The sequence below is a fragment of the Emydura macquarii genome, unplaced genomic scaffold, assembly GCF_026122565.2.
Source record: "Emydura macquarii macquarii isolate MOO-44397 ecotype Brisbane River unplaced genomic scaffold, CSIRO-AGI_Emac_v2 contig_1253, whole genome shotgun sequence".
Lineage (NCBI taxonomy): Eukaryota > Metazoa > Chordata > Testudines > Chelidae > Emydura > Emydura macquarii.
The window spans coordinates 28,594,802-28,738,980 of record NW_027131390.1 but is presented as its reverse complement, the minus strand read 5'-3'; the positions used below and the strand labels follow the sequence as shown (position 1 = coordinate 28,738,980).

Genomic DNA, 144,179 nt, shown 5'->3' with positions numbered 1-144,179 from the left:
ATTGGAATCTGGGACACTTATGGGGGCCAGGGAGGACTCAGGGACACTTGTAGGGACAGAATAAACCCTAAGAAGGAGGAAAAGAGAGAGCCATAACAACAAAATGTAAATATAAAAGCCCTATAAGAGCATGAATGTTGGGGAGGCAGCATTTGTGCAGCAGCTCCTGCAACACACAACCCATGCAGTGGGTGAGTGAGTCCAAGTACTGCAGGCAACACATGTGCAGGGCAAAGTGCTGCACCTGCCAGCACCCAGAGGAAAGCACCTGCCTGTAGTATTGTTGTCCTTAGCTGGAAGTATTCTCCTCTTTTCCATGCCTGTCCATCCTCTGCCAAGTCCTCCCCACTATGCCTCAGGTCTTCTTAACACCTCCACTTTATCAACCCAGTATTCCCCACCTTGACATCCCCATCACCTTTTCCTTCTCCTCACTAGCCCTTGCCATTCCATCCACCTCCTCCTTCACCTTCTCCTCCCCACCATTATCCCTTACCTTTTCCCTCTGCCAAGCATAGCCCCTTCTCCCCAGCTTTCTCATAATGATTTCACTTTGCTTTCACTTGTTGCCTGAAGGTTCTTGACAGTTTCTTCTGCCCACTATATCTTTTCCTTCTTCCCCCACCTCCTTATCCCTTTCATCCTGCCTACCATTCCCTCATCTACCTTCTCCTCGATAACCCTCTCCTTCACCTCCTGTCTTGTGCCTGTGTTCTTGCAGTCCTTTGTGGATGCAGAGTCAAGGTGATCTTCCTCAGTCCTGAGAAAGAAATCATAAAGCGGCTAGGTAGATATTTTTCCTACTATCCTAGGTTGGATATTAAGAAAAACTTTTTCACTAGGAGGGTGGTGAAGCACTGGGGAGGTGTAGGTGTAGGTGTGTACTCAGTAAAAATACATATACAGAGGAAGAATGGGGTTATTGCAGTGTAATCTAAATGTTTTATTGGCATGGGTCAGAGATGGATGGATTACTCACAAGTACCACAAGTACTACCATCTCACACCATCAATTGTTTTGTATATGAATAGAATTAATTGCAAATTTTCCAATAAATGTTTTTCTGCCCAAATATTGATTCAATGAACTAGAAACCTTTCACAGATATGCATAGATTTTGTCCAAAAAATATGGAAAACTATTGAAAAGTTTCATTTTGATAAAAATCAAAACATTTTTGTTTCAACTTTATTTGATTTTTGTTTTATTATCTTACATTATAACTTACAATATATTGAAATGTGTTGATTCATGTCATGTCATAATATATTATGTCGTTCATCTATATTTTATAATATTATATGAATTACAATAAAAAAATTCCCAATTCCCAAACCAGTTACAATAGGAAAGTACCAATTATCAATTAAAATACCAAGTAACATTACCAGTTAAAAACGTCAATTATCAAAGTACCACACCAACTAGAATATCAATTACCAATTTCAAAAGTAGTTACCGATTAGAAATCCACTTAGCAATGACCAATTCCACCACAAATCACAATATTTACTTTTCTTCTCTTTTCTCTTCTAAATTAAAAATAATTATAATTTAAATCCTGTTAACATATCAAATTAAATAATTATCAAACAATACAAAAGTATTATAAAATAAAATATTATTTATCATATTATAATTTATGACATAATATAAAGGCAGAAAGTCACTACTATGTTAAGACATGGCATCTCGTATTATATGACGACATGGCCTGGCTGTTGGATGATATTTATGACATGAAACATTTAAACTTCTATATTAAATGATAATATAATAATGTAATTGTCAAGATAATGTCAAAATGAAATGCTTACTGAAACAAACAATTTTGACTTTATCAAAATGAAATACAACTTCAGAATTAAACTTAGAAATTTAATTTCAATACGGTCACAATGAAATGTTATTTAGACTTTTCTGAAACAATATTACAGAATTGCATTTCATGAGAAATTTCAATTCCTATATATCATCAAAACTACTATTACTAAAATACCAATTAGGTAGACCATATGTTGGGAGGTCCTTTGAGCATAATTGTGATTTTTGTCTGTAATTATTTACATTTTGCTCTCTTGTTCAACTGAAATCAGCTTAGCTATTGTATCAAGATGACTCTCTAGGTGAAATTTGACTTTTTCTCTTTGTGCTGAAACATAAGACTCTCTCTCCTTGTATCACCTCCAAGAATTTCCCTAACTATATCCCTGTGAAGTAGGGTTGTATTATATCTCTATTTCACAGATAGAAAATAGAGTTATTGAGACTGTCTACAAGAATAAGCAGACTGCAGGAAGCTGGAGTGTGAATCTATCCTGCACTAGCCTTCTGTGGCCTAACAGTCCGTGTGCACCCTACTGATGTGCATTAGCAGTTTGTCAGAGCACTCTGATCAACTGAAAACGGTTCTAACAAACTGTTAAATGTGAGTCAGCACAGTGCATATGGACAATTACACCACAGCAGGCTACTACAGGGTAAATGCACACTCCAGCTTGCTGTGCTCTGATTGTGTGCGTAGACAAACCTTAAGAGTTTAAGGATGGAACTTTCAGAAGGTTCAACACCCACAAGGGGGATCACGGCTCAGCTCCATTTAGGTATTTCAATAAGTGCCTAATGTGATGAGCCCCAAATATGAAATCTAGCCAAAAGTGTCACAGTGGGAGGTGCTGAGGGCTTTTGAAAATCTGAACGTTATTTAGGTCCGTAAGGGGAGCTTTTGAAAATCTGGCCCCTATCATGCATGCTGAGCACTTGAAAATCAGACTCTGAGTTCTTTTGAAAATGTGGCCCTCAGTGATTTGGCTGCAGCCACACGTGACCTGTGACAGAGCTTGGAGTTGAGTTCAGACTTCTTAAGTGCCTTAGTCACAAGATCATCCTTCTCTCTTGAGAGCTTTTGTAAGGGAGGAAAAAGACAGAGGTAGGGCTGACATATGTAAGCATGTGTTGTAGCCATGTTGGTTCAAATATATGAGAGAAATAAGGTAGGTGAGGTATATCTTTTATTGACCCAAATTCTGTTGGTGGAAGGTACAAGCTTTTGAGCTGCACATAGCTCAAACTATAATCAACATTGCACTGTACAAGTGAACACATACTTCATAGAAAGATTAGCTATAGATAGCGTTTGGTTGCTTTTCCATCTCCATTGGCTTTTATTTATGGTCAACAATTGTATATCTCAGCAACAAATTCCAAAAACAAGACAATTATAGTCAGCCCAGGGGTGGTTGTATCTTTGGAAGCAGCTCTGGAAAAAGATAAGTTTATATTTCAGACAAGTTTCTCTTCTTTCCCTGTTTTTAGTGCTCTGGGCATTTTGCTGTGTTGTAGTGACTCTCTGAAAGTGACCAGTACATATCAGCTCTGGGATAAATAACCAAAATTCCACCTGTGTCAGGAGTCCCTGCTTGAAATCAATTGGGTTGCATCATGTTACACCAGAGCTGAATTTGGCCCTTGTGGTTCTTTGCGGGAATTGTCTCTGATACATGTATTGTATATGTGTGTGAGTGCAGGAGCTCTTTTTAAAGTGCCTTATTTTAATTGTTTTCTCATTCTCAAATGACTAAACACAGCCCAGCACAGTAAAATCACTGCTGCACCAGTGTAGCACTACTGATCGAAGATGTCAACGATGAAAGCACCGTTCACATCAATGGGAAGTTGCCACTCAAGAGGAAAAATCCTGGGGCAGTGCAAAAAAAGAGAGGAAATCTCTACTTTTAATTACCTTGAAATCAGGCTGCCCAAAGTTTCACAATTGTCTGCACTTCAGAAGAACAGCAGAGACAAATAGAACAGTTAGCTTGTTTTCTCTGTGATTAAAACAATTGCTAACCAGACCAAAGCAATACTCTAATGTAAACAGCTACAGCTTGTCCCAGTGGTATATCTTTTGCATCTACACCAAAACCACTGTCAGCTGCAAAAATGATACATAGAAATATGACAAATAAAAGTGCATTTTGACTGAAGCAGCAGACTCGCGTGCCTTTCCTCCTCTGTTATCAGCATACAAATGGAGCTGACTGCAGCTAACAACAAAGAAAAAGAACCAAGAGAAAGAAAATTAACAAGGGAAATACTTTTATTTTGTTATAAATGGATGCTGATTAGCCTGTGTGCCCTTGTTTCAAAAATTAAAGCAACTACAATCCCCAGAAGCCCTTTTGTGAATTTGGAGTCTCAAATGTTAATACAAAGGCTTCTATGAGATTTTCAACAATCTACTCTAATGAAACCAGTTCAGTGGGGAGTTCAACAAGCAGTCATATCCTGGTGTCAGAGGATGTAACAATTCTTAACATTGTATTGATCTTTCCTTAGATTTGATGGCAGGAATCAAATAATCATATTTTTGAGGTTTTGTTGTATTTCAGGAAGTTTTAGCTAGGATTTTGACAAAGCATGTGAGGTCAGGGATGCTGTGAGAGATCATCAGCCCTAACAGACGTCTTGAATGCAACCACCCTCGGGCTCGGAGAAAGTTCCGATATGGATTCGGCGCTAAACTTTACAGCTTGTCCTAACATTCCAGATTTGAATATACCTCCTTTCACCCTGAATTTTTTGAAATGTAGAATGCAGATCTGAATCTAATCAACACTTTGCACTCAGGACCATCTTGACGCATTACTGTCCAGTGATAGGTGACCCTAAAAAGCTATGGAATTTTGATTAAAATAAACAAAGAGCTGAACTGATAATTGTTCTATCCAAAATTTTTGCATCCATTTCTGAGGCCAGATTGACATAAGAACAGCCATATTTGGTCAGACCAATAGTCCATCTAGCCCAGTATCATGTCTTCCAACAGTGGCCAATGCCAGATGTTTCAGAGGAAATTAATAGAACAGGTAATCATTAAGTGATCCGTCCCCTGTTGTCCATTCCCAGCTTCTGGAAAACAGAGGCTAGGGACCCTTCTGAGTATGGTTTTGCATCCCTGCCCATCCTGATTAATAGACATTGATGGACCTATCTTCCACGAACTTATCTAATTCTTTTCTGAACCCTGTTACAGCCTTACCTTTCACAACATCTTCTGGCAAAGAGTTCTACAGATTGACTATGCGCTGTATGAAGAAATACTTCCTTTTGTTTGTTTTAAACCTCCTGCCTATTAATTTTATTTGGTGACCCCTAGTTCTTGTGCTTTGAGAAGAAGTAAATAACATTTCCTTATTTACTTTCTCCAAACTAGTCATGATTTTATAGACCTCTATCATATTACCCCTTAGTCTTCTCTTTTCCAAGCTGAAAAGTCTCTGTCTTATGAATCTCTCGATATATGGAAGCTATTCCATACCCCTAATAATTTTTATTGCTTTATTCTGTATCTTTTCGAATTCAAATATATCTTTTTTGAGATAGGGTGACCAGATCCTCACAAAATATTATGATATGGGCATACCTATGGTTTTATATAGAGGCAATATGATATTTTCTGTCTTATTTATCCCTTTCCTAATGATTCCCAACATTCTGTTAGCTTTTTTGACTGTAGCTGCATATTGAGTGGATTTTTTCAGAGAACTATCCACAATGACTCCAAGATCTCTTTCTTGAGCGGTAACGGCTAATTTAGACCCCAGGCAAGACTGTTAAGAAGTGGGAGGAAGAGGCGGTGCAAGATTGCTGCACACGGGGTCTCTGGGCTGGGGCCTGGAGAAGTGGGCAGGCCAGGTCCCTCCCTGTCTCCCCCAGACTGCCAGTGGAGTGGTGGTGGACTGCGGTGGCCACTGAAGTAAGTGGCAGAGCCGGGACTGTTGAATGCCCCTGAAAGGGCCGGGGGGGGGGGAACCAGAGGGCCGAGTCCAGAAAGAGACACTATGAGTCCTGACGGCAGTTAGAAAGACTACCGAGAAACCCCAAGGAAGAGTGACAGAGCACAGGCCATGTCTGGGGTGGCTGTTTGAGATAATTCCCAGACAACCAGAAGGAGGCACCAGTCCAGCAGTGAGTGCTATGAGTCTGTCACAAGTGGTGGAGAAGGCAGGTTCGCATTCAACCATGATACATGGGGTGAGACAGCAAATCACTGGAACAAGCGCCCGCCTTAGTAGACAAGAGACCGAATGGGGCTGGAAGGATGGAGCCACAGTATGCGGAGGCACTTTTTGCTGAGGGAAGCACCTCCAGAGGGAATGCCCAGCCAGGGACAGGGAAGACAAGGCTAGTCCCAGGGAAGGGACTGAACAGGGAAGGCTGGTGGCCAAGCTGGAACCAAAGAGATGTTTCCCGTGCCATGGGGAGGGCCACTTAAAAAGTCATTGCCCTCTTAAACAAAGGCAGGCTAGGAAAGGGATGACTGGGAGCCAAGCCAGGACAGAGACTGAGCAGAGGGATGGGCCAGTGAAGATGGAGGGCCTAGCTGAGAGTCATCTCCCACACCCAGCAGGGGGCAAAAAGAAGATGGTGGATAAAAGGACTGGGACAGAGGGGGCCCAGGTAGATAAGGATACCCACATGGAAGCTTAACAGACTGAGGAAGGGACCCAGACCCTGGAGGAGAAGGGGCTAGAGGATTCAGTGAGCCAGATAGAAGAGCTACAAGGGAAGCTGGTAGCTACTGAACAAGCACAGAAGATTGCGCTGCAAGAGAAGAAGGAGGTGCGCCTGCACTTAAACAACACTGAGAAGCAGTGAGAGACCCTGATAGGCCATCTCTGGGTAGCACAGAGTGAAGACATCCCTATCCCTGAGGGTGGCAGGCTTGAGGGCGAAGGTGTGTGGTGGGGCATCTGCCCTTCACTGGTTAGGAAGGGATTAAGATGGCCCTTGGAGAAGCAGCCAATGGGAAGGGGCTCCGGGATAGCCAATCAGGGTCCAGGAGCCCCGTATAAGAGGGAGCTGCCAAGCAGAGCAACAGGCAGTTACTCCCAGGAGCTCAGGGAGGGAAGGCTGGCTGCCCTGCAGGCTACAGGAAGGCAGCACCCTGGACAGAGCAGTGGCTGACTGCTGGCGTTCTGCGTGAGCCGGAGGCCCTGATACAAGGACCGAAGAGATATTGGGGCTACAGGGAAGTGGCCCAGGGAAGACTGTTAAGGTCTGGAAGAAGATGCTGTGTGTACTGACTGCAGTGAGAAGGACTACTGGGGAACCCTGAGGAAGCGTTATGAAGCACAGGCTACTGACGGACAGCTGCTTGAGCTAATTCCTAGACCACCAACAGGAGGCGCCAGTCCAGCGGTGAGTGTTGTGAGTCTGTCCCAGTAACTTACTCATTTTTGTGTAGTTCCCCTTTCTGAAATTAAAAGCTACCATCATGGGCTGCTTCGGCATTTTTCCCCATCACAAGGATGTTACATTTAATTATATGATGGGTACTATTACCAAGCGGTTCAGATCCTAGGCTATTTTCTCTTTTCCTGTCATGTGCCTTCAGCAGCCTTCATTTCCTCCTATGATAGATACCTGGCCCTTCACATTGGACACTGGGCCAAAGCTTACTTTTATATCTGAAGATCCCTCAGCGATCAGAAGCTCTTACCACTTCTACATGACTAATTCCTGACCATGACTGGAATGAAATTGTATGTGCTCTGGGGCTATGCATCACCATGGTGAACAGCATATCCTAGAGTCCTGTCCACTTACTGATGATCTGCAGAGAGTTGACTGGTCACATTGTACTGATTGCTGTTCCTTGTTTACAGTCATTGTTTTGCTATAAACAGACATTAGATACTTTCCTAATATTACTTTTCCATGTAAGCAATTGTTGTAGTTATTGTTGGAATATTGTACTCTCATCAATGTTTAGGGAGGTAGTCCAAGTGATTGTGAATGGGAGTAGCAGTATTCATGACACAATATGTTAAGTTATGGTCCAAACTATGTATAAGTGTTAGGACCCCTGCTTTAGAGCAAATATGCAGCAGCCACAGCTCTGCTGGGCCCAGCAATGGGATCTTCAAAGATAATGACATCTAGAGGGAGGGAAAGAAGAGTTATTTGGGCCTTCTGGAGAATTTCAGGGCAACAGGGAGCAGTACATGTAATTTATTATACAGAAGAAAATACAACTGAAAGATAGCTAAGGACCTTCTCAAGGATCATGGGGAAGAAGTGGGAGAGGGAGTTCTTATTCAAACATGAAAAATGGTTCAAGATCCAGTGGGACCAATTTACTATAGTTCTAATTTTTTTTCATAATTGATTCATTTATCTCTTCTCGGCCTGCAGCAATACTATCTTGTGTTATGATTAGCTGTCCCACAAACTAGGGGAGGCCAGGGTTGGTCCCAATCTGCATGAGACATGAAAAAAAGAGATGGTATTGAGAAACCACTAGATGCCACTGTGTCGCATTTAATGTTTTTCTTTTTTCTTTTTTTTTTCTGGAAGGAGGTGGGACAGTGCTTTCTCCAGTAATCAAGTTGACTAAGGTAAATTAGTAGAAACTTGGATTGTATCACGGGGTATACAGTATGCTTTAATAACTGCATTTTTTCCCTACACGGCAGTCAGATGTCTGATTGCTGCTCATGTAGACATACCTAGCTAGCTTTTATCTAGTGAGCACTGCTAAAAATACAGTGTGAGCTGAACAACCTTCCCAGAACTCTGGGTAAGTGCTGGTATTCCGAGCCTGTGCAGGGGTCTGCACTGCTAGCGTTAGCCATGCTAGCTAGATCAATGCTAGCATTGATGTGCCTACATGAGCTGCAATTAGCCCTCAAATTGCAGTGTAGACATACCCATAATGTCATTTTTCCTCTACACAACACTAATGCCAGGTAGACTTTGCACAGCTTAGTGAGTTATACTTTCTTTGGAAGAAACTGTAGGTATATCTGTTCATTGTTGTACACAACCAAGTATATATCTGGGGACAATATAAAAAGGAATATACCCATATTACATCAGTTAGAAACACTCATTTCTGTGTTCAAGTTGTTTCTTCAGACATACTGTGAATTTTTTGAAACAACTCCATGTTTATTGTTCTGAATGTTCAGTAGGTTCAAATAGTGTGCATCCTTCGTAGGTTAAATTCAAATTACCTCAGACAGAACTGAGGCTATCAGGGCCACTGCAATATTTGATTATTTGGGTTACATACTAATAAGGCTAGAGATTTCCAGCATGCTTGAACACTAGATGAGAGAAATATTCTTCTAAGACTAGTTTAATTTTTATGCTGCTCATTCCAAATATCTTTCTGTTTCTCTGCTGCTGCTTGCCCCCTGCTGTTTCTGCTACTGCTCAGTGAAAGAATCAACAGACGCCGAGTCTCTTTGATTATATATTAATTCTCTTTTCATATGTTCCCATTTTTCTGAAGAGGAGAGGGGTTTAGACAAAAATGAACAAGAAATACTCGGTTTCCATTTGAAATTAAGTAAAAACGTTTGTTTTTAAAAATAACATGGAACCTTGAGCCAGTTCGATTAACCTGAACACTTTGTATGTCAGCGATTGTAGGACAAGACGATCCAACTCTGCACAGAGTGGGAAACCTGTTACAACAGAGTGGAGATGCTCCCCTCCAGTAGCACAGGTGGTGGAAGGGGGAGAGAGAGGCCTAATCGATGCTTTAAAAGTTTTAACAAAATAGCATCGCTATACCAGTGAAACCCTAAGTGTAGATACAGTTATACTAGCAGTAAAAGTGCTTTTGCCTGTATAGCTTACACCGGTTTGGTAGCAGAATATGCAAAATGGGCAAAAGTTCTGTTTTCTACAAATAACTGTGTCCAAATGGGCCTTTGCTGACGTAGAAATGTTGGTGGGGAGGAAAAAATAACAAACCTGACTGATAAGGCTATGGTGGCAAAAGTTGCTAGTGTAGACTGCTCAGTGTGATGACATAGTTCTGGGCTGATCAGCAGCTCTGTGTTGTGTCACCAATGGCACTCTATTCTAACAGTATGGGTTCCAGGCTGCTCAGGACAGGAGGGCTGGAATCAGGAATATCTTCTGCAGTCCGAGGCCGCTCTAGCTATAGGAAAGCTAGGGAGGGAGCTGCCTAGGACAGCAGATTTCTAGGCAGCTGCCTAAGGTGGCTGGGCCAAACCTGAGTGGCACTGCAAACCCACATGCTTGCAATACCACTTGCTCAAATTTGGCATGGCCACCCATCCAACGTGGAAAAGGGGCATCCAGGCCAAAGATGGTTGGCGTGGGGGGCGGCACACTGAAGTTTTGCCTAGGGGGCAGATTGCCTTGAGAATCCTCTGCATGCGGTCATCCATATGAAGATAACCTAGCATAAATTAGAGCAGTATTAACTCCTGCAGAGCTTTTCTCTCTCTTCCTCCTTGGCCCCTCCAATATAGTCTTCCTGCAAAGTCATTGGAGAGGCAGCCAAGCCCCCATGATCCTTGATGGAGATATTCAGATGGGGGCAGGGCCTTCCTGTTATTATGCAAGGCTCTGGGAACAATGGGGTTGTTTCCCCAAAGATCCTTTTACTCCACTGGTATGGAGGCTTATGTGCTCTATCCTTTCTCCACCAAAGGGAAGCATCCAGAGGCAACCCAGAGTGGAATTTCCTAAGCCCTTTTTCTGTCTTCTATGGATTTGTCTGTGAAAAGATACAATATGGCCCAAAGTTAAGACAGGGAATAGGGTTCTCCTTGAATCATAACAGTCTGTACTTAAGCCACTATACTTTTGTACCATGTATCTCTACAGGAATCTGATTATGGGAATCAATACAATTCTGCTGTATCTAGCTTTAATTCAGGAACCCCTCTCACTACCATCCATTTCTGCTGCCCCCTGCCACTTTCTTATCCCCAACACACCCTACACTCCTGTTGCTACTTGGTTCCCTTCCAGTCTCTGAACACCAAGACTTTCCTTGCTTACTTGTTCACTTCGCCATTGTTCACATTCTTGCACATAAAATAGGAGATTTGTGAAGGTTCAAAAAATAATTGAATTATTTGTATGTATATGATTATACACCCAGAATAGGAGTTTAGTTACACACCCACACACACATATATATAATATGATTTCTATCTTTGTCTTTACATGTATGAACATATGGGCTTCCTGTTGAAGTATTTTTAAATGTACATTATAGTCTTCCATTAAAAAAAAATGCCTAGCCAAGAAGGTAAATAGTGCAAGTTTCTGAATATTTTTTAAATGTATGTATCAGATTTATACTCATGAGCAATGCAGAGTTTTGTATGTGTGTGCAAACACGAGTGAATATCTCTTCAGGTGTCCATTAAACCTGCAAACAATAAGTGAAAAGCAACACACTTACTGGAGGCAAACTAAGTGACTTAGGAAGACAAGTTCTTTCAAAAAGGATATGACCATTCTGGAGTTAGTAGTTAAAGGAACAGAGGAAGCAGAGCAACAAAAAAAGCAAGCCACTTACAATTTGGTAATCTTCTGCACTGCTCACCTATTTGTCCCAAACTTTCCAAGAAAACTGCATCATCTGATGTGATGGGGCATGACAAATTTTTGAACGCAGCAGTTTAATATTAGAAAAGTCAGCAGTGGGATGAAAATTGGCTGGAAAAGTAATGCTAACTTCAAACATAACTATGGAGACTTGTTAGCTGTTCCAAAACAGTAAGCAATAATCACATAACATAAGCCTGCATAAAGATTTGAAAAATTAAGTTCTTTTTAGGAAAAGTTTACATTTAGCATGGAAGGATAACTTTTTGAACAAAATAATCAAACCTTGATATCTTTGATATTTGACTGGTCACCTTGAAGACAGCTTTCCTGTTTCCATTAAGACTGAGAGAACTACAAGCTGGTTACTGGTATGATACACAAAAAATGCATTAAGGATTAGACATAAAGTCACAAGAGACAGGAAATTCAGCATTAAAGGCCATCACTTCATCCTTTTCCCACCCTGTTGTGAATTTGTGCCAGGGACACACAGTAGGAATAGCAGCTTTTAACTCTGGATTTCCTGTCTTTTGTGGGTTTGTCTGACCATTGACATTATTTTAATGGAGACGTTTTTAAAAGAAAAAAAAATCATTTTTTGTTTTGTTTTAACCGTTTAAAAAAAAACAAATTACAAAAGGCTGCCATTAATATTGTATTATGCCTGAGCCTCCTTCAAACTTGATCAATGTTAATGGCATCATTCAAACTCTTCTCTAGAGCTCAGACTGACTCTTGAATTGTTACAGTCTTTTCCTGAATGTTGAGGATCAGGCATAGTGCACTATAATGATTCCTCTGTATCATCAGTGTCAATGATGCTTTAATATGCAGATCATTGACACTATAGACCAGCCACTTGAACTTCAGCTTTTTTTCTTGTTAAATAGCAATAATAAAAAACCTATTGACATTTTAAAAGATAATATCATAGGTGGTAGATGCTAGTGGAATGCTGAACTACTGCTTTAAAAGCAATATAAAATTTGAAAGGTTCAGTAATGTTTAATTTCCTTTCAATGATCAGATAAAGACTATGCAATTTCCATTCACACATTTCCAAGATGTCAGGCAAGTGCACACCAGGCACATCAAGGTGTTTGCCCTTCTGCTTACAGGACAATCCATCAGGATGGTGTGTAGAGTGGATCACACGCACCTCCAGGCAGAGATTGTCACTCTTAGTTTGTTATGAAGCACCATGAACACCTATGCACTCTATAAATGAGGAGTTTGTGACAAATCCAGAGAAGTGCTGAATGTCTGAAAAGCTGATCAAAAGCCAATGTAAGGGTGCAGGAGATATTTAGTCAGAACAAGAGCCTGGATGGTTGTTCCTCACTCCCCAACTCCACTGTTGGATCCATGTGATCATCTGCACATAGATTTTCCCCCTGTCATGTGAAAGGGAGGCCTAGATGTCTGTGTATCACTGCTCCCCTCTTCTAGCCCCACAGGACATTCCATGGATCCATGCAAGGGGAAGGGAACTTGGTGAACCAGAGAAGGAGAACATTGGCTCTTTCTGGCCTTATGCTGCTTACCCAGAAAACTTAATACAGTGTGGGGCTGTGTTATCTTTTCCACTCATCTCTTCCTCCTCCTTCACTCCCATGGAGATTCCAAGCACCATTGTAGCTAGAAAGAGTGCCTTGTGGGTGGCTGCAATGGAACTATGCTACCAGGGAGTCAACATCAAGGCTGCCAAAGGCCAGAGCCTATACAGAACTGCAAGTCTCATACCAAGTCTGAGGTTTGTTCCTGCTTACCCAACACAGATGGGCATTTTTTATGCCAGCATATTTGAAGGATAGAGATGAGCTACAAGGTTCGTAGCCATGTCTGAACTGTCATTCAGGAGAGATTTGATGCTGAGTCTTGTTTCATGCCCATCTCTATTAATCAGGAGCATTTCATTGTCAGGATTGGGCTAATTTAGAAGCTGTGATAGCAGAGCCGAATGGCTTCCATTCACAATGTGGCTGTTGACCAAAGTTTAAGGGAACTGAACTGAAGTTTTAAACATCCTTCCTGCCTCCAACAGGATGTTTGGAAGCCCTGGGGTGCTACAGGCTGTGAAAGATGAGTAATTAGAGGCTCACCTTCTGTACACTAATGAAAGTCTCAGAACTGGAGCTTTTAACATTAAGGAATTGCTACATCCTGTATTCTTACTTGGAGGTTTTTTAAAACAATAAAATAACTGTGTCAGAGGGCATCACTGGCAAGTGACATACTGAGAAAGTGACAATGTACTCCTAGGCAGAGCCTGAACATATGCTGCACAAGGCATTTTCAGTGTACCTCTGTACTGATCTGCAATGGAACTGCTGTTCTAGTGCTGGACAATTTCCCAAGATCCTGCCAATCATGTCAAAGATGATGGTTCCTATGGAGGACTGTTATCACTTTTTCAAACTAGAAAACCCTTCTGCAAGGAGGCCAAGTCAGGAGAGGATTGGGCAACATTTGTTTGAACACTAAGTGGTGTAATTCCATGTGCTAATGCTTTGCCTGGAATATCTGGCTACATTACCTTCTAGGGAGTCTTGGGACTCTCTTTGGAAGGTTTAGAAACATCCAGGGACAGGGACAAAGATTTGTTTTTAGTAGTATTTTTAATTGACTTCTGCTTTGCTTCAAACTCCTTTCATGTAAGCAAAAAAAAAAAAAGCTCAGCCAGGTGTCAGTCAACTTTATTTTTTGTGAACTCTGAGCATCCATTAAGGACTGCAGTGAAACCTCCAAACTCTTTTCACTCCATAGCTGAAATGCATGTGCTTGGAACCTATGCAACACTCAGTCCTTCTCTGATTTAGGAGGGTTTTTTCTTTTTTTCAGCAGCAAATACAGTAAACAGATGTTAGAGGGTAAATTAATTAATAATTCAGCAAAATATTCTAAATGCCATTATTAAATATTTATTTGAGGGCTGTCAATTAAAGAGAAGCAGTTTCTGAACTGCAGATATTCTTTTTAAAAGAATGTTATGCTGGAAAATGTCTCCCCCATATTCATACTCACTTGCCACCTTCACAGTGATACTGTGGGCAAAAAGGATGTTTGGCAGGAACTTTGAGATCCACAGATGTCGATTGTCCTTCAAGTTCGAGTTTGAAGATGACTATAACATCACTGACTGGTTTGGTTTCTGTGAACACATGAGAGGCTAATCAGGCCAATTTGAGTTTTGAACTGTCTGTGGCACACTGAACAAGAGATTCAGTGTCATAACATGACATCTGTATGCCATTCAGGTTTCTCATGCATACATCAAAGTTGGAAACATGATAGCTTTGTAGACCTTCAGTTTTGCTTGTTGCCTCTATGCTCTCATGGATTTGCAAATAGGTTGCTAAAGGCCCCACTTGTTTTGACAATTCTGGCATTGGTTTTGTCATCAATGTGAATGGCAATGTGACAGTGTACTGCAGAGGTAGGTGAACTGGTCCACGGCATAGAGGGTTTGGCCATTCACTGTGATAGTAGGCTCTACATAAGGCTTCCGTGGTGCAGGCTGGTACATCGCTTCTGCTGTCTTGATGTTGATTTGTGAGACCAAAATTGTCACAAGCTGAAGAGAAATAGTCCATACTCCACTGCATGTTAGACTCAGATTTGGCATTCAGGGAATAGTCATCAGTAAACAAAAAATCATGAACAGTCACTTCCTATACCTTTGTCTTTGCTTGTAGTCTCCTCAGATTGAAAAGCTTGCCATCAGTCTGGTATCTGATGCCAATCCCAGTGTCATGAAAGACATCTGTAAGCATGGCAGAAAACATCATACTGAAGAGAGTTGGGGCCAACACACAACCCTGCTTGACTCCATTGGTGACTGAGAATGGTTCAGATGACTCACCGTCATCTATAATGCGAGGGAGCATGCTATCATGGAATTGCTGAGCCATTGAGATGAATTTCTCCAGGCAACTGAATTTTGCATGATCTTCCAAAGGCCCTCCTGACTGACTGTATCAAATGCTTTTGTCAGGTTAATGAAAGTCATATACAGGTTGGAGTTCTGTTCCAGGCATATCTCTTGAAGTTGATGAGCTGCAAACACCATGTCTATGGTCCCACAACCATTCCTAAAGCCACACTGAGTCTCAGATAAGACCCCCTTTTCAATATGTTGCACAAGGCGATTCAGTAGAAGTCTGGCGACAATTTTGCTGGGTATTGACAACAAGGAGATACCCCGATAGTTGTTGCAGGATTGTCTATTATCTTTCTGCTTGTACAAGTGAATGATGGATGCCTCCTTGTAGTCCTGGGATATAGTTTCGTGAGTCCACATTATCTGGAAAAATTCAGTCAGTTTCAAAACCATGTGCAAACCTCCAGCTTTATAGACTTCTGGTGGTATAACATCAGCTTTACCATTTGACAGCAGGTCAACTGCTTTTGCAGTTTTAGTCAGTGTAGGGAGATCAGCAAGAAATGTGTTGATGTCAATCTGGGACAGTCGATCAATTGCCTCCTCGCTAATAGATGATTGTTCATTGAGAATGTTGTTAATGTGTTCTGCCCACCTTTGCAGTATCTTTTCTTGGTCAGTGAGCAGTGTGGTGCCATTGGCACTCAGTGTTGGAGATGTTCCTGATGGCCCATAGATTGTCCTCAGAACATCATAAAAGTTCTTCATGCCATTCCTGTTTGTATAAGACTGAATCTCATTTGCCTTGTTCATCCATGAATTTTGCATCTTTCTATCTCCCACAGATAGAAGGTACTATACAAGTGCAAAGTATTAATGTGTTATAAAGCAAGTGGAGGCTAATAGCCCTCTAAGGAAACTTATTTATAGAGAGCTAGACTGTCACAACCCTTACTTAGCTGCACTGCGAGTAAGGCCCTTCTCTACAGTTTTGTTCAGAGGGTGAATCTGGCTGGTATCAAGGTGAGATCTAGGGTTGCCGGATGTCCAAGTTCTCCCAGAGTTCTCCCTTTTATTGAGGTAACAATCCTCAGAAACCTGTTAGGGTGCTCAGTGCAGAATGCCACTTGCCAAGTTTTATGGGCTCAGGATCATCCTAGATGCCCTGGGTTGTTTTTTTTTGTTCCTCAGAGGTGGAAATGCTAGAAAGAGCCAGTGCTACTCATGCCACATCTCCTGCTCCTGTGAGCAGGTGAGTGGAGTGTAGGAGGAGCCCTGTCTTCATCTCTACTCACAGGCCAGAGCAGCTGGCTGAGCACACATGAAGTGAGCCGCTCCACAAGAAGCAGTGGTAAGAGGGGGAGATAAGGATGAGTTGTGAGTCTGAATGCCACTACATGCCATCACTTATTCAGGGCAGAGCGTATGGTTACAGTCTGGCCCAGAATTAACAGTCACCTCACGGACACACACACAACAATTTTCTCTACGTGAGAGAGCATCAGCAATCCTCCTACAGGTGGTGAATCTATGAGTCGTGACAGGTATTGAGAAAGACGAAGTACAGAATCACATTTTTATTCCACTCTGTTTCCTTGTAGGTCATAAGAGGCAGCTCCATTCATTCTCTTGGTATGTCACTGAGTTAAATGTATGCACAACCACTTCCGGAGCTAATTGAACCCCCCCCCCTCTTAATTTTATGTCAAGCAATGATAATGTTAATATTTTGACTCATTCCAGACCCCAGTGTTAGCCCAAAAGTTAGATGTAGGCTGCATTGTCTAACCTACAAGTGTCCCGGAGACTCTTGTGGTGGTGCATGCTGCAATGTTAATACCAATTTCTGCTTGATCTGTGTAGTCACTCATTTTTTGCACCTCATTCTGTGGAGTAAGAACTCCAGAAGACAGTGGGGCTGAATCTCTTCTTGCTTATACTGGTGTGAATAAAAAGTATCTTCCTGAAAGTCAGAGTTACATTGGTACCAGACTAGCGTACGTGAAAAAAGAATCAGCTCCATTGCTTTCTGAATGGTGAAACAGAATTGAAAATTCACGCTGTGACAATGGCAGGTCAGGTGCCAGCTCTTGCCAAGACCACAGGTATTAACTAAGAACTGATGAACTCATAGTTGGAGACCAGAAGGTTATTCATTTATTGTTAGTATTGCTCAAAATAGGTATTAGTCTTATAAGAATGTATTTAGTGTTTAGACCCTATAGAAGGTTTTTAAGTTACTGCATGCATTAATCTTATTTGTAAGTGTCTGTATTCCATGCTATAAGGAAATATGTAAGTTTTGCTTTATAACTTTGAACGTGTTTCCTCTAAACTTGTAAACTCAGATGGGAAGAGTGTTTCTGCTTGCTTTTCCAGAAGAACTATCAAAATCAGATGGGCCATCAGGGAAAATCACAGTACAAAGGATTGGTTAATAGCCCTATCACACCTTGGAAATGTTATGTGCAAAGAAGCTCATCCTATGGACTTGGAAGCTGAACGAAGGAAATAAAACAAAGATACAGGAAAATTTTCCATTTCTTTGCTGTTTGAACTCTCATAGGGCCAGAGCCACCAAACTGAATCCAGAGATCCCCAGGGGTTACTTCCTGGGTCCGCTCTGAGGAACATTTTGAATTGACAAATCACTATAACTCTGTCACTCTTAGGGTTTAGATTGCAACTCATTTGTGTGTATATGCTTGCTTGCTTGCACCTGTAAATAACTTTTTTCTTTTTCCTAGTTAACAAACCTTTAGATAGTTTATTACAAGATTGGCAACAGCCATTGTCTTTGGTGTAAGATCTAGGGTACCAATTCATCTGAATTAAGTGATTCTTTTCTTGGGACTGGAGCAACTTGAATATTGTGATTTTTTTTTTTTTTTTTTTTTTTTAAATGTAAGTGACCATTTATCACTAAGTCCAGTTTGCCTGGGTGGCAAGACAGATTGGAGACTGTCTGTGACTCCCTGGTGAGACTATTATAGTGATCATTTTTACTGACTTGGTGAAATGTAATTTTAGAGCACACCACCAATTTGGGGAGTCTGTCCTGTTTTTGACAGTCTGTCTGGAGGTAGGCACTCATGAGCAACTCCAGACAGCTTGACACAGGCTCACCTTTCAGAAACAGCACAAAGGGAATAACCTAACAGCATGGCAATACAGTGAACAGTGCAAGGATCTGTTCAGGGCTTTACTTAAAAATGAAAGAGATGTGTGACAGCTGCCAGACACAAAACAGGAGGCCTTCAATGCCATTTGACAGTCATACTAAGCTTACTTGCCTGGCCCCAGTCACATGACCTGGATCATAAAGATTAATACTCCGATCACATTTTGAGAGCTGGTATCCAGAGAGAATATTAAGTTGTAGGCATGAGCTGGAAGGTGTGTTAATGGTATCTCATTCCTCAGACTCTATCTTCTCCATGTTATCCCTACGGTTTTATCAATCCTACTCAACGTTTGGGAGACCAAGCAAATCATAAAAAGTGGCATTTTCTAATTAAAAGCAAGGAAACCCCAGAATCTGACTATAAAATAAATCCCCAGACAGTGTAATAGTACCCCCTAAGAAGTTCAGGTACAACATTATCCCAAATACCCTAGCCAGACAGAGCCACCTTGCCCTCAGCTCCAAAACTTTAGTTTGAAATGACACGTAAATCAAAATGTAAGAAGGGAATAATTTACTCTGGTAGATTGCTACTATATGTGTTCTATAAAAGAGGTTGCCCTAACACTATCAATTATATCAAATATTATCACCTCAGAATATAGTTCATGTAGAACTGTCCAGTAGCAATCAAAACTGATTTATAAAATCTGTAATTAAAATGATGAGGATAAAATCATTGCTTTGGGGTCCTCTATGATTGCATTATCCTTACCTTACATTCTTGTATAATATGTGCATTATTCTATTCATACTTAAATATGGCTGTCCAAAAGCGGAAAATAAATCAAATTGATTAATTTCTTTTTTTGCATCTGCCTTCATCTTTTCCTTTAGATATGGGCTGTAAAATCAGGGGTGCTGCTAATCTGTCCCCTTTATGTTTTAAAAAAAAAAAAAAAAAAAAGAGAAAGGATTGGAGTGTGATTATAATGGGGAAATTTAGCAAAGAGCTATGACTTTATTTCACATGTATCTAAAATATTTCATATAAATAAAAATTATTTATTTTTGAAGTTATTCTTTGTACAGGGAGGGAACATAGGCTGCGAGAACTGTCTCTGATAGTGCCACTGATTCATTGATCTAAGACAAATCACTTACTAACCCCGTGCCTCAGTTTCCCAATGCGAAAAATAAAACCTGTGCAGTGATTCTTCACTGGAACATGAGAAACCCTTTTAGAAGAGTTGCTATAGACGTGCACATTATTATTATTTTGATTTCTTCATAAAGACTTGGCGATATCTTCTCTAAGGCTTTGCTTTGAGTTTGAAGTTCTGGCTATTTTCAAGCCGTTGATTAGTTACTGTCCAGTGTACTTGACCAAGCTTCTATAACTGTTAATGTATAGCCATTCATGATGATGCATCAGATGGCTATATAATAACAAAAAGTTATAATAATAATAATGGTACTATATGGACTGAGTAGTGGCTTCAAGGGAACTAAGAGGATATATTTTACTAAAGATGGCCCTAAAATGGAATATTTTAAAGGAGTTTCCTTCTATCCCTCCTGCAAACGCCAGGAACCTCTCCTGTCTTTTTATAGTGCAAAACCAAATCCAAACTAACCTCCATTTACCTATTATAGGCATAGGCCAAACACACACCCTTTTCTCTGAATCCCACTTCCTCTCAACCCAAACTTCATTGGTTTTGAAAAAATAGAATCTGAATCCAAACAACCTCTGGGTCTGAAAAACAGCTTTCAGTGTTGCAAACTCTAAACATTTAAAACTTGTGAATCAGTCGCACCTGCCCACCACTCCAAAATTGTGAGATTGGTTTAAAAATAATAAACCCTTGTAAAAACAATATTTTTTGGCAGGGAGAGGGATAGTTGTCCTTTGGTTTGTGAACCTTTTGAGGTACATTTGATATTTTCAAATCTTACTCCACAACTGAGTGCTAGAAACTTTTTTTTTTTTTAAAAGGAGAGCTGACATTCTGGAACATTCACGACTCCAGGAATCTGGGCCTTTAAGATAACCACCAAATATCATGAGATAAAATGGCAAGAGTTGGCAAGAGCTTCCACTGTTACTCATTACTGTTAATTTCACAGGTCCCATGGATGCCTCTGACTTTCATTGATTGAGGTATGCACATTGGAGAATATTGTGAAGTCCCCTCCTCTTCTGTAAAAGCTGCTGCATAAAACCTAAATTGCTCTTGCTCGTGTTTCTGTATACAATTTGCTATTTGTATATTTTCCCCCTCTATCTCCCACTGGCAGCCAAAGCCATTTGAATGAGGCTGAAGTTAATGCAAGTGGCATCTTGTGGGTATCAGTTTTACCACATGAAGGAGTCAACCATTAAGAAATGTTAATTCATTTAACACTTGTACACACCCCTCCATCAAATATGAATTCATTCAACACTGTAGGCTGAGCAGCTGTCTGAGATGTTGCCTACACTGCTAAATCTAGGACTTCCAATTGGCACTATAAGCCATTGTCACTGGGCTAGCCATGTGTATGAGTAATTTGTATAAACCAGACTTTATAAGCCTGAGATGACTTACGGTGCTGCAAGATGAGAACAGTTGAATAGTACTCTGTCTAAATGTCATTATTAACTTATTTACAAAAATATCCAGAATGCGCACAAAAGCAAAATAGGGCAGAAAAATCATATTGCCAAACAAATGATATTCTATTTGTATATCAATGCTTCAGCTTTACTTTAGAAACTGACTGATTCTGGGGCTAAAATGGAAAAAAAGGAGTCACAGAGTTGATTTAAATAAATGAAGCTTAGAAATTATTTTAAAGCAGAAGTTCTGGCTAAAATTTCATTAACTTGTAAAATCAGTTTTTACGTATAGAATGTTTTTTGACAATGCCATGTACCAGAAATTGCAGCTCTAACTGGTCTCTTTTGCTTTTATTTTATCTGATCTAATCTTATCTCTGTATTTGTCTATCATTCTGTGCAAGGTGTGAGTGTCTCTAGGTTTTTCAGAGAGAGAGAGAGAGAGAATATGTTAAGAAAATAGGCTTTGCCAGACTTGGTCAGCGTCAGCGCTCCATCTAGTCCAGTGTCTGTAAAGGAATCCGTATGGGATGATTCAGCTTTAGATACAAGAAGCCCTGAAATCAGCAGTTGTGCATTAGGTCACCATGAAAATGTAGGGTCTAATCTTTCACTTCTTACCTCAAAAATTTCCCATTGATTTCAGTGAGTGTGTGGCAAGGTATAATAATCTTAAGGGCCATTTGAAGCATATTGTCAGAACAGCCTGGGCACAATCAAGGCATGTCCTGCCCCACCCTAGAGCTGTGGTTATATATAAACAGGAAGAGGAAACTCAACAAGAAGAAGAAAGGAGGGTTGGGATTAGTACTATTAAGTGTAGGATCCGGAAGCCTGGTCTGATTTAAGCCTTTGAGACTTTGCTTTTCTCACTATGATTGGTTATTCTTACGCAAGGATTTGAGGTGGACCTTATGAATTTGTTCAAACTACTCCTTTCCTGATCTGATGAGTAAGGGAAAAAGAGAGAACCTCCCCGTCTCCTAGAACAGTAAGAGATCTAGGAACTCTGGCCTGGATGCATAAAAGCAGTGAAGTGTTGCCATGCTTAACTTTTAGGTGTCCAGAAAGTTCATGCAATTCATAAAGCTTGAGTTAGATGAGGCTCCCTCTAGAATGAACAGGGAGAAATAGGTGTGTTAGGCTGTTATCTGCAAAAGCCAGCAAGTTAGGTGGGAAGATACCTAAGCTGAGTCACTGAGAGATGCTGACTAGAAGGATGTTTGTTAAACCCCACCCCTTGCATAGAAATAGGGGCTTTAAATCCTGGCTGGAGGCATGTACCTATCTTTGCTAGAGATTCAGACAGGAGCCCTCCTAGTAGTTTATGCTGTTTTTTGCAAAGGGGTTGGGGATGATGATAAGGCCCCCCCAAATTTTTAGCCCAATGGTTAGGGTACTCACTTGGGTATGTGGAAGACTGCAGTCCAAGTCCCCACTCCTTAGAGGGGAGAAGGGATTTGAACACTGCTCAGGTAAGTGCTCTAACCATTGGGCTATGGGATATTCTGATGATTGGCGCTCTCTGTTGAAACTGTGCACTCCGGATAAATGAAGAGTCATGTGGTCCAGAGAGAGCATGCACCAGCATGAGAAGTGGTTGCAGCACTCACTTGGGATGTGGGAGACCTAAGCTCCAGTCTGCTTGCTCCTGTGACTCTTTAATTAGTAGTTCAGAGTGCAACAACATACAACCAAATAGAACCTACCTTAATTCATGAATCAGGAGGTTCTGGAGAGCACCAGTGTGTAAGTCTTATATATATATTTTTATTCTTATATATGTTCTACAATGTAGTTATTCAAACAAGATAGAGGTACATCCATTTACTTGCATACTTACAGTACGTAGGCATTCACTTATGCACATTCACAATACAAATTTTAAGACGTCTGATCACTAATTCTGAATGCTGAGCCAGGCAAGTATTTGCTGTACCAATTAGATAGAGATGATTGCAATAATTTTTAGGTTATTCCATAGGCATAGGTTCTTGCCCTACAACCTGATTCCTGTGTGTGGAGCCTTGTACCTCAATGGACCCTTGTTGACTTCATTGGGACTCTAAAGAGTTTGCAGGATAGGGATAATTTTTCAGCAAGAGTAAAATATGTTGGATGTGACCGTAGTTCCTGTTTAAACTCTTTGCTAGATAAATCCAGTGATTTTTTTTAACTAAGAAAAAAGCTGTATATGTTTTAAAATGTAAGGGAGAGTTTTGAAATAAGAATATGGGTTAATAGTAAAATGTAGATGAATAAATTGTTGATAAAATAAGTGGCAAGTTGAGTTCTAATTTCTCCCTTGTACAATAAAATAAAAATAGCCTTGAGAAAGACAAAATTATAGGTTATATGCCCACTATGGTGAGTTGAATGGAGAATCCTGGCAATACTGGATTCTCCTTTCAGTGAGTCCAAATAACTGTTTATATCTAAATTTGATTTAATCCTGTTTAGAACGAGTTTGTGTCAGTACCAAATAGTAAACAAGAACAGATGCCATGCTCATGTTGAAGAAATGGTGATCCTTCAGGTTTAGGTTTTGAAGTGAATGACTTCTGAGGGCAATGTATTGAGACATTTCTGTTTATCTCTTTCAGATGTGTATTTTGGTATTAGAGAGATCTTTAGTGCACTTCACTGTGCACAGAGGAAGCGATTTTCTGAAAAAGAAAACAGTAAAGGAAGTATCAAGAAGCTTGGGAAGGGAAGCCAAGTTGTTTCAGTGTTCAGTTGCTAAGTAGCTAAGAGAACAGAACATCTGGCCTTTTAAATGAAACAAGCAAGCTATGGAACTTAACAAACGAAGTACCCTCGCCTAGAAAGAAGCACAGTGTTTCTAAACACATTTTGTTACAGCACTATAAGCTTGTCAAGACATTAAGTAAATAAGAGCCTACAATCAAGTCAGCAAATACAAACCTGTGAGGACACGAGAGTATTAGAGTCTTTTAGGGGATGAAAGATCTTAAAAATAAGTTGCTTATACTCTGAAAAGCATTCATGTAAACTAAACTAGTCCTTGATTATCTTTTTTCCAAAAAATTAATATTTTAAAATAAATAATACCTCATATAACCCTATAATTGCAGTGACAGCCTAAAAGTGCTTCAAAATATGATTGATCCTGTACTTTCCACAGGGAGATATTTCAACATGCAAACATGAGATGTTTTGATGTTACATGTACAGTGGTCACTCTTACGAAGTCAATAGTGACCACAGGTGCTGTTCTCCCTGAGTATGGTGGAAATCTGTGTTATCTCAGATAACCACTGAATGGTGATTATTGCCAAATGCTTTTTTTTTTTGGTTATTTAAACTGAAGCACAAAGAAGTTAAGTGATGCCCTAAGGTGAATCAACTGGCATATGAACTCATTATGGCTTCTAAGATAGAAAGTGCAATGATTAACGAGGCTTGTATATCATGTAAAATGAAAATATTATTACAAGTGATTGAACATATCTCCTGATAAGTGAAAGAGAATGTCCCTATGTAATGACAAACATGCAAAGGGTTAGAGATGTCACATAATTTTAGCAATCATGTCCTCTCTGCTGCTTGTCATTCTGCTGTTTGCACCTATACTTACCTATGAAATAAAGAAAATCATAGAATATGCCGTACAGTAAAGGACTTAGAATAATCAAAACTTAAGGAAAATTCTGGTTATTATTACAGTTATTGTAAGGCAGTGATGAAAACCTCAGCCTTTGAATATTGCATGCTTAACACACCAATAGATTCATTGCTGATTTTTGGAGTTCAGTAAATGCCATGACTAACTAAAGGAAAACTCCTGGATAAACTAAAGTTAGCAAATACTGAAATGAGTATCTATTTAGGTATCTATAGTAGAACATACACAAATATGTACTGCAATTTCCTTGTAAAAAGGAGCAATCTAGGTTGTGTTCTAAGATATCAGTTTATTTATTCAAATACTAAAATTAATAAATATAATTAATATATTGTTAGTGTGAGGCTTGAATCCTGCTAACCTTCATTTCACTTGGACTACTCCCATGACTAAAGGGAGCAACATTTGGCTTTAAGTCATCAAGGTAAAAATTTACAAAGAATTGACAAGTTAGGTCCTTATATAATGGAACAGGAAAACTAAAACCATTCAAGCTGAGTTCTGCTGCTTTCCACAATTAAAATGTATCTGGGAGAGGTACGCAACCCATCAAAAGTGATTCAGAAAGCAGGAGAAAAATCTAACCTAACACACTGCATGATTGTCCCACCTAATAGTTGTACCAACCCCATTGTCTTTCTGTGTTAAATGAAGAAACAGATTAATAAGAATTCGAACAACAGTGGACTGCTACAAACCATCACAGTGCAGTCACAATGTGTGACAGTCTCAAGCTTGAATAAAGGTAATGATAAAGTATCTTGCTGAATTTATAATACAGATCAAGTGCAACACCCTTCTCTAAAACACTTTAAATTATCAGAAGATTATTAATGGGACAGAAATTTTCCAGATTATCTGTCAAACAGTGATTTCAGGTATTAGTGACCATCCTGAGAAAAATTGGAAAGCGACAAACTATAGGAAAAGTTCTCGAGTGTTGGTGGCCAGGTGCGAGGAATAATCAGGGAAACTAATACTAGGTCTGATTCAAGGTTTAATAGACCTTCAACAAGTATGGGGAATGGTAGCATGATATGCTCTTGCTAAATCAAAAATGGAATGGTACCATAGACCTCAGGTCCATCTTGCATAAGGTGAAGTAGTAGCTCAAAATTACTGATAGTCTAGTTTTTGTGTTCCACCTTCATTATTCAATGGTTGTGTATCTACTGTGAAGAACTACAATCTTCATCTTGATGCTGGATGATCAGTAATATTAGGGTCTGAGTAATAAACTTAAGGGGCAGCTAAACTATTAGAAAGCCCTTATTTTTTCCATATTCCCTTTGCTCGTTATATATAACTCACTTACAAATAGTGAAGCAAAAGAAAGCTGCTAGTCTATATTCTGAGGAAAACAATTGCTGAGCATTTAAGTGCACTAAAGTCAATAGAAAGATTCCCATTGTCAGCTATGAGTTTTAGATCAGACCTTTGGTTTTATAGTTATCTGATTTCTAATGGTGCTAGGAAGTAATCCTTCTTCATATTATTTAAGACACAAATATTTAGTGTCAGTGTTCAGTGTACCCCAAATTCTCAGTAAACAAGATATAGAGGTCGCAATCTGCCCTAATGTGTCTTGATGAATGGACATGCAATAATAAGTCTTTATAGTTACTGATTATCACAGAAGAAGGTGGTAATTTAATTATATGGGTTAGGTAAAATGAAAGTTTTGGTTTAGTTAAATTTCTATTTAATTGATTGCAAAGCCTAAGTAAAAACAACAGAAGTATTTATCATTGTATCTTCTAACATGAGTTTTTATTTTTCACTTTCATATTCTGGAGATGTCAACTAAATGAAAAACAAATGCTTGGAAGTTATGAGTTAATGAATACAAATCTGGCCATCTCAGTTCTGACATTAAATTATTAATTTATCATATTAGGATTTATTAGCCAGATCCACTAAGGTGCTTATTTGATATAGTGCCAATTTGATGCAAAAGTAACACATAATAAAGCTTGTAAAATACTTCTTCATTTTATTTCTAATCATTTTCAAACTTTATAAAACTTTATGAGAAGTATTAAGAAATATTACAAGAATCTGCCAATATTGGATGAGTATTTGACTTTGTCTGTGTCCTTTCTCTGGGTATGAGAATGAAACAGAATTTATGCAAGTGATAAATGTCTGCTGTTTGCTTCTGTTTGTTAAGTATTAATTTATGACTTTTTTTTTTTTTTACCTCTGATAACCTGTGTGTGTGGGGAGGGAAAAATCTGAGTTTCAAAATCCAAGCTTGATGAAGCAGCTGCTTTCATAGGTTTAGAGTAAATTTATAGTTTACAAAAGACACTAGATATACAAACATTTACACTTAACTTTATACACATGGGTCATCTCAGTGACTGAAATGTAGATAATGGTGAGATGCCATCATGTTCAGCTATCTTGGGAACTTCCTCCATAACTTGAGTCATACCTGTGGCCAATGAAAGTGAAGTTGATCCAGAACATGGTGAGAGACCAGCTGATTGATTGGCAGAAGCCAGGTAGATAGAAGGAAGGAGGACTGAGTGAGTCAGATTGTTTTGGTGCATAAATTAAGCATCTACACAAGTGAATAGATGACCTGGATGATCTGGGACAAGTAATATAAAAATAATTCTGTGTCTCAGTTTCACCATCTGTAAAAGGGAGTTAATGATAATGACTTCCTTTGTAAAGTGTGTGAGATCTACCAATGAAAATCTCTGTTAGAGCTAGTTATTCTTATAATAGAAGAAAACTCTACCAAGATTAGGATGATATAGATCTCATTTGATGTGAATAAATGTATAGTATGATTCAAATCTGAGAAAATACCACAAATAGTGAGAGAAGTAGGTATGAGCATGAGGAAATTGTTAGATGCTTCGACATAGAACCTTTCGTTCTATCCCTAACTGCAGCCGGTATCTTTGCCTGAAAACAATTCTTCATGAAAAAGGTCTTGTTTTCAGTATTCAGTATATTTTGTTCAATGCATGTAAAAATGTCAGTACATCCATCTGGAACAATCCAGAGATTAAAGGTAAAGATGAGAAAATGTAGTGGTTACTCTCCATGGTAAACTTGTAGCATTCTCACCACTGCAAAAGAAATAAACACAGAAAGAACTCCACTATGGAAATACATGAAGGTAAGAGAGTCAATTAAATTCTGGTGTTTAGTGAAGCTAGCAACAGCGAGTAAATCTGAGAATCTCAAATATGTGGTTTGACTTTGACACATTGTAAGGCCACCTTGTTACATACACATATGAATGGTTGATTGATCAATAAGTATGTCAGAAGAGTAAAGGTCTGACTGGCACAAGAAACTGGGAGAATTTGCAAAGAATTTTAAGTATTTCAAAGGACTCGCTCACTGCACTGAACACAACAATTTAAACCTTGATCCTGCAGTTGCATGAGTTACTTCAAAACCTGAGTAATTCTTGAGAGTTAAGTGGGACTACTTCCATGACTAAAGTTATACACCTGGTTAAGTTTTTGCAGGCTTTAGTCTCTAAATATCTGAGATACTTATTCCCTCCATAGTATCTGAGCACCTCACCATCTTTAATGTAGTTATCCTCACAAAGCCTTGGTTTGTAGGAAAGTGCCATTCTCCATTTTAGAGTTGGGAATTGAGCTGTGAGACTGTTATTTGCTCAGATGGGTGTCTGTGACAGAACAAGGAATTGAATCTGGTTCTACCATAGCCCAATGCTGTAGCCATTGGACCACCTTCATCCCATACTAATGACATGCAAAAGAAAACTTAGCTCCTTGCCTCTGCTTGATCCTGGACCTCTGGGCAATCTGCATTGGCTCAAATTCAGTGAATATGTGTGCTGATCTATCTCATGATCCTGTGTTCTTTGTCCATAGATGTGATGGAAATAAGGGATCTATCTGCTCCTTGGAGCGAGAGAATATACTCAGAGCACCAAAGTGGCCAAAAATATTATGTTGCAAAAACAGAAAGAACAAACTGTAATTTCTATCTCATACAAGCTGAATAATACAGCAACTCTGGAGAATTTCCTTTTCTTTGTAAATCATAGCTTTGTTGCCTTTGAGGAAATAGCATTCCTAGGCATAGATGATTAAAGTACTGTATAGTAGTGATTACTAAGAGCTGTCATGGGCTATATGAGGACTCTACATGGTGTCTTTTTTCTGATCTTTGCTTTTTCTTTCCATCATGTTCTTGCTACTTAGTTTCAATTCTTGAACACAGCTGATGAAAATTAATTTTGTTTGTTATACAGGAATAATTGTCTCTGATTCACTAATACAGCATGGGCCTGATTTTCTGAAGTACTTGGCACTCCAGAACTGCATTTGAAGTCAGTGGGAGCTATTTGGATAGGTATCTCTGAAAGTCAGGCTCAATATGTCTTTCAAACTTATTTTAATAAAATATATATATTTATTTAAATACATATTTATGAATGGGAGGCACTGAGAGAGCAGCTGAGTACCATTTTACAAGGGATCGTGATGAGCCAAACTATAGTGAAGCAATTGGTGGTTGGTGGAGTTAATCTGTGGGCGATTTAGGTCTGCTATCAATTATAAAAGTCTTAATTGGAGAATACAGGGAAGCAGGAATGTTGTCAAATGAAACATTCATTGCAAGCATTATACCAAAAGCAAATCTTCAGAGAATTTTCCTTTACAAGATGTTTTTTTTTTTTCTCTCTCTCTCTCTCTCATTCTCAGAGGGATTTTCTATTTCCAGTAACAGAAGAATTTATTTCTGGTGTAATATTATTGATGAGTCTTAAAGGTACATTACATTTTTGTCTGGTTCGTACCCTGCTTTGCATGAAAGAGAACCCAGCACACATTAGCATGGGACAGTTGAAGACTTCACTGCCTGATTTACCCCATGACACAGGTATGTGTACTTGGGATATGATGAAGGTCTGTGTATGTGATAGTCTTTAGGCCTGCATCCTTCTCACTTGTTTTTTTCGAGTTTATTTTCCAACTTGTTAGGTCTGGAAAGTATGTTCTTTGGGGTTGCTAGGTGCTTCCATAATATTTAATAAGAAAAAGAGTGAGATCATCCTTTTTTAGGTTTGTTTGGTCTCCCTTTAAAAAGAAGCGTATGTGTGGATACGCGCATGTATGTGTACACTTCTGAATGTTTATGAGCATGTATCCAGAGCCAGGAAGCTGTGGGTACTTATAAATATATTAAAACATTTTTATGTCCTCCAGCATATACACTGGGGCTGATTCTCTTTAAGATCTAAGAGTACAACAGAAGCTACTTTAAGATTATGTGGCATGTTCGGCTACTCAGTTTTGCTTTGGTATAAAGCTAGCTGATTTCAGTGGAGCCTCTTCTGATTTACGCTGATGTAAGTAAAGAAAAGTTAGGCCCAAGGTGTCTAGGATTTGATCAGATTTTGCTGTCAGAAATTAAAATATTTCTTCTGTTTTTTCCTGGCAGTATCTAGCTGTTAAGAATGTCCCATGACTTGTCTACATGGTGGGATAATGCACTCATGGCATCGTGATTTCTAAAGCCCAGCGTTGCACATTAATTCATGTGCTTTTACACAGTGCTATTTGAGACAATAAAATGCTAAAGCACACTAGGGAACCTTTAGTGACCACCATCAGGGTCTATAAGAACCAATTAATGTTCAACACTTCAGTGATCTTTATAAATCATACCTCCATAGATCATTTTACCCCACCGTGTAGACAAGCCCTCAGAGACAAAAACAAGGGACCTTCTCAGGGAAGCTGAGGTTTAAAAAAATTACCTGGCTATAAGCAACCAGAAGATATTTCAGGTAGCTCTTGACTGAGGGCTGGATAATGAAGGCTTTTTTGAAGAAAAGCAGAACTCTTTCTTGGAAACAATGGGCTGCTCTGCTTATAAAAGAATGGTGCAATATGGCATTTATTCAAGTTCTATCTCCTTCTCCCCAGAAAAACTCTTTCGTCCCTAATAAACATATGCACATATACATACCTTTCTGCTTTGTCTTGTGTTCCAAATTATGACTCATATTTAAGAGTCTAAATACTGCCTGTGCTGTCAGATGTTGGTTAGGGTACGGCCAAACTCCACCATCTATGTCTACCTGCTATTTATCACTATGGCTACATTGTTGTATTTTTATAACCTAACTCTATTTTTGAGGATATGTTGTTGGCAAATCTCTCCATCCCCAGGCTGTAGGAGCAGCATGCTACTTTTTTTGTCTGGTCCCTACACTTTGACCTGTCTGGACTGGGTGGGTCTACCAGGAGTTAAAACTGTCACCAGGATCACTCTGACTCATTGGAACACAGAAACATTTTCACCACATCACACTGCAGTTCCCCAGGGAAGGCTACATAAAATGGAGTAATTTTCCCCTATCAGAAACCTGATTCATTGCTACAGTAATTGCCCACAAATAAATCAGCAGAGAAAAGAGCAAGCCATTACTCAGTGAGATTTTTTAGCATCACAAACCCTTGTTTAATTAAATTAGTTTTTCTTGACTAAATAGAAAATTTAGGGCAATTCTCTATCTGACTCCAGGTATATATTATTGGTGGTTGCAAAGAGTTCTTCTGTTTGTAGAACTGAATGGGTGAGTTTGAAAAAGCCTCAGTGTGACACATTGCTGAAGGTTCTTAACATAATTCCTCTCCGCTGCCATCTTAATGTGTTTGTCTTCTCCATCCTTGTGTCTTATACTATATATGTTCTTTTCTACATATGAGCCTGATTCTTACCTCATTCACTCTGGCCTTATATTGGTGTGACTCAGTTTACTCCAGTGGAACTACTTCTGATTTACACTGCAAGAGGGGAGATCAGATTCAGGCTCTATAGGTGTCTTGACACTATGCTTTGTCCTTTCCAATGAGTGCACTTTTTTTTGTCACTGGTGATTCTACTCCTACTACTTTCTACTCCTTTGGATTCTTTAACTTCCCTATTTTAATTTGCTAATTCTAGTGGGATTCATGAAGTAATTTAGGCATCGTAACAGGAACCTAACTTTTAGGTGCCTGGATAATCATAGGAACAATTCTGCAATCCACATAAAATTGGTGCCTAGGCTCCTATACAATGAACGGGGAGAGAGAGGTGTATAAGAATGCAATCCACAAAAGCCAGCATGCTAGGCCTGTGGGAGGGCACCTAAACTAGGCAGTGGAAGATGCCCATGAGAAAGGTATGTGCTAATCCCACTCCTTCTCAGAAATAGTCGCCTAAATCAGGCTGCAGAGAGGTGCCCATCTCTGCAGATGGGAATCAGCTAGCAGGAGTCAAGTGACTTTGGTTCCTAAGGTGTCCCTTGCAGAAATAAGTCAGGTGCCTACCTCACTCCACACACAATCACCAATGGTTGGGCTCACTTATAACTTTATCCTTGGTGTTAGACTATTCGCCTGGAATGTGGGAGACCCAGGTTCAATTTCCCACTTTCTGCCATAGAGGGAGAAAGGATTTTGAAGAAGGGTCTCCCACTTCTGAATGCTCTAGCCACTGAGCTTTGGGATATTGTGGTTTGGGGATCTCCTGTTGAACTCGTTCCATTGTGGATCCTCCACTAAACACACCTTTGTCTCCCCTTAAACTTGAATATCAGGAGTGGTCTGGATAAGAGAAGTAACAGGAACTCCTGAAGAATTATGTCACCCTGTGTCTGCTAGAGTCCCATTGGCCTTTTCTCAGCCAATATTGCACCTTAAAGCTTTCCAATATTTTGTTTAGCAGAAAAGATTGGACCAGTTCAATGAAAAAAAAAAAAAGTCCCAGTCTACCTCAGTACCCCATAATTTTCAATTACATCTACAGATAACTGATACTGCTGCAGGCAAGAAATAATCTACAGTAGAACAGAAATTAGCTTAGTTCGTTTGAAAAATGTTGTCTATGAACAGAGGTCCATTCAGGGCCATGTGGGCAAAGTGTTGGATTTGCCTAGGTCTACATCAAATACTCCCCAGTGACAGTGGTGGTTTCTAAACCTGATATATACACACAATTCAATGGGAGCTGTGGCAGTTTTGTGTGTATGTCACTAACACAACACCCAAACCCTAGTACCTTCATCAACCCCACAGCTCCCTCTCTAAAATAAAGGAATTTTCACAAGCAGAGCAAGGGCTAAGTGAGAATATGTATTATCACACAATGTATGGACTTCGTAAATTAGTAACAATTCACCTGCACAGGGCTGGATTGTAACAGGACATCATGTGGGTGGTAATTGGCAAGAAGCCTCCCCATGTGCATGCCCCACTCAGAGTTCTAGTTTGTGTGTTTCCAGTAGAGATTCCTTTCATGTGTCCCCAGGATGCCTGTGACTCCACTCCCTCCCCTTCTCTGCACTGGCCACAGAGCAGGACCAAAACACAGGGGGAAAAGTCATGCTCACCTTACATCCCAGAGTACTCTCAGAGAAAAGCTGCCTTCCTTTACTTCCTTACATAACTCCCCTCCACCACTTGATATGGGGATATGTCTTAAAGGCACAATTCAGTCATCACAAGTAAAAGTGAAATGGGTCAAATTAAGAAATCTTAGATTGAAAGAGGAGATATGGCATATTGAATTAATGTTGCAGTAACTTAACCATATAGTGCTGAAGGTAGCATATTAAGGTACAAGTATCTACATAAAGTATCCAGTATAGTTTATAAACTATTAAGCATTTTGTTCAATGAACAATACCACCACTGTTGTAAGTGCCCTTAGGAAAATTGTTGGCTTGTTTAACACTATAGGGTTTGCAGTGAGTACACTACTGCTTTTAATACTGCAGATAACGTATTTCCCAACTGAAAAATTCCACTTGAGATGAGAAGCTTTCTTTTCTAAACATTGATCTGAACTGGAGCCATAGCAACTTCCTACTGTTCAGGTTTTCCTTAGGGACACTAACAGGTATTTTGTAGGTAATAAAAATGTCACAGAAAGATAGTGGACAAAATGCCATCCTATTCCTTAATCCCACTTCTTATTAAACATGTTAAAAGTTTTTATCTTTTTTCTCAATTAGCAGCTGGTCCCACATTGGCAACCCTAGAGATTTCTTTACAGCCTCTTTTCAGTTCAAGCTCCCCTGTGTCCTTCAATCCCTTAACTCATTCTCAGCTCAATCTCTCTCCCAACTGAAGTCAATGGAAGTAGGCGCAAACTTTCAGCCTTTCATTTTCTCTACTTCATAAGCACTGGGGCTGATTTTCAGTTCTCCTGTTCCTGCATTTGAGGCCTTCAGACAGTGTTTGCTTACTATAGCTTTGTCATCTTTGCAACCCTTCATATTCTGAGGGCGGATAGAGGCCTTCCTCGTGGCTATTCTAAATCACCCCCTGCTTCCAATTGTCTTCTATGAGACCCAGGAAGCAGAAGACCGGTATAGTGCAGTGCCCTCTGGTATGCCCTCAACAGGGCCATGACCACCTCTCTATGCCGGGGGTTGGGACCAATGCCAACTTGTTCCACATGGATCAGGGAGACTCCCTGTATTAGGTCCTGTTTATGTCCACTTTAAGACATCCTCACATTCACAGAGTAGTGGAAAAGGACCTTAGCATGATGGAGAATCAGGTCTTGTATAATAGTGACAGTTACTGATCTTGTAGTGACAAATATTGTGATATGGAAACCTATCTACTAGACACTGGACTGAGGCCTACATACAAGGTAGGTCATCAAAAAACTATTTTAACAAATTTCGGTCACTATCACACCTTGTGTGAATTGATCAGTTTATTTAGCATTAAGACTCTGCGGTCTATTATTAACCATGAGCTCTGCAATCACCTAGCAATATTTCTCTTTAAATGTAATTATACAACAGCTTTTATTTGCCTTATTATTTTGATACTTTTGTGGTTTTTTTCTTCCCCTAATTACCTATTTCATTTAACAATTGCATTTTATTTTTTCCAACTTCTACTTTTTAGCTGTGGAGAAGCCTGTCAAAGGGCTTTGGTGACAGGTTTCAGGGCATCACACCTAATACTGGAGAAGATTTCAGCTACGACGTGAGTCTCCAAATACACTTAACTGTGATCTGCGGTGGAAGAGGGGGTGTGTTAAATTGTGCGCTGCTAACTCCTCATGACCCTGTAATTTTAATATTATTGTCGATTATAAAGTGTGTAAGTGTTTTCATGATGGTTTGAAAATCATTTTCCTACCTTCTGTGAGTGCTCAAACTTCCAATGGATTGTGGGCATGCCAGGAAAGCAGAATGAGGCCTCTACCATTATTGATATGCATATAATCGATGCTCCCAGTGCCTATGAGCTTTCTGTGGAAGAAGAACGAAAGGTTTTTTTGTTTTTTTTTACCTGAAACATCAAATAACAACAAAATAAATATTTAATGTTTTGTGTACAAATTATCCCTTTCCCCTATTGTTATGCCAAGAGTGCTGTGAGTGTTAGAGGTATCATCACAAAACTAAGTTATGAGACATAACAGGGTGAACACTAGAGATTCCAAGAACATCATATGGGAGAGGATCAAAGTTGCTTGGATTATTATTGCATATTAACTGAATTAGCCAAAACATTTTTTTTACTTAGAGGATGATACTTTTTTCAGAAGCAACTACTTACAGTTCCTATAGCCATTTACTTTAGTTGTTCAGCAGTCAGGCAGCGAGCCCTGCAACACAGTTGCTACACTAATTACTTATTTGAACAACAACAGACCTTGGAGAGAAGATGGTCTGATTCTCTTCTCCCTGGTATTGGTTTTTCACCAGCATAACTCCTTTGATATCAGTGGAATCTCTCCTGATTTGCACCAGCATGAGAGGAGAATTAGTCTAAGGATGTATTCATAGGAATAAATCAGGATGCATCTTTCTATTGCACATATAACTTAAGATGCATCCACTCATCATGAGAGAGCTGTTCAAAGCCCAGTAACTGACACAATAAAGAAAGATACATGTTATGAAGAATATTTATAATGTACTTTAAGGAAGCTGGAATAGGCCTTATATAGGTCTTTTCATTAAGTAATTACCAAGGAAATTCCACTTTCATTAAAGCTTTCTGTGGAATCAATTTAATAAACTACCCTGGTAAAAAGGCATTCTACCCTGGCTAAGAAGTAAAATTCCCTGTAGGGAGAAACTTGGAATTGTCTAGGGTCATGCAGGAAAATCAAACAAACAGGAAATTAAATGCAAAATAATAATTTAATGTGTAGCAATAGAACACCTTTCATCCAAGGTTCTCAAAGTGTTTTTCAAATGTTAAAGGCCTGATTTTGATACCCTTATTCACCCTGAATAATACCTTATTCATTGTTGCCCCATTGATATCATTGGGACTACTCAACCACTTAAAATTAAGCACATCCTTAAGTGCTTTCTTTGACGGGGCCCTGAATAAGACAGTAGGCAACATAAAGGTATTAAAATCTGCTCCTTAATGATTAAGTCTAACCACACACCTGTCGAAAGGGGAGAAGAGAAAGGAACACAAACAAGGAATGAAAGAAAAGAACAGGAAGTAGTCAGAGACCCAAGAGAATGGAGAAAGAAAACAAAGGACTGAATGAGAAAAAAGTGAGGGAAGACAGAGGAAAGAGAAATAATGGGAGAGAAGGAGCCAGAGAAAGGGGACTAAGTGACTGGACATAGGGAGATAGAGAGGCAGAGGCTAAGGAGGAATGGATGTAAGATTATCTATCCATCATCTGTCTGTATATGCCCTTATACAGGACACAAAGACAAAGACAATGGAAGTGGGAAGGACTGAAAAAGAAAAAAAGCAATGATAGGACAGGTAGAACAAAATGGTGTGTCCCACAGTTTCTTTCCAAACAAAACCCCATCTCAGATGAAGAAGAACATATTTGTAGCTCTAAGTCATTTTATCTCATCTTGCAGGTGTTAATTTGATTTTTTTTTCCTTTCCATCTGAAGCAAGCCTGTCTGCCTCCTTTGTCCTTTTTCTGCTGTGTATAATGTATACAGGCACAGCAAAGCTTTCTGAAATCTAAATTCATTGCTCATTTGTGACAATCTTCCATTAATATAAGATTATTTACATAAAGCAAAAAAGGGTTTTGTAAAACCATCTTTGAACAGCGACATGGTGTGTTTTGAATGCATACGATTTTAGCAATGCATGACTGTACATTCTATATGAACAAGACCTTTCATCCTATGAAGATTTTCTGCTTGCCTAGCAAAGCTTGGAGTAAAGCTGAAATCAAAGCAGCCTTACTTAGTGAAGCAATTTCATTTTACCTGAAACACTGGGGCTTAAATTATAAGCTTCAGGATGACTCAGGAGAAGTAATGCATGCATATAAACTACATAATTTTCTGAGCGTATTTTTACAATCAATATAACTGTGTGTTTAAAGTAGAGACCTTGGGTCAATCTTCTAAGCAGTGAATGAATAACATAATATTTTATCAGAGAAAAGCTCCACTATGCAAATAACATCTGACATGAATATTTAATAGATGTACAGTAGGAAGTAATTGCCAACTAGTGGGGCATGCTAAAATGAGAGCAGAAAAAAATACTGAAATAACAAATCCTATCAGACTTTTGTTTATATCATTTTCTTAACACCAGGAGGTCTGATAGCTGTTGGTAGCCTATGTGAAATGAGTTCAGCAATCTCAGTCCAGGTCCTAAATGACAAAAGGTCCTATTAAATAGCTGGATGTTTAATAGGGTTATCTAATCTCTCCATGGTTAATTATATGCACAGTGAACCCATGTTACCACATATTCCCTTTATTGCATCTATCATCTTTGCTCCCCCATTAGCTCCATTTCTCAGTTTTACCCACTTGTTGTATCTTGTCCTCATGAGATTGTAAACTTGTCAGGCGAGGGACTGTCTGTTAGTAAGGATTTATACAGTGCCTTGAGCAATGGGGCCCTGATTTCATTTGGGATTTCTAGGTAATACAAATAATAAACAGTAAATGGTTATGATTATAACAACAAATGGAAAATCCCACCACACTGAGGATTAATTAGCATGCTTTGCTGTCAGTCTCTCAGCACAGAGGCCAAGGACACTGAATTCTTAAGGCAATAGAGGAAAGCTTCACAGTAAAGGCAGTATATCCCAATGTTTTGTTCCTTTTTCTGGGTAAGCTACTCAGGGCTGAAAGGGGACAATAAGCATTCCCTCAATCCAGTCTATCCACTTCTGCCCCACAGCCACCCCTCTCTTTATGTGGCTAGACCTTTGCAAAATTAGGAATTTGAAACATTTGGGAAGTGTCCTTATTCTTTCACAGTTTCTTCACATCAACGCATTGGGGGAAGAGAGGAGAGGATGTCATGTCTCCCATGAAGTCTGCAATAGAGGTGTGTAGGAAACAGTTTTCTCTCACTGTGAGAATTTGAGATTTCTACCATTTTCCTGTTCAGAACCAAACATTGAAACTTCAAAAATTTTTAATGACTGAAAATCCAAAAAAACGAGGGGAACCTCCCCGCAAAAAAGAATGCAGATGGGGTCAGTTAAAACATATTTTTTTATAATCTTGAAATAATTGATTTTCAACCTTTTATTTTATTTCATTTTACCTTTAGTATACATCAACTTAAGTTTCTAAAGGAAAAGTCAATTCAAAATGATTTTTTTTGTTTAAAATTTGTTGAAATGGGGCATTTTGATAATGTCAAATCTTTTTTTTTTTAAATGTTTGAAACAAGGAATTTGTCAAAACCAACCCTTTCTTGCACATCTCAATTCTGATGAGCATTTTCTGAAGACAAACGTATTGTTGAAGAATTCCCAAGCAACTCCAGTCTGCAGAGTGGCGATGCTGCAAGAGCTGTAACACTGGGACCAGGCCATTAGATGATCTCCCTGAGTAGAAGTGATCTTACCATGGCCAAGTTTACACAGGCTTTAGAGCCACTTTGCTCCAGCAGTATGTCCTAACACACTCTAAGTGCAGGGGAACATCTGGACCACAAATGGTGCATGTGGGCAGGAAAAAGGAATGCCAATGATGTTTGTTTAAAAAAAAAAAAAAAAAAAGTTTCAATACTTTAGGTTGTGATTAGAAACCACTGAGTTTCTTTTACTTCATGCCCAATTTTTCAGTGAAATAAGCTTGTGTTAATTAGAGGTCAATGGATGCTGAAATTCATTCCATTTTTGTTACACCACTACAACCCATGGGAGCCAAGCATTCTGGATTCTATAATGAGGATAATTACAGTGGTCTGTAGTTTAGCTTAAGGCAAAAGCCTTAAATAAGAAGGAACGTGTTACAGTAGCCTTGTAATTGAGGTGAAGATTATAGACTGCCAACTGGTATGTAAAATTGCAAACCTTACTGTGAAAATTCACTTGGTGGTAAGGTATACAGCTCACATTCGGTGGGAGGTAAGGAAAATGCAGATTCCTTGACTGCAAGCAGCAGGGCTCACTCACGTGGTGTGTCTACAGGAGTGGGGTTCACACTCCTACACATAATTCCCTGCCAATGTGCTCAAACTCTTTTTGGAGGGGTGAACTTGTGAGAGGGTAGGCATTTCCCTCCAGACCACCTGATGTTGCAGAGGCCAGATAGTAACAACTTCTGGTCATTGCTGAGATGAGCTGCATACTAATGGATGAAGTCTTGTGTGTGCCATTATCAGCTTCCTGAACTATCTAATTTCCCTAAATGTAAAATCCAATAGTAAATTAAACGAACCCACAAACGATTAAGCGTGTTTCTTTAGGGTTCATTCCACAATCCCCATCTTTCCTTTCTCCTTCTTGGAGTATCTCTTTTATTCATGCTTCAATTCACATAAATACAGATCATGATCACGAAGCAATCTGAACTCACTCACTATGTTCCTTTGTGGTCTCAGACTCACTGTTAACTAACATGATAGAAGCTAACCCTTGAATTTCCGAATGTTGTGTGGAGGAATATTTTGTGTGCATGAGTGTGTGTGTGTGTGTGTGTGTGTATTTAAGCAAACTCCTCCCATTGCCAGGAACATAGGAGTAAGAGCAGTAGCCTGAAGAATTTGGAGAGCGTTTTGTGTTGGACATTTTAATCAGAATTTGAGTCTCCGGCAAATAGCTCACTGAAGTTCTCGTTTTATTTTAGATTGTTTAGCACCTCTGAGGGGCTGAGATTTCTGTAGATGAGGAAGAAAATGGGCACCACATAGACAAGCATCATCTGTAATGTACCCTGTCACAGCATGAGCTCTTTGGCACAACATATGGCAACAGAATTACCTTTGTACTACCCAACTGTGGGATATAATTTATCCAGTCGTAGGGACTGTGGTGACAGGTAATAGATTTGATGGTGCACATGTTCAGCATTCTAAAATTGCAGGGCTGGCTGCTCACGAACACAGATCTCCATAGTGTTGCTGAACTGTTTGAACATTCCTGGCAAATCCTCATCTTTCCCCTGTGATGTCACTTACACAGTGACACCCTGGGATAGTAATAAATGGGGTGCAGTGATGCTGCTGCTGAAAAAGAGCTAAAGGAGAGTAATTATAAAAAGTTCCAGTCTGTGTCTACAGTCAGCTCAAGAATGAATCAATTTTGATCTGGAGAATTAAAGATCCACTAAGTACTTAGAGAGTGAATCCACATCAGTACCCCAGAACCCATTTGATTATTGTTCTAAATACAAGAGATTAAAACTAAAGCAGCATTGCAATATTTACACTGGGGGAAGTAATTTCTTTTTTACTGATGTGTGAAATATCATCATCATGGTAAGAGATGGACAAGTATATTTTATACCTGGACTTTGCATTTTGAAGATGATTTCATTTGACGTCAGTTTAATTTACTCTTTTTTTGGTCTGCCTTTAGAGTCTGACATATTCAGGTAAAATTGGCCTTACATATGTCTATTGACATCAAATAAATAATTGGCATCTTTCTGTCTCTTGTTACAGGTGTGTTGAAAGCAGTGGTGCTCAAAACTCTTCAAATTGTGCCTCCTCCTTTAACAGTAATGTCTATTACCAGTAATGTCCATGCCCCTCCCTCCATTACTACTCAGCCAAGGATTCCTCAGCAGTGGAATTTGGACTGAAGGTGGAACTGGGGGTGGAACTGGGGCTGGGGGAGGAGCTGAAGCTAGAGGTGGAGCTGGTCTGGGTGTGGAGCAGGGGGCATAATGAAGGTGTGATTGGCATGGGAACTGGTTTGGGGGCAGAGAGGGAATGAGGGCAGAGTTGGGCCTGGAGGCAGAGCTGGCCTGGGAGTGGAGTGGGGCTGGAAGTGTGGTGCTCCTCCTTGCCCCCTGTGGGGGCTGGCTCTGGCCCCACCACATGCCCCCCCCTAAAAAAATGTTCCTGTGTCTCCCTATTACTAGATTCTCCTATTCTTAAAGTGAGAGAGAGCTAAATAGACATCAGATATAGTTCTTGATTTGTATCTGTTATACAATAACTATGAAGCACTAGGGGGCGTATGAGGGTGTTTCAAATTGTGATTTGAGAAAAGTACATCAGTAATGTTCTTAGGGAGTCCTAACCTTGTGACTGAATCCACATATGCATAGGTAGTTAACCAACACAGATTCCTCATGATGTTAGGCTATGAGCTTGTTCCTGGATGCGCTTGGTATTACTCTCATGACTTCTCTATTGGCTATTAAGGAGAAACAGCTTTGTTGTTTTTAGCTGCTCTCACCTTTTAAATGATGGAAATATTGCAAGACAAAAATGGTGACTTAATGACACTTTAAGATGATTCCTAGAAAATATAATATTAATACCCACTCAGTAAGGTGAAAAACATTGGGTTCAAAGGAAGGATACAAAACATCAAAATATCTATGCATCTTTATTTCTAATTAACTTGGAAGTGCAACTTTTTGTATTTGTGGTGTCGAGGACATAATACTTCCAAAACCTTTTTCTTAAAAGAGCAAAAATGAAAATAAAATACTCCTCTATTTAAAAAGTAAAATGTTGATCATTTGTCTGCTTTCCTGGCCATGTTCTTTCTGATTTCGTTAAGAAACAAGCTAAGGGCCCAATCTTGTGAAATGCAGAGTAGCTGCTGGAAGGTAGTGAGTAGGGCTGATTGAAACTTTCTAAATGAAACATTGTCCCATCACGCAAGAGAGTTTCATTAAAATTTTCCACTGGAAAAGATCAGTTTCAGCAGAATGTTGCTTTGGGAAAATCTAAATAATTTCATTTTGGGTTGAGACAGAGATCATGGTATATCATGGAAGATAAATTCCAGTTGGAGATCTGGGGCCATTAGGGACCAGGAACTACAGCTTCCACGAGGCACTGCAGTGGCTCAAGCCAATACAAGGATTAGTATCATCCTGACCTGAAAGAAAATGTTTCATTTCAGGAATGTTGCAATGGTCCATCTCAATTAGAAACATCAAAATATTAAATGTTTTGACATTTCCAAATCTAAATTTCTTTGAAAATGTTCATTCTGTAAAAAGTATTGTTTTGAATTTGTCCCAATTTGGGATGAAAACAAATGTCGTAATATCAAAAGTTGCAATGGGATGGAAATTCCGGTTTTCATTTAGCTCTATTATTGAGTCACCTCCTCCCCTTTGACTTCAGTGGTTGTTAAATGTACATGACCCCTCTCTGGATCAGAACTTATGTTACAGTTCATTCAGAGGTAGAAATTCAAATATGAAGATTTTACTGCTCAGAGAGCCTGATACTATTCTCAGTTATGCTGGTTTTGCAGTGATGAATGCCGTTAACTGCAGCGAAGTTACTCCAGATATACACAGGTATAAGTGAGAGCACATTTAGGCCCAAAAACTTCACTAAGGGGGAAATTCAAAAGTGCTGTTGCGTACAAAGGCACTATATTCTACAAGCGGGACTGCAGATGGGCTAGCAACCTGGGAAGTCTTCGTATCTCCCGCTCACTGCAGATCCATGCCAACCTCAAACTGGCCAATGCACTGAGGCCTTAGGATTGCAGGGATGTCACAGGGCCTACAACTATGTGAATCCGGTGGTAACAAATCCCAATACATGGATGTGGAGAGGCAATAGATACCAGGGCAGACTGTAGGCTGAAGTAGTAGCCAAGGAAAAATTATATTGCTACCCTGATACTTGAATTTAATCTCCCCTACTTAGTGATACATCCAAAACCCAGTTGTTCTGGCTGAGGATAGCAGGGACAAATGCTTCAAAGTGCTGAGCACTCTGGCCCTGATCCAACAAAGCATTTAACCCCCAGTTTAGCAACACACTTAAGCATGTGCTTTAAAAAGCACATGTTTAAGCCCCATTGATTTCAGTGGGACTTCAGTACATGCTTAAATTTAAGCTTGCACTTCAATGCTTTCTTTAATAGGGATTCTTTCTTGAATCAGGGATTTAAGCATCACTTCTCTCTAAGCATGTGAGTAGTCCCATTGAAGTCAATGGGATAGTAGACAACCAGACTATTTATTATCTTAGATTTCAACACGTGCTTAAGTGCTTTCCTGCATCAGTTCAGAGTGCTCAGCAGCTTGATGGATCGAGCCCTAAATTAGTAATAGTTTCAGGCATGCAGGGTGAGGACTATCAAGGATGGTGGGGGTCGAGGAAACAACTGGCGGCGCTGATAGGAGTTAAAACCCCAAAAGTAATGTTAGGAATTTTGTGAACACGGTGTCTCAGCATCCTGCAGGCTGTGTTCAATTCTGGATAGGCAGCAACAGGGGGGCTGTGTGTTGCTGACACTACCTTAAATTAATGCCACTGTTACTGCAGGTTCTGTCACTGGGGCAGGAGGAAGATGTTTCTTAATAAAACACCTAAAGGGATCTCATTAATTTGCTGCACATTGAATTTTTAACAGAAAAAATAAACTTTAACCTTGAATTTCAGATTAGCACAGATTTTGATAATGTGGTTTTTTTTTACGGTTTTTTTCACTTTTTGTCATGAAGAAGAGTCTAAAAGGACAGGTTGGATTATTCTAGGGGCACAACAATTTAAAACCTTCTAAAATTCCTTGAGACACAACAAAATACTGTCTGAGAATCAATACCTCTCTGGCTTGAAATGGCATTTGCATAAAAAATTGTTTGTCATGGAAATGGGATGACTCTTTTTTCTTTACTTAAATCAATCCGTTCTTTAAGCAGAAAAGCTTTTTTTGCTTCCTGTGTGAGGTGAATATATTTCTGATCTATTGCAGACATATTTTCCCTTTCTGTAGCAATAATCATATGTTACATATACAATACACCTTTCATATGGAGATATAAAAGTGCTTTACAAACTGTTAGCTCCACGCTTTACCCAGCCTTTAAATGGTGACACCCTGAATCAGTAATGAAATAGATAAGGCAGATAATATCTTTTATTGGACCAATTTTATGTGGCTAGAAAGCTTGTTTCTCTCACTATCACCTCATTGTGGACCAAAGTTATGGCAGATAAATTCATATAATGCCACTTCTCCTTTATGATTGTGCTTTCTCAGAGGTTTATACTGGACTTCAATGTGACAATGAAGGGATGACAACCATGACTAAATCCATAAAGCCTATAAGTAAGTCCAGATGCAGCGGTTTTTACTTGTTTTGTGATGGAGAAGTCTGAGGCACCAGATTTAAAGTCACATGTAGTCCAATTTGAAGGAGCTATTAGTGGCAGAGCCAGTATTTTAATGGCCATGTATTTTCTACCAATGAGACTAAGTACGATTGAGATTGAACTGCTGCCATAAAACAACAGTGAATTTCCACTCTGAGGAATCCACCTGAAGAAGAAAACAATTCACACTCTAATCCAGCCTATCACCTTACTTTCACCTGTGAAATACACAGCACAGTCCATTAGGGAATGTTTGGGGGTGGGAATTAACAAATATAAACTCTCACTGCATCATTAGGTGGTTTATTATAAGCATGTATCTGAGTATTACTTAAATTGTCTATCTCGAGGCAACCAAATTTCAAATGCTTATCTTAGTACAATTGTGATAATGAAATAATTACCACTGACAAAAATAAATATGAACAGTTGAGGAGGGGCACAAGAGATAGGGAGTCACTCTAGTGGGAAGTTCAGAAGCTATTCTGCCATGATCAGTAAGAAAACTTCAGGGGAGATGGGGAACTTGTTATATGGTGCCTCTTACTGCTGCTTCAAGAAAGGAGACATGTGCACACATTCACATCAGCAGGAGTTTCAGACTGTAGCATATATGCCAAGTGTTCCTGCGGATCTAATCAACTCCCACATCTTCAGACCATGGTTCTCTCAGACTGCAGTGGAGCCAGATCCCCAGCCCAACGCTCTCCTTGTAGTTGGACAAAGTTAATACTATGGTTTGCCTGTTTGTGTTGCTCTGCTTTGTAACTGGTTGGCAGACTCTAACATCCTGTATAGGAATGCAGGGTTCTTCACTTGAACCACCTGAGACTCAAGAACTAACAGCCTACCTTAAGAGTCAGGGTAACTGTTGTTGAGTAATGCTGACAAGTGGATCCTAGTAGATCTAATCAGGATATAAAGGGGTGGAAGTGGTACTTTTAGGTGCCACTTTAATGTGGCAGCACTAACATCAGAGTGTGTGATGTTTGTAACCTGGTTGCTCCCACTCCCTAGTCTATATTCAGATCTTGCTTTCAGTACTCCATATCATTGTCTGGTCAGTTATTACATTCAGTAGTGCCACCAGTTGTGCTGCTGGGTTATCCTTCCCAGCCATGCTGTTCATCCTCTTTTTCTGGAGGTGTATGAATCTGTCTCACTCTCTCTTTTTATCTATTCTTAACTAGTCAGTTTCCAAAGATAGCAGCAATGGTACATCACACTTGCCCAGTATAAGAATATTCCCAGGGCAGCACAAGCACTAAGATGTCAATTCCTGTTGTATAAACAGGAGATGATAACCTCAGAGCTGAACTCTTTTAGTATGTACTTGTTACTGTTGGATAAAATACCATGGGCATACTTATATATTACTGACAATGATCATTAGAGGAACGTGTAGTCTGAAACAGCTTGAATTCTCTGCTGTTTCCTCCAAGTTACAAGAGCAAAATACCTAATGTGGGAATTTTACCTCTTGTTCCATTACAATAAAGTAAAGCACTTCACGTCTATCACTGATTGGAACTATTGTGGGTCCTTCCCCACTTCCCCCAAGGAAAACATTCAAATTCTAGGTGAAAAAAAAAATAAATAAAAAAATCAAACTTATGTCTGAAAAATGACAAATCTCAATTCAGATGTGCTGCCATTGTGCCTCATGGGGATTGTAGTATTGGTGCTTCATGTCACCAGTCTCCTTTATGGACTGGGCTTCCTGGTCTGACACACTGACATCTCTCATGACGCACTGTGGATCCTCTTTTGCCTGTCTATTGCAGGTAGCATGGGGGTCCCTGGAGATGGTGCATTGTGAGAATGTTGTCTGGCTGAGGAAACTCACTGATTTTTTGATTTTGGGCTGAAAACAGAAAACTTTGGTTCTCAGGTATTGGGTTTTTCAGTGAAAAATTCAAATTTTTCACAGAAAGTCAATACTTAAAGCAAACATTTTGTTTCATTGTAAACCCAATATTGTGTTGAAAAATCATTTCCATGTAAAATTTTCAACAACCCCCAACTCACATCCCCACCCCTTCTTAGCAAGGCTCTCAATCAGCCAAGCTTCATGAAAAGAGTTTCTTTGTTTAGCGTGAAGGGAATTAGTTAAAAAGTTCTGCTAGTAAATTTTCACTGCCCATATTATGTAGCCATCAATTTATGTTACCTTTGTATTACAGGACAGTTTGTTTTATGCTTCCTGATTGATTCTACTGATGCTTTTTTAGTGGAGCAATCACTTATTATTAAACTTCCCCTGTACTAATTTCAATACACTCCAAAGCCAATTAAGGAACTATAGCATTGTTAGCAAGCAAGGGATAGAAAAAAAGATACATACCAGATGATAATGATCACCTAAGGACACTTACCTATTGTGACAAAGTCAGGTTGGATGGCTGTAAGAGATTGATCAAAGATAGGTATGTTATCCTTAGAATGATAAAGGCCCTTTTCCTATAAATGAGAAGGGATTACCTCAGGTCAATTAGAGACACCTGAGTCCAATTAAGGGCTGCCTGAGACCTTTAAAAGTCCCCTCCTGGTTAGAGAGGAAGGGGAGAGATAAGATTTTCCCAGAGTGAGAAGCTGGTCCCCTTCCTACTGTATGAAGACCTGTGAAGTGGAGGTCCTCTTTGAGGGAAGGACCAATACCTGTGGGCTAACAGCAGGACAACACCATCCTAGCAAACAGGGTAGGGGAAAGGTATTCCCCTTTTGTGTTGTGTTTGTAAATTGGTTCCTTTGGGTTTGCTGAAGGAACCCTCCTTGGACTTGTGTTGAGGCCTGCCTTGAAAGTACTATTAAGAGACTACAGAGGGTGAAGATAAACACTGTCTACAGTGGGGGGGCTAACTTAACCCAGACCCTGCCACCATGAGAGGGGGAAGTGCAAAGTCCAGCGAGATAGAGGAGGTGTCTTGCCACACTGTAAGAAATGCTTTCAGAGCCTGAGGCTTTACTGTGTCAGGCATGCTATGCAAGTGCAGAAAATGACTGTTTTTGGTTCAGACATTATGTGCACACACAATCGGAGAGTACACAGGGGAATTCTTATATGTAAGCCTGTACATGGATGATTACCAATGGTTGTTTGTGTGTTATGTTCTTTTCCTGATGTTAGAAAAATATATAATAAAACCGAAATGTCACCAAAGTCATCAGGGGCAAGGGAGCGAGAAAATTCTATGAAAATGACAAGGCTTTAAATGACGGCAAGTGTCTCCATAGAATTCGAGTGAACCTATTATCTTGGCTCCAAGAAAGGCAATTATCCCCATGTATGGTGTTACAGTACACTTTAAGTGTAGCTAAATTAAGGTGATAATTTTATCTTGAAGTTCAGGTAATATTAACCAACTGCTTGAATTTTGCCCTTCTGTCACCATGATCTATTGATTGAATTACATCCACATTATGTTCTATTTTAGAGGTACATTAGGCATAACTTTGTGAACTTGGATGCTTGAAGTTAAGCATCTAAAACCATTATTTAGGCACTGGTATAAGAACAAGCTTTTTTTTTTTTTTTTTTTTTCAAAGCACTTGAGTACTAGAGTGATCAGATGTCCCGATTTTTATAGGGAAAGTCCTGATATTTGGAGCTTTTTCTTATATAGACACCTATTATCCCCCACCTCCTGTTCTGATTTTTCACTCTGTTATCCCCGATCTGTTACCTACTGAGCACGGGGAACTCCACTTGAACTCCAGGAGGCAGTATGGTCTAGGGGATAGGTTGGACTGGGACATGGGAGCCCTGGGTTTTATTCCTCATTTAACAATTAACCCGCTGTGTGACCTTGGGTGAGTCACTTCATCCCTCTGTGCACTTTTCTCCTACCTCACTTTATTTGTCTTGCCTACCTAGATTGTAGGTCTTCAGGACAGAGACTGTTTGTTATTGTGTGTTTTGTACAGTGCTGGTACAATGGATCCAGGAACTTGGTTGAAGCCTCTGAGGATATGTCTACACTGCAAAAACGATGCATGGCAGCAAGTCTCAGAGGCCCGGTCAACTAAACTTGGGCTCACGGGGCTTGTACTTCAGGGCAAAAAATAAGCAGTATAGACATTCCCACTTGGGCTGGAGCCTGTGTTCTGATGACCACCTCTGACCCTGGGGGAGCCTGAGTCCAAATGCCTACGCAGCTATTTTTAGCCCCACAACATGAACCCCATGACCACAAGTCAGTTGACCCTTGCTACCATGGATTGTTTTTGCAGTGTAGACATACCCCAGTGCTAGTGCAATGTAAATAAATAGTGATAATGGAGTCAATGGAAGTTGTGGATGATAAAAACCTATGAAAACCAGACTATTTTTATTTCAATGCCTAATTATGCATTCAGAGCCCTAACTTTAGGCACTCAAGTTAAGAAATTTTGGGCCACTTTGCCTTGTTACCTCTGCCTATAAAGTGACAATTTCATAAATTGTTTTCAAGACGACATCTGTTCTCCTTCCATTTCCTGCTTTTTAATCAAAGCAAGTCTTTTCAATGCATCACTTTTCATTTTAGTCGTGTTGCTTATAGAAGTTACCCCCTTTCACATTAACCACCTGTTTTGTGGGGGAAAATAGCAGTCTGGAGGGTTGAGCATCAATCAAGATAAACAAAGATGTTAGAAAAAGGTATTAAAAAAAGGATGGGACCCATTAGGGCAGACTGCTGTTACAGAAGTACATTGAATCTATCTCACAGTGAAGCAAGCTGACAATTACACATACATTACTACAAAACAACACTGCTACTAATCTAGTCTAGACAGAAGAATCTACCAGTACAATGTTTTGTTTTTTTACCTGCATATTACCCAGGGATGTCTGTTGCATTCTGTTGATGTCTAATATCTATATTTGCCACTGAATCAAAATAAAACAAATAAGTTTAAAATAGATTATTACAAGTCTGGAAATTGTTGTTTAACTTCTTCCAGGCCTACTTACATTCAGCATTTCTCTAGTTATCCAGAGAAAGAACTTTGTAGGTCCTTGAATTGGAACTATGGGCAAGTTCAAAAGAAGGCAGCTAGATCAGTGCAATCTCAATGCAATATTGTTCCCTTTTGGTCTAAAGTTATATCCCTTCTTTTCAATCATTGCATGGGGTTTTAAGTGTTTACATCAATGAGTCATGTGGCTAAATCCAGGTCCACCACTTTATAATTGTAGAGGTGTAAATCCATTACTCATGGTACACTATAATGAAATATTCAGGCTAGAGTAGTGGCTATATTTTTCTGTTCTCTGTCATAGTCTTAGAATTTTGAAGGAATTTGAGTCCTCTGTGGATTGAATGTCTGAAATTAATATCTTTATCTAGTTTGAATATGACAGTTGTGAATATGCCATATAGTTTGCCACTGTTAAAGGAGTTAGTGAAAATGGTGCTATTGAATAAATACAAACTTGGTGGAATTAAACTAGTAGATTGGGGACATAATCTCTTTGATGGGTCAGTTCCTTGAATAATTTCAATAAAGATTATTGGTCCATATGTTATACTTTGTTATTAGTGACAGGAACAAACCCACTAATTTGTTTAAATAATGATCCCCTTACTTTAACCAAATAGTATTTTATGCCAGAAGTCGTCCTATTGACCTCAGTGTAGTATTCAATGTGAGTAAGAGTTATGCATTCTGGCTCTTAGTTCAGCTGAATAATCATCATTGACAATAATTGACAATAATCTTTGCTGAATATTAAAGATAGGTCCAAATTACAAAATCCAGATCCAATGTTCTCCAAAGTCTGGGATCTTTGGATCTTAGACTTGTTTGACCCATATTCCCCTTGGGAACTAATATACTTTTCCAATCTAAAGTATACTTTGTTAGTCTTTTCACCTGGAGCCCCAAAATACAGAAGGAAAAAATTTGTTCTCCATGGTGTAAAAACAGTATATCTACTGGAATTACTGCAGATTTACACTGTTGTGACTGAGATCAGAATTTGACTTTGGGACTGAGTAGTGTATTAAATACTTCATGATCTTAACTGATTTATACCTCTACGAGGGATGCCCATGTAAATGTGCCATTTACATCTTTCCTATGATTTGTCGTACATGCTTTACTCAGAAAACCTTAATAATGGGTCAGACTCTATTTAGTAGGGATTGGCCATCTTTGGTAAGCCAGAGCTTTCAAATAGACTGTGCCCAGGAAGGCACAACATTTCCCAGTGCTCCTTGAAGCACAGTTGATTATCTATCAAGAGGGTGTCACCTGCTTCCTTCTTGGTGTTTGGCTTGTTCTGCCAAGTCCATAGCTCCTCCCCAGCCCTGTTTGCCCCCTTTGGGATGGCTACCTCCTCAGGGAGAGAAAAGCAGCTCCTTGGCCCCAGCATGGAAGATAAAGGGGTGTGTGTGTGTGTGTGTGTGTGTGTGTGTGTGTGAGATTTAACTGTGCCCTCCCCACCAACATCAACTTTTGCAAGTGCCAGCCAAAATCTAGCCCACTACTTCTAAGATGTTATATTATTAACCTCCTGTATATTTGGTGCTGTATCGGGGAAGGGGGGGTGCGAGACACCCCTATCAGAAGCCAGCAATGGATCTTGACTCTAATTGCTATTAATGAGAGTTTCACAGAGATTGGAAAATCAGTAGAAGTGGGAGTAGGGGGTTGGAATTGGGATCTGCTATAAATTTCTGATCAGAGAATTTTTTTCTTTTAAAAGCTTGGTTTCTTATTGTATAGAAAGTCAGAACTTGTCACACTGGGCCAGATTCATGTCTAGTGTAACACCATTGATTGCAGTTGAATTAGACCTGGGATTAATTTTGTCCTATTGTTTTTACAATTAGGTTTATATCAGAAATGTTCCATTCTCCATAATTCAGAGTAGTGCTGTGATAGTTAAAAATATGAATTTTTTAAAAAATCATTATTTTTAAGCAGCAGAAAATCAATGTTAAGCACATGCAAGACATATAGAGTGTGCTTTCTAAATTCTTTTCAGCAACCTTAGCCAAATCAAAACTCAAGCAGCACTACCAAAGTGCTTTTGTTTTTAAATTACTCCGGATAACTCTGGGATAGAGGGCACCCAGCAATTTTTCAATATGCCTAAGCAAGCCTGATTGTTCAACACCTAGAAATATCAGGGCAAGGACAGAAAGCTTCTGCTCAAAGGGCCCCATCTAGCCTTTCCACATACTCGCAAGCTACAGTGTTGCACACTGATTTTGCTTAGCTCTGAACTGCAGTATGTTTTAATAAACGTCTTGCATACAGAGGTTGGAGGTCACAACTATTACCAAGGCTAAATAAAAACTAACTTTATTGTACATCATATTTCAGAGAGGCTTACTCTAAGCAGTACAGAAATGTACTAAGAAGCACCTAAGTCTCTGCTCCATCTCATTAGGTAGGGTGAGCAATGAGGTTAATCCAGCTGCATGAGGGCATGCAGCTATACCTTGGTTCTTTAGAAAACTCCCTGTGTGGTGAGTAGGGTATGGGGATACTGGTGATTAGCAAGCACCTAAGAGATCTTACTGTTACAGGTAGATGTCAAAATGCTGGCACAACACCAGGTGAAGAACTTATTGCTACTTTTCCCAGGAGGAACACAGTTCAGTCTTAATTACTGCCAGCAACAAACAATCTGTCTGGCAGGGGACCAAGATACTTACTGAGGATATGGTAACAGCGCTGGCGCACTACTCAAGCACCTAAGATTTGAACCATGGGTGTTGACCTGGCTCAGGCTTGGGCCCACCATCACCATGGGTCCCTGGGTTAGCGCAAGTTTGTGTAGATGGAAGGAGGGGGATTAGGCTGGAGCCTGAGTTTGAACCCTAAGTTTACACTGTAGTGTAGATATCTCTATGAGGCTAGGCACTTCTGTGTGAGGGTCTGGCTATATTGAATAGCTGTTGAATATTTTAAAGACCGTATGTTTCCAGCTCATTCCTTTGTATACCCCTGGTCCTATAATATTAAGTCTCTCCTTTTCTGAGGATTTGGATTCATAGATTCAAAGGTCAAGAAGAACCACTGTGGTAATCTATTCTGACCAGTTCCAAACTCTTTCATATATGTTGTGTAAGTCACCGTAAGAATGATTTTCATCTCACGCTAGTTTTATTCCTGACTCAAGCCAGGTTAAATAAAATCAGAATCAGGCCATTAACCTCTGTGCCTCAATTTCTCCATCTTTAAAGATGGGATAATTATGGTAGCTACTTCCCAGATGTGTAAGGCTTAAGGGCTGATCCTGCAAAGTGCTCTAGAGTGTTGAACACCTTGAAGCAATTAGAACTGGGAGTGCTCAATATCTAAAAGGACCGGGTCCTTATTAATTTTATTCAGAACATTGAGATCTCTGGCTAGAAGGCTCAATAGGCTCCCAAAACAATATCAATAAGATTTTTTGATCATGACACTGGCTGAGTTTGACATTTTTCATATATCAAATGAAATCTTTTGTATTATGAACTCTCCAAGGATTATGTATTGCTTTTGTTACTTTATTTAGGAGCAATTTCTTGTAAACAGCAGCAGTTTTCATCAGCTGGGACTCCTATAACATCAAATAATGTGTAATTATTTACAGAGTTATCTATGTCTACAGCAAAAGATGAGCTCTTTCTCTTAATTTGGAAAAAGTGACTGTAGAACATATGCATGCTTTTTATCTAACTCCTTACAAAAGAGTATGAGGAAATCATTCTGATTTGCAAACACCAATAACTTGGAATCGTAAATGCATTGAATAGAAGGATAATATTCCTTTAAATGCATTCATCCCTAAATATAAGCTTCTCTGTACAGATTTTTCAATGTAACTGGACAAGAGTTTTTTGCATGTGTTTAATAATTATGGAAATGTAAAAGGGACCAAAATTCCCAATGCTACATCTAGGCCAAATTTCTGTTTTCCTCCTTGTACTTTGGAAGCAGAGCTCTTAAGCTGCATGAAGCAGTGGATTTCTGCCTGAATATTATCAACACAATCTTTTGGCCCACATCCTCAGCCAGTGTAAGTCAGCACAGCTCCATTGGCTTTAATGGAATGTCATGGATTTATACCAGCTGTGCATCAGGCCCAGTGTTTTTGGAGCACTACTGCAATAAAAGTTAACATTATTTATTAATACTCAGATGCTACTCCATGTTTCAGTTAAATTCAACAGCTGAAAAAACAACAACCCAGTATCCTGTCAAAAAGTATCATATCTTCATTAATATGACTAAGTGAACCACTAAAAGAAACAGCAAAACAATGACTCCATAATTCATTACACAACATACACTTGAATTTCAGTGTGAAGTCCATTGTATTTTTAGTCAATGTAATCATTCTTTGTATAGGCATAATTTTTACAGTGGATGAAGAGTATGTATGTATATTGATGTGCACAGGCACGCTATAAGCAAAGATCCAGATAATAACTAGTCAAATTGAAGTATAGTACTATTGAAGTATCAATCCAAAACATATTTTGATCTACTTTTGGGGGGAGGGGGGGGCTGACAAAAGATATATTGAGCCAGATCCTCAGCTGGGCTAAAATGGGGTAGCAAGTCTAATGGAGCTACAAAAGCTGCTAGAAGTCTGCCCATTACATTTAAAGAATAACATATATACTGTATTTAATATGATAGTACCCCAACTTTTTCAGTTGACTATTTTTGTGGATTGTGAATTCCTAGTCTTTCTCAGAGGTAAGTGAAGCTATTAACTGGGGAGGAATAAATGACCAAAATTCAGAATATTAAAAAGGTCAAAGTAGTACAGTAAGATAATTAAAAGTATATGAGGCATTATATTTTGACATTTCATTCTTATGATCATTTCTGTTGTAAGCAAAGAACGTGGTCCATCCCTTATGAAGGACAAAGTCTTTAAAGGGAATAATAAATGACACCTTTACCCATTTTGTTATAACCTTTTCTTGTAACCTTGTGCTCCCCCTAAGGCAAATATTTCTTCATTTTATGCATTTTTATTTCTTCTTGGAAACATTGATTACACCCTGAAATTCATTCCTTGCAGTCTTTGTTATTTACCATGTTGACTGCCATTGTGTTAGAAAGACAGATGCACGGCTATTACATGGCCTATTCACTTTGGACAGTTAGCTGTTATTTAATTTACAATGGGATCATAAAAAACGATCTGGTATGGCATCTTAAATATCAATTCCCCCCTTCCCCCCACATTTAAAGCACTAGTTTCCCCCATTAGTTTCATTATGGTTTTTATCCCCTTTCTTTCTACTCCCCACTGCTAAGTATGTAGTGACATTTTAATCATGTGATGAAGAGTGAACTTAAGAAAAATAGCAGGAAACTTAGCTTTAAAATGTTGGTTTGCTAGAGTGAGCAACGCTGGCTAATTCACCTTGGGCAAAAGATACATCATTATTAAACAGTGATACAATTGCCTTAAAGTAACATATCCTAACCTAATAACCTTCCTGCCTTTGAATTGTTGGCCTTCTTGACATTTCCCCCTTAAAAACATGAATCATTACTTTCAAAATTTTCTGAGACCGATCAGAAGTTTAAAAAAAATATGAAGCAGAAAAATTCTCTTTATTCCATCACGAAAGCTACTGCACGTTATCTTTCTCTACCCACTAAATTATCACCCATTTTAGGAGACCTGTTGCTTACTCCTTCAGAATCAAATATGAACATTATTCTGGGAAATTTTAAGTGCACAGTTTTCATTTTGAAAGAGGCTCAGAAAATAGCAAGACAACAGAAGTAATAAAATGTATTAATTCACAGGTGACAAACAATCTGTTCATCTAAAAGACTGAGAGAATGGTATCATTTTGAAAAATCAATCCTGTCTAATACATACAGGAAAGCAAAGGTTCATTTGGAAAGGAAACAGGAGCTGTGATCAGCTTCAGCAAAGTTTTTGCCCTAAAGTCTGCCTGTGAGCCTTTACCATACAAAATGTACTTACCTACGTGTTTAGCATTGCAGCTATTATTCTTTGTTACTTGTATTGTGGTAAAGCCTAGTAGTCCAGTCATGCAGTATGACCCCATTGTGCTAGATGCTACATAAACAAAGAACAAACATACATTCCCTTTATTGCTGATTGAAGTCTCGTCACTTACTTTGAGGCCTATTGAGAATCTCATTAAAAAATTTATCCTGACTTCAGGTTTTCTTCTTTCATGTGGGCTTTAGCAAATAAGCAAGACAGCAATATTGGATATAATTAAAATACTACTTATTTTGACATTGAAAGCCATCTTTAAAAGAATATCTGGGTACAAATTAATAATGACCTAGATACTTATAAAGAACATTTTTCATCTTATCTGATCTTAATTTTATTCATTTCATGGACTCTTTCTATTGTGGGAAAACTGGAGTATGCAAGACGAGAATAGAGTAAAGGTCAAATTTTTCAAAATTGGCTTCTTATTTTGGGCACTTCATAGTGTATGGAAACATTATAGTGTTTCAGAAGGGGAACCCAAAATCAGGGCCACTTATGAACATTTTGACCTAAAGTATAAAGTTGGGAACCTGAAAACTGAAAGATCCAAAATCTGATGCCATTTTTGAAAATTTGGATCTATGGAAGGTGAAAAAGATGAAGTTGTACAAGGATAGCCTACAAAGTCAAAAACAAGAAAAAGGTTAAATGCTGGGTTTAAGTAGTGGGTAATGAGTTATTCAGACTAAGATGACAAGAATAATCAAATGTCATCTTTCATGTCAGGACCTGATTGGCTAGGTGCATTATGTTTTATTTTCCTCTTCCTGTGAAGTGTCAGGTACTGGCTATTACCAGAGGGATAATGCTACCTTAAGATGTACTTTTGATCTGATGTGACAGAAAATTTGATATTGCTGTGAGCTCTGGGGTTAATCAAGGCTTTGGTTTATATTTTCATCCAGGTTTCTTTTTTTCCCGGTGTTGTTTGGATATTGAGGTAAGACTGTTGTTTGGAAGGACTGGCACCAACCAGAGCTGAAAATTGGAGTTGAGATGACCTCTGGTAAGCTTTTTAGCATGTATTTATTTTATTGTTTTTATATGTCTCCTTTGTAATATTTTCACCTTACGAATAAATGTACTTGCTTAGCGAGAGCCATGTGGTAACTTGTAACTGTGGGCAATGCATTAGGTATAGCTTCTGGAGAGAAATAAAGTGCTGATGCTGGCCTATAGGCAGTCTTGTTTGCTGAGAGTATCACAGGGAAGCCAGGAAACTGTACAGCCTAGGGAAACCCCAGTCAGGAGGGAGAGAGATGCAGGTCTCTGCGCAAGGGAGATGACTGCTGAAGAGTTGGGAGCCTAGTGCAGGTGCCCTTGGTGAATCATGGAGGAGGAATACAAGTGATGTTGTCCTGAACTGTGACGTCTTCTCTCACAGTCATGCTACAGTGTTCCTCCGGTTACCTTTGGCTTCCTGCTGCCTTCTTTGCCTGTTACTGTGCTGTCTATCACTATGTCTATTCACCCTCAAGCAAGCCACCAAAAACAACACACAGTGACTGCATTTGAAGTCAGCTCTGCTTACATAGTTCAGCTCCTGACCAGGACTGCATGTGGCCTTCCTGTTGACCCTATTGTTTCAGCTATCTTACTCCAAAAAGGAGCTTATCTGTTCCTTTCTTTTATACTGAATGAAGGGTGGCTGTTCCATCTACCAGCTTCAATAAGGTTTCACCCAACCCCCCGCACAAGACTGTTATCTATTCTGAACAAGGCATTCTATGTCCCTCACTGTACTGAGTAAGTAGTTGAATGATTCCCCTACAACATTGATCTAGTTTTACACTGGTGTAACTTTGTTGATTTCTGTAAAATTAAAGTGACATAAAACTTATGCAATGAATCTGGCCCTTTTTAAATGTTTGATTATATAAAAAAAAGTGGAATTCAGATAAAGGGCAGCATAATATTTTTCAATTCTTTGTGAAAATTACAAAGCAGTGCTCTCTGATGTAGAGTTTTCTCATCGAACTTCAGTGTTAATCTCTTCTCTTTTTTTATGTTTCTTCCTCTTTGCTTAGCTGACTACACTTACATAATGAAATGGTGACTTTAAGACCCAAATGGCTTTTTCTTGTCTCTTCACTTCATATATTTTTCCCACTTTTGAATCTGTTTATATGCTGGAAGCAACTTCTTCCAGCAGAGCTGTCAACAATCTTTCTTGGGTCACAAAGTACTTTGAGTAAAGAAATACTCCAGCTGAATTTCTGTGGGCAATTACTGGATTGATTTTCCATCAATAAGCTATATACTAAAGATGGTTAAAGTTTTTAATTTTGATATTTTCCAAGAAAAATGTGACAAACTTTTCATAAATCTTTTTGAAGTTTTTTGAAGAAAGAGGGTAATCATTTTTAAAAACCTCCACAATTTTTTCTGCTATTTACTCATGGCCAGATTCTGATCCTTTTACTCCTCTTGCTTACTCCACTGTACAAATAATACCATTACCTGGGACTATCCATGTAACAAAGTACTACCCAACAGCAGTAGGCGTGGTCTGTGCTCTATGTGGATATGTTGGTAGTATCTCAGAATATCAGTAGCTGTAATCTGAGAATGGACCTTAATGGTAATTGATGTGAGAAATTCAGACTGCTGCTCCACTGAAGATGGCATTACATACCCATGGTGTTTTTTAAACAAGCAAGGACCATGTCTTGCTTGACACCTGTTCAGGGGAATAAGGAGGGAATAACCCTAACTGTCCTGCACAAGCTACCCACATTGGAGGCCACAGAGTAACCCTTATGGGGCCCCTATACCCTCTTTCCCTCTGGCGGGGTGGGTAGAGAGTGAAGAATGGATGGATCTTAACTACCCCTCCCCCATTATGCCAGTCAGTAGGACAGCAAAGACATTTTTGGAGTCCTGGGGCAAAATCTGAAACTGAAGATGCCCTTCCTCCCACCCTGAAACTGAGGCCTGGGGGAGATGTGGGGATGAATTGGAGAGTGAACCTGCTCTGCACTCATCCCTGTACCCATGTTCCATGGGCTTGACTCCCTAATTGGGGCACTGCGATCTGCTGCACAGGGTCACAGTGCCACTAAGGTTTGGCCTGGCTGCCATTCTGTCATGATGGCGCAGGGGGCAGGTGGGGCAGATGGGTCAAACGTACATGAATGGAGTTGTGACCTGGTACATAATGTTGCAGTACCACTCAATGCCTATAGCAACCAGGCCAAACCTGAGTGGTGCTGTGACCCTGTGTTCTAGATCCCAACATCTCTGACTCCAATTCCATCAGTTTGGGGGCCTTTTCATATAGGAGGCTCTGGGGCAACTGCTCTGCCAGTTAGCACAGGTGAACTAACATGGTGGGGGCAGTTATGTGCTACTGGTATAGACAAGTAATAGATAACTTCCCTCTAGAGGCAAGAAGAAGACATGGAGGGAATTGAGATGGTGCTCAAGAGTATGGCTAGACTAGAAGAAAATGTTACTTTGAAAGTTGTTAAACTATGTTAAACTAGTATATTTTTAAAATCCTAACCTCCTCTGGGAAGGTCGTATTTTAACATGTTAGCTGCTGAGGTAGGTTCCCCCTATAGTAACGAAACCAGAAACCATGTGGATTTTTCATGCTGTAAGGCTTTGTCAATAAGGCCTTACAGCACCCTATTAAGGAACCAAAGATATTGTTTACTCACAGGCCACCAGAGAATTCCAGTATTTCAGTGTCTTTATATACCTTTTCCAAGTTATCCTCAACCTGTGAAGGTTTGCAAGACATAGCTGAGAGGGTGAAGGAGATCTGGTAGCAGAAGTGTTCAAGATTTAGGAAAAAAAAAATAGTAGTTATAAAGATCAGAGAAAACTTATGAAATGCATATAATTTGAATTGTATAACCTATACATTCTTAATGATATTGTTCTATGCACTTCAATTTAATAATTTGCCATAAATTTTACAGTTCATTACAATAGAAACTAATTGGTGGACAGACAATTCAGTGACATAAATTTACTTTAGGTTTTAACAAGAAGCTTCACAGTATATTTTTGCCCATATTGAAACAGAAAGAGTATCTACCAGGAGATTTCCCTATTGCTACCAAGTACAGTCATATTTAACAGTGAGTTTGTCACATAGAACTATGTTGGTAATTCTTAGTTTCCTAAATTCAGACAAATAACAACAATGACTATGCAATTATTATTATTTATTATTTGTATTATCATAGTGTCTTGGAGTCCTACTCTATTCCTTGCTTGCTAGTGATAACAGATCCAAGGGAACACTGGTTGGGGGAAAGGGAGGATTAGAACTGTTTCAGATGAGAGTTTTGTAGAAACTTTAGATCCATTCCTGTGGATGTCTGAGTTCATGAATTCCAACCACAAGCAATTCTTACAAAATTGGTTCAGAGCCATCCATTTGGCAATGGTCTTCTAAGCTTCAGTTTGTGACTATAATCCAAAATTAGATCCTTCAGCATATGTGTAATCTAACTTCACAGAACACCATCATGGCAATTGCCATGTCAGTGACATTAAATTAAATCAAAAGGCAATGTTATCATAACTCCCATCAGGAAACTGCACTACTGGTGCATGTCATTCTTCAGGCAAAATTCCTAATGTCCATTTTTGTCAACAGTTCAGCTATAAAATCTCTCTATAGTTGCAAAGTCTCATGAGGTAGTAGTTGTATTTATATTTGTTGAATAGCGGTAGCTACTATTTGGGATTTGGATAGGTAATTAGTGCTATTCATCATATGCATGGTTGTATCATATAATCATGATGTAGCCTGCTGTGTTTTACAGAATTGCCAACACTACACATTCAAAAATAATTAATTAGACTGCCCAAACTTCACAAAAATTATTTAAAAGTGTCTCAGAATTTTAAACAATTGTGTATACTTTTTTCTTCCATCTGCTTTCTGTACCTTTACGCTGCATTTTTTTCATGTTGTCAAGCTTTCTGCTGGAACCATGAGGATTAAAAAACTACTTTTCCTTAATGAAAGCTGGGCTCAAGTAATTACTTGTCTCTAATAGCTGAGGCTTTATGAAAAACTCCAAATATTACAAGACCAGCAACAAAAGCATGACAGTTGACAACTTTGGTTATGTTTGTTTACAACCAGTGGTTGCATACATATTCTTTACCTGCTGAGATACAATGGTAAACTATAAAGCCAGGGCTCTGACCACTCCCCACCCTTCCCTACCCATTGCAATTTTCCTATATCAAACTTACATAGGTTATCGAGGATCAGGATTTAATTCTCTCCTGCTCCAACATATCTCCTATCCAAGGCTGGAGGGAGTGGGTGAAGAAGCAACCATAGTTTGTAAATGGTGTAAATGGGCTGGAAAACTGCCAGATCTCAGTACAGAATCCACCCCTAAGTCTTCAGTTCACACTTTATCCTTTAAACTTTATAACATGCATGTTCTACCAACGAAGGAGACCAAGTAGCCATTGGTGTAATTTCTACACTGCAAGGAAGGTACAGTAAATAAAGGGAATCATACTGAAATGTGTTGTTTCATTTGGTGAGGAACCCTAGATTTCAAGGAAGACAACAGCACTGATCAATTTTTTTAAAATGAAATGAAATGAAATGCTTTTGATTATTTAATCATTATCAGTTTTATTGCCATCAAATTTGTTCCCTTTAATATTAAAAGGTGACTTTAACATTCAGAAAACTAACAAATTAGTGACTGCATACTACTTGAATGTCTATTGCTGTTCAGATTCATTTAACCTTCAGTAGTATTTTCAGGTCCTTAGTCACTTTCTCAATCTCAGAGAGAGACTTTAACAGCCTTTGAATAAATTAAATAGTTACCTAATCCCTCTTTGATCATTTTATAGTAAACTGAAGTTTATTTCCAGAAAGCTCATCATTAAATGCAAAAATCTATACATTATTTAGCTTCTAGAAGCTATTTTAATGCTGATTTATTTGACAGGTCTCTTTTTATGCGGTAGTTTTAATTTAGTTTTTTCCTAAGAGCACCAAAGGTACACCCCTTTTTCTTACACATACTCAACTAAAATAAATGATGCAAGACCAGGGTTGTTAGGTCTGGCAACTTCCCCATCTCTTTTTGCTTTTTTAAAATAAAGAATGAAATGACATGTTTCTCTTTTGTGTTAGTAAATGCTCTATTTTGAAGTCTGAATGTGAAGTACAGACACATTGAATGATGCCCACTGTTGTATGTATTGTTTATTATACTAGTTGCTGTGGGAGACTATAGGAGGTGCTACCTCCATGCTTTCACTTCTTACCTAGCCATCTAGGCCCAGCTGTGAGCAATTCTTTTTAAAAACAACACTGCTCCTTTGGCCTTCTGTTAGTAAAGAGCACTATGACACAACTTCATTGCAGCCAGCAGATGCTGCTTTCTCCTCCAGCTCCATGTGTGTGTGACTGCAGAACAGAGCAGAAAGGGGGAATAAGCAACTAGCTGTCCAGCCCAGGGTGCACAAAATCAGGATGGGATACTTCTGGGAGACAGAGGTTAGGGGGATGAGATGATGGGTGCTGTGGTAAAAGGGTCACTAGGGGGATATGATGAGGGGCAGAATGTTTGGAAGCAGAGGGGACAGAACAGTTGCTGTGGCCGGTTCGGAGCGGTTGGGGAATAATGAGGTGCTATGACAGATGGGATTGATGGGGAAAGGTGAGATGCTGGGGCAGAGGTTATGGGGTTACTGGGGGCTAGGAGTGGGGTGTTCGTGGAGGACTACAGAAGGTTCTGAGGGCAGGAAGGAAAGGGTTGAATGAGCCAGTAGAAACAATAAAGAGTTGCCACGGACATTGGGGAAGTGGGAGGGGGAGATAGAGACTTAAGGGAGAAATTGAGAGAGGCAACATAAGGAAGGCTGGAAAGAGAGAGGAGAGAGAATCTTGTGAGGAGAAGTAGACCACTGTGTGGGGGTAGAGGGAGGAAGGGGGTTAAAAAATATGAACTAGACCCAAGGCAGGGGTCTATGATAGCAAGGGGAGGCCCAAGGGAAAGGGAGATAAAGAGGCCGGAGAAAGGAGAAGACCCAATGACCGACAGACCCCAGGAGAAGGGAGATGTTTTAAGGGGATATAAGAAAGGGAATGATGATATTGGTTGGAGAACAAATTTGGGGTGAGGAAATTAGTTCAGGGATGGTTGGAGTCAGAGGGGAGAGAGGGAGACATTTATTCCCATTTTGAAGTGGGACCATATATTTTAATGCAAACTTGGCAGAGGCAGACTTTAGGCCATATCCTCAGCTGGTGTAAATCTGCACAGACAGCATCTTGGAAGTCACTGAAACTAGTGCAGTTTATACCAGGTGATAATCTGTCCCTTTGTGTTTTTTCATATTCCTTTTCAGACAGTGGCTCCTGATGGGGATAGTGTGTGTATGTGGATGCTGATTGTATTTTTCATCTTTTCTTTGAAGATAGACTGGCATTACAGGTTGAAGTTGTAGGGATGTTGACAGCATTTTCACTGTTTGCAGTTTTGCATCCTGGGATGTTGGGCCGAGGGGGTTGAGAGATCTTTGGAAAGGAGTCAAAACTGGGGCTCACAATTTCTGGTTGATTTTATGTCATTCAGCAGTGAGATGCTAAATAATTTATGTGCAGAAATAAACATTAATTGGAGGGGGGAAGAGCAAGTATAGGAGAATATCTGCATCACTATATTTTTGGATCAAGCATTTGCTAGCACTCTGAGATTATATATATCACAGAATGCTCTCCTGATTCATGCTTATTCTGTAATAATTAACAAACATGGGTAGAAGTTGAATGCTTATCTGTGCACATGCTGAGCTGATGATTAATTGGTAGATAACAAAGAACACCTTGATCTTGAAGAATCTAATGCCTTCTGTCCATTGCAGCAGCCACCGAGACATACCACTTTGGAAACACACATACGTGCCAGTATTAACTTATCTTCATTGCTTGGAGCAGAGGAAAACCAGATGGTTATAAACTACAGTTCAAAGGGCCAGCAAAGCTCACACCAAAGAGCAACACCACATTATGTGGTATTATACCATACTAATATGCAGTTACAAACAGCTTCCTTCCATCCCACATACACCACTTTGTCTAGATCCAATAGAGTTTAACTGGTTCAATTCACTACTGACAAGCATGGAAAATCATGGCAATCGTGCAGTCTTCTGCAATCTGAGCAGCTCCAGACAATTTGGGATTTTCAAAGAAGCCTTGGGGAATTAGGTGCCCAAATCCCACTGGATTTCAATTGCAATTCAGCATCTAACTCTGACTTCTTTGAACATTTTAGTCCTATTAGGCCAACCTGCTGCCATTGTTTGTGCAGCCTGCAAATCTGGGCCAGGAATGGTCCTGCTGATATGGGCATGTCACTCTGCCTCCTCCATGCTAGCAACACAGGCCTTTGTCAGACACATGCCTCCATGACTTGCCTACAAAAGTACACCTCATAGACTTCAAGGCCAGAAGGGGCCATGATCATCTAGTCTGAAATTCTGTATATTGCAGGCCACAGAGCCTCACCCTTCCCCTCCTGTAATAGACCCGTAACATCTAGCTGAGTTATTGAAGTCCTCCACTCTTGATTTAAAGACTTAGTCACACAATTCTCTAGTTTAAACCAGCACATGATCTGTGACCCACGCTGCAATAGAAGGCAAAAAATCTCCAGGGTCTCTGCCAATCTGACCTGGTAGAAAATACCTTCTCAACCCCAAATATGGTGAACAATCACACCTTAAGCATGTGGGCAAGATCCACCAGCCAGATGCTTTGGAAAGAGTTATCTGTAGTAACTCAGATCCCTCCTCAACTCCAGCTGATGGAGGTATTTGGTAATAGCAGTTGCAGATGGGCCATATGCTATTGTACCTCATCCTACCATCTCCTCTATAAACTTATGAAGCTCAGTCTTGAAACAAGTTAGGTTTTTGCACCCCATTATTCCTTCACTCTTCTGATGGCTAGAAACCATCTAATTTCAGGCCTAAACTTATTGATGGGTGGTTTATATCCATTTGTTCTTGTGTCAATATTGGATTAGGGTTAGGGTATTAATATAGGTTTTAAATTAAATAATCCCTAACCTTCCCTAGTGTTTATCCCTCTGATGTATTTATAGAAAACAATCATATCTTCCTCAGCCTTCGTTCAGATACGCTAAACAAGGCAAGTTCCTTAAGTCTTCTCTGGTGCAGAGAGAGGCTACTAGGATGATCAGAAGAACAGAGAACCTACCTTACATGTTCCAGTTTGAATTCATCTTTCTTTAAATGTGGGAGACCAGAATTGCACATTGTATTCCAGATGAGATTTCACGAGTGCCTTGTACAAGGGTAATAATACTTCCCTATCTCTGCTGGAAATTCCTTGCCTGATGCATGCTAGAGTTACCTTAGCCTTTTCTTAAAGTTGCATCACATCGGCAGCTCATAGTCATCATGGAATCGACAAATACATCCATGTATTTTTCCTCCTCTGCCATTTCCCACTGATAAATCCTCAGCTTATAGCAAAAATTCTTATTTTACTTATGAAATTCTTATTCCATAATTGCATGACCTTGCACTATATTAAATTTCATCCCATTTCTATTACTCCAGTTTCAAAGTCATCCAAATCTTCTTGTGTGATATCCTGGTCCTTCTCTGTATTGGCAATCCTCAACTTTGTGTCATCCACAAATTTTATCAACAAACTCCCATTTTTTTTGTGCCAAGCTCATTAATGAAAATGTTAAATAAGATTGGTCCCAAGGCCAATCCTTGAGGAACTCTGCTAGTAACCTCCCTCCAGCTGGACAATTCATCTTTCAGAATGACTTTGACATTTTCCCTTGAACCAGTTCCTTACCCACCTTTTGATTCTCATATCTATCCTCATATATTCCAGTTTAAATAATAATTTCCTATGTGGAACTATATCAAATGCTTTACTGAAATCCATATGATTAGATCTGCTGCATTTCCTTTGTCTAGAAAATCAGTTATCTTTTCAAAGCAAGAGATAAGGTTGGTCTGGCATGATCTACCTTTTGCACAACTATGTTGCATTTTATCCCAATTACTGTTTACCTCCATGTCTTTAATTACTTTCTCTCTCAAAATTTCTTCTAAGATTTTGAGTACAATTGAAGTCAAACTAACAGTCCTGTAGTTTCCTGGGTCACTTTTTCCCCTTTCTTAAATATAGGTACTATTATTAGCAATTCTCCAGTCATAGAGTGTGACCCCAAGTTTATAGATTCATTAAAAATCCTTGTTACTGGGCTTTCAATTTCATGTGCCAGCTCCTTTAATATTCTTGAATAGAGATTATCTGGGCCCCCTGATTTAGTCCCATTAAGTTGTTTGAGTTTGACTTCCACCTTTGATGTGATATTTCTTCCTCCATAACCTTGTTCCCATTTGCCACACTGCCTCTATCCCCATTACTTTCATTACTTTCCCTCACTTTTTTCCTTCACTTTCTGATCTCCAAGACGTAGCTTGCCTTGGTGATCCATCCCATCCTTGTAGACTTTCTGCTTTCTGTTAATTACCTCAAATTACTGCCTGACTTCTTCAGAGGTTTCTGGTGCTTCTCTGAACTTTTTAAACTTCTTTACACACACAAATACAAGATGGTACAGAATATTTTTCAATACTGCTCTGTGTTTAGCTAGATTTGAGCCAAAACTTATGTTGTCCCTTATTTTTTTTAAAATGTTGACCTGCTTTTTAAAAAAGTGAGGTATGGAACTGTGCATGCAAATCCCATTTGAATGTGCAATTATTGTAAAGGTGCTCACAACAAGTAAATATATAATCAACTCCAAAATAAGTGATCGGTACAGACATTTAACCAATTTTCTTTTACAGTCATGGAGATTGTGTACTTGCATCCTAAAAGCGGTCCCATTTTAACTGATGCTAGGTATGACAAAACTCACTATAATCACATATTTCAAAGTTGCACATACAAAAATCAAAGATGACCTTGACTTATTCAGAAGGAGAACCTTTTCCAGGTAACAACCAGGCTGAGTGCCAGAAATGGGTTTCACCAAACATTTCTCCTAAAGCCAAATCAGAAACACAAAACTCAATTTTAGAGCCTGAATATTATAGAAAATAAAATAAGGCATTTTCCTACAGATCTCAGTGCCATTATTATGTTGATGCTCGGTACTATGTTTCCTTCTCTCAGAAGTTATAATATACAAAGCATTAAGACACAGCACTATGAAGACTAGTACATAATCTTACTGAAGTCAATACTTTAATTGCATACATTTTTCACAAGAGGCTAAAGTTTAAGTTCTGATTATTGTTCTTAATCTTGTGTTTAAAATATACCATTGTGTTTTGTCAGGGGCAATTTAGTTCTAAATGAGCCTATGTGCAAGTTCTTAAGAATAGCTTTTGCTTAGGATCCATTTGCTCAGTTTTTACTCATGGTGGTGAGCATTCATGTACACTGGTGTAGCTGCTTAACTGGGTAAATGATCACAAATGTGGCTAAGGACTACAGGGTCAGGGATTGACCCGTTATAATAAAATAACAACATATATTTAACATTTGTTAGTGAAATAAAGGTGCTCCTGCAGTGTTAAATTCTACTTGGCATTTCTCTGAAGGGAAGATAGGGATTGGGTGCTTCTGTGGATATTTAAATCTGAGGGATTCCAATAGCCTCTGATTTGAGTTTTGTAGCTGAATTTCTCATCTGTGCTTTGTTTTATCTCTCCCTGTTTAAATTTCTGTTGTGAAATCTTGATTCATGCAGGACATGACATCTGTGCATTTAATGTTGTAGTAAACTTTGCAGGAAGAAATTCATTATTTTTGAGCACTGAGCATTTTTGTTATGTTAGTCTACAGCAAGCTGATAATTGTTTGGAACTGATTAAGTCCCAGCTACCCCCAAAAACCTGCTGCTGATGATAGTTGTCAGCAATATCTCCAAAACAAGTACAAAGGCCTCTTTTTCTGTCAATACTGAAAATAGTTTTATTCCATGTGTATTTGAAATGAATCCATTTTCAGAACCAGTTTAGGAAAGTCCATCACTGACAAGCATTATAAGCATCAGGTCAAGTTCCTAGAATGAAATTCTGACCCTACTGAAGTCAATGGGAGTTTTGGCATTGACTGTGCTGGCACCAGGATTTCACCCCAGATTTCCAGTTTACGAGCTGTGACCTTGTCTTGTTCCATACAAATTTAAATGATAGCAGAAAACAGTAGTCTCTAGAGCATCTTCTGGCTTATAAAATTAAGTAGAGTCAGTCACAGCTTTATGGAGAGAACACCAGCATATTGTGCTGGAAATCACAAGACCAGTTTCAGGAATATTGAGAATGTTAAGACTTGGCCCACTAGCCCCTGAATAAAGTCAATATAAATTCAGGTGCTAATAAACTAATCTTGGAAAGGCAGAATATTTCTCACTGGATTAAGTTCCCAGGTCTCCCTCACAACTCTGTGAAGAGTAGCAATCCATCACTTCTAGATGAGTAAAGGCAGTGCTTTAAAGTGGACCTAATTGTACGCACATCATTTTCTAACTGCTGAGAAAGACCTGAAATTACATTTGCGAAGCACTGAATATCTATTTATATAGAATCTATCACATGCCTTTACCATTTTAAAAATAGGTTTGACTTTTACTAGTTTAGTGTGTTTTATTAGCCAGCCATCATCAATATCCACACGCCCTCACTGGTAATAAGACTTTGAAAAAGAAGCAATATATTGTCCAGGAAGCTCTAGTAATTTATTGCTCAGGAAGACAAATAAAAGGAGCACCATATCCCTGTTCCATACATTAACCTTAGGAAAATGGAGATGCTGTATTTTCTGTGTGAACAACTTGCTAAGCATTCATTTGTTTGGCAATCTGCAACAAGCTAGTGATAAGAGGTGAGGGCCCAGAATGTTCTTTGGGCCAAATACTGAGGGTCAGCCCATCGAGAAATCATGTCCTACCTTGTATTGTTCATGTCCTGACAGCCTTCACCATTGTCTGCAAGAAGATTAATATATAATTTCAGGATAATCCAATTTACAGTAATATTATGGAAAAGGCTTCTGATCAAGATGAAGAACTGCACTCTAGAACCTATGGCTGCTCTATTTTGCCTCACTGTAGTCCCTCTCTAACATCCTAATTTGTTGATGTAGGCTAGGTTCTCAAGCTGGTAAAGTCCGAGCACTCCTATTCAAAATGTTAAGAAAAGGGCCAGTAAATTAGTCTGAAAAAATATCAAAGACAGTGTCAATACAAGCATCACATACAAATTCAAAAGTAACTGCCAAGCTAAATTCATTATCAAATAGAGTGTTCAACAGAATCAGAATTATAATGGAATATTCTTTGTGATAAAACTATAAGAAGCACAGATAATCATTAACTTTATACTTACTGAGTGTGTGCCTGGACTGGGGTGACAGTTGTCCAGATTCAAATCCTGTGATTTGCCTGTGTCTTTGCCCTCAAGTCTTTCATATTTATTATCTCCTTGGATCAAAAATTAGATGTATCTAAGAGCTGGTTCACACTGACCACGTGATTGGGCGGCAGTTGACGGGAGTTAGGCAAACTACGCAGAGTAGTTTGCGTAACTGACGTCAACTGTTCAGCTTCCCTTCTGCATGCTGTTCACACTGTGCTACTTGAGGGGGTGGACTTACTCAGTTGACTTCCTGATCGATTGAGCGGGTCTCACTGACTGCTCAATTGATCCTGAAAGATCGATCTGGCGGCGGCCATTTTGCCACCATCAGTGTAAACATAGCCTACGTTAGACACAGTAAAGCAAAACTACAAAGGCTTTCTCTGTGGCTGTATTGGTAATTCTCCCTACAGTGATGCAGGAGCAGGAGTACCAACCTCAGGGCAAAGTGTTTAAAAAACAGGGCACAAACCCCAAGGCAGCTGTGAGTTCTAAACTTACATTTCACCAACCATCTGCACAAAGTGCAAACTGCTTAGGCATTTCAACATCCTTACCAGAGAGTCATAAATAGTCTTCTGGGGTACTCTAGTCTGTCTTGCCACCAATGTGAGTGTATCTCTTTTCTAGATGGCCCCTTACATCAAGAATCACAGCAGTAGTCTGGTTACTCCTAATCCCAAAAGAACAATCATTTACCTTGGGTCAATTGCACTTGAGGTCTCACAACAAAGACAAAGTTTGTAATCAATCCTATAGCAAGCTTTGCGGATTTATTAAACAGGAAAAGGAAATTAGAGCGTTACTTACGAGGTTAATGCAAACAATCACAGATACATAAATGAGTCAATCTTAAATTTCAAAAGTCAATGGTTTCTATAATCAGCCAGGTCTATTTCACCTGGAGGGCTAACCCGGGCTATGCACCTGCGGAATCTCTTGTTTATGCTTAGAAACATCTAACCCCTCCCTCAGAATCCAAGCAACACAGAGATGCTTAATTCCTTTGGTTTGGAGTTTTTATCCCCCTCCTGCAATGTCGTCAGAGATGCAAAACTCAGCTGATGGGTAGAGTCCACTTGCATGACATCTTCACAGGATGGAGAGCAGAACAATATGAGTCTTCAGTCTTTTTGTTGATGGTTTCTCAGTGAAGATACAGGGTGTTTCCACTTGTATGATACAACCAGAGCCCATCTGTTATCTATGGGTCTCCTCTTTCAAGACGGGCATAACAATTTTCTGTAGAAGAGCAGCTTTTTTACCCTAATTAATATCCCTCTTCTGTATGGTAATGCATACAGTCAGAGGCTCACAATACAACCACTCAAATATTATATTACAATATGAAACACAGATATTACAAGTAAGATTAATGCATGCAGCAACTCACAACATTCAATAGAGTCCAAACACTACACTTTCTTACAATTCTAATACCTATTCTATCAATATTAACCCACAAGTGACCCAGACAGATTCCAGATGTGCATCTGTCAGTGTTTAGCTGAGACATGGGGACCATGGCATGGCTGGCGAATGGAATGCCAATGAACATTGTTTTATGAAAATTTATGAAAATCACTAGCCCCTGCAATAAGTAGTTATGTACTCTCTTGTTTCCTTCTACAACAATTTGTAGCCAAGAAATCCACACTCATCTTCAGTAAGAGAAAAATACGGTAATGAAGAAACAGATGGAGTCCTCTTCATGAACTATAATCTCTTTTCCTTGCTAAGTGACCGATGCTGAAATGAATACTGTGCTAATGGGAACTCCTGTACTCCCAAAGATAAAATGTAAGCATCATGGAAAGGAAAGATGGGCTTGTAGTTAAAGCACTGGACTTGGCTCAGGACAACTGTACGTTGTCTACGTCACTGTAGACTTCATGTTTGACTATGGCATAGAGCCTAATCTTCAGTAACCCAACTGTAAAAATGAGAGATTTATCTCATTGAGAATCTAGTAAAAGGTAGTCTTCAGAAACACACCATAAATGGAAAACAACCCATAATTATTGTTCCAGAGTTCTAGCCGCTGATGAGAGGCTCACGTTAATGGTCTTTACTGAGGGAATGGAGCACAGAGTATTTTAATCTCCGATTACTCCATTCTTATTACCCACTACCTGCCTCACTTCCACTCCCTCCTCTCAAACCTCCCATATCCCTGGTACTAAATTTTCTGTGAACAAACAATCTTCCTCTCTGATTGCTTTTAATTCAGATGAGGGGTGGGTGGGGAATAAAGAACAAATACAAAATCTCCATGAGAGAGTTGGTAGTGTGTTGTGTTACTCTCCTTTTAATAGCCATTTTGAATTGATGCATGCAGTGTTGTAAGTATATGGTTCCCAGTACATTACAGATGAAAGGTGGGTGAGGTTTAAAAAAAAAAAGTGGATTAATTTCTGTTGGTGAGAGAGACAAGCTTTCTAGTTTAAACAGAACTTTTCTTCAGGGAAGAAGAGGAGCTGCTTGTTCTTTTTCAGGATTGCCAGAGAAGTGAAGAAGCCGAGTGGCCCAGGAAACATGGCCATGGGTTTGTGGCAGCAGAGATATTTCTTTAGTCTCCCTTAATAGGTTTTATTCTCAGGTGAGTATATTTCAGGGAATTTTTTCAGGCTTGCTCAACACTCGTTGTCAAGACCATTGAGTGGCTAAATGAGCAAGTTGTATATCATAAGCAAAGATACTCAATTCCTGATTATACCCCCAGCACAGATGGGATGTACACTTTTAGTTGGTTGAGGCTGGTGGGGATGGAGAGTTAGTTTGTTGGTTTGGAGTCTTTATATTGGTTTGGGAAACCTCATGCTACCTTTTATTGGGCATGAAGGCTTAATCTTGGTGGAAAATAGTACATTGTTTTCTCAAATTCCCCTGAAATTCTCTCTGTTCCTTTCACTGTTACACTCTTCAAATCTCCTTCTAACGTTCTCCACACTATCTTGAAACTTAATGTCTCATCCCTCCTTGTCTGTACATGTTGGCACTGATTTGTTTCGATTTTATTGCATATTAAGATCACCTAAACTTTTTCTTTGCATGCTCATCCTTTCAATATCATTTTCTTCCACCACTTTGAGAAAAGAAATGTGCCCTTTTTAATGGTGCAATGATTTGCTAAATGTCATAAAATTATTTGGGAATGTCTACTGATGTTCTTTGCATGAATTAAAGGGCACTAAGAGTCCTCAAAATGCTGATAATACATGTTTCAGCTATATAAGGCTCTTATGATAGAAAACTTGGAATACAATCAAAAATAGATTGTAGATAATACTGTTAATAAATGAAGTACAAATTTAAAAAGGGGTTACTGTGCCTGCAATAATACAGTTTGTGCGAAGTTTAGGAGTATTATAAACCTTTAACAATTTGTGACACTTTGGTAGACATGAAAAAAATTAAAACAAAACACAAAAAAAGCAGTGATGGAAGGTTTCATTTTTCTCTTTTCCTTTCTGCTATTTGAATGAACTAAGTGATACTTTTTGTTTTCTTAAGTTCTATTTCAGTTGTATCTACACTATAAAGATTACGCAGGTATAGCTACCTCTGCATAGCTGTGCCAGCATAACCCCATAGCCTACTCCAAAGGAAGGGTTTTTTTGTTGGTGTAAGAACACCACCTCCCTGAAATGAGGTACCCTTAGTATAAATGCGGCTATGTTGCTAGAAGAATACCATCATCATAGCTACATTGGTCAGGTGTATGGTTTTCACACCCCCGACCAATGTAGCTATGTTCATCTATGGCTTTGTTTACACTAGAAATTTTTGTTGTTCGTAGTTTTTTCAGTGATAAAAAAGCGCTATAATTACAACGCTCAAGCTCATCCACACAGCATTCATTTTGTCACAAAAACGCGTCCACACTTGGTGCTGTAATATCGACAGTGAAAGCAGTGAATCGTGGTCAGCTATCCCACTGTTCAACTCGGCAGCTTATCTTACTAGGAATTCTGGGATGGGGGAGAGGATTGCGGAGCAGCATGGGTGCTGGCTCAATGTCCCATGGTGCATTGCATTTCCATGCCGTCATTCATTGCATTGCTAGCAGTTACTCACCCCATTTTTTCAATGGTTGCCCACCATTTACTGCGCGCCCACCATCTCTATCTGAAAAGATGGATCCCACGCTACTCTCCACTATTGCTTTCAGCATTCTGAATACATGGCGGCAGTCACACAGTACATCACGAGCTCCAAATCGGAACAGGAATCAGAGGAGCCTGACCTGCTGAGTGACATGAAGACAAACAGCACCGCATTACTGTTGTCATTCACGAACCATCTGCATACAGTGAACCGCCGCTTCTGGGTGCGTGAGACAAGCACTGAGTGGTGGGATCACATCGTTCTGTAGGTCTGGGATGATGAGCAGTGGCTACAGAACTTTAAAATGCACAAAGCCATCTTCATGGAGCTCTGTGTGGAGCTGGCCCCTGCCCTGTGGCGCAAGGACACCAGAATAAGAGCTGCCCTCTCAATGGAGAAGCATGTGGCAATCGCTGTGTGGGAGCTGGCAACTCCAGCCTGCTACCAGTCAGTCACTAATCAGTTTGGAGTCAGCAAGTCCATTATTGGAGCTATGTTATTGCAAGTGTGCAGGGCCATTAATCACATTCTGCTGCAAAGGAGTGTGACTCTTGGCAATGTGCGTGCAATAGTGGATGGCTTCGCAGCAATGGGATTCCCTAACTATGGTTGGGCAATGGATGGCACAGATATCCCAATTTTGGCACCAGACCATCTTGCAACAGAGTACATCAATAGGAAGGGGTATTTCTCTATGGTACTCTAGGCGCTTGTGGATAGCCATGGGCATTTCACTGACATCAACGCGGGTTGGTCAGGAAAGGTGTATGATGATCATATCTTCAGGAACACTGACCTGTACTGGAAGCTACAACCAGGGATTTCTTTTCCAGATGAAAAGATTCCAATTGGGGATGTTGAGATGCCCACAGTGATCCTGCGTGACCCAGCCTACCCACTAATGCCATAGCTCATGAAGTCTTACATAGGCAAACCTGACAGCAGCAAGGAGCGCTTCAGTAACAGGCTGAGCAGGTGCTGAATGACTATTGATTGTGCATATGGCAGATTTAAGGCACACCGGAGATGCCTTTATGGCAGGCTGGACTTAAATGTGGACAATATTCCTGGGGTTATAGCTGCCTGCTGTGTACTCCATAATTTATGTAAAGCTAAGGGTGAGAAGTTTGCCCCTGTGTGGACCGCAGAGGCAGATTGCCTTGCATCTGAATATGAGCATCCAGATGCTGGGGGTATTAGAGGGGCACAACGGGGGACCATATGCATAAGGGAGTAATTGAGGGTCCATATTGACAATGAGAACCCCTCAGGTGTTTTTTTGAAACTGCGCTGTGGCATTCTGTGACCGCTATACAGCTGTACATGTGTTGGTAGTAGATGCACATATGTTCAACAAATAAAGTTTCCTTCTTGTTTTGAGAGCTTACTTTTATTATTAAACACAAAACAGCACACAACACAAACAAATCCTAGATGGGAGAAAGTAGTGGGGGGCAGTACCATCTATGGCAGCTGCATGTAAGTCCGGCTGTCATTCTCATAGCTATCTGAGAGGGTGGAATGTAGGGGGTAGCAAGATGGTCTGTGACTTTGGTAGGAATGTATAGGGGGAGTTGGTGGAGTTCAGGGAAAGACGTTCTGTTGCTGCTGAAGGGGTCATGAACTGTGTCTGCAATGACACTATTGTCTTTAGAAGCTCTGTCTGCTCCCCCAAGGCCTTGATCATTTGCTCAGGGTCAGCTAACATTCCTTTCTGGTTTTCCTTCTGTCCTTGTCTGTCCATCTTCTGAGATTCTGACATCGATTGTCTCCATGCCCTTTTCTCTCTTTTGGACGCCTCAGAGAACAGGAGGAGTTTCTGGAACATCTCCTCCTTGCTTCTCTGGGGTCGCATCCTTATTAGTTGTAGGCATAGGAGCCTTGTTTGCGAAGGTCACATCTGTGTAAGAAGAAGAAACAATGAACAAAAACATTATTGCGAGTGCCCTAACACTCTCTAGTCAACAAAACTCTCTAGTTCAGACCAGGCCTAACTTTTAAGTGTAGATTGAGCCTCAGATCATCATTTACGGTACTTCCAAATTCTTGTGTGTAATTCAAAGGTTGCTTTAGCCCAGTAATGTTATCGGGTAAAATCAAATGTTGCTCATTGTAAAATAAGTCTTTCTCCTGGTTCAGCAGATATGTATTACAAAAATAATTCACATTTTTATACAGTAGTTACCCTTTGTACAAATTATGGATATTAACCAACCCCAGTGCAAGGCTTACAACAATGAGCTATAAATATTCAGCATATATTAGTTTTTAGGCTTTCTGATTAAAGTATAAGAATAAAAACCAAATGACACAGCATTTTATTTTTTTAGAGATTCTGCAACTTTTTCAGGACACTGGCTAATCTGCTAGTGCTATATTGTGCAAATGGTACAGGCTCTATAGTAAGGGTGGTGAAGCTTTACAACATCACATAGGGAAGGACTGGAATTCTGACGGGCTCTTGTGTGTTATGTGTAAGAGGATGGGGGGTGGGGTCCTTATCCTATTTCTTTCGAACAGAGACCCCAGACCTTGGGTGAGACCCCAGCTATCTTACCTCTTTTGGAGCTCTTCTGGAAGGTGAGAGACTCACTTCTGTGGTGGCATATCCCTACCTGGGGTGCCATAGAAGATTCCTGGATGGATCTCAAAGTTTTTCATAGTTTTGAGGGCAGAGTTGGGGATAGGTGAAGGTCACAGGTCATTATCTGGGACACAGATAATCTTTATGGCAACGTCTGCTGAGCTTGTGGACCTAAAATTGCAGTAGTGTTAATTCCCAAAGGGTCAATGCTGATGATAATATTTTGAGCTATGATAGAGGATGTTAATGGCTTGAACATGTTCTCCTTACTCTGGAAAAACTCTCCTTGATTTCAGTGATGAGTCCTAAGGGCAGGATTGGGCCTTAAAGCATCAAACTGTAAAAATATAAAATATTTATTTAAAACATTGCTCATATAGAAGGAAACCAGGTCTAGTGTTGTACAAAAAGAAGGCAACATAAAGGACTAAATTTATTGCACTTGAATACAGGTAATGTCCAGTTCCTATTAAATAGATTGTCTTGTAGGTGGATAAATGAGATACCATCAGTGTACCAACACTTTTTCCTCTAGAAATAGCAGGTCAAATGGGCAGACTGGTGCTTAGAAGATTGATAATCCATTACTGACCTTGAAACAGGTAATATTTTCTCAAGGATTAACTGTTCTTGGACAATGTTTCCAATGTATTAAGGGCAATAAGCTTCCCTCTCTTATCAGATGTGTTTGTCTTCCTGTTGTATTTGTTTTATTCTTGAACATACTTCTTTTGTGGCCATTGCAACACAAATCGCTCCTTCTGTTTAAGTCTGAGTTTCTCGTGTCTCTCTTCTACAGTATTCATGACTGTGCCTGGGAGCTATTCCATATTCAAAGGGTTCCCCATTTGGCCTGTGTTGCCATTCTTCTAGAAACACCTCTCTATCTGGAAGGTAAACTCTATGCTGGTGATAAGGCTCATCAGAGCCAAAAAACAGGATTTTTTCACTCCTATGTTAAGGCCTCCAGAGAGTCCATTGCACCGAATCTATAACATTTTATCTGACAGCTGGTTATGGGCCCAGTACAGTGTAATTTGGATTTGGCCACAAAGACATATTAGCAGTGAAAGTTGTATATGTACAGCAGTGCAAATAATCCTTAACAAATACAGCAAAACATTAACCTAATATTATATTCTTCTTCAGCTGGTGCATTGTTTGCTAGTAGATCTGAAAAATCTCAAATATTTCAAATTTATGTATTCATTCCTTTGTGAAATCTTTCCATTCTTGGGGGCAGGGACTGGACAAGAATTATATTTATGAATTCAAACAATTGAGTCTAAATTGCGCTTTGAACAAACATTGGGCTAGTGTAGCGCAGGTGGTCCAGTGTTCATTGAAAATATTGATGATATGGTTGAATTGAAATTTGCTTTCCAATTTGAATGAAAATTCACACACAGGGGCTTTTCCACCACTGTTTTTGGTTCTAGATGCTTGTTTAATGAACATCATTAGAGGAACTGGAAGAGGAAAGAGAAGAATAACTGAAATCCCTCAACTCGTAAATCAATATTTTGCTTTCTCCCACGTTCATTCTTCGTGTGGCGCTATCGAGTACCTACTACTGTTGAATGATTTCCCACACCAATAGTTCCAGCTTTGCGGATTGAATTTTTTTCCTTCATTTTAGCATGAAAATATCCATAGGCTCTTTCTCCCTTTATCTAAGAATGTTCAGTGGCACCAAGGAAGCAGAGGTACCAGAAGAGATTGTTCATTCTGATGCTTACAGGGCAGACTCTAATGCAGAGCTGCCTTGTTGACCTACACTATGAAAGTGATGTGTTCTTAACTTACTGTATACACAAACACAGAGATACTTCCCATGTTGATGGATGTATTGCAAAGTTTTGTTTCAGTAAATATTTGTACGGTTGCTTGACCCAGTCAAACATAAATGTTTTTCTGTGGTCATTCTTGATATGCATGAAGAAATTTAGAGTTAGCCAAAACAAGCTCAGATTCTAGTTTGACCATTTCCAGTGAATTTGATGAAAATCATGCGGGTGCCTGTATATATTTTTTCCCACCTACAGAGTATTCTGTATGCAAAAGAGTAGATGGATAGAGATAAAATAATGTTTGCAGCAATGTGAAGTTATATACTAAAGATAACCATTTTAAAAAAAACTTTGGATAATAAAGGCAATAATGTTAATGCAATATTCTTAGACTTCTGTACTACATGACACTTTGTTCATTGCTTTTGTTTCTTAATCAACATGGCACATAGCCAGTTTTTAACCCATTTAATAACACTTCTTAAAATGTCATTGTCAGTGAGGAATCATTAAATCAAACACTTGGGAGTGGGGGGAAAGAAGAGAAACTCTTGTGACAAACAGGGGAATTGTCTATATTAGGAATTAGAGAAGACTGAGTGGGGGACATAACAGTTGTCAAGTACATAAAAGGTTGTTACAAGAAGGAGGGAGAAAAATGGTCTCATAAACCTCTGAGGCTAGGACAAGAAGCAATGGGCTTAAATTGCAGCATGGGCATTTTACTTCCTAACTGTCAGGATAGTTAAGCACTGGAATACATTGTGTAGGGAGGGTGTGGAATCTCAGTCACTGGAGATTTTTAAGAGCATGTTAGACACAAACCTGTCGGGGATGGTCTAAATAATACTTAGTCCTGCCGTGAGTGCAGGGGACTGGACTAGAAGACCTCTCAAGGTCCCTTCCAGTACTATGATTCTATGATTATTTCTTAGGGATATATTTCTTTTTCCCTGTTCAGTTTTGCCACTGCCTAACTGAAAGCGTATAGTCAAATCAAAGAAGGCTTGTAAAGAGAACCTTTTAAGGTACCCAAGAACGCTAAAATCAGGATACAGATAAGACAGCCTCTCTGGTACCCACTTCAAAGGATTAAGCTGACAATGGTTGGGCCATCAGTTGGGGGAAGAACCTACATGTCTGGCACCATCTGACTTAGGATATTTTTCTCTTCCCAATAATAGAGCTCAGATCAAAAGACACTGAGAAGTTAAAAAGGTGTCCCTGGCAGAAAGGGAGGGGAAAATGGTCAGGTTAGCTGGAAGCTGTCAGAGACCACAGGGAATTTGCAGCAAGGCTCACACACAGACTGTGAGAGTAAGGGTCTGCAGCAAGCAAGATGGTGCCCAGAAAGAACAGAGCACACAAAACTAAGGTATGTCTAGCTAGGGGCTTATGGGAATGCCAACCATAAATAAAACAATGTGTGTATAGATCTCATTCTTTTTAAATGTACTTCTCTCAGCTTGGTGTAACATTTGGGCAAATACATAATACTTCATTTTGGATAAACTGCTCCTGTGTCATTGCAGACAATTATTGACCACAGGCTCCCAAAAAATAACTTTTCCAGTTTCCAAGCCCAGTTGGACCTGCTAGTAACTATTGGCACCCAGGAAGCTTTAACCCAGAGACCTAGTCAGGGAGTGGTTGGAGTGTACAATCTCCTCCCAGGGACCAGTATACCTCTTTTTATGAACTTTAGGCCAGTAGTAATGATGTAGTATGGATGTGGCACTGTCTCAAAAACAGCACCCTGGAACCCCATATTCACCACTGGTGTGTAATTATGATATGTATGTCTTGTGAGGTATCATTTTAAAAATCCTGATCTGTTTAACATTAATATCAGGTTGGATTTTATGTGCTATCATTGTGTGTGAAGTTATGAAGTTTTGCTAGGTGTGTGGTACTGAAAGGTGATGTGAGGTAGGAAACCCCCTCAACTAGCTTTCCAGACACAATGATGGACTTGACAGACATGCTGGTGATTCCCATTAAGGGAAATCCACTCTCCCAACAGCCATCCCAAAAGACTTCACCGAGGAAGCATATACACAATGGAGATGGCTTGACCAATGGGGGCGGCCCCCGACATCACATGCATAGATATTTTCCAAGTTGGAAGAATCTATAAAAGAGGGAGAGTGACATCATCACTTGTTTTTACTCCCACACAACTCACAACCTGAAGGAACATCTGGAATACGAAGGACTTTAAATGGGGAGGCTGGGTGTCCCAATCTGCAAAGCAGAGTCCGCCTGTATATGAAGTATCTGTAGCCTGCTTGAATCTTCTGTCAGAGTCATACATTGCTCGATTTAATTCCTATTTAGTGTATAAGAATTTGGATTGTGAAGTTATTTTTATTTCGTTGATAACTATATCTGATCTTTTATGCCTACCCCCTTTAATCACTTACAATCTACCTTTCTGTAGTTAATCTGTTTTATAATTTTACCTAAAACAGATTATCTTGGTTGGAGTATTTGGGAAATGTCAGCTCAATGGACCAGGGCTTGTGCATGGCTTCTCTATATTGAGTGGGGGTTGTCTAAATACTGAGCTTACTTTTGGCCAAATTTTTTACCAGAGCAAGATGATAGAATTGTGGAGTGCAGTGCATAAAAACTGGGGGAAATTGGTTGGTTCTTCTATCTATTGTTGGTTCATGAGTGGCTAGGGAAAGCATTCATGTACCTCAGTTGGGGGTGTGCTTGCCTGTGAATGTCTGTGTAAGTTTGGTTGCTGACAGCATCATAGTGCAAGAGGCAGCTTAGGTAAACATTCCTGCTACCTAGGTGGGTGTGGGACTCAATCTGCTGTAGTGTTGGGTGATAACTGCCCAGAGAGGTCTGCTGTTTGTCACCAGCAAAGCATTGTTGGGAGCAAGCCCAGACTGGAAGGTTAAGGGGCCTCAGCAGTTCCACAGTTGTCAGGCTGCACCCTGGGAAACCCATCATAATGGGACCCCCAGGTTTGATTCCCCACTCTGGCTGTCGTGGAAAAGAGATTTGGACCTTGGTCTCCCACAGTAGAGAAGAGTACCCTAGCAACTGGGCTTTCTTAATCTCTCCTGTTGAAGTTCTGTGAATAAATGATGAGATAGTCATTGGAGCAGGGCCATCACCTTGAGGCTCATATAGCCTGTGTGAGTATCCTACCCAGCTGCCTATAGAGTCACTCCCTGTCTCTTTCATTGGCCCAGTGGCTATATATTGTTATGAATGTCTATGAATTGTCACCTATGAATGACAGTGGGCAGAGAAAGTGAGTGTGAATGGCTTTATAGCTTGCTGGTTAAGGGTCGTGCTGCCAGTGCCGGAGACTCAGAATAAAAACCCTCTCCGATGAGTATTTAACTATTTACACAAAGTGGAAGAACTTCAAAGGGGAGAAAACACTGTGCATCACGTAGACCAGGGGATAGGCTACTTTCCTATAATGTGGAAGGTTCAATTTCTCTATCTACTTGAGGTGCAGGGAGGAATCCCACATCCCAGGCAAGTACCCTAACCACTGGACTAAATATAATGAGAGGGCTGGTGCCACCTAGCATTTTGTGAATCTAGCCCTCCTTTGCTTTTGTCAAAATGCCTGAAAATAAATTTAAAAAAAAAATTGAACAAAACAACTTTTGTTTCAACCAGACTCAAAAAAAAAATTTCAACTTTTTGAGTCACTGAAAATTTTGAAGAATAGGCTTTGATTTGACCTGAAAAGAAACTTTGTTTAGATTTTTTCAGATTTGCTAGAGAACCAAAAATCCAGTAGTTGCCCAGCTACAGTTATGTTACCTGTCTTTGGAACTGTGCAACCACTATTGGAATACTATGTCCAACTCATGTCCACAATTCAAGAACAATGCTGATAAATTGGAGAGGGTTCAAAGAAAAGCCACAAGAAAGATTAAAGGATTGGAATATAGGCCTTAGAGAGAGACTCAAAGAGCTCAAGCTAGTTAATTTAACAGACAAACAGTTTGGGGTGACTTGATCACTGTCTATAAATACCTACATGGGGAACAGAAATTTGATAATAGAGGTCTCCTCAATCTAGTGGACTGTGGTATAACAAGCTCCCCTAGCTGGACAAACAGACTGGAAATAAGGCACAAATTTTTAATAGTGAGGGTAATTAACCAGTGGAACAACTTACCAAGGGTTATGATGGATTCTCCATAAATGAAAATTTTAAACTCAAGATTGGATGCTTTTCTAAAAGAACTGCTCTCGTCCAAAGAGGGAGTTATTCAGGGAAGTCCTGTGGCTTGTTATACAGGAGGTCAGACTAGATCGGGGTAGTCAGTGGGTGGACCATGGGCCAAATCTAGACCACCAAGGGCTTTTGCATGGACTGGGAAATCTTTTCATTTACTTATTGTTGTTGCAGTATGAAAAAATGTTCCTCTTGAGTATGGACCTAACCTATATCTTGATCAAGAAATCTGACCTTGACAAAAAAGAATTGACTACCCCTGGACTAGATGATCACAATGGTCCCTTCTGTCTTTATAATCTATTTTGTACTTAAATAGAACAATTCTAGTCTTCAAAATGACACTATTAATAAAAATAAAATTTAAGTGGAATGATGGAAAAGGCTGCAATACAATGGATTCTGTTCTGTTGAACATGGTTGGCAAACTTCCTAGTTGTACCATTTCCAGTCAATTAGGAGCAGACAAGGCAGCACTAGTCAACCTCACCTTCCTTGTCAGCTTTAGTTGCTGGTTTGACATGCTGCAGCTCATCACTACAACAATTACTTTTCTATCTCTAATAGTTTTCATTTAGATTTACTACGTTTTGTACATCATTAGACTGGACATGTCATTACCCTAGACAAATGGTGCCACCTCTACTGGTCTAAGACACTCTAATATTGAGCCTGACAGATATCCAGCCAACAATGGGGGTGGGGGGAGGATCATTGGCTTGTAAGGAAAGAACAGTCGGAGACTTTCTCACTACACCAGACAGAATTTCCACTATAACAAATTAGTCCTCCTTAGAGACAGCGGGTTTAGCATGACAGAGTTATACCAAACGAATTTATTTTGAACAGAAGCCTGAATTGTTTTTAAATGAAAATTCCACACAGAAGAACTCCAGCTGTCAAATGTTTCACAGACGTTGCCTCGTGTTAAAGTATTGCATTGGCTGTCAATCTTTTACTTTTAGTCCAGTTTAATCTACTTAAATTTCTCCACACCAGATACTGTAATTTTACTTATGATTTCAACAGGATAGAACTAGATAGTCCCTTGGGTAGTATCTTGGAGAAACTGCCAAGGTTGTCATCATGGAGGCAATAAACCTTCTCTCATGTGCAATTAGGGAATGACCTGGCTGTTGACTGACTAACCCTGAGAGTTATGCTTCACTGAGGAGTAACTTATCAAATGTCATTTTGTAGTCAGAGAACTAGAATTCCTTTAATTCTCTTTAGGATGAGTAGCTGCTTCAAGGAAATTTGTTCACCCCAGTAAGAAACCTGCTGGACATCACCGGCAAAAAAAGTAACTGGGTTGCACGAGGGTCCCAATGCAGTGTTCAGTTTTCGAGTAGAGATACACTTGCCCTGTTAGCCGAGCTGCTATTGCAGGGTGGTTGCGGCATGGATGAGAAACAAGTGACATGAAATCAGCTAAACTTTTGTAGTCTAATGCATTTATTTACAAAATGTGCGCACATCCTGTTTCACTGACCACTGGCAAAAGTAAAGCAGGCCAGGCATTTCTGCCCTATCCCAAGAAACAGCTGTCTTGTCTCACATTCTCCCCAGGAAGCCACACAAACTTGCAGCAAAACACAGGCTCTCTGGAAGTGCAGGCTCTTCTGCTGCATCCCACACAATAGTTGTATCCCAACTGTCTCTCTATCTGAAATGTAGGAAACCCTGTTAAGCTTCATGCCCCCCTCTGAGCTGCATAGTCTTACCAGGTCGGTCGGGCCATCAGCCTCCTCCTTTTTCAACAGCTATTTTTACTACTCAATGGAGAATCATTTGAGTGCCTAGCACTCATTTATTTTAATAAGGTGCTTCCAAGACCCCTAATGATGGGCCATTAGCCTCTCTTTCATAACAATATGTCTACTAAACTCTTTGCATATCAATTATCAAATAATATACAAAAAGTATCTCTGTTGATATATCAGACGTTGGGTAACTAGCTTCATAAGCCAACAGAATCATTGAATTTGTCACTACTATTCTCAAATTCTCTTGGCCTAACAGAAGAGAATGTTCCTGAGCTACATGCAAAAGAGGTATGTAGATAAACATAAGGGAGAGTGAATACACGATCGTGTACTGTGAGCATGATTTGTTGGCATGGGTCTGGGGAGCTGTATTACTAATGACTGACAAAGCCACACATGAGCTTTTTAGTCTTCCTAAATGAATGTCAGTGAAGCCACCTTTCCTCACCAGCAGGAAGTTCAGATTACAGCAGCGGCTTTTCAATGGAGAGTGGGAAGGCCAGGATTCAGATGGTCAGTTCATAAGCAGAGAAGACTGCCTACAAAGCTGCCAAGATCTCATGTTCCTCTGCAGCCCTTAGACCTTGTGGGGTTCACAGGTATTTGTAGATGTATGTTGTCTAGCAGGCTTTGATTGGGAGCCTCCAGATGCTACTATAATAAAACATTAAACAAATTGTCAATAACAATAATAATCAGTGTAAGTTCTTGGCTCCCTGACTGAGGCAGGTTAGGAGCATCCGTTCTTGTCGTCTTTCATTACTGCTCTCTCGGGCGCGTGTGAGAATGTAGCCTTGAATGAGTTTTGCATTGCTTAAAGAAATGGAGGGTTCGCGACTAATCCCACCCCAGGCTGCTGTAAGGATGCATGTATTCCCTCTGTCCTAAGGGAGGGATAGTTGAGAGGCCAAGGACATCCATCCTGTCCTAAGGGAGGGATAGTTGAGAGGCCAAGGACATCCATCCTGTCCTAAGGGAGGGATAGTCCAGAGGCAAAAACATCTTTGCACAGCCAGCTATTCACTGCTTTGCAATGAGGATCCAATTATAGGAAATTACAGACAGATTGGCTTCAGATTTCAATGACATTGGGGCGTGTGGGGAGGTGTGTGTGGGGGGATTTCTTCCTGACAAAACAGAAAAGAGGACAAGGCTTCATGAGGAGCAAAATGTGATCTCAAATAATCTTTGAAACATCATGGTTTGAGTATCACGTATCCTGAGTGTCACTTTTTTAGAAGGTGTCAGTCAGGGAGAAAGAGAGTCCAGATGTTCTTTAAAGGTGAACTTTGAAGCTGTAATGAAGTGTATGTATTGTTATGCTGGAAGGTGTTAAAGTAAATCTTTGATTCAAAGACAATCAGAAATCTGGTTATGACTGAGGCATGCACTAAGCACTCTTCTTTCAGGCTAAATGGAAGGGCAATTAATCCACTTTCTTTAGTGAGATAGCTGGAAAAAACAGAAGCTACCATCCAAGGCAATTAGCCACTTGGCAAGGCTTGAAAGAAAGCTAGCTCACATAGATAAATAAGGGTTTCGCTGGTTGCAAAGGCAGGGACTGTGCTTTGAGTTTGTGTGTATGTTAGAGGACAAAGTCCGAGGAAGCCATCAGAGAGTGAAAGAAGAGGTTGTGACAATGACTCTGAGCAGAGCAGAGTCAGGGCTTTCTGGGCAACAAACTCAATGGAGAGTCAGTCTTGGGGATTTCTGAGCAAGGAAGCTGCTTGGTGTTTGTTTGTATCTATGGTATTTCAGGGGCTTAGGACTTTGTATACATTCTGTGTAAATAAACAGGATTGCACCAAAGACTATATCAGACTCATATAATTTTTCCCAATGAGAAACAATCCTGTAAGGCCCCAATACTGGCTAACTGCTTAGGTCAAAGGGGCAAGAGGACCAAGGCCCAGTTGCCTCAGCTATGGAAAAAATGTTCATTTTGGCATTATGTAGATTTCTTTTCACTTGTTTTTCCCCCCAAAGGTGGATCATGATTTTGATGGCTGATAAATTAATTCCTTTAATGGAAGGGCTGCTTCCCCACACTCTGCCAAGGAAGGGTTAATGCCTTTATTAGAAAGTCTGCTTGACAATTCTGTGACAGCTGGGGATTGGCCAGAACCTGCTAATTGACTAGTTTGAAGTCCCAGGGAGCTGCAAGTGCAACAGGTAAATGAGTGATAATTGCGGGCTAATTATCATAAAAATACAATCATGTAGCATATTTATTTGCCAAGGAAAAGGGGTGTGAAAAGTAAGAGGTCTCTGAGCGGGTTATAAAACGGAGATGTGTGTCTTATTTTTCCTGGGGTGTTTAAGCGCATGGCCAGGATTCAGTACAACAGAAAGGGTAAGACTTGAGAAAATTCCCTTTGGTTCACCTTGTTGTTTTTTTTTTTTTTTTTTTTTTTTTTGCGTCAAGTAAGTAAATTAGACAGAACAGGAGTAGTTGTTCTCTTGTTCATCTAGCATTGGCTAACCTGCTATGTTAAAATTCTACATCAGAAACTGAATCAATAACAACAAATAAATACATTTTGAAACAGAATAGCTGAAAACTAATTGATACTCCACATTTTGCGCCACTTCCTGAAGTTTCTCTAGTAGACTTGGAAGAAGATGATTTCCATCTCTTCCCCTCACTCATAGTAGGAAACTTCATTCCATATTTCTATAACATTACTTTTCTGATACAGTGGTGTGTAATATGCTCTCTGGGAAGCTCCTTTCTTTCACTTTCCTAGCAGTTGCTCATACGCTTTATAATTTTAGAAAAAGCTTTTTGTTTCAGCTGCAATAATTCCCAATGGTCTCATAGAGGAATAAGAAAACATGCCTATAAAAACCAAGGGTAGGGGATCAAAGCTAGGAGCAGTCTTTCAAAAGGGAGTAATGAAGATGTAAAACAAAAAATGTGAGCGGGTTTTGAATAAAGAGAAAAACTTAACTGCTCTTTGAAAATGTGCAGGTTTTTTTCTTTTTTTAATTCTGACCCCTAACAAGGGGCAATACTGAAAAGGAAAAAGAAAAGATATTGACAATAGAGCATGTCTCTGAAAATGCATGACAGTTGAGCTATATGCACACACGGCTTTGTGCTGTTATGTCAGGTTAGGTCACATCACATGCTATGACTTGACCTAAAGTAACCCAATGCAGCTTGGTACATATGCTTCATTGCCTTGCCAGTTTAGAGCAATACTGCCTTTTATAAGGGACACTTCAAAGTTAAAATGACCCTCCAGTACAATGTATTTTAAGGGTTTCTACAGTTATGTGCTGCTACTAGAAATGCACAGGTTCTGATCAGCACGATGGAAAGCAAATTACATGTGGAAAAAGGTAAATTAGTAAGCAAAGAAAAAGCCAAAGTAATTAAAAACGTGTTTTATACACCTGGTGTACATTTTAGCTCTCTAGCTGTAGTCTATACCTTATTTGTAGTTAAATCACTTCATCTAACTTCTGTGATTGTTAAAATTCAAGAGCTGGGTCTCTGCTCATTAAAGAGTTAGGTGGCAGTTAGCAAAATTTAATTTTCTGCAGGGTTTATTTCAAGCAGTGAAATAGAGCACAATGTGATGGGGTGTATGAATCCTGTGCTGACAGTGACTGAGATAAGGGCAGCTGGAGTGCTCAGTGAACCCGTTCTTTGGCATCTGAGGGGAGACAGGATTAGATGAGACCCAGCTGGGGAGAATCAGATTTGGTAGTTCCTGTAAAGAGAGGAGTGCGGCAGCAGGGAGCTTACAGTCTGAGACTGGCTATGAAGGGGAGAGGGCAGCAGCAGTGAATGGGTTCTAGGTGGCTGCCAAAGCAGCTCCCCAGTAACAAACTGGTGGGAAGCTATAGCAGGAGCCAGACTTCGTGAGAGAGAGGACTGGAGGAAATAGTCTTGGGAGAGGTGCCTGTAGACAAACAGAAGTAGACAGCAGCAAGGACTTGTGAGGAGCAGGTTTTAGTTGCTTAAACACAGGTCCCAGAGGAAAGAGTTGGCCTGCGTTCCCCTATCAATCTCAGAGAGGCTCTCCTGCCCCGTTTTGAGGAAAAGGGTGCAAGAACTCAAGGCTGGAGCTGACAACCCAATTACAAGGGTCATGGGACTTTTGACCTGTGACTTAGTGACCCTGGAACGGGTGTGATTATAAATGATATGGCTGGAGTTGTGAAAAAAGGCCAATTGTCACAGGGCCAAAGAGCTGTTGGGACAGGTGGGAAACTGAGGGTCACTGCAAGGCCATACCCAGGCATGAGGGGATGAGCTGGCCTGTGAGTTCGCTCTATTGAACATACTAGCATCAGGCAAGATCAGGGAGAAGGTTGGTGTGTTTAGTTCAGTTGAGTTCAGTAGGACTAGTCATTATGGTAAGTAGAGTGCTTGGTAGTGTCTGTGGGATTGAGCCATTAAGGAAGAGGGAGCCTAAAAGCAGAAATAAAACTGGCTTTTTGGAATGAAGTAGTTTAGTAACTGCTTCTCTTTCTTATCAAACGAAAGGTTTCTCTTCTTTGATGTTTCCAGAACACTTCTGTTTTAATTATGCTCGGTGGCATGTTGGGGAACAAAATTGGGTGCATAAAGGAAGAATGATTACTATATGTGAATTAAAAAAACCCAAATGTTTAATGCTGTATTGCAGCCTATGTGAGCATGACAAATTATAAAATCCCCTGTTCTTCCCCAACAACCTCCTTGAATAATCTAGTTTATGCTAAGGAAAGAGTTTGCTAGTTTGAAGGAGAGATTAATATTAGAATCTGAGGTTATTGCTTTGTAGCAGTAGAGAGGAAATAATCCATTGATTCAGGTAGTAAGCATTACACTTCATAGTAAGTGTTTGGGCCTAAAGTTTTTTTCTGGTGACTGACAGGTCTTTTTCAGATGTTAACCAGAGGATTGCTTACTTCCCCACTTGAGTACAAGTCCTTTTTTTTTTTTTTTTTTTAAATGGTATTTAAGTGCCTAAAGATGCAGATAGCTGCCTACTTGGATTTTCAAAAGCTCCTGGGTGCCTAATGCCCATTGAAATTGATAGTGGCAGATGAGATAAATATTTATTTTTAAATGAAGAATAATTTTGTTTAAAATTTATTGACTTTTCATAATCTTGTTTTGGACAATTTTTGTTGCCAAAACACTTAAACGTCCTAAAATGATGGCTCTAAAAATATGAATAATTTTTGTCTAATATGAATGTCTGTATTTAAATGGAATTTTTAATTTAATTGTTGAGCAAAAGTGTGTGTGCATGCATTCCATAACATCTTGCATATGTTGCACAAAATTGGTGTAGTGCTGCAAAATAAGAAACCCCTGATATTGAGGGGTGCTCAAATGCTGCTATGACTACTTTCACAGCTTCTTTGGAAGCTTTCTATTTATAACATACTTACCAGGTTAGGAGGAAATCCAGACCCAAGCAGGAAATACAGCTGCTAAAGAGGGGGAACTTATTACATTTTCCTCACTGGTGATTAAAATTATCCTCTTCAGAAAATCTTGGCTCAGAAGGTTTTTTTCTGTAATTCATGAGCAATGGAAACAACTTTTATTTTATGGATCAGGACCTCTGTCTAAAGGCCAATGCTATGGCTTCTGTGGGATTAAAGTCCTCTGTGCCTTTCAAAAGGCATTCCCTTTTCAGTTCCCTATAGAAGGTAAAATCAAGATGAATGATCAAACATTACTTCTCTGTAATGCTCATAGAATGCTGATTTATTTTACAAAGTACCCATGTTTGCAGTGTTAACTTCTATATGTCACTGTCTATTTTTGAATAGTTTGAGAAAAGAATGTGTACATCTAAGTAGTAATATTCATGCTGAATTCCGGGAGAAGAGTGGCACTTTATAACCTTAATAGATCAGAGAGAAATGTAAACATTTGACATTGAACACATTTTAATTTTCAAAGGTGCAGTAGGAAAATAACATCAAAACATTAGTTTTGGAAAGAAAGTGCTAAATGCTATCCAATATTTGTAAAACTGATGTCTGGTGGGTGCCAACAGACATTTATTTCTTTGCTGAAGAGAAATACATTGATCACACTTACACTAGTTTTACACTGCTTTACATTACACAGCAAGTGAGATCTATTTCAGGCTAATTCCTCTTAATATAATAAGAAATCCATGTATCTATTCCTTTTATGAATTTCCTGAGACTTTGGACTTGTACCCTACATTAGTGCTTCAGGTATGACTACCACTTGCCTAACCAACTCCCATCTCATTGTAAATTATCTCTTTAAATGGACCTGCCTTTGACTGCCCTTAAGTCTTTCTTTTTCTTCTCTTTAAAAGTAAAATGGTAATGCAGTGACTCGAAATAATAATGGTTGGTTTTATATGGTTACCTACCTACAATGATGCTAATGTTAGATCAGATGTTCAGTCTCAAGTCCTTCTCTATCTTTAAACTTTGGATCTGAAAGCTGGGCCACTTCATACCTTTTTGGCCTGTGTGGCTGATAGAGCTAGTTGGTGGGGAACACCATTTGAAAACAAAATAAAATCCCATCTTCCATTCCCCTCTCTGAAGTTTATTTAAAAAAAAAACAACTTTGTCCACCTCTATACTTGGTCAAAAAACGGGAGAACTTCACCAACAATTTTTGCCAAGCTTTGGTTGGAGTCGTGGAAGCATTTATGTCAAATTAAAGGTATTCAGTACTCCATTAAACTTTTGCTTCCATGCGATGAATGGTCAGCTGAGTCTTATGCCTGGTGTAAGTCCCTCTTAAAGCTTGTTTTCAAGATTGAAGTGCTACATGATCTTGTGCTGGCTCCCTCCACAATGGTGAATTTCACCTTAGGGGAGTAAAGAAAACTTTGTGGTTACCCTTCCTCCCCCTCTTTGATTGTCTAAAGCAAATATGGTCTATGGTCTATAGAGCCCTTAATTTCTACAAATAGAAACTTAAAATGTGGTAGAGTAGGATACTGAGACTGCTTATCAAAACTTAAGATGATTAATAGCAGAGGTATGTCTACTTTGAAGATATATGGAAAATGTGCCGGAATTAAATCATACCTAGAACCTCTAGACACAGGTTCACCCATTTAAAATACGTTCCTAGGTACTGTAGATGGCACATAATAAATGCTATAAAAACTGATATGTTACAGATGAGAACAATTAAAAGCTGGGGCTGCTCCACAGAACAGTCATAAAGCTGATATTGGAAAGTGCCACAGCACATCTAGGATGCACAAGGTCAGGCTGCAGACAGTGGGTTCCTGTAAGGAGCTCCAGCGCCTCCAGGCAGGGCGATTTCTCTTTCAGCACTTCCTGAAAGAACTGTCACAGGCACCAATTATGCTGTGATCTCACCCTCCCCTCTCCAGCTGTAGCACTTTTGAAGACTGGGTCTATGGAGGCTTTCTTGGGTTATTTTCCTCAAGAAAAGACGTCTGAAAAAGATAAGTACAACCACTGTTAAAATGAAATACCATAGTTGGAATGAGCTGTCTGAAGGATTTTTTTCTTTTATACTGCACGGATGGAAAGTGGCTTGCAGCACTTATCACAGCAGGCGCAATAATGGGGGAGGGGGAATACGGTGGGGGGACTCTGAATTTCAGCTGCTCTGGATCATGCTGCATCTAAAATTCTTAATTAGGAACTTGAAGCTTAATGGATTTAATTCCCAGTCCCCGAAGTCCTGAACCTCAGAAAGTTTCAACAGGAGCAAATTAAATCTTCAAGCTTTCTTTTAATGTTAGAGAGCTGTCCTTTGTATGATATGGATTTTGTTTATGACCATCAAGGCATTGAACCCATATGACTTGGCTAATTCTTAGCATCCAACCAAGTCTAAGCATTTGACTCTCAAAAGACAGATATGACACACACAATCAAAGATTCTGCCTTGGTGAAATTCACCAGAGATACAGCAAAGGATCAGCATATTACATAGGTCCCATTTTGGAGGCCAATTACTTAAGTTCCATTTAGCGCATAGGCTGTGTTATCTGTCTGTAAGGGGTGAATTTCATTCTATGTATTTATAATGTCCTGCCTACTATCCAATGGATCACTGTTCCTTGTTTTTAATACATTTCTGCAGAGTGTGGTTCCTAAGCTTATTTTTGTTTTTTCTACAGATTTGTATTTTGTTAGACTGGCTCACTTTTGGTAACTGGAGTCTTTTTAATCAATATTCTTACCTCCCCTCTCTGCACCTCAAATTCCATATGCATTTCAAATGCATTTGTACACACATGCATTTGCAGTTATCACAGTAGAGGGTAACTGCACCTGTATTCCCCCTCTATTGTCCAACAAGGGTACACAATTGAGGCTTCCAGCTTCAGAGCCATTGCTTTTCTTGGGTGGAGATATACGTGTCTCTCTCACTTATGACCAAGATATTTCCAGGCTGCACAGTTCTCTGACTATACTGTGATATCCCTAAGTAGGCTTCTCTTGCCATCTCTTCAGAGATGGTCCACGGTGTAATGGCCACTGTTACAAATTACTACACAGTGCTTTAAGTAAGCACATTTTATTCTTTAAGGTAAAAAGAAGCTTGCCAGAGATCACCCCAACTCCAACATGGGCATTGACAGGTGAGCAGTCCTTCAAAACACCACATGGGGAGTGGTTTCAAATTCATCAAACCCTTTGATCAGAACAAGAACCTAGTCTTATGTGGCCTCATTAGGTCAAAGTCCTTTCAATCCTTCACTAAGGGTTGGGGGCTCCACATGGATCAGGAGTTCTGTCCATTTATTGGATAAGAAAGAAGGTCCTCCTTCAGTTTTAAGTCAGGTTGTTTAAACAAAAATACTTTCTGTGACTGTTAGTGCCTGGAGAATCTAGCTTGAACCAGTATATGCAAGTTTTTCCAGGTGGTGGAGCCTCTTGTGGGGTGTTACAGATTGAGTGATTTTACCTAATCACCCCCTCCTGTTAGTTCCTGGAGGGCAGTGGACCCCTACCTCATGGAATTGCATATAATCCCTGACCCATTCAGTTAATACAATCCATGCCAAATGTATTGAATTGAATTCAATAAGATTTGTCCAGGATAGTGTCAAAACTGTTGCAGAGTTCAGTGGACATAACACTGTTCATTTCCCATCCAACAATATAAAATCTGTTCAGACCATCTAATTCACACTCAGAAAATCTGGGAAAACAGATAGGCCTTGTTCTGGGGATATGAAAGTCAGCCTTCATACACGGGCCCAATAGACAAAAAGAACTCCATTATCTTCTCAGATAATTCCCTTTAAAGCTTCAATTCTGAACTGTCCTACCAAGATATCACCCAAGATGGTCCCTACCTTAGCCAGGTCCATGACTGGCTTTCAGTATCAAAATCAACATCTTTAATTACAACTGGTGTGAAATCCAATTGCAAAAGTCCCATTGACTACAATAGGGCCAAGATTTTTATCTCTGAGAGCCAGAACAGATTAGAGTCCAAGTACTGAGATTCCACGGTGATTGGATTCGAGTCAGAACCTAGTAGATAGGTCAATGAATTAAATATAATGTACTCCCTGCATAAAAGTCTAAGTAAATGTGCAACCATGTCCCATGATTCTGAAGTTTCCAAGTGTTATTCATGTGCAGCACCAAAGTCAAGGCTGAAGCCATTAACTTTTTTGAAATGCTTTGTTTATCATGGTGTTCTGTTTTTCCAAACTTGTTCCTTACCCTTAGAACATGGTGAGTTACAAGAATAAAACTAGTAAATTTATCTGTACAAATTTGTACAAATAGATATTATCTTTCCAATGTTCCATGTAATCAGCTTGTCTAGTAGGATATTAAACTATGTAACATTCATCTGTTATGTAAGCACTTTGTGTTCCTTATATAAATAAAATAGCTAAACATTATTTGAACTTTGAGTATAACGTTCATGAATGTCAGGATAAGCACTCATGTACCTGTTATACAATCAAATTTTTGTAATCCTTATAAATGTACAGGACCTACACTATTAGTTGTGCAGAAAGAAATATCTAGTCTAAAATTCACTCAAAATCTTGATGACTGATATAAAGGGTGCACTTAACAAGACTTTGTACAATCTCATAAAACAGTCCTTTTAAAAAAAAAAAAAAAAAGACCCCAAGATAACTGCATGATAGAAGGGTTGATTGGTGGCATATTTAATAGAGCTGGTCAAAATATCAAATTGTTTTCAGGAAACAATAATTTCATGCACATGTTTTACTTATTAGATTTTATATTTTAATGAAAAATTACTTTTTTTTAATGGGGAGGAGAGGAGGAAAATGAAGGGAGGTAGACAGACAGACAAGTCCCCAAATTCAGAACCTTTTCTGTTTTTGAAAAACAGAAATAAAACATCTTTTGAAACAAAACAAAAAATATTTGTTTGAAAATGTTAATCAAAAGTTAAAATAAGTTTTCCTTTGACACAGACAGTCCTGTTTTGGGTACTCTGATCTATCTTGCTATCCAGGTGAGCATACCTTTTGTGGGGATGAGAATCCCAGCAGTATTCAGGTTACCCCTAGTCCCATTTACACCAGATCTGTTGCACCTTAGATTTTACAGCAAAGATCATACTTGTCACCAATCCTATAATAAATTATATTACATTTATTAAATAGGAAAAGGAAACAAGTTATTTATGAAGTTAAAGTATGTAAACATAGATAAACATGAGTTCTCTTCAATTTAAAGAAATAGAAGCTTGTATAATAAGCAAGCTCTATCTGTCCTTTAAGGTTAACCCAAGCTAAGCATTTTGAGTTGCCAACAGTCCGTAAATTTACAGACCAACAGTTAAAAAAAAAAAAAAAAAAAATTAACACTGTCTGCTTTCTTGTAATTGTAATATCTATTGTAACAACACTAACACACAGGTGAGCCAGAGTGATTCCAGCTACATATTTGTCAGTGTTCCACTGAGCACAAGGACCTTGGCATGAGCTGACACCTGGTCTGCCAGCACTACAGATGGAGCCTAGGGTAGGCAGAAGCAGAGGAGGCATATTATTGATATTTTGCCTCTGGAGAGCTTTTGAAATGCCATCTTTTTTTAACCCTAAAACCCCCACATTATGGGCCTTCTAGAATAGTGTTATACAACCCGTTTTTATTTCAAAGCTCTTCTGCACAGCAGAGGAGGCATATTATTGATATTTTGCCTCTGGAGAGCTTTTGAAATGCCATCTTTTTTTAACCCTAAAACCCCCACATTATGGGCCTTCTAGAATAGTGTTATACAACCCGTTTTTATTTCAAAGCTCTTCTGCACAGCCCACCAGCTTGATGTGATTAGTTACCTTATAAATTCCTGTTATAAAATCACTATGCTTTTATACCCTCATAAAATTGAGAACGATTTTTGGATTGCTTTAAAAAGGCACCATGCATATTTATTGTAGATGTGTGCCTAAAACACTCAAGTATTCTCATGGTTATAATTATCAATTGTGTATTTGATTATTTTGACTCAATCATGTTGAACCAGGAAGGATTTCTCTTTTTACCTTCTGTCTACAAGGAGAGTGGCAGATAGTCAGACAGAAAGTTGATGTTTCATTTACTTGTTATCTTTAGTAAGCTGATTGTTCCAGCTCCGCAGATAGCACAACTATCTTCCAGTCCCAGCTTCTTCTTTAGCTCCTTGTTACCTGACTAAAACTGTTGAAGGATGAAAATGTGACAGGTGTGTTGGAAAATTTCAGAAAAGCCTATATCTGAATTGTTACATTTGCCATTCCTATGATTTGTCATATCCAGGTATAGTGCTTATAAGGCAGTTTCCTTAAGTCTCTTCACACTGTGAAAATCAGTCAATACTAATTAAAGAACCACCCTTACTTATTTGGAATGCTGCAGAAAGGAATACAAACACAGAGGGAAAACAAATTGGGGGGCAGGTGGTATGTAGGAAAGATGTGGTGTAACAACAGAGCTTCTACATGTTCTTGTCATACATTTGCTTGATTGTCACTTGCTATTCTATGCACCCAGTTCTACATTCCTTGTGAAACACGTAAGTTTGTTCCCCTTCATATCTAGTACTTATTTGTCAAAGAGGGATGAACTTAAGTCCATTTTTAACTCTTCCAACATTAATCTCACTCCATTTAGCTTTGGTGCACATTAGGAAGGGGCCATCTAATTTGGAATATAGTTGTGGGAGTATAAAAACAATGGGCTTCCATAAATAAATGGGCTATAATAAACTGTTGGAAAAAAATCTACTACATACTAGAGAAAAAGCATGATGTATTAGCTGCAGCTTAGGCCTGGGACCCAAGACCTATCAGTCTTGAGTCTCATGTCTGGCCAAACTTGGCACAAGACCGAAGGTGAGGGTTAAAGTGACTCTCCAATTTTGAGGTTAGCCTGAGGCTGCTTCAACCATTAGAATACATTAAGGTAACTTCAGAGTTGCTCTTACCTACACCCAGTGGCTCCTTATAGCAACATCCCCTTTCTCCCAGGAATATCAAAGCATTCAAAAAGGGTGGGGGGAAATCAGTTATTACATCAGTTCTGCTATCCCTGGGTGTTCTCCCTAACCTGGGAGAATATGCAGGTGGCTAGATCCAGTGGCTTTATGATACCTTGCTCTGGGGGAGTGGGGAGAACAGCACAAAGATTCCTTAGTACAGTGTTACTCAATAGGCTGGCGCAGACCAAATGTGGTCTACCAAGGCTTCCTGTACGGCCTATCAGCTCACCTTTAAAAAAGTTTATAATTAAATGAACAGTAACACATTGGCTATCCTTTCCCTATGACTTCCTTAGTAAATAACTTACTAGCAGTGTTTTTAATTTGTAATGAAAAAGGTTAAGCACTGCTTACTGGATTTTAAGTTCTCATGATAGCATCAGCCACAATTGAGTTTGCACACTGCTGATTTTTTTCATTAGTTAGGGAAATGGTGCCAAAAATGAATGTGAGAAGGAGTAAATTCACAAAGTTGACAGCAAAAACTGAGCTTTTCATCCAAACTAGACAGCAGACTTTCTTTATGCCACCTCATTTAAATGCAAAATCTTTGTTTAATATGCTAAACCACTGTATCTGTCTGTAAGGCCATCGATGTGAGGCACCACTTTGAATCAAAGCACAGTAACTTACGGCCTATCCTGGGAGTTTTGCAAGACATGACAAAATCGAAAATCTGAAGTCTTTGTATTGCCTTTCAAATACCATTCTCATAACATCAGCTGCTTCTCTTCGGATAATGTGGCTACTAGCTAAAGATAAAAAGCCTTTCTGGATGCCGAGCTTGTGAAGGAGTGCATGTTGGAAATGCTGGAGGAGTTTTTGATGGAGATAAAAACAAAAATGACATTGTAAACCATGAGAAGCAAGTTCCCTTGTCTGATTCCATGGCAGTGTGAAGATTGGAGGTAATTTACAAAGAGTGTTTGTCAACTGCTTTTCTATTCAAAAAAACTCTAAATACATGTCTCCTGTAGTGGATGAATCAAGCAATTTAAGTGACACCGCCCAGCTATCATTCTTTGAAAATTTCATCATAAAATCTAGGAAATAAAAATGTGTTTGTGCTTCATACCATTAGAAACCTACACCATGGGAGAGATCACTTTTGAAAAAGTAAAAGGCTTTTTTTTAATGGTTTAGAGCTGAAGAAAGTAAACTTGTTTGTTATCAACAGAGGTCTCCCTCCATGACAGGGAAAGAGAGGCTTTGCTTCATGTTTGACAGTGATATTAAATACACTTCACTGCCTCATTCACCAGACTGTCCTGTGTGGTAAGTTGTCTGGGATTGACAAAAACAATGGGTATTTGATACACAACTTATAATTGTATGTCGTTCACTATCTTGCAACCGCATCTTTTTAAAGCTCTTTTACAAGTTTTTTCAGCCAAATACAGTGACCTGTTGCAGCACAATGACATTCGCTCGTTAAGTAGGGGCACATATTAAAGGTTTTGTGAGCTTCAAAAAGAAATCTATTTTTTCCAGAGGAGGAGAACCACAAGGCTTGTGAGTTCCTGGAATTTATGAATGATGTCCTATCTGTCATAGATCGCTTTTCTGTGCAATATCACTGGTCACTTGAATTCCCTCAACTTCCAGGTCAAAGGCTGTGCAAGCAGTGTTGGGGATCTGTTGGCAAGTGTGTGCCTTTCAGAGGAATCCTGAAATCTTTCAAACTTAACAGGAAAGATGAGACACTTCCCACACTGTGTGTGGTTACTACACATGACACTTCAATGAAAATGATGCAAGAATTCCTAAACAATTTTAAAATGCAATTTGGGGATTTTAAAATTCCAAAGGATTTGCTTTTATTTGTTCATGATCAGTTTGCTGTCTTTGCCAACAGACCTTGCCCTTCTGAAACCAAGAATGTTTTTGGGTCACTTGATGAAGGTGCCTTTCCATTAGAAATTGTAAGGCTCCAGAGATCAGGTCTTGAAGGTAAAATTCAGAGAAGTGGGACTTTGATTTCTGGATTCAATATGCTGACCAGTTTCAAATTAGCCAGATTCTAGCCATCTATTTTTAATTAATTTTTAATCAACGTAATTCAGTGAATCTGTCTTCTCTACCATGAACATTATAGAAAACAAACACTGCAATGATCTGACAGATGAGCATTTTCACCAGTGCATGCACCTTGCCCTGACCTTCTACAAACCACTAGGCACAGAACTTGCCAGAGATAATCAATGTCAACTATTCCATTAGAGATTTGTGACAAACACAGTAGTAATGTTGACTTATAAACTTCTCTTATAAGATAGAAACATTTAATACTTGTATTGTAATCCAGTCTTTGACAGCTGAAGTTTTTCTTTTTTGTCAGCTTTCTGTGCAAATGGCCCGCTTCTTGCCAAAGAATTCTCAAATTGGCTCTCAGGTAATTCTAAATGGAGTACCATTACACTAGCAAATATGAGATTTGGGCCTTGTCTTCTAATCCTGGCTCTGTCACTGATTTACTCTGTTGTAACTTCATAGTTAAGCTTACGCTAAGGCTTGCGAAACATAGCTTTGTTTCACAGCTGACAAGGGTTCACTGTGGAAAATAATGGAAAATGGATCAGACGCCCAGAAGACAAGGTGATTTTCATTTTAAAATTTCCATGATGATCCCACTATGCAATGTGCAGTGCAGGTTTTTAATTTTATGGACCTTGTTCCGCTCTGTTTTGCATCAATGCAACTCTGTGGACATCAGTCCAGTTACTTTTCATTTGCACCTGTATAGGTGAAATCAAAATCAAATTCTCGGTATTTCAATGTAAAGGCAGGAGTATGTCACATAAGCAGGGTTGCTAACCTTGTATTTTACTTTTTACTGACATGAAGATCTGAAGTTTGTTTGTTTGTTTTTTGTTTTGTTTTTAAACTGACACTGTAAACTTTTTATTGACATCACTAAAAATACCACAAACAATACAGTAAACAAGACAATGTCACAAAAGTGTGTAGTCACTCATGATATTCTGTATACAGGAATTTGGAATTACGCAATTGTTTTAGCTGCACTAATTGATCAATTGGGTTCCTTGGCCCTGTGCAATAATAGAGAGCAGGAAGTTGATAGTCATGGTCAGTGTAGTTTTATGATACAAGAAGTGATTCTGAACAACTACAATGAGTGTCAAAAGACACTGTTTTATTTCTACCAATGTTATCGACATTTACAGACAGTGTTAAAATTGTACATTTTTTTTTATGGACTGTCTAAATTTACGGACTGTTGGCAATCCTGCACATAATAGATACTGCTCATGCTAATGCTGTAACTTCTGCTGTCCCAGAGGCACTACTTTCATAACTATCCTACTGCATGCCAGCAAAGAGGGCCAAAGGATGTGCTTTTGTTCCTTACATATGGAAACTAATACAATTTATTTCAATCTCTTGACAACAGCATTGTTGGCAAGGGTGGTCCTAGTCACCATTTAAATCACTTGCATCTTGAAGGCCTTAGTAATATATTACTCCTGATGTGATGTAAAGAAGAAAGAGAACTACTTACTCATTCATAGACTGCTAGAGTTTACAAGGGTTTGCCACATAGTGTAAATCCTAAAGTATATGAAAGTAAATGTGTTTGAAAATCAGTGATTGTACACAGAGGAGAGTTTCAACTCCTGAAAAATTTTTAAGATAGAGTTAAGCAAATGATGGGAAAATTGCTTTTCAAATACTCATTTGAATTCAGAATGGAACTTTGCTTTGTCTCTACATACTGGCTTTCCTCAAACATAAGTGCTTGAGTTTTTACTATGGTGAGTTTTTTGTAAAGTGAACTTTAAGCTCAAATTCTAACCTTTTCCCAAAGCAAATTTTAAATTGTAATATTAAAGATTCAGTTGTGCAAAGCTTTTTTACATGAGGGATACAATAAAAACATAAACAATACTACATGACTCAATTAGTCACCAGTGTGAATTCTGAATCATGTGATGAGTTGGTCAGCATTTTCAAACACTGCCATTTAGATGAGAATTTAACTTTAAAAATCATATCCAATTGTGGATATTTGTTTGATCAATCTGCAAAACAGTCGTCATTAACTGAGAAAATTCTCCAATAATACATATAGAAAAGTAACAATGGCATAGTAAACAATTTCTAAATGGAAAATATGTCAAATGGATTTATTCTCTTAGCCCGTACATCTTGGCTTTAGTAGATATCACATTTGTACTTCACATACAGGAAAAATAGTTCATTTGCTGTTCATCTCATAATAATGTTGCACTGCAATGTTGCCAATGTCTATGTTGTCTTAAGTAGCTGCACAACCTAGAACTGCCCAGGGACTAGTCTCGTTACAGCATTGGATTATTTTTTTTTCTTCAGGAAAAGATTCTGGTATCTATTTACGAAATTACTATTCTCTACAAATTTGCAGAATCTCCATTACTCTGGCCTCGCCCTGGAGCAGAGACTTCTCCCACCCCATCCCCCCAACGTGGACTAGGCCTTTACAGCGCTAATCATCCCACTGATTTCAGTGGAGTAAGGTGCTATTTAAAATAAAGGGAATGTAATCTCCCTGGTTATCTGTTAGGGCGCGCAAGACTTTGTAACGCGAAATCAGTATAGTTTGACAAGAGCAAGACCCTAAAAGCAATGCTAAGCCAGAAAAGCAAGAGTTAAGACCTCTCAGGAGCAAAACCCAGATGCTGCCCTCTGCCCGACCTTAGGACAGAGGAGGAAGTGCCTTGGGGTCTGGAGCATCCTGAGACGACCACAGACATTTGCTAATGCTTGATAAGCTAAAAGGTCCCTATTTTAGTAATAATAAAGGGGAAGTAAAACTATGGCTGAGTTCTTTTTGAAGTAAACAACTAATGTCACCTTATTCCAGAAGGTCCCTAGCTAACTACCAATAGACTAATAGCAACTAAGTGTTAAGGCCCAATCCCTACTGGGATTGAGATATACATCATGTATTACTGGGTAAGGCTTGCTGCAAGGTGAGGGGGGAAAAGGGATATATCAACCCCCCGAGAGCCTCCCCAAGCTGAGACTCTCCGTGGAGGCGCTAGCGGATGCCTCGGGCAGGCGGTTCCCGTACGCCACTCGCTTATCAGAACGAAGTATTGGGTCTCCTCGTTCTTGTGTTGGTAAGCGTCCCTGCACACGTTTAGATAAGGCTAGCTCTCTTACATCTATGGGCCCCCAGGAGTATATTGCTGTAGGTATCCTCTTGGCAGGTCTCTTCCTTGCTTAAGGTTCACTTCTCTGTTCACTAACTGCAGCTGCTGCTGCGGTTGCTCAGCTTATGATAATAATAAGTCCTGTGCCTATAAGTTGCTACTTTATATCCTTGTGGTTAACTGTACTTTCATTGCACTCTTTACCTTAAGACTTGTGCCGGAGCTTCAGTTCCTGTATGGTAAAGGACTCCCGCTCCTGTCTGTCTTTCTTATGCTCTCATGTAATAAATAAGCACCTTTGACATCCTTTTGCCAGTGTGCTCCATTCCGCCACCAAGATAAAAATACCGAACACTACATTATCTGTTTCCACTCTTACATGGATTGACTGTTTCATGGCTTTCTGGAAACCACCATGATTCATTTGCAGTCATGTGGAAGAGCTGTGTTGCCTTAAATTTAAGCTCATCTAGACTTTTTTTCACGAATAGCATCCATACGACTTACACCAATATCCACAAGCAGGTAAGTCAGTAATAAAAGGCATAATTGCCTGATTGACACTTCTAGCTTGAGATCAGATAGGAGATAATCCAAATGAATGAAGGTCAACTAAATTCAAGCCCTAATGACTTGAATTTGATGTAGTCATGCTAACTTTTTCTAGTGTTTGCCATGCTTGCTGAGCCATCCAACAGCAGCTTCATCAGCACAATGAAGGGCCCTAAGATCACCATGAAATCTAGTCAGTTGACACTCATCAACATGTGCCACTGACTGACAGAAGTCAGAGACAAAGTATTGCTAACTGAAAGTACAAAATACTGACAATAATAGCGCAGAGTTAGGGACCATGTATGCTTTAAAATATCTAAGTTTTTCGTTTGTTTTTGTTTACACAAGACTAACAAGGTAATAACAAAAGCCCCTGCAGTATGTGGCTTTTCACCTGCTTATTTTCTTTTCTTTCTAAAGAAAATGACTGAAGTCCAAATCATCTTTTTCAGTTTTTCATTTGTCCTTCACAAATGAACACTGAATCTGGACATTTCTTTTCTTCTAAATCTTTGAGCTGTGAGACAATTAAATTTTACATGGTAGGAGCAGGTGGTAGATTACATTTATAATGGCTTTCTGTTTCCTCAAGAGTTTGTTAAAACAGAGGTACTTTGGACATTGTGACAAATAAAGACTTTAAAGAGAAATAACCAGAGCAGAAAAGTGTTACCTCGGCCTTCATTTTTCCCCTCCTCACATTTAATGGAATTAATATATAAATTAAGGGGAGATCTTAGTTTGCAGAGAAAAACATGCAGATGGCCTGTGTTGAAGCTTTAGAGAAATATTCTGGCCCTGCCCATTTCAGAACTATTATTTAATAGGATTGTGCAGTGTCAAAACTATAGTAATGCATTCCCATCTCCTCCCGCCCCCACAGTACTCAGAGATGTTGTTTGAATTGCTGAACTGTTACTGAATAACCAATTAAAATGTAGCTCTTCCACCAGCATGAAGGTTGTACATAGAGTTGAATCAAAGCCGCCCAGAACAAGGTGTCATCGTAGCCTGCATTTTTTCAGTAAAATTTAAGGCAGTTACTTGCACGTGAAAACTTGCCTTTCGTCCTAGGAACAGTTGGGGAACGTTGGGGAGGCACAAAGTTCATTGAACCTGCAGGCAGCACCTGTGGCGGCTGTGAATTTCAGCGCAGCTTCAGATGCCAGAGGACTGGCTCTTTGAGAAGTAACAGACTTACAAAATAGGCAAGACTGCACCTGAGAGAAAAAGCTTTCATCTATAGGGCCAGTCACTCAATGAAGCTACCCTGGTTCACCCAGTTGGAGGATTTAGCCCACAGTGTTCCCCTCCAAGGGAATGGACTGTCAGTACAAATATCAAGGTCTTAATGAAATTGTGTTTTATTTGTGGAAAATGTTGTGGAGTGGAAAATAGCAAATTAAAAGCAAGTCTAGAATAATAAGGGGGCCTACTGCAAGACCAACTGGTTCATCATTAACTATATTCCTGTGAGAGAAAAGGTCCCTGAACCATGCATTAGAAGACTTTCTTCATAGTGGAAGATGGGTCTATTCTTCCCTTTGTGTATATACATGGGTTCAATCTGCAAGGTGCTGAGCACTCTGACCCTGACCCAACAAAGCATTCAAGCATGCTGTAAACACGAGTAGTCACCTTGACTTAGTTACTCATGTGCTTGAATGCTTTGTTGGGTCAGGGTCAGAGTGCTCAGAGCCTTGTTTGGGAGTCAACAAGAGTAACCCTAAGTATGGGAAAAATATTTTCCATTATAATGTGAATAGATTGCAAGTGCACTGAGGAAGGTTTTCATAACTGCATGCTAAAGGTCAACATACTTGTATTAGCTGAATCTTCAGAATCAAACATTCAGCTAAAGCAATTAAGCCTAATAAAATTATTTATCCTTCATCAATCACTTTTATTTAGAAGAAACAACGTCCATTGTGGGCCTTGAAGAGGTAGAAATAGTTACTAAGAAGCTAGAAAACAAAACTATGAATTTGTGATAAAAGCCCTGAATAAAAGACTGTAGTGTAGGGAAAGTTTGGGAAATGCTTTCTTTGATTCCAGAGATAAAGCAAAACTCAACACCTTTTTAGAATAAAATGTGCATCAAAGGCTTTAAAGAGTATGACACTACCTGAATGTATATTTGGAATCAATGGAAAGAAAGGAAAGTAATTGCCTTTAGATTAATTTTTGCAAGCATTAAGTCCCAATCCAACTATTTGAAGTCTAAAGAGGTTCCCATTGATCTCTGTGGAAGTTTGATTGTTCTCAAAGTTGTTGGGCACCTGGTGCAAGGTGTGGTGATCAAGCTCTTCCCTCAACGATAGCCACACTTAAGATGCTGAGGTTGCTTAGAACATTCCTTGGTCAGACTCTAAGGACACATCTACACTTAAAATACTGCATCAGCACAGCTACACTGTTTCAGTTGCACCACTGTTGCATTTTAATGAAGATCGTCTGAGAGCATGGGAGAGAGCTTTCCTGTTTGGTGTAGTTAATCCACTTACCCTCTCTCGAGGAACTATGTTGGTGGGAGAAGCTCTCCTGCTGACATAGCATTGTCTCCACTGGGGGGTTAGTTTAGTATAACTGTCATTCAGGGATGTGGCTCACACCTCCTGAGTGACATAGTTATGCCAAAATATGTCAGTAATGTAGACCAGATCTTGATCTCTCTTTCAAAAGACAGAACTTCTTTTAAAACATAGTAATTTCTTGCTCAAAAACACTTAGATACAGGATTTTACTTCAAGCAAATATGTTTAGTACAAGTGGAGAACTAATAGGAAAAAATCTTATACATCTCTTATTAAAAATTGTGTGCAATTTGTCTGACATGTCTGATCTAGAGCTGGGCAAGTAATGACAAACATGTCTGGCACATGGTAGGAAGAACTAAAGGTGCTTTTCAGAAAATGAGTGTCTCTCCTATTAAGTTAAACTATTAAAATAACAGCTATTTCACTTATGTCGAAGCTGATCAGTAAACATTTTTATATAGGAGAATGAAACCACATTATGCACCTTGCCTTCTAAGATTCCATCTGGTGAGAACTCATAGACTATCATTCCAAACAGCTTGAAAATGTTAACTCCACTTGTAGGGTAACTTCTCATCATATGACTCTTTCATCTGAAGTTAGTCAGGTGAAGGATTCACGGCTCTTCTTTGATGTAGCTTCTTGCTTCAGTGATTCTAACCAGCACTCTAACTACTTTGACTAGGTGGAAGAAAAGCCAGCTCCCCTTTACCGCTATGTGCTTCACCTAACTTCCACTTGGAACTGTTAAAGGTTTGCATGAGATGTAAAACTAAGATTCTATTTAGACTTGCTCCTCAAATGTCATGTGGTATTGTTTATGTGAATGATGAAGTTAATATCCTGGCCAAATCCAGTCTGAATAAATGCATGTTAATCTTTATTCCTCATCCTGTAACTCTTGTGCAGCATTGTTTAACTATTTGGCTGTCATTTCCTCCTAGAGAATCTGGAGCAAATCCTAAAACGGTATAAATTGTCAGTAGTCAATCAGACTATGACTATTTACAGCTGTTTAGGTCTGCCACTTTATATTTTGGTGATGCGTGGGTAACTTTGTTTAAAGTATCTTCAACTAGCTAAGTGGTGCTGTGTGTGTCAGTAAACAAGAAGAGTATTTCTGATTGCAGTGTTAAATTTGCTACTAACGTGACCAGCAGCTTCAACTAGCTGTGCAATGTGTAAAGGCTGGAATGATTGCTCAGGCAGGTAGATGTGTCCTTTTGGAAATAGAGAGCTATCCTCCCTGGCAATCTTATATATATTGAGAAACAAATGAAGCTATTGCAAAACCCAGTTAGAAAATATAGCTTCAGAATTATAGTCTTGCCTGAGGGGGTGAAAGACAACTCCATTTAGATTTTTTTAAAGATATGGTTTCTAGAAACATTGCAAATGAGTAAGGAAAAGCACCCCATCTTCATCACTGATCACATAATTGGATGAACTACTGCCAAATTTTGCAAGACTCTTAATACTGTTGTCATTAGTCTTAGACTTCAAAGACAAATAAGAATTTTAGCTGACACATAATCAAAAGGATATTACTTTTTAAAAATAAATAGATCATTGTATTCTCAGAACTGGATCTAATAAACTAAGATGAAAAGATCTGAAATGCTACTTCTAGAAGAGAAATTAGAGCTTATTTTGTTTTTTTCTACAGGATATCCTGCAAAATTAGGTCTTATCGAAGACAATCAGTTGCTCTCACTTTATGATAGAGGCTACAGCTACATTTTTGCGCTTCCCTGGGTACTTACCGAGGTACTGCTAGCACAGGTACCTGAGCCCAGTGTCCATATTTGACAAGCTGGGCATGGGTGAACATCTATGTCCACACTGCCCCCTTTTGGTTCACAGTATTACCACTACCATTTCAGAAGTGGTATCCCAGAGTCCTGTGCATCATAGCAGACATTCTGGGAACTGTCTTGCTGGTATTATATGCCACCTTCACATGTTTGGTGAGGTCAGTTTCTGGTTGAATTGCCCTTCTGCCAAACTATGTTGGAGACATGGAGCAAGTGTATGATGGGACAGCCTAATTTGACAATTAACTGACTACTAGTGGTAAATATGCCCAACGGCCTATGATGGTATGTAGATGAGATGGTTCTGAGTTACTGCAGATAATTCTTTCTGGGTGTCTGGCTGGTGAATCTTGCCCACATGTTCCAGGTTTAGCTGATTGCCATATTTGGGTTTGGGAAGGAATTTTCCACTAGGGCAGACTGACATAGACCCTTGGGGTTTTTTCACCTGCCTCTGTAGCCTGGGGCATGGGTCACTTGCTGGTGGATTCTTTGTATCTTGAAGTCTTTAAACCATTATTTGAGGACTTTAGTAACTCAGTCATAGGTTAGGGATCTATTACAGGAGTGGGTGGGTGAGATTCTGTAGCCTGCATTTGTGCAGGAGGTCAGACTAGATGATCATAATGGTCCCTTCTGACCTTTATAGTATGGGTCTATGATGTGGTTCCGCTACTGCTCGCTGGCAAATGTTCATGTGGTGCAGTACCAGATACTGGGCAGAATTGATCCATAAAAATGTGAGACTGCAAAGAGGGCTGACCTCGGGAGGGGGAATGAAAATCCATTGTGGTCACAAGAAACAGATGTGCGAAGTGCCAGGATTGCAGTGTTGTGGATGGATCACCACTTCTAGTCCCAGACTGCCAGCATGGTGTGATGGGACTACATAGTCTTGGGAAACTTGGGATGATGACCATTGGCTGCAGTACTTCAGAATGAGGAAACAGACCTTTATGGAGGTGTGCAAGCAGCTCACACCAACCCTCCAATGCCATACTACTCAGTGTTCTGGGGTTTTTTTTGTTTTGTGTTTTGATTGGTTTGTTAACTCATGCAGTGCAGAAGCAGATGGTTGTAGCCCTTTGGAAGCTGGAAACACCTGACTGCTAAAGTTCTGTTGCAGACTGGTTGGGATTTGGAAAGTCAAAAGTCAGGGAGGGGATGGGGGGGGGGGGGCAGAATTGTACAGATTTTCCAAGCCATTAGTACTGTGGTGTATCCAAAGGTAGTTGCCAAACTCAAAGCCCTAAAACTATTGTGGGATTTCAGAGTATCTGGTTTCTGAGCTGTGTGTGGGCCCGTTGACAAAACATCCCTATACTTGGCTCACTAAAAGGGACCAGTGAATATGTGAACTGAAAAGGTTACTGTTCACTGGTTCTCCAAGGCTTAGTGGACTACAGGGGTCGCTTATCAACATGAAGTTGTACAAATAGGAAAGGGCCATGATGCCTGGGTGCTCAGGAGATCAGAGGAGAATTGCAGGGGGAGAAGGGATTATCATTGTGTAATGTTTCTGCCAACACTTACTGAAGGGAGCCTCTCACACCTGCTTACCTTGGCTCATGAAGCAATATCCTAACATTTCCAACCTAAGGAAAAGGGAATTCAACTACCACATTGAGTAGCTGGAGAATAGTGGTGGAGAGTACCTTTGAGATGGCTAAAAGCCTGTGGGGAGTGCCTTCCAACCTGTGATGCAAATGTGATCAACACATTTTTTTAAAGAAATTAGTCATGTGAGGTGAATTCTGCTACCCCTTCTCAAACCTCTGGGAAGTATCACATTGATTGTAACAGGAAAACAAGGTGCACACAAGTGAAGTGAACAGTAACTTTTATTTACATACAAAACTATTTTAGCTATATGTGCAATCTATGTAACAAGAACAAATGAACCACACCCTATACCATTGTTTTGCACAGCCGGGGACATCGTCAGTAATGGCTGAGAAATGCCTGGACATAGACCCAATGACTGCTAGATAATAACTTGTTATAGCTTCCTCTAAATGCTTTTCAATGGCTCATGGTATTTCAATTAAATTGATTTGCAACCTTGTGTTGCTGTGGGACCATGTTGGGGTGGACTGTGGTGGGGGCTGTTGGGGGGTGGGGGAGGGGAGGGAATTGGGATTTAATCCTGGGAATACTAGCCTTCATGAAATCTCCTGGTATAGTTACATGTTCCTGCAGATCAGAACTAAGTCAGGAAAGATTGACCACACACTGATCAGCACCCGTGTGTGCTCCAGAGACCAGGTAGCTGCTCTCCGATCATGATCAATAGATCTCAGCAGAAAAGTGTTCTGAAGTGCTTAGTGTGGGTGGCAAGTGGGAGAGGTGCCAGGGACCTTTTGGGAAAGAGTCAGACAACAAAGGGATCAATGCATTCTGAGAATGGCCCTCCATAACTATCGATACCCAGCACCTGGTATGCACCCCCTTGTTCCCATCCACACTGCACTGTAGCATAGCTATGGGACTGTGCCACAGCAGATACATGTACGTACCCCCATCCCTCATGACTGCTAGCTTTTGCACACTAGTGTCCTTCAGGAATGTGCTTAGGTCTTCAGATGTTGACATCTGGGGGGGAGGGGATGATTATGAGAAAAAAACACACATATAACCATGCACAGTCACAAGTGTATATGGACCCTATGACACAAGTATAATTTTTTTTTTCTGATAAAGCTGCTAAGGAGTCCTTTTCAGAAGGTTTATTGTGATTAACATTCAGAATGATCAAAAGCTATTTTACCTGAATAAAGCCTGATTTACTTGTGTTATATGCATCTTTATCAGTATTGTTTCCATGAGTACCATATAAAAATAGACTGTGAAAAAAGTGTGCTGCATAATTGATTTGATATGTTAATGCTGAAGTGGTTTTGGTAATCCTTGTGGTTTGTGGCAGAATTTGAGGAATTACTTTGACTTTTCTCTTTACTGGGCTTTTAACTTTCCTTTTGATTCATTGTTTCATCAACTGTCAGTCATCATTTGACCTTATGTTCTTATGTAAATAACAGGTGGGACAAACAACATAAGGGTGATTGTTATAGCCAAGTCTGAGGCTTCTTGGAGCAGACAGGGAAAAAACACCACTCACACTATTTCTCTGCTGTGTATTGAATGTTCATTTGTTTCATATATATATAATTTTCATGGTGCTGATTCAAATAGTTACTTTGCCTAATGGCTGGTTTGATATATAGGTTATAGATCTATTGTACTAATGTAGTGAACCTTTAGTGGCAGAATTGTATACTAGGAGAATATATGAGCCATGTACTTTGTGACACAGGTCAGGAAATGCAGACAATGGTAGTGATCCTGCTGAAATCCCCAGGAGGAGAAGATGGTTGGAACGCTCTTGTCACTATTTGTAGCTTAAAAATAGATTTATTTCTCTGTCCATAACTGCTTCCCATAATTAAATTGATTATTGCTGTCTGGCCTGGAATTCATCACAATAGCATCCTGTCAGAGCATTTAAATGTACACATGACAATGAGTCATTCTTGAAAGTATCTTATGGTTTTGTATGTAATTGTACTTCATGTGCTTGTTACATCAACTATGTTCAATTGGACTGAAGTTGCTCTTTGTAGCAGAGATGTAAAGGATATTTTGGCCCAATTTCGCTCTGATGTGCATGTGCATTTAAGTTATTGCTTTGCCTACTATCTCTTCTCACTGGGTCCTGGACGGTAAGTTCTATATAAATTGGGCTATTCTTAACATCTTAGTGACCACTCCAGAATAACTCCTGCAAATGTTGGCTTGAATTTTACATATGCATTTGGTTTTGGGTTTTTTTTCCCCTCTTATGTTTGCAGAAAGCAAACAGTCATGCAATCAAGTTGCGCTGGGATGCAAGAATATTTTGCATTCCCAGTGCTTATACACTCTCTCTTCCAGTTGGATCAGTAATACCCTGTGCATCTGAGTGAGCACCACTATAAAACACAACTTGAATATTGAACCTCAAGTATTCAATCTTATCTGTTCACAATCAGTTTAGTGCTTAGGAGACTTTTAAAAAAAATCATTGACAACTTTCAGGTAATAGACTAACTTATTACCTGAACATTCATGTTCTCATACTAAATGTAGGCATCAATGGGTCCATGACAGAAATGTGAAACATTGGGAATCCCTTTAAACACCTTGATATGTGTGTGTATTTTTCAGCTTCCTCTATCTTTGGTCCACCTCCAGGTTTCTCCTGTCTATTCTTTTGTTCAGTGTGAAATTTTTCCAACAGATGCCTGTCTGTGGACCCCAACCCTTCCCTCCACTTCTTCTTCAAATTGCCTATTTAATTCCAATTTAATGACTTTATTAAATCTTTTCTATATTTTCCTTGATCTTTTTTATGACCAATCAACCACATCTAAAATCTGAGGTTTTTTAATCTACGTGAATTAGAAGTTTAAGAGTAACTCTGATAAAATTTATGGCTTCACATAGCTATAAAATAGTAATCTTATTTGCAGCATCCAGGGTTAAATCTGGATGCCCTTCTCAGCAGATGGGTGATCAAGGTTGTTGCACTTCAGTTCAAGTGCATGTGGAGGCCAATGTACTGCTGCAAATCAGCTTAATATATTAGGTGTGGTTCTCTGTACTGAGTGACGATTACATGCAAGTAAAGCAGCAAAATGAGTGTCTGGGGTATGATGAAGAATGAATAAACATTAGGAGATGGCGTAGATTGAAGTGCAATCTCTGTGAAAATTAGCAACTTGGCTACATGTCTCCTGTTAAGCGTTACTCCTTTTCTGAGCAGAACTAACTTGGAAACCGCACACCAGTTACTTTATTTATTGCTGTACTGGGTTCCTTTGTGCTCTCCGTCATGCTCATAATTTCTTTTACCTTCCTCTATATGCAACATTTCATACTTGCATTGCAGCTCTTGCTTTTTCCTCTTGTGCAGTGATTGTTTTTACATCACACAATTAATTTAATATGGAGAGAAACAAAATAATGCTAGTTTACAGGAACATACCAAACACTTCTAATGTAAAAAAATAAGTTAATTGTAAACTGATATAGAGTTACATCACGGAATAAGGACTTGCAAATCCTGTTAATGAGCAATGTCATGCTGCTTGGCTAAATTAAATGTTGTTTTATTCTGGACCTCACAGTACTTGAAACCACAAGTATATTGAGAGGATTAGCATATTTTTTTTCCATTCCATTAGGCAAATAAAACTTGTTGGTTGATTCCCAGTGCTTCCACACTAGTTAAGGTAAAATAAATATTGTCTGGGACAATATAATTTATAGTATATTTTTAGATTATCTAGACTTTGCAGTCTTTATGTGCATTTTAAAAAAAATCTGTCCTCAAATATTTCCATTCTTTCATACTGTTAGCCCAACTCTAACCCCAGTTACTGTTCAAACTGGGGTTCATTTTGTACTAATTAATGAGGCTTGTACCACCACAGAAGAACTGAAGATGGCATTTCAATTAGCATTTCCCTAACCTCAAGTCCTGCTAACAATAGCTACTGATTGGGCAGCAAGCACATTTAATTCTTGTTTTCTGTTTGGTTTGGGATTGTTGAGTAGATAACTATCCCAAACTAAATGTATTCAATGATGAAGCAAAGCAATTCCAATAGGACATTGTCATGGTAATGAGGTGAAGAATAAATTTCAAACCAACTATGATGGGTATTACATATTTCATCTTTAGTTCAGATTCAATATATTTTTCCCTAATAAGGTACATGAAACAGCAATTGTATTCATCTGATAAGTTAAAAGGGCAGAATGGCAAATAAAATTAGATTGTTGACTATAAGTGTTGTTGTATTATGCTCATTGTCCTATGTTACAAACAAGCATGTCTTAATACATTTGATCTCTCATGTTGTTTTCAATATTTCTTGACCATGCCTTGTTTTGAAAATACTCTTTGATATTTAGAATTTTTCCTTTTGTGGCTTGCAGCATTTAAATATTACCATGCAAATGCAATTCATTTTGAAGTCCCTATGTACTTCCCTGGCATGATTCTATTTGTGCAGTTAATATTTGAGTCCAGTTGGCCTTTTTATTTTTTAACCATTTAAATAAGATTACATTACACTTTTAGTCCTCTTGTGAATTAGATAGCAATAGAAACAGGTTCGATTATTTCTTATTACAGCTGAAGAAATGTGGAACTGGCACAGTCATTAACACTGTTTGGTATATTATGACAGTTGAAACATTTCTATTAGTCAATATTCCAAAATGGAAGAATTGTGGTATGAGTCTGGCTTCGATATACTGGGTCAGAACATCAGCTCATATAAATCAAATGCGGTGGTGTTATACCAGTTCACTGCAGCTAAGTACTAGACTGGTACCATGTTTTTAATTGGTTTGTGGGTGCCCTGGAGAACCCTTTCACATAATCACTTCATTCACTGTGCAGAAATGTGGCTATCCTATGGCAGTGAACAAAAAGCCAGGAAACCTGAGATCTATCCCTGGTTTTGTCAGTAAACTGAGACATTGAACACATTTCCTGTTGTAGGAGATGAACAAGAATCCACCAGTCGTTAATCCCTTGTACCCCGTAAACTTGTTCCATGTTCAAATTTAATAACAAGAACAACAATGTAAGATATCAAAATAACTCAAATGGAATTATTTACTCAAAGATGAATACAGCAGCATCCAGGAAAAAGGTAAACTATACTACCCTTTGTGAATGAGGAAGAGATGGCACCCTGCTTCCTTCCTCCTGTAACCAGTGGAACGTGGGTAGTTTCCACACACACACCACCCAAACAAACTCCCAAATCTTTTTTTAAAATGGGTGTGAGACAAAGAAATTTCTTAGTGGCAAAGTAACTTTTCTCTTCCCACAATCATCCCACTGTGTGCTGTTTTTGATATCTCGATGTACTCTGTTGTTTATGGCATCTGTCTACCTGATTGGAAAACAAAAGATTTCTCATCCAGTCAGTATTACTGACAGCTGACACAACAAGCACCTCTTAATGAATTAAAAACCTTTATCTATGGGTCTTTATTTCATTCGTTACAGAAAATATCTGCAATAACAAATACCACTTATCAATCACAGAACATAACTGGATCACAAGCACCCAGCCCTGATCAATTACCCAGTCTTGATTAACAGTTCTGTAGACATCCTTCATTAATTCTGGGGGGGATCCTTCCTAGAGATCTGGATTCTCAGACTGAGAGGTGCAGAGGATAATTAGGTAGTGCCCATTACTTGGTTATATATGATCCTGAGTATTGGTGTCACACCTAAATTCAGTTTAAGAACAAACACTGAGGCCTTAGAATCTAGATGCATTTTAGCTAATATTAAAAGGATTCTGAGAGTATAGTCAATATACAAAGGAATACGAGTTAGCATACAAAAATCATAAAAGGTTAATATTGACTAACAACCTGCATATTACACCTTGAGTGCCATATCTTCAAACCCTGTCTGCATTGTAGAGTAGAACACATGAGTTCTACTGATCGGTAACCTTCCACATTGTTAGAGATTGCAGTGCCATGTGCAAGAGTAGATGAATAAATTCCCCTATAGGATCAGAAAAGAGCTTTAATAGCATTTTCACTCATGAAGGACAAGCAAATTTTGGATTCCTCCCCACTTGAACTTAGGACACTAATAAAACTACAGTATCTCCTTGCTAAACTGGTCATCAGAGATGTTGTTAATGCCAATGATTTGTAAGCACAAAAAGCTGGAGGCTAGGTTTCTGCCTCCATGCATTTAAAATCGTAAGTGCTTGGGCAGTGGGTGTTCGATATTCCTGGGTCAAGAGGAGGGTAGTTCTTTTTCAGTAAGACTGAAACCAACAAGCCCCACAGTTGGAGATCTCTAATGTTAGTGCACCCTTTAGCTCTTTTGTTTTAAATGTACCTCCGTCCAAAAGAAAAACATTTTTCTATATAAATTATACATACTACTTTTGAGAGCTTGAATACCAAATATAAGTTTGGGGCAAAATTTTCATGCCACATTTATGAATGCTTAAAATGCCTGATAATAAAAATGAGCACAAGCTCTTCAACTGGAAGGGGCCTGATTGAAATACAGTACACTTTTTTTTTCTTCTAATGGCCTGGAGGACATCTGAAAGCTTTGGATTACTGAAGAGCAGTTAAGTAACTTCAGGCTTGGGGGTGCCCAGAATTGTAACGTGTAAAATATATTTAAAAATACTGACTAGCTTTCATTTTGCAGAAATTCACCCAAATAGTCCATCAAAGCAGCCAACATTGTTCTGTTGAATCAACACTGCCAATGGTAATGTATGTCCAGAAGTTAAACCTTTCCATTAGAAATCCCTATTTTCAGAAGTTTATCATTTGGCTATAAAAATTTGCTCTAAGATGAAACTCGGCTTGGCAAATAACAGAGTTTTACATTCTTAAAATACATATATAAGTCTTGTAGCTCAATTTTGTGCTACCAAATATGCACACACTGTGCATTTGATTTGAAAGCACCACATGGTCATTAGGCTATCACTTATCTTCCTGCTTCTTTTTGCATAAGGGCGTATATACCGTCTGTGTTTCTTATAGTTCCTGAATTTGCCTCTATGCTGAATTCAAGCGTTATTATTTCTTCACCTATTTGGCTTTATGGTCTCTTCTTCCACTTTTAAAATTCACATTTTTAAAGCATAGGATGGGTCAGGGCTAGCTGACCCTGTTCCTGGTGACTCAGTGCACCCCTCCCAGTTTTAAGCCTCTTGCCTTCCATTATCTTGAAGTGGGATCCCACTCTTGTTGCCCAAAGTACAGATCCCCATGCACAAGTGAGGTTCTTCCCTAGGCTAACGGGATTGGACTACTTCAGGCCTTCCCTTCAGGTTCTGTGACCCCATGGATAAACCAGTGATCCAAAACTACCTTTTCAAAACTAGGTATGGTTTAATCTCATCAGTGGGAATGCAGCATAACAAAAGAGAAGAGGGGGTTTTTTAACTAGAGTTGTGTGTGGAGAAAAGTAATTCTACTCCATGAAGTATTTTGATGTTTGTGAAATTGGATTAATTCTGACTCAGAACAAAACAAAACATTTCAGAATTCTCTGAGAGTGGAAAAGCTCCACATTCATTGACTTGGAGTTTGCATGGCTGGTTCCCCCTGAGTCATGGCCCTGGGGATCCCAGACCCCCCAGCAGCCCATTGAGTTCTAGTTTTAACACAATACTCAATATGCATGTATCTCTTGACCTAAAGTTTAGATAGGCCCGCCTTCAGAATCTCCCACAGGATCCGTATTTGTGTCAGTCTGCTTCTTTTGTGCAGTTTACTGATCACTGCCTTACTCTCCCCAATTCTTCAGGGGCTGTATTTTTATCCATCTCAAAGCTTTTGTGTGAGGTTTCTCATCCAGATATCTTCCTTTTCTCATACCCCTAGGTTACCAGCCAAGAGCTGAACGCAGCCTAGTCAAAGGTAAAACTCCCAAATGAATGACTCCTGCATTTTTTTACGTATTGGTAAATGGAGTGCTCTGGTGCTTTCCTGGTGAGTAACTCCTGCTTGAATTAACCTCTTATCATACACCCAACAACCCTAACAATGGAAGTTATAAATAACTAAACAATAAAAATAACACTTTTTTCCCCCCCCACACAGTCCCTCTCACAAGAATGTTGAATTTAATTTTACTATGGTTATTTCTGGTTGATTTGTATGTATTGTGTGTTATTTGGAATTAAGAGTAGCCTTTACCTCTTGTATGTTCCAGCTGTTGTAAGTAATAGTAGTAGTTACATAGTTGATATTTTCTTTTCTAAACTTTGTTCCAAATTGATACATGTGTGGACTTTACTGAATTTACTCATTATTAATACTTAACAAACCTTCAATCTTCAAGAAACTATTTTTTTAAATTTTAAATTATGAAAATCTAATCTTTTGATCATAGTTAAAAGTTGTCAAATTACTCAGCAAATCCAGCAAAAACATGTTTTGATGGGTTCACTAGAAGTTCACATTTTTTTTTCATCCACCTCTAATGTGAAAGAATTACTTTCAGAGATGCTTTCAATTAAATACTCCAAGTCATAGCTGAACTTCAGATTTCCCATGACTGGTGAATTAACACTTTACGAGGCACTTGGCCAGGCTATCCATACTCCAGACATAGTTATGGAAGTCCCAGAACTACTTCTGCAGTGTTTGTGCAGTACCCATAGTTTTTAAAAGTCCCCATTGTTGTGACAGAGTCAGTTTTCAGTTCTTCAGCACTCCATTTATATCAAAGGAACCCACTGAATTAGGGATTCCTTTTGGTAAGATGTGCTAGAAGCAGTCAGATATGCAGGGTAGAATTAATGGGCTCCTTCTTACTATCAATCTGACAGACTTAAAAATAAATATAAAGGAAATATATAGGACTGATATTTAAAATGCTCAAAACCCAGCTTACAGATTAATAGTTGTTAAACAACTAAATGCTTGATGTCCATTTGCTGATATTTGCACCCACAAATAATTGCTCCCCAAGAACTGGAGGCTTAAAAAAAAAGTGTTACTGCAGGTCAAGTGCTCATTTCCTGATCAGGCAAAATGGCCTGTCATAGGTTTACAACATTAGCTTCAAATATACTACAGAGTTTATTCATGGTGAGAAATCCTTGTGTGTGCTCATCCTTTGAGCTGATCAAAAAGAGTGGAATTTTCCTTCAAGTTATGAGGCATATCACACATCAAGCACATTTCCTTGCCTTGCCCAGTTTAGGCAGATATGGGAGATCGAGCCCTTAAATGTAAATTTTCTTGGGCTAATGAGCTGAATATCTTTCAATGTAAGTTCTTATGTGAATGTGTTAAGCATGCAGATGGTATATGCTACAGGTAAGGGAGAGTTAAGACTTTCATTCTAACCTTCCCTTCTCCATGCCTCATAACATTAACAAATAATTCCTTTGGGGGATTAATATTTCAATCTCGTCTTTGAGATTAATTTTATTTCTCTGTTCTTGTTCTTTAAAAAAAAAAAACTGAGGGAAAAATTTGTTTAGCCACTTCTGAGTTATGTATGTTGAAGTACAGGGGGGGAGGGAACCCCATATGTTCCAATCAGAAATTTTGTAGCAAGCTACAGCAACCAACAGCTGAAGGCAGAACTATTAATCTTGGCTCATTTCACAGATGCCATTGAGATCTAAGGCATCACTGTAATCCCAGTTTTTGAAGAAAATTGGTTCAGTAGCTTTTAAAGTTATAAGAATATTAAGTGGGAAATGTACATGCGTAGTTTTTTGTTTTCTTTTAACACAAATTTATTTTAAAAAAAAATACAAACAGCAGAAACAATTTAGACCATGGACGACCTTATGCTGTGTTAGTTAAAAGCAATGAAAAATTTCATAGGATTTGAGAGTCCAAATTTTTCAGGTGTTCTAGTGTGTGTTTGAGTTGGCTTGAAATTTGAGACAGCATGGCCCATGCTGGAATGCTCCCACTTTAGGCAGTCTCATTTTTGAGGTGGTGCTGCTGAAGTCAAAAGCAAAATTTAGACTATTTGGGGAAGAGACTCTTTGTTTCTTACCAAATATTTGTACCGTGTGAAGCAAAATGGGGTCGTCTTCTCTGTTGGGGCCTCTAAATGCTACTGTAATATGAAAAGGAAAGAGCTGCTGGTAGAACATCCTCTATGATGAGTAAACATACTTGGCCAGAAGTTTACTGGAACTGTTTTATTGTCTATCTGAATTAATACATTGTCTGATTATGATCCTCAGACCCAGCTCAGACCCTTTGTATAGCATTTCATGCCATTACATTTTAGTCTTTCCTGTGACATGCTGCAGTTGAGTCTTGTGTTGTATGTCGAAATATATTTGGACTTCCTTTTGCTTTTCCTTTTCTATTCAAGATTTTCTCCTCTTTCAGCACTCCTAACATTGTGATATTGCTCTTTCTAGAACAATAGAACCCTTTTAAATATTGCTTGATACCTTTTGTCCCCACAGGGGACAAAATAATTTAATTTATAATCATAATTTAAAATACAATAGGTGAGTAAAAGCTCTTCTGATTTCCATGCATTCGAATCATTCTGGATATTTCAAGCACTTTATTTAAGGGGTAAAAATCCCCATGGGATCTATTGTGTAAGGTGAGGGCAGTAATATTGTCACAGCAGGAGGCAAAGGCCTGAGTTTGATAGTTGTATGTGAAGCAGTTAGATTTTATTTTTATATAATTGTACTGTATACTGCTTTGTGTATATTAAAAAAAAGTGTTCGCAGCATGCAAGAAGAAACAACTGTTTTCCGATTAAATGCTTCATTAAAGTCCCCTCCTATTCCCCCTCTGCCCAAAAAAAAAAAACAACAACCGAACCAAAAAAATTAAGGGTATTTATTGTAAATTAAAGTTTGGAGAATCTCTGACTGGATGTAATTGTGTTTCTTTCAGTTTGTAAACTCTGAGAGCAACAGCAGTGGTGAACTAATCCTTCAACAAAAAGCTCTATGGTGGGTTGACCTAGACTGGGAAGTTTATTTAGAGCATTTGTTTCAAAGGGCTTGATTCAACAAATACTTAAGCCCATCTGAGTGGTCCCATTGAACTCATTGGGACACCTATGAAAATTATACCTTTTAGTATGAAGACTCAATTCTGAAAGGGGCTGGGCACTCATCGTGATGCAGTGAAGCACTTTAACGCTCATTGACTTAAAGTTAAGCACATCTCACACTTCTCAAGTTCAAGCTTAAGTGAAATGGTCTTTGGGTTTGACTTGCTTTGTTCAATTGAGGTGGAGTTAATAAAATATCTAGGCCTGATCCTGCAAACACTTATGTACATTTGAGTAACTGTAGTCATGTGGAGAGACCTGTAATGGGAAATTTAGGCACTGAGAGATTGAGCCCCACTCTCCAGTGGAGTTAAACACCTGTCAAAGTGAGGCATTAGAATGGAAAACAATGCCTAGAGTGGCTAGCCTATAATCATGCAATGAGTCACTAGCAGAGTTCAGTATAGACCCAACAGATCCTGAATCAGTCTTGTGGATGGCTACTTAACTGTGCAATGCCTCCTCAGCATTACATGATATACAATAATTTGTCTCATTACTATAATGGCCCCAATTCAACCAGCATTTAAGCATGTGCTTAAGTTGATCACTATTCAGAAAAACACTTCAATTCTATGATTCTATTCAGCATGTGCTGTAGGACTGGAAGGGACCTCAAAGGATTGTCTAGTCCAATCCCTTGCACTTGAGGCAGGACTAAGTATTACCTAGGTCATCCCTGACAGGTAATTGTGTAATCTGCTCTTAAAAACCTCCAATGACGGAGATTCCACAACCTCCCTAAGCAATTTATTCCAATGTTTAACTACCCTTTCCTAATGTCCAAACTTAACCACCCTTGCTGCAATTTAAGCCCATTGCTGCTTGTCCTATCTTCAGAGGTTAACCAGAATAATTTTTCTCCCTCCTTCTTGTAACCACCTTTTATGTACTTGAAAACTGTTATTGAGTGCCCACTTAGTCTTCTCTTCTCCAGACTAAACAAACCCAGTTATTTTCAATCCTTCTCATAGGTCATGTTTTCTAGACTTTTAGTCATTTTTGTTCTCCTCTGGACTCTCTCCAGTTTGTCCACATCTTTTCTGAAATGTGATACCCAGAACTGAACACATACTCTAGTTGAGGTCGTAGCAGTGCAGAGTAGAGCAGAAGAATTTCTTCTCATGTGTGCTTACAACATTCCTGCTAATACATCCCGGAATAATAGTCTTTTTGCAACAGTGTTACACTGACTCATGTCTAGCTTGTGATCCACTGTGACCCCCAGATCCCTTTCCACAGTCTTCCTTCCTAGGCAGTCATTTCCCACGTGAGGTGAAGTGCTGAATCAAGACCTCTGTGAGCCAAATGTATTGGTCTTCAACACTTTGGGCACAGGGCTGAAGTCAAAACACTCACATGAAGTTCAAGAGTAAGGAGTAGACAGGGTGTGAGACCTTTTGATGCTAAAATCCTGATCTAGAAGTATGAGTATTGTACATCAGGATAAGTTCTCTGCTCTCTGAGCAGTTGCATTACATAGGTTACCTAATGTCACTTAAGAATTGTTTCTTCTGAGTCCTTGCTGGAGGAATAAAGGACATTACAACTTTAAAATTTAGCATTAGATTTTAATTCAGTCATGCTTGGTTTATTTTATTCACCAATGAAGTGGCTTAAAGTGAGATATCAAAATAGTTGCCTTTATGCCATATAATTATTGGCTAATTAATACCTGGTGTGGGTTGACAGGAAAAGAGAAATTTTGGTAAGGTAATGAACTATACTATCCAAAATTAGTCTTCAACTTCAATAAAATCCTCCATTTTACTGGGTTATTCAGTTACCCTATTATAGCAATCAGTCTTGCACTGTATTCCTAATATCTACATTGCCCAGCAGCAGAAATCAGTGTGCACCCTACAATTTATAATCCGCTGTACCTAGGTACTCGTCAATTATTTTTGCTAGTAAATGCTGTGCCCTGATGGATGTTCTTTATCTTTATGCTATATTCCTACAGCCTGTGGACTGTTGCTTTGAAGAGTGTCTTGAAAGCATTGCTGCTAAATGGCATAGCCAGTGCATCTGCTGTAATCCTTAATTTTGTTCCAAGTCAATCAATTTCTGTTTTTCTAGAATGCACTTTCATGGGTGTATGATAAACCCAAAAGAACAAACAGCCAGCCCCAAACATCTAACTTTAGAACCTTTTTAACATGTTCCTAATATTAGCAAAACATTTTTAGAAATGTAAACAGCAAAAGTTTATTTGTGTCATACTTTTTATTTAAAAAATATTTTACCTGAATAAATTAGCTTACAATTTGTGAAATTAAAATAAAATATGCTTGAGACTGTATTTTTTCCAGACAAGTTTGTGGTGTGTGGCACCCTCAAGGCTCTCTTCCCTCCTTTCTTTCCCTCTCCCTCCCCCAGTATTTACTCAGAGGACTTTCCTTGAAGTTAATGGAATTACACTAGGGATATATAAGGCTCAAAACATTTGATAAACATTGCATCATCCACTTTTTTCTTAGGAAAAATCCTGTAATGTATTGTAATAAAGTATCTATTGACTATGATATGCTTCTTTAAGAAATATATTCAAGAAAACTAAAAACAGGAAACATATTGCAACTACTACAGATATTTATGGGGCATTATTCAAGTGTTCTGCTTCTTCAATTAGTCTGTTAGGCATCTGCACTGTACAATCAGAATGAACTGTCTCTGACATAGCAAATGCCATATTGCTGTATGTGGTCATGTATAAAGTTGATGACTTGTGATTGCATGAACCAGAGGGGGAAAATCCCCTTTGGAAAGAGCTGTTTAGTGTAGCCCTTTCCACAGCTGTAGTCCAAAGTCAGTTTTTAGATGCCCTTTGCGGCGAGAGAGGCTCTATTTTTAGCTTTGGAACTTGAAGTTCAAGGAGAACTATCTGTAGCAGAAGCTTCAGTACAGAACCCCCTCTATATTGTCAATAACTTGAGAATTCTGTCACCAGACTATAGTCTGGCCTACACCTACAAAGTTAGGTTGACTTGCATCAACCAAGGAATATGTGGGGGTATACACCCAAATTTCTCTTGTTGATGTAAGCACCCTGCTACAGCAGGGCAATAACACCACTTCCTTGAGGAATTCAAAACCACGGTCAACTTAAGTCAATTCAGCAGGAGTATAGACACTACATTTGTTGTGTCTATCCTAACAGTACTCCAGCAGATAATCCCCACAATCCCAATGTTTCTGTGATAGAGACTGCTCCGGTCACAGTTTGAACTCCATTGCCCTAGGATCACAGAAACCCACCCACCCCTTTTAAGACCTCTTGTGTGTTTTTTGAAATGCCTTTTTGCTAGGTGTGCTCATGAACATAGTCAATCAGCTCACCTTGTTTTTGTGCATCCAACTACACTGGCTTCATGCACTCATGACTACTAGATGTGCTCCTCCTGGAGGAGGAAAGAAATTATGGATCTCCTCTCCCAGCAAAGAGAAGAAACTGTGAAAGCATAACTACAGCAGAGATGCAGCAATATCTGCATCTACATGCAGATTACCCAGAATACTGCAAGAGGGGCATGACCTGGGTGAGCAACAGTGCTGCGTGAAAGTGAAGGAACTTGACCTTCTGATATGTCTGCTGAAAGAGGGCAAGAAATCTGGTGCTGTCCCATAGACTTGTTGCTTTTACAATGAATTGCATGCCATCCGTGGCAGTGACCCCATCAGCACCCCACATATGACTTTGGCCACTTCGCAGGAGCCAAGACAGAGGCCTCCTGCTATGAACAGGGAAGAAAGGGAGAGATGCTGTCAGGATTCCAACCATGCTGGGAACCAGGAACTTTTTGACACTGTTACATTAAAGCCAGTTCCTACAGATAAATACAGATAAGCCCACTGATGAAAGGGAAGAGCATGCATGGATGGGTACATGCATTATTCCTTTTTGCTTCCCTCAAAGGTTATCTGTCCCATCTCCTCTGTAGACTTTGGAGAAAGGCATTGAGTCTTGATCTGATTTAAGTTTACTGGCATAACATTACAAAGCAAAATAGTAGAGACTAACCTGGCAAACAGTAGTAGGGCAGTCTGATCTCACAATCCACATCAGCTCGATTGCCATGTATTCGGATGCAGGTAGAACAAACAGAGGTAGATTCAGCATCTGCTTTTCATTTCTTTGGTTTGTTGAGCAAGGCAGGGAGGACACACACAAAATGTTTGGTTTATTTGACTAGGAGTGTTCCTTTTACCCACTGCAGAGAGATGTCACTAAAACTGTCATGGAGATATTATATGACCGTCTCCGAAGAGTTTCGAGGGATGGCAGTCTTGTTGCCTCGACCACAATAGGAGGCTTTCCACTGCCACTCTGGTTGGTTGGTGCTCTTCCAGTATTGGACAAGTGGCATATGAGCTTGGGCAGCTTCTGGACCCTAGTAGCAGCTGGGTTCTTTGTTCCTTTGTCACCTCAGGATTCAGATTATCCAAAATTAACACTGACTCGGTCAGCAGCATAGTTTCACAGTTGATTTTCTAATAGTGATTGGGTCTGGCTGTTCAAATTCAGCAGATAGATGGTCCACCTCATCTCTCTGTTCTAGTGTCAGCTTTCTCCCCTTCATATTTCAGATATTATGCACCACGTAATATGCAGTGGGGCTGTTTGCCTGACTCAGATCCAAGCTAGTGCATAAAGTGTGCCAGCACCTCTTCACTCTACCAAAAGCACATTCAACAGCGGCAGGATTCTTGTGTTGATCCATCATCTTTCCAGATGATGGAATGCAAGGGATGCTGACTGATACCTGTAGTTAATGAACAACCTTTTCCACATTCTACCTAAAAGAAAGGTGACTGTGGCTCTCTGGGCAGCATCAACAACGGTCTGGCATGGAGAAACCATGAGGTATCATTAGGGAAATCTAGGAACAGCCACGCTTTGGGAGGAAACAAGAGGTTGAGATCTATTTTTTTGTTTGTTTGTTTTTGAATTCCTAGAAAAATCAAATCCCAGGAAAGGGGGAGGATGATCGGCTAAACTCAAACATACTGTGGAAAGATTCAGCTCACAGAAGAGTGGGAGTGCAGTCTACTTCCAGTACTCAATGTTATAATTACATAGAAATAAAGTCACGTTTCCTAATGAATGGGAGCAGGAATTCCCTGCATTGCAATAGTTCCTTCACTTTCATATTGGCACAGTGCAGATGATTATTCATTACAGGAAGACATAAAAATTCTGTATGATAATATGCATGAGACATGTAGTTAATCCACTATGGATTCCATTAGGAACTGAGCTGATATACAGCTAACTAATTACCCATTCATTAAACAGAACCATAAATGACATTTCCAACATATTACAAAACCTCTTCCTGGTAATATTTTCCCCTCTATATCTATTCTGACATTTATATTCTGTCTCTTTCATAATTATTTCAAATAATTTCTTTGGCAGATTGAGGGGGGGAAATAGCTTAAAAAGAGATTACTTACCATCTACTAGTGGCTTGTAGAAAAAGCCATAAGGCAGTGCTACGTATTTTGATACATTAACATAAAATTGAAATGCTTATGGCCTCTAAGCATTGGTGTTCTCCCACCTATCACCATGGTGCATCATTGTGTTGCACCTCTTCTCCCTCAACTTCTTCTAATTGTTTGCTTGAATGTATCTTTAGCTTGGGACTCAGGTGTCCCAGACAAGGAGCCTTATTCTCCCCCCAATTGCACCTTTGTACATCAGGAGTAACTCCAGTAGGTCGATGGAGATCAAAACCTCGCTAGTAACTTCAGTGTAGGTTAGAGAAGGATCAGGTCCAATGTCTCAAGTGCCCAGTTACTCCTGCTATTATTATTTCAACAGATGCTGTTGGATGTGGAGTAAAGGGTGGAAAGCAGTGACTCAAACAGAAGCTGGATACAGAAGAAAGATGGGTTCAACCAAAAAAGGATTTGAAGTTCAATTTAATTAGGGTACTGATTGGGTGCTGATGAAAGTGTGTGCTGTATAGTCATATGTAGCGCACACTTTCAAATATTTAACAGGGGCATGGCATTGAAGATGTCATGGAGTGCCTGGGTTTTATACAGCTAATAAGACTAGCAGTTGTACATTGGTAAGGCTTCATCTAGCAGCTCTTAATAGGCCCCACCCTTCTTGCTTAAAGACTTATCTGAAGCTTTTAATCTTTTCCTATACTCATTCTCTTCCATATTTCATCATTGTACCAGCTTCCTCTTCACTCCTTGCTTAACCAGATACTTCTCTCTCTTCTCCACTGTCATCCTTCCTGCAACTACACTAGGCCACATTCCTCATCCCAAACCATCCATCTTTGGATAATTCTCTTTTCCCCCCGATCCTCATCTTTATACATCCTGGAGGCCCTATCATAGCCTCACACTTCCCCTATTATAGTCTAATCTCATGCCGATCTTCTATGTCCGATATTTCAAATTCATCAAAGCTTGTGCTATTTTCAAATCTTATGCATTTAGAAGAAACCTCATCAAAGCCATTAATATGTTTGTGGGCCACATCTGACTTGGACCTCATAACATCTGATGAGAGGAAGCAGACTGGGTTTAGCACAGAATTGCTAAACCTGCTGAGATGTGTAGTGGGTTAAGAATATCAGTAATGAGAGGGAGGGCATACTACCACATTGTGGTATTGCATGCTACTTAGAGATAAATGACAATAGATCTTATTCCACTGTTACAAAAGAGAGATTTCTAAAATCAAGAGGATATATATCATTGAATCAGAGCTCTTCACTCTTGCAGATTTCTTTCTTGCTAATTCAAATAAGTATGTGGCACACGTCGAGTTATCAAAACACGTAAGCCAGAGAGTAGATTGGTCAAGCACTTATAATAGCTGTCATACCCATGGATGGAAAAATAATCCCCCTGATGCCACCTTTCTTATGTTTGTTGATATCTAAATGATTTCTAAACTATTTATCATATTGTGAAACGCAGCTCTCTCTAATCCATTGACGGGGCTTGTAAGTGGTAAAATACCATGATGCACTACCATATACTGAAAACAGATTTTATTGAAGACTTCAGACTATTTGCTATTGAAGCATAGCCATTGATGTGTGATCAGGAGAAGACAGCTGCTAGTATAGAAGAAAGTCAGACAAGAGTGTGAAAGACAGACAAAAACCTAACACTTTTTTAAAATACATGGGCCGCAAGGAGTTCCACTTGACTATATGGAATGTTTCTTAAACTTCTAGCCTCAATGAAAGGGGCTGTGACACAAGGGACTGGGGGAAGGGAGATCAAAAGGCCCTGTAGCTGGATCTAGGTGCCAAGCGCATCCCAGACCTTCAGCTCAGGGTATGCTGCAGTTGAGAGTTGCATGTAACACTGGAGAAGTGAGCGAGTGGTGATCATGGTCCAGCAGTCTGCGACTCTAGGATTGATCAGTGGGCAACCTGTTTGTAGATTTTTCAGCTCCAGTGAGGACTGATGTCATCCAAGTGTGGAAGGCTGCTAAGCATTTATGCTACACAAGTAATGTACTGGAAATGTACATTGTTTCCAGTGATGTACTAGAAATAGTGGATGAATTAACAGCAGTGGGGCTGGAACAACACGTAAATGGCACGCATACCCCTATTCTGGTACCTTGCCACTGAGTACAACAGAAAGATACTTTCCATGTGAGCGCTAGTTGATCACTGGGGACATTTAACTGATATATCCATGTGGGCTGGCCGGGGAAGGTGCCTGACACTCATCTCTTTAAGAACCCAGGACTTCTTAAAGAAGTGCAAGCAGGGACATTCTTCCTCAATCTGATATTAACTTTGGGGATGTTGAAATGGCAGTAGTGATTCTGGAGGACCCATTGCACTTAATACTCCCCCAGCTCATAAAGCCATACACCGGTCACCTCAACAACACACAACAAGGAAAGATTTAATTGATGGCTAGTAGGTGCAGAATGACTGTTGAATGTGATGTTTGGTAGACTGAAGGGTCATTGCCAATGTTTGCTCACTAGATGAAATCTGAGAGGCAAATGTTCCCCTGGCTATGGCTGCATGTTATACTGCACAATAGTTGTGGCAAAGGGGGAACCGCTACCGTAGGGGTAGGTGAGGAGAGGGGACGACCGACTGTCTGCAGAATTGGAACAGCCAGACTCATGGACTATTAAAGGTCACTGTGGAGCTGTATGGTTGAAGAAAACCTTAAAAGTCCACTTTAACAGTGAGGCACCCTAGTGGTTCAGGGGTGGGCTACTGCCCTCCTGCTTTGAAATCTGTAATGTGTGCGGTGAGGTGGTTATTGTACGTCACTATGAATTCTGCAATGCTTGGTACATGTTGTTGAATGTGGGTTGTTTAGTGCCTCCCCTTATTTGTATAATCCTTCATCTAAAGTTTTGAATATTTGTTTTTAATGCCCACTGATTATGAAGTCTGTAATGTTTGCTGTGAATTAGTACAGATGCAGTTTCCAAAAAATAGAACTTCATTGAGTGCAAAAAAGTAAATTGCACTCCCCAAAAAGGGGGTGGGGGAGTTAAAACAGTTCAACAACATTGTAAGAGGGTGAACCATATTTTAAACCCACAGCCCAAAATGGGATGAAATAAGTAATGCCCGATCCTGTGGTTTTTTTCCCCCATGTCTGTGTATGTGTAGCTGTGATTCTCCTGGTTTGCCACCATCATAGAGCGGTAGGGCTACAGATGCACACCATGAGACCAACTCTCTGTGTGCTGCGGGACATAAGGACCTCTGACCATGGAGCTCTCCAAAGGCTGTATAGGCTGTAGAGCTGTTGCTCTTTGAGCCCATAAGTCAACATTGCTCTGTAACATTTGTGTGTCGCTTGATGTCCTAGTGTTTCCTGATAAACATCTTGGTGCTTTTGGCTCTGATACAGCAATCCTTCCATTCTCATTCCAGCTCTGTGTTCAGTCTTTCATGCCTTGCTTTCAAAACCATAGATGATTGGAGGAGATCACCAAGCACATCCGAGTCCTCTTCTTTCCCCTCCTCATCAGGGTTAGAACTTCAGCAAGTGTGTGGTTGGGGGGGACCACTCAAGAATATCACACCTGAGGCCACTGATTAAAACAGACAGATACAGCATTATGTTTACAGTCACAGCAGAAAGAAAAAAGTGTCAACACTCCTTTGCATTATTCTCATAAATATCTTTTAATAAGACATGCTAATTGTCATTTGCTTTGGAGCTGCCTTGGAGCAGCACTGCTCTACAGTTCAAACAATGGTGAGCACAGTCTAGACTTCCAGGGAGACTGTGTGTGGGGGGGAGGGGCGTGTTTGTTGCATAAAGCTATAAAAGCTGGGAATGGGTATAGGGCAAGATTATTGAATTTGCAATGGGTAAATTTGCAGAGTTATAGGTCTTCACTGCAGCGTGTTCAGCACCTAGACTTACAGTATGCAGCAACTCTGCCAAGCCATGCCTGAGTTACTGTGTCCTCACTGGTGCTGCATTCACTTGTGTGTCACTAACGTATGTGTGGAGGATCTATGCACATATTGGGAATAAAATAAATGTGGACAAAAAAATTCTGGGTTTGAAGCTGCTTAATTGTGCCACAGTGAAAAATTAATCCACCCTTGCCAACCCTTCTTGGCCTCTTAGAAGCCAGGTCATTATGACAGAGAGCCTGTGTATGTGTGTGTCTCAGTTTTGGTCGCTAGATGGTAATATTTCTGAATTAAAACCTAACTTCCACTTGCTGTTTTTTGACAGAACTTTGATACAGTTAAAAAAGACAAACAAACTGGGACACTTTGAAGCAAGAGCTCTTCTGTGTCAGTCTGTTATGCAAGTACATTTCTACAGACACATCTGTTAGCTTTTTAATGGAATTTGAACCAGTACAGTGTCTTTGCACTCTAGAATGTATCAGTGAATATTACCAGGTATAATGAATCTCTCAACAAGATTACACATTTAGACAAAAAAAGGAGGCTTCAGCTAAAGTAATTTGAAGTTATAATTCTTTTTATTTTACTTTGTGGCCACTAAAATGCTATTCACAGACAATCTCTGTATATCAGCTGAACCATTCTATTCAGCTGTAATTAGAATAAACTGCCATTCTAAATTACAGTACATTGGATATAGAGATCTGTTTTGAGACAACCATTTCTTACCAATGCAGAGACACAGCAATTTGCTGTCTAACTTTGTACATTTGCAAAAGACACTGGGTGTAAAATTAATTAGGTCATTAGAAACCTATTATCTTACCTCTAAGGACTGATTTTAAAGGAAAGTGTTTCCTGTAAAATGTTCCATCTTAGCATTCAAAACTGGTTGTGCTTCATTCTTCAGGTTTACAATTGATTTTCTGTATTTGTCAGTTAGAATTCAGAAACGTGTCAGATTATATCTCACAATACACTGGCATGTCCCAGAAAAAGGTTATTATTTGACTGTTTACTTGCTCAATAGAGTTGAGTGAACACTTCACAATAACTTGTATTCTGTGAATTTAGTTTTTCTTTTTGAACGATGTCCACAAAGATTTTTTTTAATGAATTTCAGTACCTTGTGAATGTTAATTAATCTTTCATACAGAGAGATTTCATGCTGTGGATTGCTCATGAACAACTATTACTCATTGCAACTATTAATCTGAGTAGTTCATATTCACACTGCGTATGGGTTTCGATTAGTCACCTGGTACTTTACTGGTCAAGGATTGTATTTTCCCTGACTGGATGAACTGAATAAATATTGGCACTTCTGTTTAAGGAAAAACTTTATTCCACAAGAAAAAGCATATGACATGTACAAGGACAACAGATTTTTAAAAACCCAGGTTTCTTCCTAAGTGAGAGAGAGAGAGGGGAGGAAAACTTAAGCCCTACAGATTAACTGTTCAGCAAGTTCTACATTGAGTTTTTCTTGTCAGATGCATAGTCATAAAATGTAATTGTTTGCATATAAATGCAAAGACCTATTTCCCTATCTTTAACTCTCTTTAGGTTCCAGGACTCTTGCCAGAGCGGGTGGGAGGAGAAATGTCATAGATCTGTTGTATATTCTCCATATCATACACAGTAGTCAGGAATGGTGGTCTTTTGTTTATTATATATTTATAAGTATTTCTAAGGCACAAAGGAGGGGGTGACACTTTGGACCAGTCAGAGGGAGGAGATAGAGGAGATCAATGTAGCTGGAGAAGAAGGATTCATTTGTGAATGAGTTATGATAGAGTTTTGCTTCTTCTAAGCAAGATGATGACAGAACAGTGGTGCTACAGGGCTGTCACTCTGTAGGAGTGGAAGGAGCCTGAGGAATGTCCACACTTTATATGTTGGACTGGCTCTGAATAGAAATAGGGCCCACTTGGCTCTGAGTACCTGAGAATGAAGTCATAATTTCCAATAACACTTCATTTTTAAGCTTCTATTAAACTTTGTCTGCAATGAAGCTTTCCAGAAGAAAGGGGAAAAATCTACAAGATAATTTCTGTGTGTGTGTGTGTGTGTGTGTGTGTAAAATGTTGAATAATTCTGGTTACTAGGGCCAACTGAAAAAAAATATATGCAAAATATGTCAAGGTTTTGACACACTTGCATTGGAACAAAAAACTAGACTTCTCAACATTTTTCTCACACCCTGACAGCAGAATAAGCAATAGGACAAAGGCTGGGGCACTAATCTGGGATGTGGGAGACCCAGGGTCAAATCTCTGCTCTGAACGAGGCAGAGCAGGAACTTGTCCATTCCAGGGGAGTGCCTAACCATTGGCCTTCTGGCTATCGTGCAATGTTGGGCATCTCATTTGTGACTAGAAACTTCCCCATTGTAACTTTTTCTAAACCAGCTGTCTAAACCAGTCATGCTGTCTGGGGTGGCTCATGACTGAGCACTAATCTAAGGGCAGCTTGTCAAAAACAGGGCAGACGCACCAAACAGCTGGTGTGTTCTATAGATTTTACGCAGTCAGTAACAAATGTGAATTCCTGCACCACTAACAGTCTTAGCATGGAGTTACAGATAGTCCCCATGGGCTCTGCAGTCTCTTACCACCCAGCCAAACTGGACTTAGTGAAAAATGGTCATTTACACCAAAAATCCCACAATATTCAGGTTGCTTCCAGTCCCAAGAGACAGTCACTTATCCCAGATCAATTGGTACCTTCATCTTACACCAAGACAACTCCTGTAGCCAATCCTGTAATAAATTATCTAAAGGTTTATTAAATACAAAAAAGGTTAATTTACAGCTTAAGAAAGCAAGCAAACATATACACAGAAATGAATTCTCAACTAAATCCTAAGAATGACAGAGTTGTAGTAGTAGGTCAATTCAAAGTGTCTTGCAGGGCAGATCCAGGAGGTAATTTCAGGCTTCAGTTTGGCTGTGGCACTGTGAGGTGAAAACATTTCCATCTCTGTTTAATTTCCTTCATTCAGCATCTAAGTCCACAGGATGAGCTTTATTGTACATTGCATTTCCAAGGTGGGATAGGGCCGCACCAAGTTCCTTGTAGTGAGAGATTCTTCCATTCAGAAGGACTATCAAAATCAGGGAACATCAGGAAACATCAAGGAACAATTCCCATGTCTGGGTCCACAAGTTCCAAGCAAACATTTTCAAAGTATAAAGCAAAATTTACACATCCCATATAAGGGTTATTTAGCGTTTAGGTTCTAAGACTAATACCTATTTTGAGCAAAACTAACATAGATGTGACCTGGTCTGATCTCCAGCTATGAGTTTGTCAGTTCTTTGCTAATGCTTGCAATCTTGGCAAGAGCTGGCATCTGATCTGCCAGCATCAACCAATATACTTCTGCACAAAGTCCCAGTTTTGGTGAACTGTCATTTTCCAATGAAAAATGTTTAATCAAAATTTAAATGATAAATAGTGTTAATAAATGATATTACACTTCTTCAATACTCTGTCATGTTGCAGCTCTCTGTAGCTACTCATAGGCCCATATCACTTCAGTATCTGAGCACCTAGAGGTGCACTGCTCAGAGCATCCCTTGAAGTTATGTTGCCCATGGATGGAGCAGTTCTGACTATGTTAACAGGGAAGACAGGAAAGGTTGATTTGTTTTTAAACAGACCCCAGATCATGGTGAAACAAACATTCTCACTGAAAAACAAGCCAGATAGGCTGTCTCACTGAGACACAATTGTACACATGCAATAGAGACTTAGGCTGAGACTTTTAAAGCTGCCTCAGGGATTTGGATGCTCAGTTCCCATTCATTTTAATGCATCTTATGGCTGAGGACTTGGTATTGAACTCCAGGAGCGACGTCTGCAACAGATAAACTTAGCAGTGACTATTGACTCTAAGTCACAAACTGACAGCTGCGTTTTAGAATCCATTTTCATTTTCTGAATAATTGTGAAGAGCAGCTGTCCTCTTCTTCTGGAGCTATTTTGATACGCCTCCACCCCACCAACCTCAACATTATTTTTAACCCTTATTAAAATGCAAAGTTAATCAGATTGTGTGTTTTTGTAACTTCTATTGACTGGCAATGTTACATCAGGACTAGACTGAGCTGTTAAATCGAGGTCTGTGAAGGGGGCAGCTCACAGCTGTGTTGTCCCTGGAAAGAAGTGGGAAAGAACAGTTCCTTCCCTGTTTCTCCACCTCCTGTGGGGAATAAGCTTCTTCACCTTTTCAGAGTGCAGCTTATTTTCCCTTACTCCCCTTCATGTGCCCAGCTCTTGGAGTGGAGCTGCATGGCTCTGCCACTCCTCAGCTCCCCCACCCCTGTACTTGCTGCAGTCCCCACACTGTAGTGGTCTTTGCACATCTTGTGGTATGATTCAGGGAGTCCTCAAGTGATGGTGCAGGGAAAAGAGAGTAGGACTGACAGAAGAGAGAATTTACTCTCCCCTACATGCGGGCGCCTCAGAGCCCAGTTTGGCTTGTAAGTTCTTTGGAGTAGGATACATCTCTCCCTATGACCTTACCTACACTTTTGTGGCAGCACGCTGGGCACATGTAGCTACATGCTGCTCTAAAAAGCAGGCGTGTCCATGCTTGTTGTGGAGCTGCAAGGGTCTTTAGCTGCTGCCTCTCCTGTCAGTCTTTTCCGCTGCTGGAATCTTTCGCTGTGACGAGGAAAAGTCACCACAGCAGGGAAGCAGTAGGACACAATAATGCTAAAAATAGTGTGGAGGTGGGAGGCACTGCCTGGGTGTGTAGAGAGTGTGTGTAGGGTATATATGCTAAGGTTCAGGCAAGTAGCTCACTGTACTGTAATCAACTTGTCTAAGCTGCACCTCATCATCTACACCACTATTTATACTTGTGCTTGCTGAGGTGCAGTGCCTGTAAGCTGCATGTTGCCATAAGTCTAGACTTCCTTTCACCTTCCTCTGTGGCATGGGTCACTTGCTGGTGGATTCTCTGTACCTTGAAGTCTTTAAACCATGATTTGAGGACTTCAATAACCCAGTCATGGGTTAGGAGTCTACAGGATTGGGTGGGTGAGGTTCTGTAGCCTGCATTGTGCAGGAGGTTAGACTAGTTGATCATATTGGTCCCTTTGGACCTTAAAGAGTCTACATACCTTAAGTGTGTGTATCATACTTACTACAATAGGGCCCATTTCTGTTAGGGCTTCAAAGTGCTCCCATAATACAAATCATAAGGAAATAATGGACAATTTCCTTTTAATGCGGAAAAGTAACATTTAGATGCTTTATTGCTGCTATCTCAAATTTCTGTTTAGATAAATCTTCAGGAGTCCATCAAATTCATTCCCTTTGCCCCTTTGTCTTGTCTTCAATCTCTCTCCCTTTGTTTCTCCAAAACAAGAGTTTTTGTATCAGCACAATAATTAACAAACATACCCAGGAACTGTCTGCTTCTCCAGCTTCGTTACACCTTTTTCAGAAAACAAAGAACTCTTTTAGATCCTTTTTCCTCCTTAAAAAATGCTTTAGGCAATTTAGTCAATTTCACTACTCAACCAGAACTTTTATTTACAGAATTTCTCTGTGCTTTCCTCAAAGCCACCCGCCAGGTCTCCCTCCCTTTCTGAGACTTCCCTGCCGTGAGTCTGAATGCTGCTGATCATATGGGTAGGATTCAGCTCAGAAAAACACAGCAAGCACAATTTACCTTTAACATTCAGCTTCCAGCTTCTGCCTTGTGATGCCTGAGTTTTGTTTTTGATTACAGTGAATGCATGTGGCAATGGATTGCAACAAAGAGGATTATTTTGACTTTTAAAAAACTTAGAAAAATTTCTTTTCACCTTTATGTTAAAAAACTTTACTGTAAAAATAAGCAGAGTGACACAGCTGGCAATGGGAGTGTGACAAACAAAGAATTAGTTTACAATTAAAATGACACTGTCAGGAGACTAGATCAAACAAAAGAAGAGGGATATTGCTGCACCATGTCTTTCAGCATCTATTGACCTCTGAGGTTGAGCCAATAAACTAGAAAGGCTTGCAGAACCAAAAAGTGTTGGGTTTAATGTCAGCGGTCCTGAAAGCACTGCCTCAATTGCAATACGATGTGAAGTGAACTGACCGGTGCTGTGATGACAATGGCGTCTGAATGGTGTTGCTCTAGGGAATGATTACAGGGAGCCATATCTGTGAGTAAACAGACCAATGTTTGGGACAAACTGTTAGAAGCTGGGTAGGTCAGATAATTCAGTCTGCAGCTATCTATGATAGGCGTTTCTGTTACAGTGCATCTGCATAGTAATATTCTTGGCAATGAGGCTGCCCCACACACTGGAGCATCATAGTGCACCTTAGCTCTCTGTTCAGATATTGAAGTGTGTGTTAAAGTCCATCTTGAGAACACACATGATATTAAAATACTCAACCTCTTTTGGCTTCCCTGAACATCCTTAAGGATGGGATGCAGCGGACGGACAGTGACTTCACCTTCTTGCAACTTAAGTTCAGTTGATTGTAGTATTCATCTCGTACTTCAAACTCAAATATCATTTCTGCAGAAGAGTCAGAATACGGTTAATTAGCAAAGCGCTGAACAAGCACAAAAAACAGATGATCTCTCTCAAATGTTAAGACGACAGTAAGCTGACCTTGCAAGTTTGCTCTGTTTTAATTGTCTGCTGGTGGCAAACTTCCCCAGTATTGATGCTTCCAAATGGTGCAGGCATTCAGTAAGCATGCTAGCAGACACTTAACAGAAACCTGCTGAAAACTTAATTTTGGTAAGATTGGTGCTGCAGAAAAGCTGCTGCAAAGTTAATTTCAGCCAATGTTTAATGTCTCTTTCAGGTAACCTTGGCAGAGGTGTTAGACAACTGTGAATTGATCAGGCAAATCCCATGCAGGGTGAAGACTGCTGCAGCCTAGCGTCGTCCTTTCCACAGGGTTTGCTGACTATCTGCTGTGAAAAGCTTGCTGTAATTTGGTGGCAAACATGCAGGTAATTCCTTATTATACAACCGTTTGCAGTGTTTTATATGTAAGCTGCTGAGCAAGTAATAGCAAGCCTGTAACCTTACTCTGAGCAGAGCAGGGATGTGTAGTTCAGGTTAACTAGAACTGCAGTTATCCCTTCATGCTCTTTTACCATGGGAAATGCCTCCCCTATATAGTTCTGCCATATTTACTCTAGGTAGAATTATGCAATACTAAAAGATGACCTTAAAAAGTTCAACAGAGAAAATAGCAATGACCTGATTCTCTAAAGCCTTGCACCTGTATAGGCATTTAGAACTGTACAAAGTGACTGTTCAGTGCTACTAGTGCAGAATTATAGCATCTTACACCCTCTTTGCACAGGTCTAAATGATTATACTGAAGAATCGGGTCCCAAATGCTGTAGAATGAGATGTGGGCTTGTCTATATGGGGAAATTGACTGGCGCAGCAGCACAGTTATTACTGGTATAACTACCCCCTGTGGACACTATTCCAGGAAAAAAGTGACTTTATTCTGGAATAATTACTCTGCTTTGCAATTGCTATAGCTGTGGCAATTTCCCAGTGTAGACAAGCCCTAATACTTCACATTCCACTTATGCTGCCACAAAGGATGTTGAACAGAGCTCAACTCAGACATGCACACTGCAGAATTGTAAACAATATCCTGGACAGAAAGCTGGGTGACTGTTGACCTTACATTTTGACAGCCTGGTTCTGTTGATGCTTTCAGTTTGAAATCAGATAGTGGTAGATTTGTATACTAGATGTGGTCAAGTGCCATGCCTCATTCAGAGTCTTGTTTCCTTTCACCCCAGTCCAAGACCAGAGGAACTCTGGCTGATAGAAATATCACGTTGACTCCGTAGCACGTTGACTGCCATGACACCTGCACCACCAGTGAAAAAACAGCACAGAGTATGTCTACACTGCAATAAAACACCTGTAGCTGGCCTGTGTCAGCTGACTTTGACTCGCAGGGTGGATTTGCTGGGCTATAAAATTGTAGACATCCGGGCTCTGGTCAAAGCCTGGGCTCTGGGACTCCGCAATGTAAGTCCAGAGTTAGCTGAACTTGAGTTACCAGGCTTTGTTAGTTTAGGACTTGAGTGCCTACACTTATTTGTAGCCCCATATTAGGAATTGTTGAACCCTGGGTCCAAGTCTGGGACTCTAGCATCTACACTGCATTGTGCAAGCCAGAATCCCACCTTGGATATCTGCAGAGAGACAGTGTGAGGCTAGCAAGGGAAAAGATAAGATACGGACAAAGGGGAGAAGAGAGACATGAGAAAAGCATTAGTGAACCTGCTAGCAGCACTAACAAAGTCCACTTCACCCCCTCCTCCCAAAAACCCCAAACCACATGAAGAGTTCAAGTTCTTACGAAATGGGGGTAGGAGGGCTGTAGCAGCAAAAAGAGGTTGAGCACTCATACAAGCCACTTCATTTTGCCTTTCTTCAACGCAATAAAATTGGCTAATCCTCTTTTTGATATATAAATTAATGGTCACCCATTCATGTCAGTGAAAAGTCTAGTTGTAGCTGTGTCGGTCCCAGGATATTAGAGAGACAAAGTGGGTGAGTTAATATCTTTTATTGGCCCACCATCTGCTAGTGAGAGAAACAAGCTTTCCCACCAACAGAAGTTGACCCAATAAAAGTTATAAACTCACCAACTTTGTCTCAGGAAAAAGTTTCAGTTTCAGCAGTGATATTTTTAGAATTAGAACCAATCCCTTTATTCCTGCTGGACAACTGAAGCCAGAGATGTACAATGGTTTTGAACTCTATCATCAACAGAGCAAGAGAAGTTGAGCATATATCTAGAAGAGGAAACTATAGTATTATTAAGCACATTTCTTCCCATGAGCCTCACTGATCCTATAGTCTTAGTTGAAAAAGTTACATTGGTATAATTATAGAATAAAGATAAATCCTTCTCCCATAGAGCATCAGTTAAAGTCCAGTCCAAGAATGCAAGTCTTTGATGGAAATACCTAGAGTGGTGCAAATATTGGGGGAAAATAGTCCTGTAAATATTTTCAAAGGTTTAAATTAATTCACTAGAATTGTTAATTATGCCGATATTCTTGCATATCAGCTTACTGTCAGAAATATTCACTTAAGTAATTACAATTAAGTGAATGCTATAGAACAATATGGGGCAGCAAACATGGTATTTGAAATCATGAATATTTGCGCCAAAAACCTGATGTTGAGTTACATTTACCCAGTCAGAGGACAAAAACAAACCACGTGACCTGGCAGTCCCAAAAAAAACAGCTCAGATATGGAAGTCTGATTATTCACAATGTCGCTGCTCACAAGCAATCTACAGACCTGGAATTATTCATGGAAATGATTGGCTGAATGATTTCAAATAATGAACAAACTTGAGAAAATCCATTTGCAAACAATTCAAGGACATAAAAAAGGGTGAAATTCATGGAATTAACTCCTTATCACGAATCACTTGCCCATCTCTAGTCACTCCTTTTTGAGAACCATGTGGTGGGCTAAGTGACCTGACTTGGTCCACTCTTTCCAGTGGCAAGTTATACAAAAACTACCTTCACATCTGAGCACCCTAGTTGGTAGTCCCAGTAGAGAGCCAATTTGTACAAGGGTCATGGCTGAAATACTCTTTAATACCTAACTGTTGTCAGGGTTGAAGTAAATTGGTTGGGTGGCATTAGGAGGCTTGAATTGCCGCTGTCTGGGCTACATGTGTTTTGAGGGTAAATACTTCTCTCTTCTGGACTAACAATCTGGCACTGAAGTTATTTAAAAACAAAGTTTGCAGAAAGAATGTCAATGGCTGGGGCAAAGAATGCAGATTGAGTATTGCTAATTTGTGGATCTTTTCCTTACTTAACAGTTGGCGGCTTTAATTTTTATGTGATCATGTGTGCATTAGTTGAGTTAATAACAATGCTAACAGATTAATATCTTAACTAATACCTTGTAAAGGTGCTGCCTTTTAGAAAGAAAGAGAGGCTCAGAACACAAGAAGGTTGAATTAATTAAAATCTGATATATATATATATATATATATATTGTTGCTTGCCTCATAGACAGAGAGAATTGCATATAGCAGGATACAGAGAAGCCCCAGACAAGCCATTGAGAAACCAAGGCCAGTTTCATCATTGAAAGAAAATTAAGGGATGATAGGTCTGATTGTAATCTCATTTACATTGATATAGCTTCATTCATTTCAATGGATTTATGCTGGTGTAAATAAAATCTGAGTCACGCTGATTGGTTTAAACTAGATGTATCCACAATTTAGAATATTTATCTGGTGCTGTGCTTTGATTGCTTGGTGTACAACTGTCCATATGACAGGGCCTGATCCAGTTTCATGTCAGTAGGAGTTTTCTCACTAACTTCAGTGTCCATTGGATCAGACCCTCTGTGCCAACAAGGAATATGGTGCTTGAGAAGTTAATATTTCCAGTGCCAAGGCATTGGGTTATTTTTGATACATCTACACCCCATTGACAAATTTTTTATGATAGTATTTACAATTTTAAGGTTTTTGTTGTGATCATCTTTCCCTGAAATGAATTCACTGGGTAGAAAGGAGCTAAGGGCTTATGGAGTTATTTAATGGTACACTTACCGTCCTTGCTATCAAAGTTTGTGATGATTCAGACTCAGATATGTCAACTTTACTTAAAAATTGTTGCTCATAATGGTCCCCATTGGAACAGAACATATTCTAGGTCAAAAGGAAGTTAGTTGTGATATTCTAATTGTTTCTGACATCATTCTGAGTCTTGGGGCATTTATTACATTACAGTTGTGTGACTAGTGCTTGACTCTGTAAAGAGTTCCCTATGCCATTAACATGTGGTCATAGCCTCTTACACATACTGATAACAAGCACATACACACTTAAGGCCCAATCCTGATCCTATTGAAATCCATGAGAGAAATTCTTTTCACCTGAAAAGGAGCAGGCTTGAATGGTTACCTGCCAATCACAGGTTTGTTTTTGTACTGGCGTGTGCTGATTTCACATCAGCTTGAATGCTGACTTCACCAGCATTAGTGTTGTGTTATATTGCCATATAGAAGACCACTCTTAAGACCTAAACTGAGCAGCCTGAACATCTGAACACCAGTGATGGAGGAATTTCAAAGGCTTTTGTTCAATAAACCATCAAATCCAGATACTTCTCTGAATCTTTAGTCTCTATTGAGTCTGGAAAGACTGGGCAGGTTTATTGTTGTGAGATTGGTGGGACTTTTTGGTCTTGACTGGAAGTACAGAGGCATGAGGAAATGATCCCATCTTTTTCTAGCATCAGATACCTTTACTTTTGGTTTAGTACATGTGAAATTTCTGGAGGTGTTTTTCATGACACCCCAGTTGGAGAGCTGGCAATGGAATAGGCTTTATTGGTGATAGGGCATTACTGATGGTATCTAATCTGTGGGGCCAGATCAGATGCAGCATCCAGTGAAAAGGATTATCCTGTTCCAGAGAGCTCAAATGGTGGTAAGTCACTGGAATGCTGCCAGGTGGTCTGCAGAGGCACTTCGGTCACTGTGTGGCTATGTCTACACAGCGAAAAAAAATTTACGGATGACCTGGGTCAGGCTGAGGGCCGGGGTCAGGCTCCAGGGCTGAAAAATCACTGTAGATGTTGGGCTTAGGCTGGAGCCTGAGCTCTGGGACCCTCCAACCTTCACAGAATCCAAGAGTTCAAGCTCCAGCCCAAGCCTGAACACCTATACAGTGATTTGAAGCCCTGCAGCCTGAGCCAGCTGAACTGGGACTGCTGCATCCATGCTGCAGGTCTTTATCCCTGAGTAGACGTACCCTGTGAGTCTTAAAGCAGTGATGGTTCTTGATAATTTTAGCACAGTACAGCATTCTTTTACAGTATATGGAGGCTTCTTTGATTTATATGGGTTTAGTTAGTTCTTATCTGTGTGTTGTGTGGCCACTTCCTGTTTCTAACTCTTTGTTTCGGGAAATAAAATAATGAAGTGGAATTAACCGTGCACACACACACACACTGCAAAATGATCTTTGAGGGACTAAAGCAGTGAGGACTGTAGTTGAGAGGTTCGATACTGTGACAGGGTGTATCAGGCCCAGAGGCCCTGTTGAACATTTGTGGACCTAGTTCATCCTGCCCCAGGAAAGAGCAGTAGAGGTGAATCCTCTAAGCTGGCTAGAGAGGCTGTAGGGAGCAGCCAATCAGAGACCAGCAGACTCCTATAAAAAGGAGCTCCTGGCCGGATCAGTTCTGCTGCTGGTTGGGTTGGCGCCAGAGGAGCAACTAGCTCTGGCTGGCGGCAAGAGCTGCAGGGCTGGGCAGTTCAGTGCTGGCTGCAGCCAGGCTGCAAGGAAGATACTGGGGAAATAGCCCAGAGAAATTCAGTAGCAAAGAATTAAAGGAAAGCAGCAGGTGGCTGCTACTTATAGGTTCCCTGGGTCAGAACCCAGAATAGTGGATGGGCCCGAGTCCTGTCCCATCCCCTCCTCCCCACCAGCCACAGTCAGCGTGGTTAAAACCCTGAGCAAGGGAGTAGCCCAGAGAGGGGGATTTAAAAACCAGAAGAGGGTCAGCAATTGCTGAATTTTGTAACCCTTCTTTCCTGCTTCCCCCTCCCTGGAAGCGGCTGAACTATAAAGACAACTCAGATGGAGAACTGGTGCACCAGGCAAAGCCTCCAGGGAGAAAGCCCTGGCGGCCCTGCTCCGTATCAGAGAGGGGACAATACTTGAGGAACCTAGGAGGGGCTAAAAGATTCTTTGAAAGGTAGCCCAGGAGGGCCAATACCCAGGGTACTGTGATAGGCCCTGTTAGACTACAACTGAGCCCAGGGAGGGCTGCAGGAAGAGACCAGTGAGTGATAGGCCCTGTGGACTAAGTACCCTGTAAGGAATCCGTTTCACATACGGACTATGTGTGACTTGGCCGGAGGGCTGAGTCACTGGACGTCCCGCCTCAGAAATTAACTGCCAGCAGGGGTCATTGCAAGCAGCAACACAGAGGGAATTCAGGTGCAGATACACACCTGACCATCAGGGGTGCTCATAAGAGGTGAGTGGGTCTCACCACAGGCACCAATTGTGGTGAATGGAGAATTCCTGTGTATTAATCTATGGATATTAACATTTAATAATGGCATGAACTCTATATGTGACTAAGTCAGTGCGGGAAAGTTATTCTATATTGGATTATAAAACATTCCTGTGTGAATGCATTGATTTAGCTTGCATTGGGGCTGTGGGAAAAACGATAACTTCCCAGATAAGATCATCCAAGCGCACACTAGAAAGACAATGGGCAAGCTGTTGGCATCAAGAATCCCATTTCCAAGAGATTGCAAACCTAGTTTTGCCAGAGCTAGGAGCCTGGAGATTAAAAACTATTAGAGTTTAAAATCCTTTCTGAGGTGGATAAATGGGGCACTTGTCAGCAGTTCTCAGCAGACAGGCAGAGTTTAAATCAGTTTGCTGATTTCCATCTTATCCCTTCATATAAACATGCACTAGCACCAAGAAGAGCAGATATGGAATTGAGATTGATGTGTTGATCTACAGGAGACTGTCTAGCTGAAAAAGTGGTTGCCAGTCAGTACTTTGAGGAGCACTGAGTGACCAAACAGCAAGTGTGGAAAAACTGGGGCGGGGAGGGGAAAGGTTAATAGTTGTCTATATAAGACACAGCCTCTAATATCAAGACAGTCCTGATAATATCGTGATGTCTGATCATCCTATCCTAATGCACAGATAAATGTTGTGTCAACGTTCACTGTGCTTACTGATATCAGAGGCCAGATATTTGCAAAGAAGGATGAGTGTTTCTCACAACAACAACTTAGTGTTACTTGCCTCAAGAATGAACATATCATTTGCTAATCCAGTTAATACAAATCACCAAAATGTTCACTTTATGTGATGACAATATGCTAGCGAGTTCTTGTGGTCCAGCCTACGGGGTATAGAGGAAGTAAGTAAAATTGCATGTTTAACCCACTAAGGAAACTTATTTGAGAGTCCCAGAGTGTGCGGTTCTGTTTTATTGCTCTTATGATCGTGTTACTGTGCCTGAGACATACTGAAAATATTCTGAGAAACTTTTTTTTACAAGAGGCACTTATATTAAACATTTTCTGAATCAGATGCTTGATTATATCAGCTGCTTCTTTAGTGATATAACTCAAGGATGTGTTTCAAGTCAGTTAATTTAAGTTCATCTGGAGTTTATCTGCTTATGTGTAATTCTATGATGAAAGTTAAGGCACTTTTCACTGAACAGTAAGGGGTTAGAGGATACGCTGTAGTTCAACAGAAAATCCTGGTGTAGAGCCTATCAAAGCTTATCCCTGGGAAATGCATTGTATATACAGTATGGTTAATTTTTTGATAACCTTGAATAATGTTTTTCCCTAAAGGTTAAGATAACAATGTCAAGTTTTTTAGAAGACATTTCCAGTCAACAGAGGCTTGTAATCAGACAGATTTTTCAAATCCACTAATGATTTTTAGCCATGTGATCAGCAAAGCTCCCATACACAATGCAGAGACAGTGGGTGGGTGGAGTTAGTGTTTGAAAACAAATCAACAAGCAGAGCTGAAAAAGTGGGGGAGAGAAGCTAGAAGAAAACTGCTTAATTTACATTGAATTCTCATAGAGGGGAAAAGGCCTTGAAGAAAAAGATGGATTTTTGAAATTTTATTTCAGTTTTTGCTATTTTCCTGATATCTTGTGAGAAACAAGGGAGTGATTTGTAACAGAGTAGTTTCTGACTAAACAGAAGGAAAGAAGAAATCCTGGAAAAAAAGGTAGGGAAAAAGCAAGGAGAAGTGAAAAGCTGAAAAATTCACTCAATATATGCTCTGCCTCAGAAGCTTCTCCTATAATGGAATCACAAATTAAGCTGTAAAGCCACAGAGAATGTGACTGAATCAGTCTTGGCTGCATCATTTATTCAGCAGTATATACAAAAGTAACCACAGAACCCATTACTGACCAGTATCTAGCCCCATATCTGATGCCCTCTCATGAAGGGCTCAGGATAACTACACAAACATATAGGCCATCTCCACAGCAGAGAAATGAACTGTTCCTATTTAAACCGGTGGATAGAACTCTTTTAATCACAAACAGTGATTTTTTTGGATTCCTGCCTCTCTGTTTCTAGAAACAGGAGATTCCAGAACATACCCAGTATACTGTCACACAGTTGTGGAGGGAAGGTTCAAACTAGCCTCAAATAAAATTGGGTATAACAGCAAAGTGTTTTCATACTATTTTAAGTGTTTATATCTTAAATTACTAAGGAGTGTTGTCTTCCTAAAATCAGAAACAGACACAGCAATGTGGATCACAATAGTGTGTGGGTGTTCAGTTGAAAATGAAAAAAACAAAAAATCACAGAAAGCTACCCAGATCTAAGCATATAAACGGCAAATATCTGCAATGAAAACCTGAAATAATTCCAAAAAGATAGGCAGTGGCAAATGTTTGAAATCTGCACTTTGAGGTTTTTATATTGCTACTATTTTTTTCCCATCCTAATTCACTGAGACAGTCTTATTTGATGTAAACAAAATCTTCAGCGTAAAAAGAAAGACATATTGACTCAGGCCTCTCTTAGTGGTGGGGAGATGGGAGGAAGCAAAAAGTCTATTTCAGGAGCTCATTCTATTGAAACTTCAGTGATTCAGTGCAAATGGAAACTTGCTTTTTTGATTATGTTTGTGCTTTCTGGAGGCAGATTCATTGTCAAAGTCTCCAATACGCCATGTTTTAATTCTGCCTGTGCTTCTATGAGGCTAAGAAAAGCACTGTTAATTGATTTGTGCAATTCAGGACCAGAACCTGAGTAGTTATAAAAATGAATGTGTTAGTGTTCCTTTCTTTAGAACTGTTATATATCATTGCCACGTGAGTTTTGTTGTCAGCTGGGGCATATCTGGGCTTTATTAATCCCAGAATTTGCCATTCTGTCAGTTACTTGATAAAGATAACATTTCTAGCTTTCCTTCTGAAATATAAAAGAGAGAGCTATTGATAATCTTTGACTCTCCATAAATCACAGTGCTGTTTCTCTATCACTACCAGGGCAATCCCACTGGTTTTCCTCTTGTAGCTGTAATCTTATTTAATTCCCTTTAGAAGAAACTTCATCTCTATTTTTTTTTTTAAAATACCCAGTAGAAAGCTTGGGAGTATCATGTATTTTTGATTTTGTTAGAAGTCCTTTAGTGTGCTACAGATTGACAATTATGAAGTGTGATACTTACACTTTTTTATCTTTTGTTGTAAAAATAATCCATTAATTAGCCCCAGGTTCTAAAAGCCATTTGTGTTCATTTCTAAAAGATGAAAACTTTGGCTAATGGACATGAATATAGGAACTGGGACTTGGAGCTTTGGTTAAAAATGAGTCAGGAAGGTTCTTTGTTGAATGAGTTTAGTTCTCACTGAACTAAGTGACTAATGGTCTTATCCCACTTCCATAAAAGGTATTGACTTTAACAGCACTTGGATTAAGCCACAGAAGCCTGGACTAGAGTCAAACATTATATGGGTAAATGGTCCTTTCCACACTGTTACCCCAATTACCGTCATTCCTGGCCTGCAATCCCCATGCTGT

The 144,179-nt window shown here is 39.6% G+C and overlaps 2 long non-coding RNA genes across 6 annotated transcripts; one reads left to right on the top strand and one right to left on the bottom strand.

Annotated features, from left to right (window-relative positions):
• Window positions 1-27,601: 27,601 nt before the first annotated feature.
• Window positions 27,602-46,580, bottom strand: LOC137153991 (uncharacterized). The gene is made up of 4 exons (XR_010920006.1): window positions 46,543-46,580; window positions 37,429-37,539; window positions 34,799-34,911; window positions 27,602-27,727 (listed from the first exon to the last, which is right to left on the bottom strand). It is a non-coding gene; the product is annotated as an uncharacterized lncRNA (long non-coding RNA).
• Window positions 46,581-46,734: 154 nt separating this feature from the next.
• LOC137153990 (uncharacterized) lies at window positions 46,735-137,797 on the top strand. 5 transcript variants are annotated; one of them, XR_010920003.1, is made up of 4 exons: window positions 46,735-46,866; window positions 56,057-56,157; window positions 134,398-134,548; window positions 137,624-137,797. It is a non-coding gene; the product is annotated as an uncharacterized lncRNA (long non-coding RNA). The 5 variants fall into 5 exon arrangements; XR_010920001.1 differs by lacking the exon at window positions 137,624-137,797 and adding an exon at window positions 135,365-135,500; XR_010920004.1 differs by lacking the exons at window positions 134,398-134,548; window positions 137,624-137,797 and adding exons at window positions 76,067-76,161; window positions 76,707-77,449.
• The last annotated feature ends 6,382 nt before the right edge of the window (window positions 137,798-144,179 follow it).